Genomic DNA, 142,568 nt, shown 5'->3' with positions numbered 1-142,568 from the left:
CCCAGGATTTTAAATTTAATTAAAGTATAAACAGGGAGTAGAGATACCTGGCTGCCAGGTTGTCAGTTGTCTTATCCTGATGACATCTTTTAATGCTTATCTTCCTAAGTGTATTAGAACGAGTAAATACAACATAGAAGCATATGAGAGACTTGTGCCTCTTTTGAGGCATAGGATTGAACCAAAAAAAGATGATATAAAACTAATTGTGATCAATGGTTTATTTGCCATTTTCTCTTCTTTCATTGATCAAAGTTAGTCCCTGTTCCAACCTGCAATACCATAGATTTTGACAAATTTCTGAAAGAACATTTGATCTGTTAGGTTTTCATAAAGTTTTCTGGGGAAAAAGTTCTTTTCATAAAGTTCTGGGGAAACAATGGTTTTTAACTGTGGTACCACTGATCAAACATGGAATTAAAAGGATAGTAGTTTATACTGTTCCAGGTTAAATAAGCTGGATTAAACCAAATATTTGAGATCTAGGATAGAATAGGAACCAAACAGTACAGCTGAATCCATGGAAGTACTTAGCCCACTAAGAACCATGCTCTGTCCCCCGAATCTTTGTAAAATTTCACCTCTCATTCATAGTGCACATCACTCCCTGTGGGGCCAGAATGACCAAAGACAGGAATTTGTTCTAGCACCAGCGAGTTGTTAGCACCAACTGATTCTTTAATTCTAGATGTAATTAATGCTAGATGTAATTAATGGTCTTGCTTATGATATTCTTGGTTCACTCTCTAGGATATCAGTGTGTATCACAGCAGTCACACATTCAGTGTCACCAGAAATAAAAGTTAGGCCAAAAAGGACAGGTCTGTAAGGAGAAAAGTTTAGAAAGGGCTCCAATGTTCAACAGCTCACCTCCCAAAGCATTGCTAAAGGACTCTTTTTCACAGAGTGCACTGATAGGACAAGGAGTAATGGTTGTAAACCAAAAGACAGGAGATTTAGATTAGACATAAAGAAGAAATTCTTTACTCAGAGGGTGGTGAGGCAGTGGAACAGGCTGCCCAGAGAAGTCGTGGATGCCACATCCCTGGAGGTGTTCAAGGCCAGAGTTCTACTTTTTTTTTCTTTTTTTTTCTCTTTATTATTTCTTTTAAATAGATACAGATTAAATTTGCTAGCATATGAGATGTTCAGTTTGCATCCTTTTTCAAGGTATACATGTGCAGATTCCAAGCAAACACACTTCAAGATTATTGATGCAAAATTAATTTGACTCTTTCTAGTATGGGACACCAAGCCTTAGCCCAGCAATGCCTTAGCCCAAAAGTGCCACTGTGCAGGTACAAGTGATACTGGAAATATTCAAAGTCATAACATTTGTGAACTGACATTTACATCTCATGCATCTCTGCTGTGGATGAGCTTGCAATTTCCTTTATTATCAGTTTTCTCAGTCAGTAAAACTGCCAAGAAAATGCAGTAACATCAAAGTCCTCTTTCATCTTGTTAAAAGACAACTTATAGGCTGAGGAAAGATAACAGACCATTCAGCAACCTAACAGCAACAGAGCATATGTTCCTATTAAAATGGATTTCTTTCATATCATCCAAGTTTGCTTGGTAGCCTTATTTTGCTCTCCCCATGTACAAGCACATTTATAGAGACAGACCATTTCTACAAAAATTCTCATCCATACACAGGTATTGCAGAAATCACTAGAATTACTGCAAGACTTGCTTGCTTGCTTGTATATATGTTCCAAAAATGATAAACAACATGGGATGGATTAGGCATCCACAGAGGACTCCATAAACATTTAAATTAGGAGCCATTAAAATCAAGGCTAAAACTGATAAAACTGACAAAATCTTCACTGTGTGGATCATGAACTCACCCAGTGAGTTCAGGGTAGACAGGGTATCCTGTCAGAGAGACTGGGTATCCTGAGTAGGCACCATCACTGGGTTATATTTGTACAGAATGTGCAAAAACATGTATATTATCCATTGATATTATTTGGTCCCAATTTCACTTGTTGAAAAATTCACCAGTTATGGTATATAACAATGACTGGACTATTTACACTTCTCTGTCCTTCACAGAAGTATCACTGGGTTGCACTGCTATAAATCAAGGGCACTGCTGAAGCGGTAAGTGGGAGGAAAAAGCAGCAGGTGCAGCAGAGAGCAGAGCATGAGGTCTAGCAGTAAAGAAAGCTGTCCTTGTCCAGAGAAAGGAGGCAATTACCTTCAGTACTCTGAGGACAGACAGAGCACTGTAACTCTGGCTTTGTCAGCGTTGGCAATGCTTGTTTCCCATTCCCTAGGGATCAGGAGTCATTGCTCAGTAGAGACATGGCTATTGAAAATATTTTGTTCTTGAAAGTAACACTTTTACCACATCAAATAGTAGGAAGAGCTAGGTGGCTAAAATACAATCAGTATAGCAGAAAACAGATGTTTTATGAGTGAGTATTTTACAAGACTCAGATGTAGGACCAAGGGACATCACCTACATTAAAAGCATTGCCAAGTTTGTTTAATTTTATCCGTTATCTTTAACTTGAGCAGTCATCCAGTCATCCCTATTGTGCTTAGTTTTCTAAAAATTAGGCTTTCGGCAGCATGTACATTATTGCTTGCACCTTATAAATGGATTTCCTAACATATCAGTAGAAACCATGATTTATATGATTACTTTCATTTAATTATTCTAAACAAAAACAATGTAGGAAGGATTTTTATGTCCTTCTGAACTGTTTATAGAAATTCTTTAATGTATAGACTAGTCTAATGCTGTTAATGTTCAGACAGCATCTGAACACTATATAACAGAACCATTTTGTTCTGATGCATTGTCGACTTTGCAGTACATGCATGCATCACCTTTGCACTAAAGTGTTAGAGAGCTAGGAATGATGCAGGCACTGTGGATCCATGGACACAGGTTTGTATCAGTACAGGTAAAAACTTCCTTCTCTCAGACTGAGGGAAGAGCCAAAGTGCTGCCTTCCAGGGAAGAGAGTTTCAGCTTTGGGAAGCAAGAACAACACACAGATGGAGATAGGCTCAGGTTTCATTTGTAGAATATGAAAAAACAGACAGCTCCCAGGCAGCCTTTTTCCAAGAAAGCAAATAAGCTCTGGAAAGCGGGTGATGCTTCTGGTACTGAGCATTTTCATTTCATCTCACCATTCTGAACAACAATCTCACTCACTGTTCTGAGGCTGGGAGGTATCCTTGGGAGTGATGTAGTGCATGGCCCAAGTTTTTGTCTTGTTTTTTTTTCCCAAGCCAGTGATCCAAATGGCAAGTTGTACTTTAACAGGTTCCAGTCCTTCAATGTTTCTTTCAAAGAAACATGGGAGTTAAGAATGCAGGCCCAATTCTTCTTAGTTGCTCTGGGTTACAACACCAAGGAGCTGCAACTTGCAATCTTACTCTGTTCATTACACAAACCCTATGTACAAAAGGTATCATACTTAGAACTGCAGTATTTTACACAGTGTATAATCCATAGGTATTTTCACAAACCAGAAAGCTGGAGGAAAACCACAGACCCCATTTCCTTCAAAATGTGGTTGTTAAAGGAGGAAATTGGAAACTCTGTCATGTCTGTCCTTTGTCATACCCAGATAGTGTCTTGGATCATCTCTTGAAGAACATTCCTCCACCAAGGAGAATAAGAGTTTTCATATCCCAAAATGGTAAAATTAGCCCCCAGAAGAGGAACTGACTTTCAGGAAAGCATGTTTTAACCTGAACTTCAGAGTTCAAGCTATCATTCAGTTTATTGTGTCCAGAAATTCAATAGCTACTCAGTTATTCCTGTTAATTCAAACCTTAGTATGTATTTAGATCAAAGAGCTATCTTCAGGATGATTTTCAGACTAAGAAACTGCTGAGATACATAAGGTAAACAAAGTTAATTCTTTCTCTTTCTACCACATATTGAAATAGTCCAGCTTTGTATCAGGTACTAAATCCATAGTAGCTAACTTATGACCACATCAAAAAGTGTTTTAAAACTCTGACAAGACATCTGAGAAATGAGAGATATCCAATGATCTTTCTATCCCATGCAGAAACAGCTCAGTTTTCACCTTGTTTTGCTGCATAAAAATGTTTTTTTGTTGTTGTTGTTATGTTTGTTTTGTTTGTTTGTTTGTTTTTGTTTGTTTGTTTGTTTGTTTCTCAGCATAGGAGTTATGATAGTCTTTTGATTTTACCTTTGGATGACAGTTCAGTTAGTGCAAAACTGCCAAACCCAAGCATTAAAAATATATCTATGAGTCAGCTCCCAAAGAATGCAACTGGCAAAAAGTAATTAAAGTAGCAGATAGATTCTCACATCTAAATATCTAAACTACTTTGAACATGTTTTGGAGATTTATTCTATAAACATGAAATACAGCCTCTTTTTTTTTTTTCTTTTCTTTTTTTTTTTTTTTAAGGGAAAAATACATTAAAATTGGGACTTTTATTCTGAGCAAAATGGTAGCTGTTTAATCAAATTCAAGAGCTGACAAAAGGTTAGTAGTAAATTCCATGCGGACTTTCCTTGGCCAACATCTTCTACCATCACAGATCATTTAAGTCTTAATATACTTATCCTCACATAGTTATCCCTTTGAGGCAGGGTAGTAATTACATCTGAGTTTCCCAGTGTCTCACAACAAGACTAGGAGCAGAACTCTGGCATTGTTTGCTCTGTGACAGTAATTTTTTCATGAGAACACTTTTTCACATTATACAGTTATTTTGTTTTCAGCCCCACAACACTGATTAAGCCAGACCTTGTTTACAGTTTATCCATAAGAACTGCTGAAACCAAGGCACAGGAATAATTGTTCAGACAAAACTGAAGAAAAGCATCAGTCAGAACTAGATCCCAGGGACCTTGCCTTCCATAAATACATTTTGTTCTCAAATCAAAGAACCTGCTTGCCATGAAAAGTAATAGATACCATTCAAAGAAAGATAAGCTCTAATAAGATGAATAAAATATAATTAATATAATGTATTTTATACATATATATAATATAATGTATAATTAATATAATTGATAATATATAATAATATTATAAGATAAGCTCTAATAAGATGAATAATACTATGGAATAAAAAAGATGATCTCCATCTGAAGAGCCTGTTAGTATTACTGTGTATAGAAATAACTATGAGAAATAGAGGGTATATGAAGAGACAAGTGGATCACTAAGAGACATTGGCTGTAGTTCTATGTCCTCTACGAGCTTAGCAAGGCTTGCTATCTGCTTGATACTTCCATTTTCTCTCCCAAAACAACTGGAATGGTGCAACTTTTCTGGAATTGAGAAGTTCTTTGAAATCTGAGACTAAAATGTGCCGTACAAAGAAGACCAATGTTTTCAGCTATTAAGCTTTTTTTTTTTTTTTTTTTTTTTTTTTTTTTAATGAATATAATCATCTGGGAGATGGAAAACACATACTCTAAAACAAGCAGGGCACTTGCTTGGATCTGGATTTCTCCACATCACAGACAACTGGCTGAATCTCCAGATTAACAGCTTTATCTGTAGCATTATTTTTTAAATTGATTTCTGGAAATTAGAAAAGAAAGCTTTACTGAAATTAATATTTCAGGTAAAACACTGATTTCAAACAATAGATATTTCCAGTTCCCTGTCTTCCACTTCAGTAACTCACACACAGAGAGTCCAAAGCAGAGATAGCCCGACACTGCTGCCCAGATTTTGAAGCACACACGTTCAGAAGAGATGTGCAGGGAATGTGTCCCCAGCTTTTGCTGAACCACAGCAATCAACACACCGTCTGTGTGCTCTCATCTCAGTCACATATCTAAGTGTCATGGTTTTGGCTGGGATAGAGTTATTTTCTTTGTAGAGGCTTGTATGATGCCATGTTTTGGATTTTTGATTAAAATGGTGGTGATGCTTTTGTTGCTGCAGAACAGTGCTCACACAGAGCTGTCCATTGCTGTAAAACCACAAATTCAGCTTCTGGTGATGCCCTGCCAGCAAGGTACCTGGGGGTGCACAAGGACCTGGGAGGGCACACAGCCAGGAGCTGACCCAGACTGGCCAAAGGGATGTCCCACACAGTGTGTTGTCATGCTCAGCAATAACAGCTGGGGTAAAGAAGGAAGAAGAGGGAACATTGGTGGTGATGGCATTTGTCTTCCCAAGGAACTGTTACATGTGATGAGCCCTGTTTTCCTGCCTGAATACCTGCCTGCCGATGGGAAGCAGTGATGAATTCTTTGGTTTGCTGTGCTTGCATACACAGCTTTTGCTTTACCTGGCAACCTGTCTTTGTCACAGCCCATGAGTTCTTGCACTTTTACCTTTCCAGTTCTCTCCCCCATCCCCACTGGGGAGATGGAGCAAGCGGCTGTGTGGTGCTGTGCCTGCCAGGGTTAAACCACAACACTGGGAAAAGTGGAAACACAGGAATCTATTGATCCACATCACATCAGCCCCTGTTGATACAATATCTAGCACACGTCTGCACTCTAATGTATGTTTTCTCCCTCTCAGAGGGACAGTAGCATCACAAACCAGCTGTTAGCCCCTTGAAGAATGAAGTTAAGACTGAAGCAGCATGCATTAAGCAATAAGAATTTCAGGCTTATCTGATGCTTGCTTCAAACCTGAGTATCCATCCTCTTACTCTAAATCACCAAGCATACCTTCAAGTCAAGAAGAAAAGCAAAGCAATAAAGTAAAAGTGAATTCATGACTGTAACAACATTTTATGTACAAGAAATCCAAATCTCAGCAGAAAATCGGGGACTTCTTCAGGAAACAGGGAGTTCTGGAGAACCCTAAAATATTCTTTTCTGATTTGCAGCCTTACATATCACTACAATAATAAACTTACACAGAAAGTAGTGTTTCAGGGCAACAGAGAAGGTATTTTGACTACAGAGAAGAAATACAAAGAAATGATAAATACTTAATACATAGGAACAAGGAGTAACTAAAAATGAATCCCTTTCTTTACAAGACAGATAGCCCAGTTATCAGACAATGGGTCTGAATTATTCTTGATCGATGATCCAATACAGAAAATAAAGGAAGAATGAAACCACACTGAGATTTTAAAGAGAAAGGGATGTAAGTAAGCCAGAAAATCTAGTGAAAAATCATGAGTTCCTAGAATCATTAAATCCTCTGGAAAACCAGGAAGAAAAAGTCAATAATAACAACAATCTAATGGGCCATGAAATCTAATATTAGAAAAAGTAGGACAGCGCTGTAAGGAAAACTCAAAACCTCTTGAAAATACTTGTACTATCTAAAAGAAATCTAGGTAAAATCATTAGCAGCTTCTATTGGATAGAAATGATATTGTGCACTGATATTGTCCAAATCACAGATTGCATCAGATTTATGTGGGAAGGATTTAGTAGCAGTGGGACCGCAGGGGTGGCCTCTGTAAGAAGAATCCAGAAGCTACCCCATGCCAGACAGAATTGGTATTGAGCATTTCCAGCCAACTTGAAAAGGGATCTGCCACTGGCCAGAGCTGAGGCAATAAGCAACGCTGGTTGTGCCTCTGGAAGACCAGACTGAAGGAAGGGAAAACCTGCTGCGCTACAGCAGCTGGGAGAGAGGGCTGAGAGCTGAGAGAGGGGAGTGCAGCAGGAGGGCAGGAGGTGCTCCAGGCACGCAGCACAAGTTCCCCTGCGGCCTGTGGAGAGGCCCCTGGTGGAGCAGGCTGTCCCCCTGCAGCCCATGGGTCCCACATGGAGCAGATCTCCACGCTGCAGCCCCCCCATGGGTGGAGGAGCCCCCGGTGGAGCAGGTGGATGTGGCCTGGAGGAGGCTGCTCCAGATGCAGCCATGAGGGGATGGTGTTTGTAGTTTCCTTTTAGTTCTCACTGCTCTAGTCTAGTAGTAATGGGCAACAGATTAATCTTCTGTAAACTGTGCCTTTTCTGCCAGTGACAATACTTCGTGAGTGAACTCCCTGTCCTTACCTCAGCCCATGAACTTTTATATTGTATTTTCTCCCCTGGTCCTTTTGAGGAGGAGGAGTGAGAGTGATGGTGTGTGCTTAGCTGTCTGTTGCTGTTAAACCACAACATGGATGAGTGGTTTACACTTAGTAAAAAAAACCTGCCAAGATCAAGAAGAAAAGGTAAAAGAGAAATGCAGTGCAAATTGAACAAATATGCTCTTAGGAAGGAACTAGGAATGTAGAAATGAATCCAGAAGAAAGAGATCAAAATCTCACAGAGAATGCCCTTATACATGCGCACAAAATGCTCTCAGCAAAATTCAGAAGACAACTTTCCTGTAAATATTCTGTTATGATGGGTGAAAACGCAATGTTCAGTCAGCTATCTCAGTTTAGACAGAAAACTCAATAGATCAGATTTCTTCAAACCAATTCAAGCACAGAAGAGACAGTACTAAAAACAACTACAAAACAAAGGCTCCACAGCTGATCTCACCCAAGACAGAAAAAAAGCTACTGCTAACAGTTGAATACCCCAAAAGTACAATTCATCTGCTCCAAAAATCAGTGTCACTCATATTCATCTTCTCACATTTAACCTACACAGCCCTCTTTGCTACATGGTGAGGTGCATGAGGTGGAACGCAGCAAAAATAAAAATGCTGCCATATTTAATCAAAGCTGCATCTCTGAAGGAAGATTTAGTATTGAACAACACTAACACATCTCCATGCTTCCTGTGAAACTACTTTCTATGGAGAACAGCATACAAAGATTCTCCCCAGAACATCCCTGTTTAAGAGCTCAGTGACTGGTCTTGACTGAGTGACATGCCTGGTGCTGTCATCCTGACAGACCGCTTCCCTGTAGAATATGAAACTCAGCCTTGAAACAGAATACAGGAGTCAGTGATACTATCACTAGCAAAGGAAATCCCATCTGTGACCTAACCACAACAAAAGAAATGGGGCTAGTAGACAAATGTGCCCAAATGGGCACATGCATTATATACAATGGAGAAAAATGCTAAAGAGAGAGCTCTTGACACCAACCAAGTCCTTTGTCTGAAAACCACCAAGCAACAGCTCAGGGATTTTTCTGCCACATTGTTTCAGTGTGGCTTTGATCTATTATTTCTAAGAATTAAACCCTGTCCTTTCCTCTAGGTCAATACTGGCAAATCAGATATGTATCTCAAAACCTCAACCCTATCTAAAATTGTTAACAGCAGCCATTCAGCACTGTAAACACCCAAGTTCATCTCTCTCTTATCGCTTAAAAAGAGCTTGTGATCTAATTGAGACAAATTCTAGGAAGCAGAGGAAAAAAAAACCTTCTTTTTCATTGAAGCATTTGTGAATTCATTTACCGTAAGTGCATCATGTTACCGTGAAGATGTCAGTAAGGGCATCAAGAGCAAGACAGGGCAGTGCATTTTAAATTGATTGTTTGGGAGAAATATCTTTAATACTGCTACACTGATCTGAGAATAAATTAAAAAAAAAAAAAAAAAGCAGAAGAGCTGGATCTCATGTATGCTTCTGTAGAGGAGCCATAAATGTCAAGTACCGTTCCACAGTCTTGGTATTCACTGCAGAGCTAAAAGACTTAATTACGTAGAAGCTTCTTATATTTGGTGTTTGAACTGAAGAACAACCATCAGTCAGAGCTCTAACCACACCACACCACAATAGACTGGACTAATTGCATCAACAAAAAGTCTTTAGACACATAATGAGGAACAGCGGCAGACAGAGAATTTCTTCTGTGGTTACCAAATGATCAAGGAGATGTCTGGGTCAAAAGTGACCAGCATGCTGACCAAGTGCCGCTCATATTTACACCAGATTTATGCCAGCCAAGGAGGGCATTATGGCTCATATTTCCAAGCAGTATTCACAGCTCCCAAGATGGAACTGGTTGAGATCCACTCTCATATATGCAGCTCCCATTGCAGTTGATGGAAACTTTATCTGTGTAATTTCATCTATGTAACCAATTATAAAATTAGACAACCCAATATTTCATTTGGATTATTGTAGCAGTACTTAGCTGATAAACTGTGATACCCTTAGTAGTTGTACATATTTGAATAAATGCTTTGAAAGAAACAAAAATAGTATCACCATAAGCCCCCAAATACCAGACAACTGAAATTCTACTTCAGCAGCACGAATATATATGTCCCCTCATACAGGTACCCTGTGTTCTACTAATTTGGAAGATTCACTGACAAATCAAATTAAAGCAGAGTGAGTCCTCAGATGAGCAAGTAAGAATTGAATTTCACTGTGTTCCCATCAAATCTCTGGATCTGGATCTCTGTATCTCTGGAAAAAGTCTTTAAATCATGGTAAGTACGAGAATGCATAAAAGAGTAAAAATGACTCTGGATGAGCCACATATGTTTGATTAAAGATTTAACTTGGCCTCTTGTATGCAGAAGCAGAATTCATTTTAGATTTTTTCATGTCTCAAAGAAAAGACGGCTTAGGGTCACAAAGCTTTTGTAGATTTTCTGCAACAGGGTTGCTTTATTTGTGGCTGTTCTCAACAGAAACTGCTGATTGATAAGGCTATAATGTCTTCTATCAGACCTTCCAGCAGCCTTTCCTTCCACACAGGTAAGAATGCATATCCCGTTAAATCCAGAGAGCTCCACAGCTACAGTTCCAGAGTCCTGCAACTCCCTCTGCTTTCCCCACTGATTTGGAGGGCCAAGAAGATACCACACTGCCTAGGTCCAAGGTACCAACCACTTCAGTGGTAGCAAGGTAGCTCCATTCTTCAATGATGCAAAAGAGAGAGCATCAGCTGTAGGACCTATGGAGCTAAGTACAAATAACCTGGTTAGCAATATTGAAGTTTGAGAAGACACTGTATTAACAACATGGCTGACCTGGAAATCTTCAGTCAGTTCTCCACTCCACATCATGAAATTTGGAATAAAAATTGACTCAGATTATCAGCAATGGGAATAACCTGTACACATCCCAGTCAAGCATGAATTTAACAGCAATGCTGAGTTTTCCCGTTTGTAATACTCTAATACTGACAAGGCAACATCATTTCACTCTACCAACTACTATACTGCAGATAAATTTTGTCCCAGCTTGACATTCTACCAATTATTTAGTCTTCCAAAAACCTAACTTTGTGAATCTCTGGACTATGAAACTTCGCAATCAGGAGGAGATTAACAACTTGTGACTGTATTTCCAGAAGTAATAATATTATCAGAAGTAAGAACATACAACTAACATTAAAAAAATGTGTAGGAAAAACTTCTGTTAGACAGAAAACAGCCACTTAAATTTCTGGCTTACCTGGAAGTTGGGAATCTAAACAACAGCTTATAAACTCATTTATTTCCAGTCATTTTATTTCAACAGTTAGCAGTAGACTCATTTACTGACAAAAGCAGCTATTTTCCCCCACAGCCTGACACAAAAAACATCAGTTACCTTTATAATATAACGCATGGAGTTTAATATAATGTTACTGAAGCAGAGGGCACCTGCAAATGAACCAGATGTTGTTAGAACATGATGATGACTGAGCAGTATACTTTTGCATGGTTCTCATTTAACTGTTAGCAGTTGGACAGAACATCTGTTGCTGGGAATTCATCAGCCATTCCTCATCAACACACTTTGTAACAAACTGGTGTAGGGGTGAATGTGAATGCTGATTGGTTTTCCATAGATTCCAGGGAAATCATAACAGGTACATGGGCTAGAAAGGAGGAAGAAAAATAATGTATGCCTGTGAACAGAATAAAAAAAAATAAAAATAAAACAAAACACAAGGAGTATTGGAGGCAGAAAAGGCACATGTAAAAACATAAACCAATTTAATATATTTTAGTGTCAGAAACTCTGTTATGAGAATATGTAAACTCATTGTATTATCTCCTTTTAGCAAATTAGAGCTCCACAAGCAGCAGTATAGAAACATCACATTATAGCAGACTTGGGATATTCATTTATTTCTACCTCTGCAAAACTTCTGTTACATCAGTCTGCGCTGGCAGCCTCGTAATTACTGTGTTAGCTAATAGGCCAGCACCACTTGCACCTCTGCAAAATATGGAAAACAAGGAAGAGATGATTCTCCTGCTGAGTATGGTCGTGTCCCTGAGCAACAAATTCCTTTATTTTCTACTTCATCATTTAAAGAAGGCATGAGGATTGCCACGCTTGAGTCTACACCCACGTTTGACTGGAAGAGCAGCATTCTAAGCAATTTCAAGGATATGCTACAGGGACTTCACTCACAAAACCCTCCCCACATGACTGATGACTGAAGAGTTCATTTCTAATCATTAATCATCTCTAGGTATTCATCAGTCTGGTTCAGTGCTCCCTCTCAGGGGAATTTAGACTTTCAATGTTGCAAGTAATTTCTTTGTTTAATAATTTATATTCTTGCATCAATACCTCCCCTCAAATTAATGGCACTGGCACTGCTTAGCATAAAAAGGTTTTTAAACCACAGCTAGCCCAGAACAGGAAGACTGAGTAGAAACCTCAAACCTGAAAATACTAAGCAACATCAAGTCAGTTCCTGCAGTGATTTGTTCAGTCCATGCAGTAGCATAGGAATAACATCGAAACTGCTTAAAAGAAAAAAAGCCTTAAAAAATCCAAACATTATTTAATGGGAAACATGAAATTCTGGTAGTGTAAGCTTATGGAGGGTTGTGCTCCATGCAATGTTACATTACCTTGTTAGCAAAAGTATATGCCCACTTCCTCCTAACCCAAATTATTATTATTTTTTTAATTCCAGTTCATGTTGTTAGCTTTCAACTCCATGCACTGCCAATCTACAAATATATCAGCTAATTTTTTGTAAATGTTATCCATGCCACATGGACTAGCCCTTCCACTAGGGCTAGTACTAGTAAAGTACTGCCTTTAGTGTTCTGTGCTGAATCAATGGGCATCCTACTGATTTCCAAAGGGCTTGCAATAAAATTATGCAGACAGTAGTTGAATATGTCAAACCTACCCCTTTCTGACGTATCAGTATTAACAGACCTAGAAGAAGCCGGCAACCCACCACAGAGTACTGCTACAAAGCCTCGGATCAGACAGGCATACAGCCCCAAATTTACCTCTAAATTATCTGCTATGAAAAATACCATCCTCCGCCATCTTTGAAGTTTTCTTATATTTCCTTATGCTTATTTTTAACATTGTGTGCCAGAGGTCACAATGAGCTGCCAAATCCTCCAGGGTATCACCTATTTTACCATCCATAAGTGTTCAAAAATATTTCACCTAATTCTGTGTGGAGTCTGGTGTTCCCATCTTTCTTCTCATCAGAACTATGCACTAAAGCCTCACTGAAATCATCTGGGGGATTGGCCAAGGGGAAGGATCTCTTCCCTCAAGTGCTGGCTGTGCTTTGCCCAGGATGCCATTAGCCTTCTTTGAGACAAGGGCAAATTGTTGGCTCACATCCTTGGTGTTCTTTAGGTTGTTATAATTTAAGTTCAAGTCCAGGAAAATATTCAAAAATTGTTTTGCTAATTTATCTTTACAGTCCTTGGTATGGCTGTAGGCCTCCACAGGACATCCATCAGCTCAGAGACAGCTGACTCTTTTCCTCAATATTTAGCTTTTGGCATCACACTTTGGCTAGTTGAGTTTCCACTGCATGTCCAGGACTTGCATCATTTCTAGGACAATCTGTTTTCTGAGAGTAAATTCTTCTGTTTTATTAGACTTGGTTGTCTGAGCTTGGCCATTAAGATACGCTTTCACACCTAGCCATTTATTCGTGCTACAATGCTGAAGTAAGAAACTAAGATATCCTCATAGCTGTTCATGTAAGCTGGGACATCCTGACCTCTGGCCAAATGGCCCTCTGTTTAAGCTTTTTTATTATTACAGAGTAGAATTTTGTAACTGTGCTTTTCAGCTTGCCTAGACATTTTGCAGTCATTGTTCAAACAACAGTGTTCAAAGGGAAATCATTTTTTTTCTTCTTTCTATAGTAACAAAGATAAAATGATCTTTGTATTGTCTGAACGCATATCCACTATTTCTTCCGGATTACAATAGGTGAGTCCTAACTCGTAATATATCTTTGTGACAACACACTTTGTTTCTAGCATTGGGGTTATCTTCCTGACCAGAAAGAGAAGATAAATTGAAGATAAATAAGGCAGAATGAGAACTTGTGAAAAAGCTAGATGACAGTATGCATTCGATGCTGCTCCTGTATTATAAGCATCTGAACCCTCTTGAACACAAGAAGGATGAAAACAGATGAAGGCAGTTTCCTGGTTTACAGCAAACATTTTTCCAGAAATCTTCTAATCCATTCTTCACACTTTTAAATCTGGATTGATTCTTTCTTCCAAGTTTGTTCCTTTCTCCACCTCAGTTTATATCACCTACTGCAAATACCCTTCAAAAGGTTATTCTAACTACTGAATGTCATTACGTCTTCTTCTGTTTTGGGTGAAATATGTGCTTAACTGTCTTTTATAGCTATTTTACATGAAAGGCAATGATTTAGTAAAGTTTGCCTTAGCCTTTTAATCTTATGTACTTAATTGTTTACAGAGTAGACTCATGTAGAAAAGTTAATAAATGCAGCTCTAAATCCTCTGCGTTGTCAATATTTTTTTCCACAGAATGATATTTCTTAAGCACAATATCATATTAAAAAATCCTTTCTTTTTCAAACTTACAGACAAATGCCAGCTGTTTCTACGAAGCATCAGAGAAAGCTTTTACTTTCCAGCAAAATCCTGCACTGTTGAGCTCAGTATAGGTGTTTTATTTCATCCAAAACATCAAATGCAATTTAAGGGAACCAACGATAAAATTGGTGTATTACCAATCACACAGGATATCTGTCTGTTAGAATAGCTACCTCAGTCAACCATACTCAAGCACAATGATCCAACTGATTGATGCTAACAGCTTGTTCAAAGGAAAATGACAGCTACTTCATACTTTAGTTAATGTCTGCTAAAGCACAGAAGTCTCAGCTTCACAAGGGTGTGGTGCAGCAGAACCCGACTCCAGATATACTGAATTCATAATGTAATGGATACATCATCTGCAAGTGACTGACAACCTTATCTGGGGTGTCAGATTTTGATGAAGTTCAATGATAGTCAGTTTGACTGATTAAGCACAGCTTCACCTCTGCCTGCACTTCAGTTTTCCATAGGCATGAGTCTAGAAGCATTCCATTCTGTCAGACTAAAGACTATAGTCTACCGGCTGTGTCTCTTCCAGGATACCTCTTTACATGTCTGGTATGTAAAGTCTCTTAATTTTCCACATGGCAATCCAGAAAGGATGTGTATCAACTGGAAAGTTCAGGGAACAGGGCTAGAAAAAAGACAACAAACATTTAATAGAAGAAATGTGAAAAAGGAAAAAAAAAGAAAAAAGAAAAAAAAAAAAGTGCTATTTTCTTTAGAGAGGAAAGACTAGTGTATATTCACTTTTCCACTTTTCAATATATTGACGTATAATGGCTTTTCAAATATGTAAGAGGTAGCTAGAGAAAGATAAAGATAATCTCCATGCATACTGTGAGTAAAACCAGTATCAGTGTGCTAAAATTGTAGTAACTGAGATTTCAATCTGCATCAGAAGTTAAAAGCTTTCTATCAATACAGACAATGAAACACAGGAGCAAGTTGCCAATCAAAGTTGTTGGAACCTCCATCTCAGAAGATTTCAAAGATCTGTTGGATCTTTTAGGAAAGAAATCCACTTCAGCTTTACCTATATCATTTTCTTCTGTGATTCTTTCCAACCCTATTTTTTATGACCAAGTCTGCCCTTTAAGTTGGGTTCAAAGCCCTCTCTACTTCAGAAAGCACTTAAACATGCCTATGACTTCTGATGTACTTCCAACTGTAACATTTTCAGGAAATATAAAAATGTTTCAGGTGAAAATTCATTGTTTGATGTTTAAGTCATAGATTTTTCTATGGCTCCACAATACAATTGCAGCATCTCCAATATATTCCATTTTTCTTCTCTTTAGACTTCTTCATTGATTGGGTAAAATGACGGCTATGGAGTCCCAGCTAATGACTCTCTTTTGCTACATATATGCCAAATCTAGGAAGGGTTGTGTGGTAATTGGATTTTAGCAGTCAGGCCATAGGATTTTGATTATGTTCATGTTAATTCTCTAGTTTGCCATTTTTTAATTTTTTTTTTTCTGCACAAGATGCAAATATATCTCTACTCAAATTTTTATGAGGGACAATACTATTAGAAAGTTAAATAATTGTTTATGTGTTTTTTTGATATCAAAATTCCAAGCTGCCAAGATCCATCTGAATGAGTTCTGGGAAAACAGTAAGGCTGTAATAATATTATATTTTTCTAGTCACTTGGTGATTTCTTTCATTAACATAGCAATTTGATCTAGACCCTTAAATGATGACCATAAAGTACAATCAGCCACTAGTTCCATCAATGTATGTCAAACTGTATTTTTGCTAACGAGCAGAAGAACACTACATTACAGAAGAAAAAGTATTCTGTAGTGCCTTATACAGCTTATTCCAATGTTTCAGTCCACCTACAATTAAAAAGTTGTCCTAATGCTCATCCTGTCTCTTTGCCACTGGAAGCTACTTGCAGTTCTCTTCTCTTCATGGTACCCTGGCAGTAGAGAGGAAGATTACCTACTTAAGCACTATTTTTTCCAAACTCTGAGGCCACTGAAAATCGAAGAAGTTTAAAAGACCTGAGGTGATTGAAGATCTAAAGAAAAGAGCATTAGTATACGTATTTTTTACACAAAATCATGAACTTAGAACAAATGCTTGAGCATCCTAAATAACAAACACAAGCAGATACCCATCTAAAAGTACAGAAAGTGAAATGCAAGCCTTTTAGGATTTATTGTAGATTCTGATTCTACTAAATGCACCAGTTAGTCAAGGATTGATTTTCCAGGGCAAGCAGCTCTACAGGGGATGTTTCCTGAATGATCAATATGTTATTGCTTATTCAGTAAGTGATGATGAAGCTTACCTTCCTGACAGAGCGTTATTGGCCTAACTGGAAACACATCTTCCCTGTTCTCTCTGATATGAAGAAGGACCATGAGCAGTGGACAGATGTGACAGAAATGCAATCCACAATGGCATTGCCATTATCACATTATCCTTAGTTGCTGGATCATTCATGTATGTCACTGGCACAAGCGAATGGAAAAAAATACTTCAGATTAACCTTTATGCTCTTTTCTAGTACCACATTTCTTCCATTTTCCTGGCACATTTCCCTGACTTTTAGCATAGTATTTATCAAGAACAATAGAAAGATAGAGCCCATCTCCCTGCCTAGTCATTCTCTCTACTCTCTCTCCCCCAAAACTGCATAGATTTATGTCACCTGCCCTTAAAAGCCTTCAGAAATGATATTATGTCCTCTCTGTGAATAGTCTGTTCCTGTTCTTCATTCATGAGCTCAATAATTAGACTGCCTAAGAGCAGCCATGCCAGGTCAGCTCAAGGGTCCTTGTAGTCCAGGATTTTATCTCCAACAGCTATAAACAAAAGAGTGGAATAAAAGAACAAACACACCATAGTAATTCTTTGGACAATGTTCACTGGTTGTCATGAATTCTAGCTTAGGAAGTCACTGAGGCAGTGTTGCACAATATTCTTCCTAACAAACAACCTAAAATTCACCTGCAAAGGGTAGATTTTATGCAGAATAAGGAAAGCCTATACCAAGGAATTATACAGCCTAAGAGTAAATTCAAGATTCAGTCTTGCAATATATATTACAGTGAATATCAGCTGAAATTCTTCAAAGGTATTCAATTAAGTCTCAGATTTTATCTCCCACTTCACCTCTCCCCACCACTACCACTTTCTCCTATGGCTCTTAATAGACTTCAGTGTGCTCTGAATTGGACTCAGGAAAATATTCAAGTCCCATATTTAAGAAATTTGGCTGCCTAGATGTACTGGGTCTGGCTGGGATGTTAACTTTCCCTGCAGTAGCCCATGCACTGTTGTTCTAGCTACAAGTGCAGAGCACAGCACTGTATGAGCTGCTGCAGGGTAAGTTAACATCCCAGCCAGACTCAGTACAACCTACCACACTAGAGTAAACCAACACTAAATTAAAAATTTTTACAATAGGGGATTTCCTTTCCTTTTCCACTTGGAAAGTTTCTTTTCCTCTCTTTTGTTTTCCAAAAGGTAATCTAAAAGTAGTTTCTTTCAGGATATTTTCACTTTCAGGTAGGCAAAAATGAATGTGCAAAAAAATCTGGAAAATTATGATTTCAACAAAGAAAGTTGAACGAAAAAGTAACAATTGCAATTTTTTTCCTAATCTTTTGGAGTAAAAACATCTAGCCCCCCCTTTTTTCAGGAGTTTTCATTTTCTTGTCCAGCTTTTTCTCATACATTGCTTTCTGCTTCAAAAATATGGAAAGGAAAAAAACAGTACTTACTAATGTGAGATGATAAGCATTGTTAATCAAAGAAATACATACTAATAAGACAGGTGTTAAAGGAATGAAAAATCACGTCACATTTACTAGAAATATTGCTTGTGTGCCTTTTAAAAATCATTATTTAATTAACTTCAATCTAACGTCCTAATTTTTAAGGATGCACCGCATCATACTTGTGATTTGCTTCTTTATTTTGATTTGTCTGATTAATTTCTGCCTCTTATAAAGATTAAGCACTTTAGATGGCTATATTCTGCAGCAAACAAGAAGCTAGGCTAGATGACACAGCAGTTCAATACTTTCTCTAAATTCAGGATAAAGGCTTGTTCATGCTAAGACTAATTCCTAGATTTTGGAGTTTCTCTGCAACATATTCTGAAAGTATTAAAATGGTATCACGTGGTTTTATTTGTTAGTGAGTGAATAGATAGCCAAAGCAGTAGAATAACGTGGACTGCCATCTATTTAGCACAACAGGCCTATTGTTATGTTGGCATATTATGTTGACGTGAAAAATGTTAAATACGATGGAAACAATGTAGATATTTATTCATTTTCAAATGTAGCCTTATGAGGTCTGCATGAGGACCTTTGAGTAGTGGCATAACTGGTTGAATTGCTGATTCACAAAGGCTGCCAAAAGACAACTTAAAAACAAAAACAAACTAACTAACAAAACCATGACTTCCCCACTTTACAAAATACATAAGTGAATGAAATACCAGCCCAAATTTCAGAATGCTCTGGGCTGAGAGCTGGTATTCAAGCCAAATTATGAGGTAGTTTCAGAAAAGTTGTTTTAACCTTCTTTGGATGTTCTCTCGTTCTTCCTCTCCCAGCATGGATCCTCTTGGATGGGTGCAGCTCATTAACTGGGATTTTAGACTTTGAGGGAAAGAAAAAAGAAAAGAGAGAGAGAGAGAGAGAGAGAGAAAAGGGGAATAAATAATGAAATTTTAGTTTTGTTGCTTATGAAAGTCCTGGCAAATATTTGAGAAAAGAATACTGGTAGATAACCTAAACACCTAAGACTCCTTTGTTTAGATGCAGGTGTGTAGCTCTGAACAACCAACTTATGGAGTTTCTTTTTATCTCTCTTGCATTAATCAAAACCACAGAAAAACAGGAGGTGATTTTTTCACATAGGATACAAAAGACTAGAACATACAAACAATATGCATATATCATCATATGTCATACTGTTTCTAAAAAATAAACTGAAATTGTGAAAAGACCTTTGAATTACACAGGAACCTATGCACAATTAAAAACCTGAAACTCTCCACTGAAGTCCCTATCTGTAAAGGGTAAGTGCATAAATAGTATGCTTAACTAGAGCTATATAGAGCAGCTTTGGAATACAAACCTGCTTACCTTTCCTGTCCTGGAATACCCAAGGTCTTCATTAGCTGTAAGGTGGTACATCCAGAGGAAAAAACTTACTCTGGGGGTGGGTGCTCCAAAGTGGAAATAAAGGGCAAATGCCTTTGCAAAGCTTCAGTAATGGGAGTTTTCTTCAGAAGACACTATTAACTATAGGAATTTTAAAATGTTGTTTTAAGATACAGGAGTAAAGCAGTTGCACTTCAGTGAGCATTAGTAGAAATGATTTCTGGCTGCTTTTGAAGAAGTGCAAAGGGGTTAACTGTCCTTCTGCAAAGATCCATAATGATATGATGACAGAAGTATTGTTCTGAAGAGCAGATAAGGAAACAGGCATGCACAGTTCATGGAAGTGCTGTCAGCAAACCAGACAAGCACTGCAAGTTGTCCATGCACAAGGCGTCTAAAACCCTGTAAGGTCACCATACAAACCTTAGAGGAGGAAAAGACAGCCTGATGGCAGTGGCTTGCTCATTTCATGGCTACATTGAAGGATGAATTGGGATCCTCTTCCAAAGAAAGCTTCCAAGATCATGAAAGATTTCTGATTCTTAAGAGCTATGTAAACAGAAAAATAAATACTCAAATAACTTTTTACAGGCTTGTCAGTTTGCAGCAGATATGTGGCACTGGGATGACTAGGTGAGGACTCCTGAGCTCCAGTGGCTATTGAGCTCTTTCAGTCAGCCTGGGTGCTTTGGGGTACAAGACTCCATTGAGTCTGACAGTGCTGTTTTCAGACATGGATCATGCCAGTCCCTGACGCCGCATGTGAAAGCAGCTCTGCAAAAAATAGCCCTTACTAGCTGTGCAAGACCTACTGAGCACAGAGTAGCTGCACAGTGAATTGGTGACTTCCCAAGTTGTGCAAGATTGATGCTGCAGGCTCCAGCTGCCCTGCAAGCCTCACTGACAGTGCTGGCTGCAGCACTACTTTGTCGCTACAGACACAGATTCACCAACATATGCACTAACGATGTGATGGCCATTCCTTTTGCCACATTGAGAGGAAAAAAGAGCAACATCAATAATGAATTAGGCTTACAACAACATCAACAAAACAAAACAAAACAAAACAAAAAACAGGACAGCATCCTTGGCATTCCAGTAGCAGAAGGAGCACACAGCATGCCAAGTATCAATAGTCAAGTCAAATAAACATCTCTTTCTTGTATTCAGCTAAGTTCATCATCAGTCCTGCTTCCCATACTTCTGTGAGCTCACCACTTTCATATGGTGCTGTATTTCTGCCCTCTCTGTCTGACAACATCAGTCAAATGTGCAGTAGAAACCCTTCTCACTTTGAAGTCTTTCCTTTAAACCCTTTTTAAGCCTAACAAGAGATGTCCAGGCCTTAGGATGCCTGCTTCAAATTATCCAGTTTACACTAAATAAAGTGGCAGTAAAGTTCTGGACATGCCCTTCAGCAACAGACATTGCTGCAGAAAGGACTGTGCCAGGTTCAAACTATGAGTGAAAACAGACCTCAGATGTTCGATATCTTGTGAACAAAATCATCTTATGTTGTCTGCTGCCAAGTCCATGTGTGTAGCTGAACACTAGAGATGCAGGAAGAAAAATGGTGGAACTTTGTTATGGCCAAAGAAATGTAAGATTCAGAATGTTCTGTAAAAAAGCCAAGCATCTGTTACCATGGTGGGTTTAAGAAATTCATAAACTAAAAAATGAGACATTGAATAATGAATAAGACTACATTGAATAAGATGACTGAGGGAAAAATGGTACAGAATGAAGATGCTTCTTGAAATGGTCTAAGATTCAGTGACTCAACCCTTAATTTCTACTTAATTCTTGTAGAAATTGTGTTGAATGGTGAAGAGAAATTACTTAAAAAGGCATTAAAAGTCCATTGTTCAGTGTAGTTCCCAAGGCATAAAAAGGAAAATAGCAGAGGAAAGTAGAAATACAGAAAGCAGGTAACTCCAGAGCTTGGCACCAGGGAAACTGATTGATATTTTTCCACTCCGTTTTGTCAGAAAAAAAAAGGTACTTTACTGTCTCCAAACTCTTATCAGCCAGTGCACGCCACCTCCCAAAGAAAAACACTAAAACCCAAACTCATTCCACTGCGAACATTTTCTCGGCTCTTTCTACCCTTTCTGAAGAGAGGGAAGCACATCTTTGCAAAGTTCACAAAAGACTGACAGTGCTCCTGCTAGTCAGTTCTGATGGCTCTTGTAACAAGCAGTGTAAATGCCCTGCAAGAAAGGGATGTTGGCAGAATGATAGACTATAACTGAAAATCTTTTTGAGCTTGGCCTGGCTTTCAGTTAGTGACAGCTTTAATCGTAATGGAGACTTTGTGACAAAATCCTCAAACTTAAACTACTCATAAGACATACACATGAGTCCTGGAGAGCAAAAGTGGTTAGTCCTGCTTTTAAAAAAGCTATCAAATCTGATCCTACTCTTATCTAAACAAACCATCCGAGGCAACCTTAATTGTGGGAGGGACAGCCCCATCCAGACTATGCTCTACAAGAAAACTTGTAAATCTCCTAATGTAATGTTGTAATCCCACAAAAAAATTCCCATCTCCTTAGTTTGTCAAGAGCTAACTGACTTCACTCCAAGTATGCAATTGTATATTTGAAGCAGTATTGCTGTTACTGATGAATTGCTCATTTGTTTCTTACTAGTTTCACTTCTTGGCTCTTATCCCAACTGCAATTCTCGGGCTCCAAACACTGCACAGGGAAGTTTCATTGTACATGAAACAAATGCTTTCACCATTGTTATTTAAAAAACATTCAAGAAAATGAATACATGTGATGTATACAACAAAAATTAAAGCTGAATCTATACTGTAGCATCAGACTGCATTATATCAAGACTTCTTCATATAGTTTGCAGGCTTTGGCAGCAATCCTAAAATAAGTTTCAAACAAAGAGGTGTAGCTTTACTTTCATTACAATGTTTTGTCATTGACTTTAATAAAAGCAGGACTAAGTTTGTAAATGTTATTCAAACAGGATGCAAGAGAGGCGTCTGACCATTCAACTGAATCATCTCCTATAAATGGCACCTGATCTAGAAACTAAACATCTTCTGTCTGTTGTTCCCTGTTCACTGTTATTCACTGTTATTTCAAATTGCAATTCAAAGGGTTCTAATCTGAATATCACTGCTCTGGAAATCATCATGAAAAGTACTCTGAAAGTGTGACATCAGAATACATGCTCAACGGTCAGCAGAAATTCACTATGGAAGGTGTACCAAGAAGTAGATTTGGATTTATCAATTGGTTTATTTTGTTTTTTTATTATATTGTTTTTTGTTTGTTTATTTATTATTATATTGGTTTATCAATAGTTTATCAATTCATATGTGCCTATTTTGGGGTGTAATGTAAAGGACCAGACAAAGATGAAGGCACAAAATAAATAAATAAATAAATAAATAAATAAATAAATAAATAAATAAATAAATAAATAAGGTTGGTATTGCAGCAATGCTACAATACTACTAACATTACTACCAGAAATGACCAAGGCAGTGTAATAAGACAGAGTATATTCAGGAATATCGAAATGTCAGGTGGATAGAGTATGCAACTGCAAATTCCTGCAAGGAGAGAAAATAGGGAGCCTCACACGCATTAGGTTTTAGTCATATTTTTAACTAAAAGGAGGTCAGACACTATAGGAACAAGGATAGTGAATGAATATAAATAGAATTAAAAGTCAAATGTTATTTTTGTTTGATTTTTGTTTCCCTTAATCATTCAAAAAATAATAAAACTGTTCAAAGCTCTTTTAAATATCTAGGTCACAGATTTTGGCCATGAAAGGAGCAAGTCCTCATCCTCCTGATGTAAAGTTGTGTAAAAGTAAATTCTACCTGGACTCACTGGAAAGCAATTGCCTCAACCTAATTAGATCTGCTGTCCTCAAACAGAACAGGATCTCATTTATAAAACAGTCTGATCTGGGGGAGCTAGGTTATCTGAGTGAGGCAGTGGTGGAGACGGGGTAGCGTAGGCTGCATAAAAGAAAAGGATGCTACGTCACTGTACAGTGGACAATATTCTGGTTTGGGATGTCTTCATCTTCTGCTCATTTCTCATCTTTCATGTACTGAGGAATCCATGGCTCACACAGCTCTACAGTACGTTAGAAGCCCACCGCACACATTAGAGAACAGGTCTAAGCAACAACACAATGCTCCTTGACCTGACTGCAGCACTCATCTCTAACCCCAGCACCATTCACATCCCCTGCCCACGGGCCTGGAACACCACAAGGATTTCTTTATGGCAACATGGACACAAGACACTGCAGTCCTTTAAGAAAAGCACCCTCTAAATTATTTTGGGGTGTAATTCAAAGCAGCAAATCTGATTAGCCAACTTCTTGCTGGTTTAGGCTGCTCAACAGACCCCTTCAGCTCTGCCCATCTCATTTTCTGCTCCCTCCCTTGGTTGCAATAAATAATTATGTTATTCAGTAAGATCTTCATAGGTACAATTTCTATGCTATTGCTATCATTGCAGAAGCAGTCTTTCTTTTCTAGCTTGATAACATTCATCTTTTGCTCTACTGTCCTGTATACATAGTTGTAAACGTATGAATAAGTGAGGGGGGGGTGATGTGTGTGGGGTGTGGAAAGATCTGTTTCACTGTAACAATTTTCATTTGAAGACTGGTTTTATACACTTATGTGAATGAAATTGAAAATTGAATAAAATTGTGTTTTATTCTACAGAAGAATGAATACCAAAAATAACACAGGGAAACATTTTCTAGTTCACATAGAAAGTTGGAGCCAGACAGGATCTCCAGATACAAAACATTCACAAAACTGATTTGCCAAAAGTGGATGAACAACAGCAACAAAAAGATAAGGTATTTTGCTTCCTCTCCAGTTGAATACTGGTAATAACTAGCCCTTTCTGAAAGCCTTAGCACAGGCTTCTGTGGCAGTTGTTAGATAACATTCTCCCCAAACACAATCCCAGTGTGGCATATGAGAGGCAGGAATAAGATGTAAGAGCACACACTGTAAAGGATACAGCTGATAGGGATGTAAGGGCAGAGACGTTTTCATGCGATCCCTGCAGTAGCACCAACATTGCTCACTGGAATATAAACAGATATCGTCTGTAATAATAATAAAAGTTCAAGATGTTTCTATTCTAAAAAAACAAATATGCAAGATGGAATTTCCTCATGTATAACATCTGGTAAAAATAACTGCTGAGCTCTTCTGTTGCCATGCAGCACTGAGCACATCAAAAAGGTCCAAGGGTACAGTCCTTACACAACCAGATCCTGAGGCACTAAGATCAGGACCTGAAATGGGCCAGGAACAGTGGTCAAACTGAGCCTCACAAACATTTATTTTGGTAAAAGTACTGGCTGTCTAGGCACCACAGCACCAGCCTTAGTAACAGCTCCATTCCTGAAATGATGAAGTACCCCAACAGCCCAGGGAAGTACCAGATAAAGAAGTTTGCTAGAGTACTTCATCTCACAGAAAAAGATCTCTCCCAGCCCCAGCCAAAGCACTTAGCACCATGAAGGATATTTCATAATATAAGCCTTGCGTAGACAGCACCATTGCAAATTCAGTTTTTTAAGAATAACTTTGGTGTTGCAGCAAAGAGGACTCTGACAAGTAATTTACAGCTCTTTCAGTGCTCTATAGCCTGTGTCCCTCTTAAGTAATAGCAATATAACATGTTCACTCTTTCCCATGTATCTGTCTATAGAAAGTGAAGAAGTCTATCATACAGCAGCTAGTAGAGGTCTATAAATTACCCAATATACATTCTAGGAGGTCTGGTTTTAACACTGCTGCAGCACAATGCTAACTTGAATAAAAACATTTTTTTTTATTATGAATCATGATGTTGCACAGCAGCAACGGCCAGTTTTATAATCTCAACTGTCTGAAATTCCTTTTAGCTGCTGTTTTTATAGACAGTAGGAACTGTCAAGAGCTCTAACAGCAATTAACATTAGTTTAGCTATTCAAGACCAAACACTTCCAGATGGGAAACACAGCAGCTTTGGGTACCCATGCTGGACTCAAAACATCCTGCAGATACAGGGATGCAGCATCTTTCGCCAGAGCATAGGACTGGCAGTTAATACTCAAAGCAAAAACTCTAATAGTCATGTTCTCTCAAATTACCTAAACCAAAGGCAAATGATGCCTTTGGACGTGAGTAATATTCTGTTTTCCTAAGACAAAAATAAAATTGCTGGGTTTTTCTTGCAGCAGAGAATGAACAGTAACTCCTGAAATCCTTCCCAGTCTCCACATGTGAAATAAAGTAGGTCAGGAAGCAGTCAATGGTAAAGCCTTTCAGAAAAGCTACCAGCGAATGAAATATGTGGGAAGGAAACAAGTGGGCCTGTGATTTCTCATCCATGCAGCGTACCAAATGTGTGGGCTGCTGGTTAAGGTAGAACTGAGACAAGTTCAGTTCTTCCGAACCAGCTTCACAGCCACATCCCTTTGGAAGAGCAGTCCCCAAATTAAAGCCTAGGGTAAGAAAACCAATATAGCTGCTTGCTGATCCAAGACCGTACCCTGCTTCAGCCTCTTGCACTCTAAGTCAGTGCGTAAGAGAACGGGTGCAAGTATGAGGGACTTATGCAAGTGGCTTTCACTTTGTGCATGATACATCAAGCTACATCACCACAGCTTCCTTTTTGCTAACGAACTTAAGATGTTGGATGCTACCAGCTGACTTGAGCTGCAACCCACCACCTTTCTGCACCTTTCCATCAAGTAAACAGAGCAAGTGAAGAGCCTGTGGTGCTGCACTTCAGCTACAGACTTACAGTCCAACAGGATTCTGCTAAGGAGCATGCTGTCTTTCTACGAGGTCCAGTGATCCCAGTACTCAAATGTAATTTTCCATTAAGCTGGTCTGACTGGATTTCTATCAGCCCAGAGAAACCTTGGTGACTCTAGACCCTGCTAAGCCAGGAGCTTTCTGAGAGTGATCAGACTTACCTGTAGGGAAATAGTTCTGCATCAAGGAGGAAACCCTCCCTTTGCTCCTCCACATCACATGGTGACTGAAGAAAAGAAAAAGATGGCATCACACTCACTGTACCCTGCACAATTCTACCTTACAAACCAGTCTGGGGGAAGCTCTAGTATCCTTTCTTGTCTTCCACTCCCCCATGCAAGTTTTTCTTTTGCATTTAAACTTCCTTTGAAGGCTTTAAAAAACAAAACAAAACAAACAAACAAAAAACACTCAAAAAGGTGTTTAAAGAAACATAAAAACCCACAGTTCTTTTAGTTCAATACTCTAAAAGTGGACCAAAATTCAGTTAGGTTTAGAAAGCTATTTGCTGCCCTTCTTTGCATGTAAGAATTCCAGAGAAACTCCACAAACACAGAGAGATTTCCTCTGGAAATAAACAAATGTCATTTAGTCACTAGGACTCCTTTTGTTTCGTGCATGTCTCTGCAATGTATAACCCCTCCCAGGCTGCCTACTCAAATTATCTGTTGGAGCAGCAAGGGTATTAAAACGTTGTCTTTTTGTATGTTCCCTAAATCCTGCCAGCTGAGAAAAACCCACAGCAACCAGGCAAAACAAAAGCCAAATGCAAAGCACACATCTGGCAGCTCACAGGAAATCTCAGCTTCATGTGCTGCTATTCTTGGGTGCTCCTTAGACAATAATTCCCAAATTAAGTAGCCACCAGTGTTAAAGCCAGCTCTACAAGCTCAGAAAAACAATAGGCTTGAGTGATGTTCTTTGTTCAGTGAATGCCATAACGCTACTAACCTCGCATACCTGGGCTGTCTCACGTTCTGCGCTGATACGCCCTGTGATCCGCGGCATGTCCCTGCTTAGCCTGGAGATGCCTGCAAATCACCTCCTTAAAAAAAAAAAAGATTTTGAGCATTTGCTTTCAATGTGTGTAGGACAGATTTCAACTTTCATTCTATTGATGATGAAAGAGTGGAAGAACAGAGGCTTTTTTAAACATTAATGTACAGGGGTGAATGGCTGGGCTGTGACAAGGAGCTGGTATCCTAGAAGGTTCCGTATGGAAAGCATGCTCCAAGCATCAGCAGGAGTGATGGAGGAGGAAAGAAGGGATAGGAAAGACTAAATGAAGAATGAATAGGGTTGAAAGAAAGAGGTTCTGACATTGAATGCATGAGATTTAATGTTTCAGTATAGCTGGTCACACCAGATGCTGTAAGGTATGAGAAGAACATAACTACAGCCTCTACAAACAAATACTGCTCTGGATTTAAATGCATTACGTAGGCACATCTTTGCACACATACAGCTTCAGCAGGCCTGATTCCTCACGTTCCCAAGTTGTAAATGCTGTAGCTGCACTGATATAAAGAAAGTATCAGTGTAAAGCAGAACCAAACCTGCAATGTTCATTTTATAGATGTATGTCTTTTTGCTTGCTTTGAAAGCAAAGCAGTCCTGTCAGGCTACCATCTCAGGTCACAGAAGTTAAATAAACAGGAGGTGAACAGGTTCAGATCTGTAGGCAGTCTGTGGTCGCCATCTGGTGGCTCAGCATGAAAAGCACAGGAAAATAAATAAGTATTAATCATATCTTTCTTACCAGCGTTTTTAAAGATTGTGTTGTCACCATTTTCTCTTCCATCAGGGTTAGAAACATGAATAAGTTATTCCAAGACCCATTACTTACACATGCAACTTTTCAGGAACGCCGTTATTCTCTTTTACCTTTGGCTTCCATGGATCTCACCCTCATTTTCCCTCATGCAGCTTCTTCCCTGCAAACCAGCTCTAAAAAGACTTAAAAGTAGTTGCACACAAACAAACAAGATACTCATACAGTTCCCATCATCTGCTAGGACACCAGCCCTACAGACATTGCAACCCCCATACCACCACATCACTATATCCTGTAGAGGCTTTGTACCAACCAACGGTGGTCTTTGACTGTGAGATTCAGGGCAATAGGTGGCCAAGAGCATAAGAAGGACTGATGACCTGGCCATTGCGAGGAAGGCTAGTGTCCAAGGTTTGGTGCTAGCCAGGATGCAATCCCATGAAACCTTCTGTAGGAGGGCTTGTTCATTTTCATTTTCCTATCAAAAGCACTGCAAAATAAGGCTGTTTCATTTGTATTTTCAAAACAACAACACAAAGGCTTTCCATTCATTCTCCCCAGCTTCCCTATTTCTATGCTGTCTTTTCAAATAACTTTGGCTTGTTCCAGCAGAAGAACAAGTTGCTATTGGCAACCTTTCTTTTTATAACCCCCTGTGCAGCACAGTCTGAGGGAGTCACCCTGTGGGTTTGGAGCAGAGAACACAATTTCTCCAAGGACTAAATGAAATGCAATAGTAAGTCAGGCCATCTTTATTTAAGCTCTTCATGTGAGGAAGGAATGATTACACCTTCTGGTAAAATACTAAGGTATAAACCCTTTAATCCAGTACGTGTTCTACAGGGATGGATATCGTGCCATATTTCACAGGCACCCCTATGTAGGCATAGCACCAGTCCCAGCAGTGTGCCCTGGTGGCCAACAGGGCCAATGTGCGTTAAAAGGAGCGTGGTGTGCATTAAAAGGAGCATGGCCAGCAGGTCAAGAGAGGTGATCCTCCCCCTCTACTCTGCCCTGGTCAGGCCTCACTTGGAGTGCTGTGTCCAGTTCTGAGCACAGTACAAAAAAGACAGGGATCACCTGGAAAGAGCCCCGCGGAGGGACACAAAGGTGATACGGGACATGTAACATCTTCCCTATGAGGAAAGGCTGTCTTCAGCCTCAAGAAAAGAAGACTGAGAGAGAATCTTATCAGTTTACAAACATCTTAAGTGTGGGAGACAGGGGGATTTGGCCAACCTCTTTTCAGTGGCTTGTGGGGACAGGACAAGGGGTAATGGCCACAAGATGGAGCACAGGAACTTCCACACAAACACGCAAAAGGACTTCTTCACGGTGAGGGCGATGGAGCACTGGAACAGTCTGCCTAGGCAGGTTGTGGAGTCTCCTTCTCTGGAGATATTCAAATCCCGTCTGGATGCCTCCCTGGGCAGCCTGCTCTAGGGAACCTGCTTTGGCAGGGGGGTTGGACCTGATGATCTCTTGAGGTCCCTTCCAACCCTTACAATTCTGTGATTCTGTGATCTGAGGCTGCAGATGCTTATGTAACACAAATAACACCATATATGAAATATCAGATACTTGTACAGAAAACTATTGTAAACTTATTCAGCTGACCATATTTACAGGTTTGGATGCAGAACGCAGCCAAACTTACGATCTCCTTCTTAGCATCCAAGAAAGACCCTGTAGGTTTTCATCAATGGGTTTGTTTTAGTAGTCTTTCAGTAACAAAAACTAAAGTCTATATCAGCTTAACTATCAAATTGCTTAAAGGAAATAACCCAAGTTAAATGGCATTACACTAAATGCTCTCACAGAGCTAAATGCTGTGTTGCCAGTAGTATCCGCACAACACATTCAACTGATCCCCCCACACCAATTGCTGTGCATCCTTGTACTTCGTCCTTCCACAAAGGTGCAGGGAGCATTCTTGGCTTGCACCTCATACATAGTGAGATCTTTTCCAAGGATAACAATATTCGGCAAAGGAAATAAACACAAATAAACAATAGACATGAATGGGACCTGCCCTCTCACGCCCACCATTCACATGCAAAGACAAAATAACAGTAGACATGGCAGGTGTCCTCAGAGCCACCAATTTCATTGACCTCATATTTGATGGTTGAAAGGCAGATGGTGATTTTAAGTGAACCACAGCAGTGCCAGACCTTCATTCAGTCAATTTAAATTAGTGCTTGTTTCAAGCTCTGCTCGAGTGATGCATTCTCAGCACAAAAATGTTCAGCAGAAGGTGGCCTTCCTTTTACTGAGGGGTAGCCAGCTAACGTGACTGAATTCTTTATGAGATTTTTTTTTTCTTCAGACAATATCAAAATCACTGATTGAACACACAGAAACAGATGTTAGCGCTTCCTTTTCACATCGAGTCTCAGAGAACCAATGACTTCTATTTAGAGGTCAGGGCAGGAGAAAACATTTTTCCCCTTACACTGCAGGACTTTCACAAGAGTTATTTTAAAGAGTTGTTTATTTCTTGTTTTGCCTTTCTTCAACTTCTGTCTCCAATCTGAACTCTGGCCTTTCCTCCTATTTTTTCTGCAGCTGTATATCTTTTTATTGCCCTCTCAATTGCTTTTTTTATCAGGAGGTTGTGTGTAGTTCAATTTGTCCTTCACATAGTGATCACAGAAAGTCCAGAAGTCTGATTTTCTTGTGTATTATTCCCATTTCACACCAGCACAGTTTCTTTTTGAAGTGACCGGAGAATAAGACTGTTGAGATTCAGGCCTACGCTACCAATTTGTATGCAGCACTGAACGTCAGTGAAGTATTTAGATGTCTGTTTGGAGGAGAAGCTTATTTGAGCCACTGGGATATTTTTCAAAGAAAGACATCACTTGAAATATGCAGAGAAAGGGAAAAAAAAACAAAACAAAACAAAACAAAACAAAAAAACTCCCTACTTTTTGCTGACAGCAGAAATCATGATCGTGGAAGTGGAACTTTCCCTGATAGCATTTTTTTCTGCATGCACACAGTGTACAACTACCTCCATCAAAACAACTTGTTTTTGCAGTACCAGCACTTGCAAAGACCAAGTAGCTAGATCATCATCTGAAAGTCAAGTGTAGACTTAAGGAATACTACAGGCTTTGGGTTGAGGGGAGTTACTGTAGTCTTGTGGTCAGGATACAGGGCTGGGAAACCAGAGACCTTCCTGTCTAATACAGCGACCTCAGGCAAGTCAGAAAAACACTGTACGTCAGATTCAGTGAAGGCTAAAAGAAGCACCCTGCTTCAAACTAACCAGGAGAAATGGTGTTATCTGCAGCCACATAGTCTATTTTTATTTTTTTTTTCCTGAACAACGAGGTCCTAAAAGGAAACAAAATAAGGTAATATCTCCAATCACAGAATAATCTGGAATAGGACAAAAATTGAAACAGACATTGCAAACTTCTGGAGCAAATATTATGTCTTATGTCTGACCACAAAAGATCCCACTGGGAATTATTAGCCTCTTATTTCTGAGATGAAATTCAGAACAGGAAACTATTAAAAAAATAAGCTTCATACTTTGCATTACGATGTAATCACACAACAAACAAAAATGTCCAGAACAGTGGTGCCTATTTTTAACTTGTTTTTAAAATTTAAAGCCACTGTGTCTTGTTCATCAACAGAACTGAAATGGTTCCCTGCCTCTGACTACATACACCAAATCTCTTCCAGCTGCAACAGAAGATCAGAAAGAATAAACAGCTAGGAACAGACAAAATTGCCAAAGCACATATAACAGTGATAATCACAGCAACATGACTACTTGTAAAATTCAAAGAATATGTATTGGGTAGCTGTGACTCACCATCAGTAGAGAGGGCTATTTAAAAGGCAGTACAATACAAGTCTGTGTAGATAAGCACATTAAAATAAATAAATAAATAAATAAATAAATAAATAATCTTATCCTTCACTCCTGTAACATGCAAAAACTAGAATACCAACAGCCTTTGGAGCACTCCCGTGCAGCTATAAGGAAATCTCATCCTGAAACAGTTGTAACATAACTAGGTTGCACTTTATTGATTTCTCAGTCCAGAAAGGCACATATTTTGGTCCCAGCTATGCTCTAAAAACAGAGGATTTCCATGTGTACATCTTTAGCCCTCCTCCATTCTCTGTTTTCCACATCAGCATCCCATTCTGTGCCAGTGAGGTTAGAAGAATCACCTGAAGAACCTGTGCTTGCTGCACATGAAAGATCAATGTCCTGGGAAGTCAAAGAGCTGAAAATATCCACAGAATAAACTGCTTCTCTGTAAGAACTCATTCTCAATCCATAGCAAGATTCAAAGCACTTCAGCCTTCGTAAGTGAATTCTGAATTAATTACAATCCATTTATGTTATCATGGTGACATCAACACAAACAAGTTTGAACCGATTTAACATCTTGCTGCCACAAAAGAGGCAGATATCCCCCACATCACCTTGTGCCAGGGCTTCAGCTTGTCCAGATCCTTCATGGGTCAATCCAATGGCATGTCGAGGGAGGGGATTGTCCCCCTCCTTCTGCTCTTGTGAGACCCTGACTGGAGCCCTGCATTCAGCTCCGGGGCCCCCAGCACAAGAAGGATATGGAAGTATTAGAAAGAGTCCAGAGGAGGACCACGAGCATAATCAGAGGGCTGGAGCACCTCTCCTGTGAAGACAGGCTGAGGGAGTGGGGGTTGTTCAGCCTGGAGAAGAGAAGGCTCCGGGGAGACCTTACAGTGGCCTGCCAGTACCTACAGAGGGCTACAGGAAAGCTGGGGAAGGACTCTGTCAGGGGGTGCAGTGATAGGACAAGGGGTAATGGTTTTAAACTAAAAGAGGGGAGAGTGAGGTTAGATATTTGGAAGAAACTACTCATAGGGTAAGGCCCTGGCACAGGCTGCCCAGAGAAGCTGTGGCTGCCCCATCCCTGGAGGTGTTCAAGGCCAGGCTGGATGGGGCTTTGAGCAACCTGGTCCGATGGGAGGTGTCCCTGCCCATGGCAGGGGGTTGGAACTGGATGGGCTTTAAGGTCCCTTCCAGCCCAAACCATTCTGTGATTATAATGCAGCAGCAAACTGAATACTGATGAAACCTAATGAAATATGCAGCCCATTGAGCACCACAAGTAGCAGAGAAGTGACCTGTGAAGCCAAGAGCAGAAGTAAACAGCAAAAGCTCCTTTGCTTGGTATGCCAAGCTATTAAAAAAGTTCAGCATCTTTCATAACTTTATCCTTCTGCACCTTGCAACACTGTGGCTGGGATAAACTGTTACCATATTAAGAAAGCTCAAGTTTTGTCTCAAATAGATAGGTGTATGTGGCAGCTTGCAGAATGGGACATTTCAGAAGCCCTGTAGTGAAGATCAAAAGCAGCATGTAAAAGCAGCATGTAAAAGTTTTCATCCATACAAATCCTGTTGCATATACAACCAGAAAAGTATATAGAAGGAAAGAAAACACAAGTTTTAAACCTAGGTATTATTTCTGTGCCTTGTATCAGTAAAAAGTAAGAAGCTGGTATTTTGAATAGTTTAAAAATATGAAGCTAGAATAAATTGTAAGAAAAGTTTTCTAAGTGAAATAGAAAACAAACTTTAAGGTTTCATTTTCTTCTCTTCTATTGACTCTTTACAACAATACACCTCATTTAGTTCTCTCATGAAACATTTAATAATAAGTTCTATCAGAAACACTTCAGATTTAATTAGTGAGTGGTTCTATAGCATAATAGAGACTTGGAACTCATGAATTTCTTCACTTTTTCAAAATAAATTAAACCTACGGAGCCCTTGGGAGCTAGGCAAGTCTTTTCATTTCACTGCCTGTATGGCAAATACATAACAGTGAAACACAGATATTTAATATTTACAAAGCAGACAGCATATTAATCCACAAGCAACTCTCCCTTAAAATTACAGAAAAAAAAAAAAAAAAGTTGAAAAGAAACCCATGAGGTCAATTTGGACCAAACGCCTGCTGGACTAACTTCAAGGTTATATCAGGTCACAAGGGCTTTGTACAGACATTGTGAAAAGTTCCAAGAAATTTTGAGCTCCATCTTTTGCTAGCCTGTTCCTATGCTTATGCACTCCCATGTTGAAGGGGCTGCAACTATAAGACTTCCAGTTATTTAAAAAAAGGCTTCCTTATTTTTCTTGTCTTGAGTGAGCAGTCAGTTGCGGACAGACAGCATGAAGTCCCTCTTGCTGGCTTCCCTTCTAATCCTGACACATAAACCTTTCATCAGCTCCACAGCAGACCTGTGTACTCGAGCATCTGCTTTAAATCCTCTCTCTCACAGTTGAAACTGTAACAAAGACTAGCAACCGTTATCTCTAGATAACTCACCTTTATTTGATAAGCTACAAAAGTTGTCCTCAGACACTAGAGCAACTTGTACCTCCGCTCAAAACAGACTGTTCCTCTAGTGGGTCATAAGGGGAGTAACTGGTGTCTCCTTAGCCTTATGCTATAACTAAAACAGTTTGGAACTTCCTGTCTTAATCACCCTGGTGATTTGTGACTCAGAGGAATGAAAGGCTACTGCAAAAAATGCCACTGAGAGGCCTTCTTCCCACCCAACCCCAACTCAAAAACCTGAGTCAATTCCCAGAATGCTCACTCCATCCAGTAGGGACATCAAGAACCCTGCCCACAAGTATGCAAAAGCTTTATTTGTTGTAAATTAATGTGACTACGTTTGCACATGCAGAAGGACTAACAGAGAATAAGGTAGTAATCCTGCAGGTATATTGAAAGAAAGTATCACAGAAGTTGATCTATCTGTATCTGAACAGCACCTTAACATACAAACAGGTTTCTCATCACCCAGCAAGTACAGTTCCTACATAAAATAGTCACATAAAAATCATTTCAGTTGGACCTAAGGAAAGCTGTGTCATGCTAAATGGCATGTAAAATGACAATCTTACTCAAAACACCATCTGATATGCACCTCAAATAAGAGTTTGTTTCCTCAGTTGAATGAATCAGAAAAAAAATAAATCATACTTCCATAGATTCCTCACAGTTCAGAGAGAAGGAAAAACAACAACAAACAAACAAACAACCTCTTAGTATCACAGAATCACAGAATCACAGAATTTCTAGGTTGGAAGAGACCTCAAGATCATCGAGTCCAACCTCTAACCTAACACTAACAGTCCCCACTAAACCATATCCCTAAGCTCTACATCTAAACATCTTTTAAAGACTTCCAGGGATGGTGACTCCACCACCTCCCTGGGCAGCCTGTTCCAATGCCTCACAACCCTTTCAGTAAAGAAGCTCTTCCTACCATCTAACCTAAAACTCCCCTGGCGCAACTTTAGCCCATTCCCCCTCATCCTGTCACCAGGCACGTGGGAGAACAGGCCAACCCCCACCTCACTACAGCCTCCTTTAAGGTATCTGTAGAGAGCAATAAGGTCGCCCCTGAGCCTCCTCTTCTCCAGGCTGAACAAGCCCAGCTCCTTCAGCCGCTCCTCGTAGGACTTGTTCTCCAGGCCCCTCACCAGCTTCGTCGCCCTTCTTTGGACCCGCTCAAGCACCTCGATGTCCTTCTTGTAGCGAGGGGCCAAAAACTGAACACAGTACTTGTAGTAGTACTTTAGTAAAAATTTAGTATCTTTTAGTATCTTTTAGTATTTAGTATATTTTAGTTTAATTTTAGTATCTTTAGTAAAAAAAAAAAAATCCACTAAACCATGGAGAAAGGAGAGGGATTAACTTTTCCTACTTTTTGGTTTATTTACTATTTTTGTTTTAGTGAAATGTTTTGCCTGCAAAGTGAGCTATATAATTCTGTATAGGAACAAGCATAATATTTTATGAATTTATCACGGCTGTAAATAACAATAATAATAATAATAATAATAATAATAATAATAATAATAATAATAATAATAAAAGAGCTCTTCCACTGCTCTTTGGCTGCTGCTGTTGTGTATTTAAGAATCTTAATGTCTTGTCCAAGCTGAGACACACCGAAGGCTATGCATAAAATGGCTGAAAGCAGTAATTCAGAGCTTCTAATTGGGGTGAACTTCTCAACTACTTGAAGAATGCTGAACAGCACCAAACTTTTCACAAAATCTCAGTTTCCTCTGTGTTACTTTTTGCTTGAATAAATGCAGACAGAACCCAATGGGGTTAAATCCCTCTGGAGTATTAATCTAAAGATAAAACTTTTTAACTTTTTTTTTTTTTTTTTTTTTTTTTTTGTGCTCAGTACCTAGTCCCACGGTGCTTCATTAACTCCATTTCCAAGTCCTTCAACCAGAAATTAGCTGATCAAGGATTCTAAGTTCCTAGGCCAAAAGGTGCCCTGGCCATATTAGCTGAAAAGGCTAATTCACCAGAAGGAACACCAGAAAACGTGTCCATTCTTTAGCCCACTTCACTTAAACAGAGCATTGACTTCAGCTTACATTAATGAGTAGAGGCAGAGCAGTGAACATGGGCATATTATGCTGCTCCAGGTACAGAACGGTGAGGTATGCTGCTGCACAGGGATACAAACTTCCACTGTGGTCTTTTACAATCTCACATTCCTTATAAATTGTAGGGGAGAGCTAAGGCATTGCAGACTGGTATCTGCAACAGCCTGAATGCTGAAGGTAACTTGGCAGACATCTGGGTTTGACATGACAGTGTGGCACTCTGCTTAGACTGTTAGCTGGATCATTAAAAGCAGGGCTATCACACAGTGAGGCCAGACTGTGTAGGATGGTACACAGCAGAAGACAGGACTACTACCAAAAATGCCGTTGTTGTTGTTTTAATATCTGTCTTTGGTCAGATGTTTTGAGGTTCTTTTTTTTTTTTATTTTGTCTTAAAAAATTTCAAACCATGCTACTGCCATGTCACTGGTGTATTGCACTTTGCTAATAAGGAGGCACTAACACTTCTGCAGGGCTCATCTAGTGGTCTTGTACTATGACTTTCTAGTGTGATGAGCTCTGCAGTTGAAGTCAGTCAAAGTCCAATGCCTGGAATTCATCCTAGGTTTAGGTTTTGTCTATATCAGCAAGACGTGCGGTGCAATAGGAATAGACTTGTCAATTAACTATGTGTTTACTACATATAGACTTGGATTTTACTGTTGAGTTTTACAGCTGGAAATGTGTCTTAAGCATGCATTGCTTCCTCAGCTGGCATTGGAGCAAGGGTTCTGAGCACGAAAATCTGTAAAGAGCCCGGGAGGTCATCCCTACATAACAAATTCCTCTCTGCTCATCGACCTAAAGGTATCGCCTCCTCTCAAACATGAGATCAAACTGAAATGGAGAACCAAACCAAAATGAATGAGTTGAGATTTTAAGACGTGGAAAAAGACTCAAGCAAAATTAAGCATGTAGGAAGCCAGAGGCCAGTCTCCAAGCCAGGAGCTGGCAGTCCCAGGTGAAACACACACTCGATTAGGGGTTGAACCTCAGTAAAATGGAAATCCAGAGTGCTGAGACATCAAGCAGTCAGTCTTCCTCCTGGTAAATGAATTCACAGGTGTGTCTGTGTTTCTGAATAGAGCATTTCAGAGTCTTGGGAATTGGGGTACACTCCTTGAGAAAATAAATGTGTTAAAGTAATGGTTTTTACTTTTTCCCCCCTTGTTTGGTCTTCACTCTTCCATGTATCCTGTAGGGGATGGCACAGCGCTGTGTGTAACAGCCACAGTGAACCAGGAATGGAAATCATTGCTTCACCTCCTGAGGGCATTTGAAACGTGGGGTGCCAGGATATCTAGGACAGTGGATAGAAGGGGAAAGCAGGGGAGAACTGGCCACGTCCAAGCGGACAGCGAGACCTCGGGACAGGCTCTGGGCGGGCTGAGGTCCCGATGGCGGGGTGAAAGCCCCTCACGGGTGGCACAAGGCCCTGTATGAGGCACCGGGGCAGATATTAGCACTGGGGACCCGCCGCAGGCGGCCGGGTCCCGCCCGCCTCAAGGCGCCGTGGGGCGGGCCAGCGGCGGGACTTCGGCCGGCGGGGCGGGCGCTGCGGGGCGAGGCGGGGAGCGGCTCCGGAGCGATGTGGACGGTTCTCGGCACCCTCTCGGAGCCCCCCGGGCCCAGGGCAGCCAGCGGCCGCTTCTGGGCTGCCACCCTGGGAGCAGCGGTGGGGCTCTTCCTCCTCGGGTTCCTCATCGGTACAGTGCGGACTCACCCGCCGCGGGTCGGGAGGCTCTCCCGGCCGGCCCTGGGAGCTTCCAGCCGGGGGAGGCGGCTCGGTGCCGGACTGAGGAGCGGTCGGGTAGGGGGGAAGGTTTGGGAGGGCTTCCAGAGCCCGGGGGCTCCGTGCCAGAGGTGAATCTGTGGCCGGCTGAGCCGCCATCTGCCCAGCAGCAGCGGCTGTCTTCCGTCCAGAGTGCCTTTTTGGCTAGTTATTGTATAATTTCATTTGAAATGTGGTAGTTAGGCAAGAGAAATGGCTTTTGTAGTGTGCTTGGAGTTGGTGGAAGGGCCCTGACTGAGTGGTGCCAGCCTGTTGCCCGCTCTGCTCCCTGCCGTGTCCCCGATGTGCCACCTGTGTAATGGCTGCTGCGTCTACACTGAACACGTACAGGCCCCGGCTTACAAAGAGGTGTCAAAAACTCTCCCTAGACAGGTGTTTCTCTCATCACTTAAGTCTGATAACACCGCTACAGTAAGGGAACGATTCCAGAAAGAGAGCCAGAGAGTGAAAAAATAGTTACAGGACATCTGTTTCTCACAAAGGGGCTCTGTTTCTGTACGTTTTCGTAAAGCTGCTGCCTTTCTGAGGTGATTGGGAGCGTGATGTGCTGGTGCTCAAGGAAGATAGATTGGACTCCTCAGCATCTACAGTAAAATGACTGTGATGAATAGATAAAATACAGTATTTTATTCCCCTCAATATGTGCCCAGGTAATAAGTTGTCTCACTGTGGTGTGGGACTACCGCTGACATTACCAGGTTGTGGTCGCTTGACTGTGCTATGATAAAAAACAGCTGTAAAATATGCAGCAAAATACTTGTGGTGATACTGAAGAAAAATTATGTGTGTCATGGGGATATTCTGGTGTTTTTACTGTTGTATTTTGCTGTGTTGTGTAGGCTGGTTTGCAAAACCTGTAGAAGAGAAGACATCTTCGAGTCCTCATGGAGAGGTGAAGGCGGCATTTATGGCTGAAATGAAGGCTGAAAACATCAAGCAGTTTCTTTTGTAAGCAGTGTGTAGGCTTATCAGTCAAAAGAAAAAAAAAAAAAAGAAAAAAAAAAACAGGAAAAAAGCAGGAACCAGCCCATGAATATTACCAGACAGAGCATGGTGTATGGGTTTTTGGCCATAGGTTTTACATGTTTTCCAGTGAGATGAGTGCAGTCCATCTCAGCTCCTTCCAGTCTTACTTGTGTTGAGAACACTTGAGTTGTTGTCAGTAATCTCGGTGCTTAAAGTAATTAAAAATGGCCAAGTTCTTGCTTAGCCTTCGGTGAATGCTTGTACAATGATGTAGAGGTTGACTCCTTCTCTTATGTGTGGCCTGTTTCAGCCTACAGCAGTGTTTACCTTACATTCTTTTTTATGTAAAAATTGTTTATTTAGGATTAGGTTGTATGACTAAACTTAAGTTGGGAGAGATTCAATGGAAAATAGTGGGCCACATCAACTTAGAAGAAAATCATACTAGTATTTGAGCTTGCAGTTCTTCCTACAGATTAGAGCTTCATACCTTATTGTTATTCTCCCTTCTGACTTTCTGACCAAATTTATTAGATAATCTACATGGTCAGAATGATGACTGATAATTATTCACTTTCATGAAGAAAGATAGATTTCAATGCTTTCACCCTCTGCACGGTGAATAGCTAGAACAGTCATCATAGATAAAGGTTAGTCATCTAAGAAGTATATTAAGCTGTTGATAATAAAACAAACACCTTTTAGGCTGTAGGGTCTTTTTAAGACCATGTTTTTCCCCAATAATTTATTAATCTCATGTATCTTCTAGTAATAAAATTAGGTGATTTTAACACTACTTTGTTTCTTTTATTACATCTTAAAAGCAAAGCTGCTCATTTGTTAAAATGAATGGTTTTAGGTGTAGACAATAGAACTGGGTGTGCTGTTTATTCCCAACCTGATTAAATAGCAGGAAGTTCTGTCTTGCTGCAAAACCAAATTACTAGAAAAAAACATTTTCAGTTTATAGGTTGTGGCAATCCCACACATTTCATTTTAAGTGCACTTGCCACAAACTTTTGCAAATAAGTTAGCTGGAAAGTACATTCTCTTTACTACATAATAGACACGTACTGGACTATGTAAACATTGAAAACCAAATACTTAAGATTTTTTTTCAGTTGTCAACCTGTGTTTTGGCTCCTACAAGGCCAACTGTTGCTAAAGAACCCTGTAAAAGGAACTTTCTGCCCTCAAAGCTCCCTGTCTCTATGCTAACAGTAAACATTGTATTGCATTTGCTGACATGCGGCCAATTCTGTGGTGAAATACAGCAGATCCTTTGTCACTACTCAGAACTACTCATGCAGGCAGTCAACAACTTAGAACAGGAAATGAAGAAAAACACAATAGTCAGTTAAATGGGAATATAATACAGGAGAATGTTATTGCATAATTCAAATTGTAATAAAAACCTGACACTTAAATATTCTAAATCTTAAAGAAAACAGCCATTGGCTCTAAACATAACCATGGTGTTGGTTCAGTATGTTATCCAGAAAATGGTGCCTTCACTGTACCAGGGACTTCTCTAGTATAGTGTTGATAAAAGCTGTTGACATTATCAGAGGAATATGGCAGCATTTGGTACAAAAAGCAGAAGTGTATACTTCTTTTGAAGTAAGTGCTTTGTTTGCTGCTTTTATAACACTCACTGGAACTCAAGAAGGAAAATTTTTCCCAACCTTATACCTCTTTCTTATCCAAGAACCCGTTTCTTTGATTAACACCGTCTCGTGTGACACGTGCTTCTGTGGCATGTTGGTGGCATGGTCATATGACTAGATGAGGACATGATGACAAACCTCATTCATCTGGGAGATTCTTTGGCTCAGTTCACCACTAGGCCTGCTCAGTGGTCTGAGCAAATTTTCTCTTTTTCATGCAGTGGGTTGCTCACTACTCATGGTATCTTTCACTGTTACTGAGTCTGGATGTCTCTGAAGTCACAAGGTGCTTAGTTTTTCTGTTCCTTGTTTGTAAGCCACTGTGAACTCTTATTTGCCAACAAGACATGCTCAGAGTGAACTTTTAGATAAATCAGTATTTATGCCAAAATTAATTAAAATAGTGGCATCCAAGGAGAATATCCAGCTAATTAAATGCAGGGATCAGAATAATTATGCACATTTCTCAATCGGATGCCTGGAGGTAATTATACTTGATTCTTTTATCGCTTTGCAAGGAAGCTCAGTCTCCTTATGCACAGATGTGTTTGGCCCAGGGTTGCCCAGAAGACAAGGAATAAACCAAGGACAAGACCCCACAGCTGATGTCATTAGGCCTTTCTTGCTAAGCCACACTGCTAGCAAGATGTAAACACCTGCAACAAACTGAAATCCTTTTCCTCAAGTTAAGTGTAAGATAAGCAAATACCTAAATTCAGAAGAGTCTGGGTCCTAATTTAGTTTCAGTATGGTCTTACATGGGGGTTTCTTTCCAGGTAGGCTAAGAAGGGTTTTGATTACGAGCTGCAATTCCTGATCCTGACCGATTACTTCTTTTTCTCTAGCAATTTTACACAGCTTCCACACCTCGCAGGAACAAAGGAGAATCTGCATCTGGCACAGCAAGTCCAAGCTGAGTGGAAGGCGTTTGGTTTGGATTCTGTTCAGTTGGTTCATTACGATGTCTTGCTCTCTTACCCTGATGAAACTAAGCCAAACTACATCTCAATAATTGATGAGTATGGAAATGAGGTACAGAAAACATCTGTTTTTGCAACCAGGGAAAAAACACCTTCATATACCTGGGAAGACTGGGAGGGAAAGCCATCCTCTGCTCTGTTCATGATGTTGCACCTGATCCAAAGCTCATGGAAATCAGTGGTTACTGTTTATTTTTTTCCCTAAATTTGTATCTTCGTTTCTTCAGCTGTATGCTAAGAATACTAATAATTATCCTACTTCATGCAGCATACTGACATACATGGATGAAAGGAGAATTATTTATTAGAATTACTTTATGTAATTCAATTGTTTTAAAATTGTTCTTTTATTAAGAAAGAGGAAATCAATCATTGTCAGCATTGTTATTTGTATTGATTCATTATACAGTATTGATGATTGTGCTAAATTCTGAGCTGAGGCAGGGGAAGTTTAGGCTTGACATCAGGAGGGGGTTCTTCACAGAGAGAGTGGTTGCACACTGGAACAGGCTCCCCAGGGAAGTGGTCACTGCACCGAGCCTGACTGAATTTAAGAAGAGATTGGACTGTGCACTTAGTCACATGGTCTGAACTTGGGTAGACCTGTGCGGTGTCGAGAGTTGGACTTGATGATCCTTAAGGGTCCCTTCCAACTCAGGATATTCTGTGATTCTATGATTCTATGATTCACTTTCTTGAAGATCATAGAGTTTATGCCTTGAGACTGACAAATAAAATCAGTTCATGACAGAGCAGCTCTAGTGTTCATAGAAGCTCTGGGGATGAGCAGAATGCACGATTTTTTTTACTATTATGACCTAACCTTCTGTTACGTGCTATATTGAGACCACTTTTGAGTAGCCTGTGTTCATTTAAATGAGATTATCTGCAAAGAGTGGAGATGGGATTTGTGAGATCACATGTTGAACCTGCATATGGAAAGTGATGCCCAGTAGTTGTTAAAACTTGTTAAAGTTTTGGTCACACCTCATTTTGAGTTATGAAACTAGAGTCCTTTAAACTGTAAATGTCTGTGAAATGTGCCTATGTAGACAGTACTTCTTTTTCATGTTGCTTGTTTTACGTTTTTGTTTCTTCTTTCCCAATAGATTTTCAACACATCATTATCAGAGCCTCCTCCTCCAGGGTATGAGGCTGTTAGAGATGTGGTGCCACCCTACAGTGCGTTTTCAGCCCATGGAATGCCTGAGGTAAAATAAAATAGTAAAAGAAACAGAGATAACAGAAATAGGAAATGGAAATAGACAAAGATGGGATACTGTAACATAGTGTAGCATAGCATTGAATGGAGTAGAGTAATGTGAAATTCCCGGATCTTAGGCATTATTTGTTCAGAACCTGACATATCACCATTGGGAAAGATGAGCTAGCTCTGTTGTCTATGATTTTTTTTTCTCTAGATGGAGTTAAAATTGGACTGTTCTGCCTCAGCCTGAAAAATGTGGAAAGAAATCTTTAAAGTTGTCAGCTGCTTTAAGCTTTTGCTGATTATTCTGTGAATACACACCATTCTTTTCCATTTTGGTGAACAAATAGGACTCTTATATTTATGTAGCCAAATTAAAAAACTGATTTTCAAAATTCTGCTTTCCAAGGGCTCACACACAGGTATAACTGTGCAAGTTTATGGTGAGCTTTAAAATGGCCTTTGCCAGCACTTCTAGCTGGTGGAAATAGGTGTTACTGTGATCAAAGTTTAACACTAATCCATTCTATCTTGTACAGATGGTACCAGTTGACGATCTTTCTTTTGCATAGCTGGCCTTTGTAACAGGATTTTTCTATCCTATGAACATTAGTGGATTCAATCAGTAATTTATAAGAATAGAAATTATTTTTTGTTTGCAGTATCTTTCCTGCCTATACATAGGATAATGTAGGTTGGCAGGGCCCTTTGGAGATTATCTGGTCCAAGCTCTGCTATGAAGTGTGGATGTGACTTTGAAACCTGATAACAATGCCTTTAGTCATCATATAGCCCAGTATTAAATTCTTATACTTTCTGAAGTTTGTTAATAAGCTGTGCAAGTCCAAAAGACAAAAGATAACCTGTATTCATTTGCCTCAGATACTCAAAGGAAGCTGGAGAACCAGGCAGGTAGCCTCTCCCTTAGGATATGAGAGCTTTGAGCATTTCAAGAATTGCTGTGGGAATTTTGGAATGTAACGTAAGGTAAAATTACTGGATTCTGACTTTGTATCTTAATATAATATCCCCAAAGAAAGACAGAATAACTTCACTGCTTTATTTGGTTTCTTCAGAGCTATGGTAATGGATGTGATATAAGAAATAGTAAAAACAAGTTTAAAAAGCTGCAGCTTCCTTCTTCAGAAAATGATTTTATTTTAATTAAATGTGAAAACATTGTTTCTGAATGAAATAATACCTAAAAGACGGATTATCTTCTCAAAATACATTGCTTATGCTTCCCTTAATGCGTAGTACTTTGACAGAAGCTCCAGGTACCTAGCTAGTGCAGTTAGCAATAATGTTCTTTGGTGAGCACTTGTCTGCATCTATACTGCAAATAGCATAGGAGGGAGCGTGTATGTAGCTCAGCAGTGGGAATGCTCCATGGGCTCTTCTGAGTTTTCCCATATCCGTTTCTGTACTTCATGTTAAAAGCCATTCTATTAAACAGATCTAAGCTGTGGAGAGAGAGATTTGGAACTTGCCAAGTGCATTCATCAGTCTCTTGCTTTCTTTGTGCTCACAAATCTTGCAAACAATTCCTGCATAAAGGTCCATATTCAATGAAGGGAGAAGGCTATACAGTACCTGCATGCCAGGGTAACTGCAGTCTTACAAGTAGGACAGCCCCCTGGAAAGTGGAAGAAATGGATCAAAGTTCTTCACACTGAGAGAGACCAGGAGCTCAGCTCTCATGTTTTCTGAGTGAGTGCTCTAATCAGGGAGTTGTGGAAATACCATTGGGCACCATTACAGTTTCCTGCAGTTGCTCTTTAAAAATAAGTGGTAGTGACTGTGTTTTGAAAGTTAAATACTGCCACAGTAGGATAGTAGCTACTTGCCAGTTAGAGTGAGACCCTGCAGAGATGTAGAAATAGCTGCTACTTTCTGGTTCTCGGTAAATGGTAGATGGAATATATCCTGGTCTCCGATACGAATTGTCATAATGCATTTTTGTTCTGTGTGGTGTATTTCAATTAGATCCCAATAAACAGAGGAAAAAAAAATAAGCTTTGAGCAGAAGTTTCTTTTAATAGATTTTTTTAGCAAAAAATACACAAAGTGGTGAAGTCACATTCTTAAACAGCAGTACTAATCTCTGTTCCTTCCTTCCTTGTTAAGTGATTGCAAAAGTACCCCCATCTCGGTAATAATGGTCACAGATAAGATGTGTGCTTGAGACCTCTAACTAAGCTGAAAGAGACCAGACAAGGCATTTTATGAGTCCACACTACATACTTATAGCTTGTGTTTTTTAATACTTTTTAAGGGGAGTCTCTACAAACATGAGGGATTTTATGATACTTCTAGGAAATTAAATTGTTGCAGTGCTCTGTTGAGACATTGATACCATTGGTGTAGTTCTTAGTCCTTTTAATGAAAGTTAAAGATGAAGAATTTTCAGAATGTTAAATGAATTTCATTAAGGATGCCTGATGTGCTGTGTAATCACAGAATTGAAGGGGTTGGAAGGGACCTTGAAAGATCATTGGGTCCAAACCCCTGCCAAAATGTATCCAGGAATGACAGAATCTCCAAATAAGTACCTTTGAATGTTGTTTCAGAAATCTAGAAATAATACAGTAGAAGTTCCAGATGATTGACAATCAAAATAAATATACATTACACATAAATAAAGTATTCATGACTGTGTTTCAAACATGTTATACAATAGTTGGTGTGTGATTCTAGTGCATAGGATGCAATTACTATTTACTGTGATTGTCTGGATCTAAAATACCTCTGTCTGTCCAAGGCTGCTTACAGCTTAAATAGACTATGAAGAGAAGTAAGGGCCATACTCTAAGCATTTACACTCAGTTTCTGTTTCAGAAGTCACATCTTGTATTCTTCACAGAGTCTGAGGTCACACAATTTTTGATGTTATGAATCTATTAGGAGTCACTTACCTACCTAATTGTCTTAGGATCAAAGAAAAATTCATACAAGAACCTGTCCTGGAGCCCATTGTTCTCAGCTTATTCTCTTCCTAGGTCAAACCTTCATGGTATGTTTATTGACATTCTTGTTTCAAATTCTGCCTCTTTCTATCAGGGTGAGTTAGTGTATGTGAATTATGGCCGCACAGAGGACTTCTTTAAGCTAGAACGTGAAATGGGAATTAACTGTGCAGGAAAGATTGTTATTGCCAGATATGGGAAGATCTTCAGAGGAAATAAGGTAATGACTCCATGTAAGAATATTACTTGCGCTATCCTTTGGTTGATTTCAAGAGACTGAAACTCTTAACTAAGGTCTTTTGAAGCTTTTAGTGCAACTGAGTTTACATAGAGGTGCATTCAAAGTGGATTCTTTAGTAGGAAATATAAAATACTTATTTGATGTTTATATAATGCATCTAAAAGATAAATGTAATTAAGTTGGAAAATGTTAAATATTTTAGTATTCAGCTGCATACTATATTATTTTTCCAAAATGTAACTGATAAGCTTGGATGATACACTCTGAACTAAGGTGTTCTTTCCTGTAGATTCAGATGTGCTTTAAGATCCCCATGTTGTAGTTATTGATAATGGTTTCTGTACACTAGACAAAGGCAGATCTACATGGAGGTTATTTTAAATTCTGTATTTATTAATTCCATATCCCTATCACGTAAACATTTTAAAATGATATTTTTCTGCAAATTTCCATGGCCTGACAGGAAAGTACATAACCATGTGCATACTTCAGGTGCACACTCAAGTTATTTCCTCAAAAGGGTTGTAAAGAGACAGTCTATTGTAAGCGTGTTTGCCTCTTGAATGAAAATTAGTTTGACCATAACTTGGACAAGGCTATATTTTTAATTTCTTGATTACTTCAGAGTGTCAAACACCAAATCTCATGGAATCTCATTGGAATGCCAAATCTTAATGAACACTCTTGACTGATCTTCGGCAAGCTTTAAGTAGATAACTCACTGTTTTACATATATGCCATTTTCAGCAGTGAGAAGTGACATTTGACTTTTATTCTGGATCAGGTAATAATTTCACTAAATTTTTAAAGGTTACCACTCTTAAAGATACTATCTGAATGGAAGAGACTAAAGAAGGTATCACTGTCTGTGAATCATTTATTAAAATGAAATACAAACACATCAGAGTTACTAGTATCTAGAGGGAGGGGCAGTTGTCCTTTGATTTAGAAGTGAAATGTCCTCATTGACACAAAAGTTGATATCTGATATCTGTATATGTACAATAATAATACATATCTATATATGTATTTTCCAGAAATTTTATGATATGAGACTATTATGGGACCTTTACTTAGTCCAAGCTGTGTAAAAGGCCTTGAGCTCTAATCACTGTAATTTTTAATACTTTCTTTTGCCCCTTGAACATTTGTGTCAAACTGTCTGGATAGGAACCAGAGATGTGCTTTGCAGGTGAGAAATGCTGAATTGGCAGGTGCCAAGGGAGTTATTCTGTACTCAGACCCTGCTGACTACTGTGCCCCAGGAGTAGATCCCTATCCAGATGGCTGGAACCTTCCAGGCGGTGGAGCCCAGCGTGGAAATGTGTTAAACCTGAATGGAGCTGGGGATCCTCTGACACCTGGCTATCCTGCAAAAGGTGAGATATCTGTACCCTGGGCCATCAAGTACTTTCTAAAGCGGTGCTGGAAGTTATTGTGGTACTTGAAATTCATTTATCGTCTGTACAGTTGCAAAGAAAAAAGCTAGAGTTGGTGATCTTACAGATGGATCCCTGTCCGCCCCCTCAATAAGGGTTCATGTGAATGCTGTAGGGAATAGGGAGAGCAGTGCAGTGCCGTAGGGAGTATGAGGAAAATCCATTCTTTTCCATACCTGCTAGAGAAATGGCTTCTAAATGTTGATGGTTGTACATACTGTGAAAAGTAATATCCTGGTTTGTAGAAAAAAAAATCATTTGTATTTTAGCTATGTCCAAACAAAACCTGGACCTCATTTTCTTCGCAAAAACAGCAAAACAGAATATTAGGTAGCCTAGTATATAACATTGTTTTTGCATCTCTCTGGTAAATGCTTTAGTTCCCAGCTCAGTGTTCCAAGCATCAGGATATGGGGTCCCTTTTTGTTCTTGTAGTTTCTCTCTGGCTTTTTCTGAAGTTCCTTCAATGAAGAGAAAAACGTCTATCAAAAACCTTTTCAGTGCAAAAAAAAACCAAACACAAACCAAGAAATAATTTTAAATTTTCCAGGCAGTTCTGAATGCATAATTGTAGATGTTGTGGGAGAATGGGAGATTTTTTTATTATTATTATTTTGTCTCTGAAAATATGTTGATGAAGCATAAAGAAGGCAGTCACTGAGGAAATGTCAGCCCAACTTCTAGTGAATTGAAATGATTATCCCTGACTCTTATGTTAAGACTGTGCTGTAAATTGTACAGACACCTTCTGGAAGTTGTAAACATGGAAATACCTGTCTTCTGCTTTCAGAATACGCTTACCGATTAGACAAAGCCAGTGGTGTAGGTCTCCCAAAAATTCCAGTTCATCCCATTGGCTATCATGATGCTGAGTCATTACTGCGGTAAGTATTTGGGAGACATGAAGAATTTTAAACAGACTGTTCAGTGAAAGCGTTAAAAGTATTTGAAAAGAAAGGGAAAAGACTTGTTCACTTTGCTTCTTCCACTGTAGTTGTTGAAATAGTATGTTTGTACTTAGGTTCTGTGTAGGAAGTGGACATTCTGTTACCTATTACTGCATATCAGATACGTGCAAAGGGTTTTAGAAAAGGTCCTTTGTAACACATCAAGTATGAACTGCAGTTATAACAATTAGCAATCAAGCATACTGAAGTTATAATATAACTCAGTTTGAGTAAAGGCAAGGATTTGTGGAACTGCCATGGTACCTGCCTTGTGAAAAAGACCAAAAATAAAATCATTCATTTATCCAGGTAAATTCGTACCATGTATCTTTGAGGGGGCATTATCTGCACTCTGGTTTTAGTTCTATGAAGCTTTCTTTCATCTTTTGTATTATGTTGCATAAATATGAAATGATGCTAGCAAACCAATATAACGATACTGGAAAAAAGGCAGTGTCACAGGAGATTTAGCAGACATGTATGTTTCACTACTTTATATACTAAGTATGCAAGTGTGTTGGGTCTGTCTGAGCTGGAGTCACCTTTTCCCTGACATGAAGACAGGCTCCCATCTTTCCAGAGGATGGTATTAAAATTCATAATTATCTAAACAAACTAAATAAGTTGAAAAGAAAAACAAGATGCAGTTGAGTTAGCAGGTGCAGCATTGTCCTTGTATATTCACCTTAGAACAAGAAAAGATGACTTTAACTCATATTTCTTCAGTTTTAGACATCTTAAAATCACATCAACTCTGTCTATGGTAACATACTAAAAAATGTCCAGAGGCAGGCACTGAAAGACAACTGCTTGTCCTGTTAAACCGTTAGAATGGCCCAAATAACTCACTCCTGAATAAACTGTAAATGCAGTTCAAGACAGTAGAAAGATCCATGGGCCATTTTCAAGAGGCAGTTTGCTTGCAAAACCCTTGCAAACGAAGACTGCTTTCCAGGATAGCTGTAGACCATTCCAAGCTGACCTCAATGTGCAGGGGAATTCCTCTATGTTAATTTACTAATATTAATGTAGCTAAAAATACAGATTAATCCCTGTGAAAGCTTATAGTACAAAATACTTAAGACAGTGACCCATTACTGTGGTCTACATTTGTATGGGACTTAACAAGAATAATAAGATGGGTTCCTGGTTCCTCATTTGTCTTTGGTGTTATTGTAAGATGACTATAACTAATAATGATAATATTTTTTTTTTTTTTTTCATAACAGTAATATGGGAGGATCTGCACCACCACATAGTAGCTGGAAAGGAAATTTGAATGTGTCTTACAACGTTGGTCCTGGTTTCACATCAAATTATTCTACAAGGTCAGTTTTGTTTCATAAGGAACTTGTTTGAGATCAGAGAAATACAGGTAGAGAATCTGATGAAAAGTAGAATAGTTGGGGCTATTTGCATCATTCCTTTGATTCTGACCATTTTCTGGGACAAAATGCTCTCACTGCAAAGCTGCAGTAGATTTTCATCTCATTGGGTGGATATGACCGAATTGCTTTAGTTTCAAGCTAATCTTGAGCCAGGTTCACTTGGAAAACATCTAGCTTTTCAAACAAAAAATTTAATCAGAATGGTTAATTTTTAGAGAACTGAATTTGTCTTCTAAATTCATGTGGGTCCAGCTTTTGATTTTACCAATTGCTGTATATAAAACATTATAAACTACACGTTAAGTTTTCCAGAAAGAAATGCTTTAAGTGCAACCTCATTTTTATTGGTTTAGTTTTGTATTTAAACTGATTTAGTAATTACAGTTTAGCATTAAGTCCAGGTATTTCACTATTGGCTGCACTTCTTGTTGATTTCAATGTGAAACATTTGACCTTTTCTCTCTGTCTTAGTCAAACCATGTGAAAAATTCTTCCTGAAAAAATAAAATTAAAAAAGGCAACCCTTGAGGATGAGTTGTTGCACCTTCAACTGTGTTGCAGATAAACAAAGTTTCTGACACAGCTCAGGCTGTCTGATTCTTGTGGTGTCTGAGGTGGCACATCAGTATGATCACACTGACTGTGTTGGAGTTGGTTCTGATTTATACCAACCTCTAGATTAGATTGAACTATTTACCTTTTTAATATTAGACAGTTTTCGTTTTTCTTTCACTCTAATTTAAGAACTAGCTCCTAGCCAAAAAAAAAAAAAAAATTTGGACCTCTTGAGATCGTTATCCATATAAATCCTACTGACATCACACCAAATGCTGTTTGTTCTCAATAGCACAAGTATAAATCTGGGAAAAAAAATTACACTGAAATATTTTCAAATTTACTTTGGTTTAACAGTGGGTAAATTTAGCTGAAATCCTTTCATTACACTTTATATTTTACAATTTTTAAAGGTGGTGATGTTTTAATATCTAATCTGATGGATATTCTGTTTGGATTTTCTTCCCAATGCACTAGAAAGGTGAAAATGCACGTTCATAGCAACAACAAAGTAACAAGGATTTACAATGTGATTGGTACCATCAGAGGCACAGTGGAACCAGGTAAAATAGTTTGTCTTCAGTGTAATGTGAGTGTGCAATGACTCCTACACACACTTCAGAGTTAGGGGAAATGAAGAAGATAATTTTCTCTGAAATACTGGACCGTGTGATCTTTGTGTTGAAATATTTACTGCAGCAGATTTCATATGTCTCAGAGTATGTCAGCACTTTCACTATACATGCTGATTTTTCAAGGTGGAGTCATACTCTAGACAGAAATATTTTGCTTCAGGCAGGTAATTTTGCAACTGAAAGAATACCCTTAAGTGGATATTTTTCCCTACTAATGGAGGAACATTATTATCAATCACAAGAGTTCAAAACCAAATGGAAATGGGGTATAACAGTACAAGTCCTGAAAGAATTTGCATTCCATCTGAACACATAATTTCCACCACTATTAATTTATTGCCTGTCTTACAGTCTCCTGTAGCCAGTGTGATCTTTACACTATAAAAAAACATATATAGACATCCCTAGAATGATAACAGCATTTCATCTGTAACTGCAGCACTTCTCTGTTGCTTGAAACAAAACTGTTAACCGTATTGTAGTATCACATAGATCTAGTCTGATTTGGATCATATTAATCACATTTCCATCATGATTGTAGGCATTCCTTTTTATGATTGGTAATACATATACCCATTGAAATACACGTTTTAATGCTGTGAGTTGTCATGCTGTACAAAAATAATTAGCTGGTCAGCTTCACCATGAAACACAGTATTGTAAAATGTGAAAAAATGGGGTTCTGTCTTCAGAGGAAAGCCACAGTATTTCTAATAGTAGAAGTAGCATTATGGAATTTAGGAGATTTTATGTATATGAGGTTGAATTACTGTGCTTGACAAGTTTTTTAACACTTGCTGAAAATGCAGAAAAATGTCTTTGGAGATTTAAAATGTCTTTTGCGTTTCCATTAAATGTATGATAAACTAGTAAGCTTTGTTACCTGATGCTTACACATTTATATGGAAAACTAAAAATTACTTCCAACTAACAACACTATGAGGAAAAAAAAAGTTTTTTCTAAGTAAACTTCCCTATTTCTCTAGACAGATATGTTATCCTGGGAGGCCACCGTGACTCGTGGGTATTTGGTGGTATTGATCCTCAGAGTGGAGCAGCTGTGGTTCATGAGATTGTGAGGAGCTTTGGAAAACTGAAAAAGGAAGGTAATTGTAATGAAAGACTAACGCACACTAAAACCACCACTGTCAACAGCGCCCATTGATATGGCTGGGATTGAAGCATGTGCTTAAAAGTAAACGTGTATCTCTGTGATCTCTCAGATAAGCACACTGCTCTGCAGCTGTTAACTAGTTCCAGTTACAACCCATCAGTATTTCTGAATTATTTCTACTCAAGAGAAAATAGATCTGAAAGAAAACAAAACACAAAGTAGAAGATGTGAGGATAAAATAAATGAGACAGTCGGATACAATTGATTGCTGTGTATTTGATGCTGATCATACCAGATGTTTCAGTGGTCCTACTAAACTGATACCATGGTGGTCTTATCAACAACACTTCAGCAGGGCAGCATTGGGAGTCTTCTCATCACTTGACTCGAGTTTGGAGACAGACTCAAGAATGAATAAAGTCTGTGCAATGCAAAGAATGAGGTGTGCAAGCATAGTATAGGAGGTAATGGTTAAAAATACCTCATGCCTAGTTCATTAAAATAGGAAAAAAATGTCAACTACCAAATTTCTGTTGTTGTCAGAGCAAACGCTGTTACCGTCCCTGACATCCCATGGAAATAAGCTTTGACATAGCTCAAATACTGTGCTATAGGAGCTTTCTTTGCCTACCCACTGCACTTAAAACCTATTAGCATTCAGTTTCCTTCCCATTCCATGGAAGTTATTGGATATAAGGGGATACTCTCCTTAGAATGCAAGTGGAAAATAAATTAAAAAAAATAATAAAGTTGAAAGGGAGCAAAGATTGAAAGGTTCCAGTAACCTCAAACTTTGGGCGAAGACAAAGGCAAGGCAATATAGAGCCTGTACCATTTGGTATGAGTTTAAATGCAGAACTTCAAGAGAAAGATCTTTGCTTTGAAGGTTACAAGGAATTTTGTAGGTATTGAAATCTGGTATTTGGGAAACAGGTCAAAGAAATTCAGTAATGGATATGAAAATATGCCAAACATACTTTTCTGACAAAGTAGACATTATTTAAAAATATGCACTAAGTTGAATTGAGCAAAAAGAAAAGGTTTCTTTCAAGGATTTACGCACATGCACATTCTTTTTTTCTTGTTCAGAGTTAAATTTTAGAAGTTTCTGTTGAGAGAAGAGCACGTAAACATTTTTATCATCATATTGAACCAATAGATTGCTAAAAAAATTAGCAAGGCATTATTAGATTAGTAAGGAAGTTATTTTTAAAGGTCCTTAAACATACCTCTTTTTCCACAAATCACTATTAAAGATCACACACACCCTCCAAGTGACACAAACTATCTTTATTTCTGTAACACACTTTTCATGGTCTTTTATTGCAGGATGGAGGCCAAGGAGAACAGTGATATTTGCAAGCTGGGATGCAGAGGAATTTGGCTTGTTAGGATCGACAGAATGGGCTGAGGTAAACTGACAGTGTTAAAAGAGAAATTTTCACAGTGGCAGATCTTTGAGAAATATGTGCCAGAAAGCAGCACTCCTTCTTTCCCTTGCTCTCTCTCTCTTTGTTGCACTTAGGAACTACCAAGGCTCATTGCAGTAGGTTATATGATATTTTTCCCAGAAACAGCTGTTTGTTCTGGGGGTGGGAAAATCATTCTGGGAGAAAAAGTTCATCAACATTTTCTTTCTCTATTCCTCCTCATAGGAAAATGCCAAACTATTGCAAGCACGAGGAGTAGCTTACATCAATGCAGATTCCTCTATTGAAGGTATATGGTTTCAATTTGCATTTAGTAGTGGTGGTATATACAGGTGACCAGGAAGCAGTTTAACTTGAAGATCTATGAAAGCTCCAAAATGATAATGTTGTTGGCTTAGTCCAGGAGTAGATATGGAAGAAAACTGTCCCAGAATCATAAAGTATCCTTCAGGTATTCCTGTTGCTTCAGGAAAGATGTTCTTTGCAGCAGCTGAACTATTTGGGAAATCATGGGGAAGGACAAGTGTTGTGCCTCTGTCAGCAGTTTTATAGTAACTCTTGAATCTGCATCCACTCTCATAATGTATGTAATCAACATAGGGACATAGGAAGAGCTCTGAGAGTTGCTTCAAAAGGTGGGCTATAATTCATCCTAATTAATACAAATGCATTAATTAGATTACAGGAGGAGACCCCTTCTGCGGGGAGAATCAGCTTGTTCCTTGTAGTGTGTGTAACTCTCTAGTCCCTTTCTTATTAACAAATAATGGCACAAAGCTTTGGCTGAGGAGACATTACTTGTTCGTATAAATAATTTTTCCTGTTTTTCAGGAAACTACACACTAAGAGTGGATTGCACGCCACTGATGTACAGACTAGTGTACAGTGTGACCAAAGAGGTAATATTGCTTGAAATTTTTAGCCAGAATGTTTAGTACTCACTCACTGGCTGGGGCTCTGTGCATAAAATATGACGTCAGGTATTGCTTTCTTTTCTAACTGCAGTCACCCTTTTTAAGTCAACAGCTTTTTTCCCAGGAGTGGCAAAGGGATTTCAAATGTATACCTTTAAATTATTGGCTATTCATGATTTTTTCTCTCTTCCTGTGAAAGTTCTCCTTCTGAGAACAAACTATTAAAGAAATTCCATGAGCCAGAGAACAAGAACAAGCACAAATGTAGCTGCCCAGTCCAACAGCTCAGGTGCCCGTGGTAGTGGAAGAATCTGTCTGTCTCCCTTTAGGCAGGGGAAGACGTTAGGGTTGCTGAAGTGTTGTTTTTAACATGGTGTGGCAGGTTGGGTCACTGTGCTCATTTTCCATGGATCCTGTTAGATACTCAATGGCTCTGCCCATGATGCTCTCATACGTATTTATGTGGCATATAAAATTAAAAGGTAGGGACATTTCTCAGGAAATAGCATCTATATCTTAAATGTAAGATGTTCCTTGCTCTGAGAGTGGGTCTTAGAGGCTGATAATAAGGGCTTTTTGTTTCTTTTCTGTTCATCTGCATCAAAGCGTGATCATTTATTTCATCTTCTGTGTGTTTTATATATATGCATGTAATATACATTTAACTGCTCCATGTATTCTGTGAATTTACTGTATGTGTCTTCATCTGCTATGTCTGCTTCACCCATCTGTCTTTTCCAAGGTCAATACTTTGTTATCTCTTGGAAGCTGACTTTAGTCTGCAATGAAAGTAAGGGAAGGGTAGTAACTCAGTATAATAATTTTCTGGCAATTGCAAGGCAACAAATAAAATTTAACTCTGTTAAAATTAGATGCCCATTTACAGATATTTCTGTCTGGAACTGCAGAAGAGCTGATCACCTGCAGTTCCCATGGTAACTTGTGCTAAATGCGGGTGTTCAGAACTGTCAGAAAATCAGGTCATTAGAGTCTCAGTTTGGACACCAAAAGCTATCATTAAAATGTTGACCTAAATACCAGTAAACATGGTTGCATAACCTTCCCCGAGCTGGGAAACAGCAACAAAGGCTGATGAATGCCTGTTACTACACTCGCTTGGTAGCTGATGTTTGAAGGGAATGCTAATCAGGAAGGAGATGCTGTGTAACCCCATCCAAAACGAATCTGTAGCAAAAAGCATTGACGCTGTTCTATAAACAGTCAGCTCTGTGACCAGAGAGCCAAACATGCTTTATTTTGACTGTTATTTTGAGAAATTCATAACTTCATAAATAAATATAGTTATTCATTCATAAATAAATATAGTTATTGATAATTCTTAATAAAGACAATTAAAAGTGTAAATATTGATTTGAAATGTTTTGCTTTCCTTCTGTTTTTTTTCCATCTAAAAAGTTGCCTATTTTTAGCAAATAAATATTCCTTTGAAAAATGCTACTCATATAAAAGGTTAAAGTGAAAATGCAGAAGGGCTGAGGGGCTTAAGAGTATTATTTATTCATTTCCCTAGGCCATAGCCAAGTGATGGCAGGTTGTAGTTTTGTTGATTGGTAACATTTGAAATTGTACCCTTTGTCTTCTTTTACAATACATATTTTCTAGATACCAAGTCCTGATGAGGGGTTTGAAGGAAAATCTCTCTATGAGAGCTGGTATAAAAAAAATCCGTCAAGAGAATATAAAGAGGTTCCCAGGTCAGTGACAAAAGAAAATCAAAACTTTGCTAGAATTTATTGTAGAGTGTGGGTTTTAAAAGAATACATACACTTGAAAAACTGAGCACTTGAAAGAAAGAGTGTTAATTTCAGCTGGTATAGATTTCAGAATTTTGTTGATTGCGGCTCATACAGTGTTGTACAACATTTTTGAGAACTTGCAGTTGTAGAATGAACAAGAGTCTTTGTGTATGAAAAGTACAATTTTGTTGTATTTTATAGAGATTTAGACAATAAGGCTAATATATACAGGCCAGTGGCAGAAGCACAAGATGGTAACATGGACCTACCCTTGCACTTGCTTCTGGTCTCCTGGAAGGCCTCTGAGGTTGAGTGGCTGAGGAACATACCAGGCAGGTTCTTACAACACTCTCCTTCAAAATTAGCAGGGTTCCTTTAATGAATCTTGTATATGGAGTTGTGCTAGTACTGTTCTGTTTTCTCTGAGCTTAGAGCCTGGGATATTGGAAGTTTAACAGGAGTTCACTGGGTCTTTCTTCTCAATGACTAAAGACAGTGAGTTAAATTCTTCCCCTGAGTGTTTGATTTCTCTACAGTGACTCTGCCCCTCTGGGAATTACAGTTGTTGGTAGGAGGTACATGCAGTGCAGGAGTCTGGGCAATTCATAGTGTATTGAAAGAAAGAGCGTGCTAGAGAAAGACTGTGTAGTGACTGTACTGGAGAATAAATAGCTATCAGTACTTGGAAACAAACTAAAAAATATATTTTGGGTATTGTCACTCAAGGCGTTTTCCTTTTTCTTGTTAAAAGAATAAATAAATTGGGTTCTGGCAATGACTTTGAAGTCTTTTTTCAACGTCTTGGCATCGCTTCAGGCAGAGCACGTTACAGTAAAAACTGGGTAAGTCTGTGTCTTTGTAATTACATCTCCAATGTAACTGCCTGAGTAATATCAACTGTGTAATTGAGCCATTCAGTCTTTCAGCTTTTTGGAGTCAGCTTAGTGTGTCAGAGTGTTCATTACTAGAACTCTGTGCTACTACAACACAAATATTTAATAAATAGGAATGGTCAGCTTGGTGTCAATCAGACAAGAGAAGAAGGAGACCTTTGTTCAGAATAACTGGATGTGCTCAAAATTACTTATGGCTGATGAAGGCTTGAGTGGCTTCTGATGACTTTTGAATGAATTGGGATGGCATGTGAAGCTTTAAATTCAAAAATGGCTCTTGTTTCACAAAGAAGATAAGTTTGACTCTGGAGCATGCTGTAAAATGAGACCAATTGAGAAATGTTCAAGGAACTATCTATTAAATATGATCTTTTCTCTGAAAAGACATAACCAAAGACATAAACAAAAATGGCAGTTGAGATTCAAGCAATGAGAGGAAGGGCAACCTTATCTTAATTTAGCCTGCTAGCAGTTATATGTCCATTCTTAGCTACCTTCTTTAGGATCTATACCCGGTCAGTGGAGAGCAGTGTCTGAGTGACCATCTCATCATAGGTTAATGTCTAGGAGAGCCACCACTAAACAGTTCTTCTCATTTGATTGTATGTAGTGGCTACAGAGGGTTCATGTGACCTGAACATTTAACTTTACAGTGCTTTGAATCCCACAGCAAAGGTTTTCAAGCATACCTGCAGTATCCACCACTGACAGAAATTAATGGTTTTGTTTGGTTTTGTTTGTTTCAGAATGTAGAAAAGTATAGCAGCTATCCAGTTTACCACAGTGTCTATGAGACCTATGAAATTGTGGAGAGATTTTATGATCCCACTTTCAAGAATCATCTGACAGTAGCTCAGGTACGGGGAGGGCTGGTGTTTGAGTTGGCCAACTCTGTTGTGCTTCCTTTTGACTGCAGAGATTATGCATCAGCTGTGAGCAACTATGCTCATATCATCTATAATATGTCAAGAAATCATGAAGAGCAACTGGCAACATACAACGTATCCTTTGGTACGTACAGTCATTATCACATTCCTCTGTTAGTGTTTTATCTCATTGTATAAGCCTTGTTCAGGCCTTGGTATTTGCTTTGTGCTGTACAAGCAATAAATAATACAAGAGCCACCCCTTCAAACAATTTGAAATGTGACTGTTTCCTTCACTAGTGTGCCATTGCAGAAGCTATCCCGCTGCCATGGAGAGCTAACAGTTCCCATCACGTGTTGGTCAACTCTGAGATCAGACTAGGTTGCTCAGAGGTTTGTCCTGTCTGGTCTTGAAGACCTCCAAAGACAGCGACTGCTGCTAATGACTTATGTGCCTATGCACACTCGCTTTCTTTCTCTCCCTGCCTCCTTCCCTCACTCTCACTAAAAACTCCTTTTATGTGGCAGGATAATGGAAATGCACAGGCTGTTGGGCTCTATAAAACTGTGCGCCTACCTGAACAGTCTGGTTCTGGCAATCCATGCTCTTGACATTTTTCAATTATGAAATAATAATGTTCACAAAAATACTGATTTCTATTGTTTCCAAGGAAAGTTTTCACACAGAATTACATAGTTTTTAATATAGGAGTGTGGAGTTACTTGATTGTTGTTCATCAAGAATGATCAGATTATGGTCACAGTGAAAGATAAGCAGTTTTATTTTGAAGAATTTGATTTGTTAAATGGTTTATTCAGAATTTAAAGTTAAACGCTTCCTTTTTTCTCCCACCAGATGCTCTGTTTTCAGCTGTGAAAAATTTTACAGAAGTGGCTGCTAACTTTCATGACAGACTGCAGCACACAGACACCAATAAGTAAGTTTTTTCTTCCAGTCAAATGTATGGGCTCAGAGGGCATTGTCTTCTCTTGCATTTAGTCCCCTGAATTACCTTGAAGTCCTTATGGATTCTTCTTTTTAAGGATCTCGTTACTCTAGGAAACAAACTATAGAACTGTTGAACTAGTGAACATCAGAGATGCTGCAGAGCCTGGGAATCTAGCCATTTAGCTTTGAAAAGTGTCCAAGCTAATGAGTGTCAATTCTGCTCAGGAGCAGCACCAGGATGACACATGGACGTGACAAGACTGTTGGTTAGCATGAGCAGAGCCAGCCCATGTGTGTCACTTCCTCCAGATACAGACACATCCTAGGATTGTATCACTGGATTATCATTAAAGAACTAATGATGACTTGTAGTCTTCATTTGCCACTCTAGTTTTCAAGTTACTGATACTACTTAATGAAAAAAACAAACAAAACAACACATCTGTACCATGCTTGTAGTCATGGCAAGCTTTTTGACAGGCTTTCCAAAAATTCTGTATAGCACCTATGCCATAATTTGCACTTGAATTAATTCGTTCTTTGTAGGCCATGCCCAGAATTAGAAACTATGCTTCCTTTTATATATACATACATGTATGTTGCATTTATTGGGAAGAATCTAATTTAGCTGTACGCTGGCCCTTATGGAAGACTAAGTGAGAATAAAAGATATCCTTTAATGGCAGCAACTTTCAAGATAAATAATTATCTCATAAGTAAAATATTACATTTATGGCATATGATGCATATGATATTTGTATGAACTTTATATTTCTAGAGCATTTACACTGCATCATGTTACTAGAAAAACGCTAATCTGTATGAGCAGAAAAATTACCTTTTAAGTAGTTAGAACACTAATTGTGTTTTCTGTTTTATTTTTCATTTACAAATCATAACTTCTATCCCCACATCAGATCTATTCTGCTTTTATTGTGATTTTGTAACTTCTGTCAGTTATCACAGCTTACATACTTGATTTACCATGTAAATTTCAATTCATTTGTTTTTCTAAATCACAAAAGTGTATCAATAAATATAGCAGAAGTTTCAAAATATGTATAAGAAAATAATTTCCTGTTAACCTTTGTGATCCAGTGTGGAAAATAACATGTCCTGCAGAATTCTGCAGCACGTTAGCGGTTGATAAAGTTCAGTTCAAAATAATTTCATTGATGGAAGTCCTAAAGCTAAGCATTAATTCAGCCAACCTGAATCAGTTTCCATTTACACCCATGTAAACTTGAAACAATTTCATTGACAGTAGTAAAATTACTCCTGACTTACAGTGATATAAATTTTACCACTTTTTCTTGGTAAGTGCTTTTGAAGTTCTACAGTAAGTTACTTTAGATGTAAACTATCAAACCCACATATAGTCAGTATATTCTTCTTCACAGTTCTTGTATTTGTTAAGCATCAGTAGTATGCCCAGAGCTATTCAAAGCACACAGAAACAGATGGTCTCTGCTGAAGGGAATTTACAATCTGCTATCAGACAAATACAGTTCTTGGATGACTCAAAAGATGATTCTAACATTACAAGTTTCCTGTTTCTCAGATGTTGTAGTTTTACATATAGAAATAAATGTGATTTAATTGAAGTAATTTGCTGCTCACTGGCTTTGTAGAAAATGGAGTTTTGTAGAAAAGAAGAGAATGGTTTGTCCTAGCATCCGAATGAAAAGGAGGTATAAGAATAAAATGCAGCATGAGAGAAAATACCTGAAAGGCTTTCTTCTTTTACAGTATTTCTTGGCCTTTAAGAAAAGCTTTAAGGTTTATAACTTTCAGGTTATAAGCCAGGCTGTCTCACAGTATAGAGCAGCATAATTCTCTTGTGCAGGTTGGCTGTCATGCTCTGTCTTCTGTCTTCTACGTTTGAAATTCAGCCCTGTGGATGTACTGTCCTTCATGAATGCACAGCTGTATCCATTGTGGCACTGAAGGACAGTGGGCCAAACACTCTGTAGCTAACATGTTCTTCTCTTGTTTTGCTTTTAGCCTACTTGCTGTCAGATCATTAAATGATCAGCTCATGTTTCTAGAAAGGGCTTTCATTGATCCACTTGGATTACCTGGAAGGCCATTTTATAGGTAAGAAAGGCTTTACATTCTGACTGGAGTACTGTATGAGAATTCCTTTATGATTTATAGGTCTCTAGATGGAATTGTAATGGTTTTATTCAATGTAGTAAAATTAGATTAAATAGGACAAATGAGATTGAAAAGCATAAACAACATCAGGGAAAACTTCAGTGAGATACTCTGTACGGTGTAGGAGTCCCATTTTAAGCCTATTCAGATCAGAAAACCCATTTCCATTGATTTCAGCGGGCTTCTAAACAGATCAAAAAGTTTGTCTGTTGTCTCAGTTCAAGTCATTTCACTGATAAAGGAGGTTTGGTTTCAAAGTGAAATAGGGTATACTTAAAACATCTCGAATTTGACCTGCCATAGCAGAACAGCCATGCTAGAAAATACACTGTAGAGGGCAGTACTCCAACAGCAGTGAATTCATTAGTTCTCTCTTCCAGTTCAAGAGATAAATCTTGTTTGAGAAGCAGAATAGTTGAGTCTAGCCTAGCTTTTTGGTCATTCCTACCACTCTGTATTCAGATCGGTCATCTTTCCAATAAAAAGTTCCACTAAAAATTAAGTGTAGAAAGAGAATGTAATATCTACAGTCCTTATATCTCACACGACTTCTGGTTAAAAATCTATTGAGAACAGTCCAGAGCTGTAAAGCATGCTTGTATCTGTCAAACACTGTGTACATCTATGAGAAAAGGTGCTGGCTTGCTTTTTTTTTTTTTTTTTAATCTTTTCCTTTCATCTAAAAAAAGGGAAAGAGTGCTTTATTCAACTCTATCTCAAGTCTTAGCTACAAAGTTCTTGTATTCAGATGGAATAATGTAGCTCATTTTATTTTCTTGCTTAACAGACTATAGGCAGTATTGCTATTAGATATATATATATATATATATAACTATTTATTTACCCCTTCATTATCAATAATTTTAGATTTGTATAGAAAATAATATTTCATTTTCCTAATGCACAATATTATTGTGTTCTGTTGTTTTTTTCCCCCTCAACTTCCCTACAGACATGTTATCTTCGCTCCAAGCAGCCATAACAAGTATGCAGGAGAATCATTCCCAGGGATCTATGATGCCATGTTTGACATTAAAAATAAACCCGATCAACATGAAGCCTGGGAAGAAGTTAAGAGGCAAATTTCCATTGCTGCCTTCACTGTACAGGCAGCAGCAGGAACACTGAAGGAAGTAGCTTAAATATCAACAACATAATCATCAATGAAGACTACAGATAACAGCTTGCAGAAGCCTCAAAACAAGAACTTGTAAAACACTAAGAGGATTATTAGAAAGAACACAAAACTCAGACAGTCTTGTTCTTTGCAAATAATATAACCAAGTGCAATGCATTTAGCAGTGTTAAGGTAAAGTAATCCATTCCGAGAGCTCAGGCTTTAGATAATTAATGAAGTGAGAGTCTATATTTAAAAAAAAATCAAGATTTTTCTATTTCCTATTTCAAAAAGTGCTAACCACCGGATTTATTTTCAGAGCTGTGAATTTTGCTTGCTTTATTAATTTCTATAGTAATCCTCATAGTGCATTAGGAAAACAGAAGACATTTAATGTTTTTATCAGTTTCTATCTTTGTTGTTGACGTTCTATTTTTTACCTTAGAATTGCATAATATATACAAGATAACATTTTCAGCTCTCCTTTTAGATGAAGATTCACATATGAAGATGGGAAAACTGTCACATGCTGCCTGAGGAATGTATCATGATCTTAACAAGTTTTGGGGCTGCCAGCCCAAAATACTCATTCATGATGTTCTTCTCTTTACATGCAGTCTTTCAGCTGTTTGCAAATAGAGTTGAGCAAGAAGCCTTTAGTCACCAGCGTAAAAACAAGGCAAAGCATCTTGTCAGACTATTATGATCTCACAAAACATGTCTTTCAAGATGAAGACCTATTTTTATTCCCTTATCCCAAACGTACTTGTGCTAATTCTTGCCATAACAAGGCATTTTTCATATGAAAACAATTAGCAAGGAAAATTCATCATGTCTTTAATTTGAGAGGATACCAAATTATTAATATCTTCATGGAATCTGTATTTCTGGTTTTGGCATGCAGCTTACTCGTACAACAAGCTACTCAAAAGAGTACAATGGGACAATAAAGATCAGACCAAAGTCTCAGAAAATCAGGTCAATTATTCTGACAGTCTGCTACTGGAGGATTTAATAAGCTCTTGCATGGCAAATATTTTTATGTAATTTGATTTGCCATTTCAGCTCAGACTTCCACCATTTCTTAGAAGACTGAGCCATGATCAGGTGGATTTCAGTGTTGTGATAGATTTGGGATTTTCCATAAAATCCTAATTTATTCATAAATATTTCTGACCTAACCACAGCATGGTTTCATTTTAGTTTAGTTAGGGGCCTTTTTGGCAATAGCTGGTACGTAATAAAAAATGGCAGAGACTAGGACCTCACAAAATATTAAGCTAGTTATACTCTTTAAGTGCTGCTAGATATGGCAGCATCTATATATATGTATAAAAATATATATTATGTGGGCTGTTTCCTAACCACTAGAAATAATAAGACATGGGAACAGAAGCTCTCTCCTCTTGACTCTGTGCGTCAGAACAGAGCAAAGGTACAGGTTGGCTGATGCAGGGTGTCATGGATAATATTTAAACTGTCTAAAGAATCACCACTAGAGTTAGTAGCAAAAATGGTATATTGAAATAAAATACTGTAAAGATGAAGCTTAACTAAGTCCGATGGCAAGGTTCAACTTACTGCACGGAAGATATAATAAAGATTCAAATTTACCAGTACAATAACTTAATGCCCTCTGATACAAGTTATGCACAGTATCAGTCACTTACCAAAGATCTGCAGCTGCTAGGGTGTTCCCCAACCTGGAGGAGTAAGCATCTTTGAGAGGCATCCCAACTCGAGGGGAGATCACTGCCGTGCAGCCAGCTGCTTAGCAAGGAGAGCCCAAAGCAGCTCCCTCAGACTATCATGTTATGGAATAATGTTGTTGGCTTGTACTCAGATTATAAAAAATGGAAAAGGTAAGCATGACTCCTTGTACCCACAATTTCTTTTGTTCCATGATAATTAGTCTTGGAAGAACCTGCTGCTATTCATGTGTTAATTGCATGATTGATATCCTGGTTTCCAGTCTCATCGTAGTGTGCTCATCAAAGCACACCATATCACCTGTTCCTGTTGTGGGTTTTCCAAGAAGAGGGTGGAATTAGAGAAGTTTATGGCCCAGCCAGGGTCTAGGCCTTTTACTTCCTTCAGATCCTAAACCAAACTACCACTAGTTTGGTCAAGGAGTTGAGGGCATTCTTCACACAGAGAGGGGAGGTACCCAGAAGAGTGTTTTTAACACAGCGATTTACATGATGTTTTGGTAAGATGGGATTCAAACTGTCCAGTGCTTTCTCCTAGAGTTGTGTCTGCTTTGTGACCTGCATTTGTTCAGTGCCAGCTACAACCTATAGCGGTTGAATTTTGAAAGAAAGCAGTTGAATTTTGAAAGAAAACCTTTACATATTTTTTTTTGAGAGAAGATTCTCAGTTGCACTCAGTCCAGTTCTTTCCCTAAGCATTCATGCAGTCACTTAAATAAATCTGAGGCCAAAGCCCAGTTCTCCATGCTTCCTGTGGGCGTGTTGCCCCACTCCTTTGTCAGCATGAAGATTTTCTGATCTCCAACGTGAGAAGTCTGACTAATACTCGGGGCTGACTTTTCTCGAGATAGCCACTGTTATTCTCAGCCTTAGCTTATCCAGCACCATGTTGGGTGTTCCTGACCCCACTACAGGAAATCACCACGATCTGCAGAATCGTTATGACAAACTAACACTCCATTTTTTTTTTTCTCAAATACTGGGCTGCAACTTTTGGCTGTTTAGTGGCTTCTTTGAGAGCTGCTACAACATTTTCACATCTTTATCTGTGACATGCTGAGATAGGGGAAGACAGACAGCAGGTGATAAACATGATAAGTGTTCCTTGGTAACCCATCTGAACTTGTAAATGTCATTGCCTCACAATCCTTCCTTTCTGTAAGGAAGGAAGTGCAGATGTCTAGTTCTGCAAGCTCTAAGTTGTAGCATTTGGCTCATCCTGAAGTTCTTGATCCATTTTTAAAATTAAAAATAGAAGGCTAGGTACTCTTCAGTATTTGAGAATTGTAAGGGAAATTCTGATAGGATCATTATTCTCCCTGGATCATTTCTTTTTGTCAGTCTTCCATGGAGTTTAGATAAAGGCATTGCAGCCTCCAGGTTCTCAGACTATCCCAAGCATAAGTGTGCAAGTTGTTCATGTAACTACAGATGTTTTCATCTAGAGGTGGTCAGTAGGGAAATTGCCTATTCTAACCAACTTTCACATTTTATTTTATTTTTTTTAATATGCTCTAATTACTATTTGGAAGAACTAACATCCTACTTCCAGGCAGCTCCTTGCTAACACTCATATAGCTTTCACAGTCACTGCAGACAAAGCCAGTACATCATTGATTTATATACAGCAGCAGATGACTTAATTACAAGACAAGAGCTTTAGAAGTATTTAGTAAGCAGAAAGAGGAACCTAGCTGTATTGTTAAGAGAAATGAAAAAGCAATGCTATTTTTTTTAAAGAAAGTACTTCTTTATCATCAAAGAGAATGCTGCCAAAATTTTCCAAAGAGCTCCATACAGTAACCATTATGTGCACTTTGTAAATCAAATGAAATGAAGGCGTGCATACCCATGTGTTGAAGAAGTCAAAGCTATACTTGTATTAAAATACATCCTCTCTGTCATGAAACAAGCAGTGTCAGTGCTTTTTCGCTGGTAAATGTGTTGACCTGGCAGCATCATTTCTGAATCAGGATGCTGTCACCACAGATCTTTCTTCAAGTGGTAGCTCAGCTAAGACAGAGCCGTCAAGATCTTTGAGATGGGTGCTCATCTCCACATAGGTAAGCTGTTTGAAGTTTGCTGCTGGACCACAGAAAACAGTGTGATGGAGCAGAACAGCCAACACTTAACAGCTGGAGTCAAAGCATGCATAAACTGTATTCTTTCACCTGACTGACAGCAGCTCCTGAGGGCAGGGGATTGCGATGAATAGAAGAATGTCATTCAATCATATGATCAGAGGGTAATTCAGGCTGGGAGAGATATTATGAGGTCTCTAGCCCAAACTCCTGTTCAAAGCCATGTCAGCTCTGAAGGCAGACCCAGTTGCACAGGGCTTTATTTAGCTGGTCTGGTCTTTAAGAACTCCAAGGATGGAGACTGCATAACCTGTCTGTGCAACATGCACCAGTGCTTCACTGCCCTCGTGATGGAAAAGCTCTTCCTTAAATCCAGACAGATCTTGTTTCAGTTTATGCCTGCTGGAACATATCCTTTGGTTTATGTTCTGTGTGCAGTCCTTTACTCTCTCTGCCTCACTGGGTACATTCCTCTTGTAGAAGAAAGGGTCAAAGTTTGCAAGCTGAACTTAGCTGCCAGCAATGTAAACTTCATTTTAGCTGGAATCTGATAAGGGGCTTCTGAAGTTCAGGACAGCAGAGATCCCCACTCAAGGCATCAAACTCCACTGCCCTTTTAATCTGGGAGTCAGATAGACTGCAGAAGCCACGAGAGACTTCTGGGGAGACTGTGAAACTGGTAGAGCCAGAAGGAAACCACTGATTTGAAATTGCAGTTGAGCATTCCCCTGTTGTCTTTCTGCCTGCAAGATCTGCCTTCCCCACAAAGCAGGGCCCTTTGATCTTTCAAGCCACAAGTTCAACCTTTATTCAAACAACAGGTCAAGCAGCTGCACATATTAACCTTTGGGTCCCAGTTGCCAAGCACAACTGCCCACTATTTACAAGCCGTGGCATTTGTTCTGTGTATTATGTGTTCTTACGTACTGTGCTGCATAGCATTGTTATGCATTCAATACAAAAATGTACACTAATTTTGAATCTGCTTTGTATATCCTTGCCATTTTTGGAGCTTAGCTAGTTTACCAAAGGGTTTTCTTTGCTTTGCTTTGGGTTTTTGTTTGGTTAGTTTGGTTTTTGTTTGTTTTGTTCTTGTTGTTTTTAACTAACAATGTATGTACCTATCCACAAGTTCTGCCCAGCTTCATCTGGGCCCCACTTGTGTTTTCACTCTCAACACAAGCCATTCTCACCATTCCCAAGCTCAATACAAAGTCCATACAGTAACCAAGAGTTTTCTTGCTAGTTGTAGAAGTGCTAGTAGCTTAAAGAAGTACCGTGTGTTCAGGAGTTTCTCTGCTTTGGGTCTTTTTCACAGTAATGCTGCCTGGCCTGAGAAAAGGGATCTCTTTTCCTAGTAATCTTTCCATTACTTGACATGCATAAACTTTATGACTACCTAGGATCAGTTGTGTCTCCCATCAGCCCCAGGTTTGAACTTCAATTAACCTTAGGCTAAAGTTACTATTATCTTACTATATAGTTACAACTATTATCAGATAAGCACTCATAGCAGCATCTCACACTAATAATATCTTAATTCTAGCAGGAAAAAAAAAAAAAAAAAAAAAAAAAAAGAATAAGATAGTCAATAGGTGTCACTCCTTGGCTACTGAGATGCTCAGTAGCCGCGAGATGTGCTTTGGTTTGGAGCAGCTTCTCCCACCTCCTCACAGATGTGCTTTTCCATTCTGCGCACGCCGTACCTCAGCTTTCACAGTGTCAGGCTCATTTTTCCCTGGCCTCAGTTATTCTGAGGAGCTTCAGCATATGTAAGACATGGCACTATGACTTTGGCTTTGTGGTTTGGTAATGTGTGTTGTGGGTTTCTCGGGGCATGCCTCAGGAAGCAGTGAACATGCTGGATAGATGCTGCATTTGTTATGCCATGTGTCTTAGAACTGGTAGGACCAGCAAAGGGGAGAATGTAAGAGAGGCAAAGAAGTAGAAAATGAGGGGGATAAGGGGATAAGAAATGAGCAGCAAAAAATGCTAAAGAGAACCCCCTCCTTCAGCTTCAGCACTGAAGAAAAAGTGGGTATAGGAGGGAGTAGATTTATCCTCTCTCCCTTTTGAAAAACTTAGTTTTAGCTGCTGTTTCTGCATACTCTAAGAACAATCTAGGTTGCTGCACCCTGTTCCCCCTTCCAAGACAGAAACCAGAAGCAGTTATAAACTCTGTTATCAAGCCAAGACTTCTGTTTCTCCTGGATGACTGAGATTTATTTAGCTTTTATATGTTTGTTTTTTTTTTCTCATCTTCCCAATAAGTGCGTAGATGAGACAGGTCAGGTATGTTCTTGCAATGTATCAGCAAACAATTTCAAATAAATATATGTAAAATAGATATGATCCAGGTGAGACAACATATTAATATAAGAATATTTTATATAGTAATGCCACTCCTTACACTGGCCTCCACAACATACCAAGCTAATTCAAGGCATAGCTTTATTCTTGCATTTAAAAGGAACATAAAATATTCCACCAGTGGCCAATCCATGGAGTGTAAGAATATGCCACAACTAACAAGTAATAGTGTTAGGGCTCTGTCTAAAAAGGTAGAAGCCACTTGGTTGCTGCAGTGTTAAACATGAGATGCCTGGTTCAACTTCAGTATTGCTGATGCCATTATCACTTTAAAAAGATGTAGGCATAGAAATAAATACACTTCATACTGCCTCAGTGTTGCTATTCTTACCCTCTTCCCCCACTGATGTTATCATCATGTGAGGTCTAATTTAGGCATTAATCTCCAATAGCTCTTGTCACTTTACTGTCTATTATGTGCCAGTCCTACACCTGTGGTGCTATATAAATGCTAATAATACATCAATATGCTCATTCTTTATAATTTCTGTAGGTGGAATCCCATCTGGTTTGTACATGTCAAGTGAGATGTTGGTGTGAAAAGGCCTTGCTGTTCAGAATTTGTGATGGTTTTTGAGCAGTTGGGAAATGACAGAAAAAAGAAAAAAAAAAAAAGAAAAAGATCATGAAACTAGACGTGCTTATCATTTGAACAAAGGCATCCAGCCGTATTCTTAAAGCTGTGGCTTTGGATGGAGCAGAATACCCAATTGGTGAAATTCTTCTCTAATCTCTGGCCTTCCTGAAAAGCCCTGGTGAAGTGATTGGTACATTAAGTGGTGTTTCTAGCTGTTTCTGAATATTTTCATGTCAACATAGTCTATCTGAGAAAATTTTGATAGATGGAGCACTGCCATTTCTTTCACAGGATCAGCCTCCTCTGGTCTCTCAGGAGTAAGCGGTAAGGCTCTGGGCTTCCAGAAAAGCTTTCCTGCTCTCATCCCCATCAGAGGTCTCACATGGGCAGCTCCTCAGTTCAAAAAGAGCAGTCTTGGCTTCAGTGATGTGCAGGAACCCATCAGCAGGGAGAGATGTGCAGGGTCATGGTGAGTTTGTATAAACCATCTTGTCTTTTCTTTGGGCTGAGGTTATGTCCTTTGCCATGAGATACTGATGGATTTGGTGGAATTAGATTGGCAAAACTAGATCTGCAGAACCTTGTAATCCAAAATTAAAAAGTAATTAAAAACAAAAACAGGAGATTATTTTGGAACTTTTCCGAGCTGAAAATTGGATGACGTCTGGAAGTGTCCCTATTGGCTAATCTAAATTGTATTCTGAGCTGCTGTATTTATCACTTGCCAAGGATTAATGTAACCACAGATTACTCGGGGGAACAATTCAGTGCTTCTTCAGTAAAGAGAAAACAAATTTTCCCTTTCCTCCATTTCTTCTCTTGGCCACTTCCACTGATTGTGATTAAGCTAAAAACAGGAACCTTCAAAAGCAGAAAGTCTTGGTAATTAGAAATGAGTAGAAATTAGTAGTGAAGCGTTGCTTGCAGTACAGGCTAGCTGTTTCTTTGTTACAGAGATACACAGGCTGTCTTGTGGGGAGAGACTAAACCAGAAGTGTTGCACTGCACTCCGAAAATCACATCTTCATCCCAGGCTTAGGGCTGGTTAGTCATGGACCAGAGCCAAGGATCACAGGAGCAAGGGGCAGCCCCGGGGCTGAGGGCGGGAGGAGGAGGAGGAAGAGGAGGAGGAGAAGGAAGGCAGCTGCATGCCTGCCCTCTTTGCTGCCTGCAGAGCTGCCTGCCACTGCAGTGCCCGCATGGCCAGGAACTGGGCCACCGTCCGCACGTGGCTGGGCTGCCCCGGTCTGCTGGGCTGCTTCTTGCTGGGCTTTCTTATGGGTAAGTACGGAGCCCCTGGGGCTCAGCCCGCAGCCTTTGCCCGCTATGGATACTTATACGTGACCCGTGTTGTGATTAATTCCCCGTCAGGGAGCTTTTACTCTTTTTTAGGGACCTTATAAAACACTCACTTGCAGCACTGTTTTTCTGAAAGGTTGTTCTCTCTAGCATTTTGGGGCTGTGGGGATTCACAGGAATAGAGCGGTCGCATGCTTCAGTAGAAGATGAGCCCCAGTAATCTGACAGCTTCCCATAATGGGCAGTCAGATGTTCAAAGAGGAGAGGTTAATGGAAGAGTTTGAGACTTCTATGACCCCAAAACCTCAAAACCTCAAAGCTTTTTTTTTTTTTCTTTTTCTTTTTCATTTTTCTTTCCTGAATTTTACAGAAGGTCCATGTAAATGCTCCTATTCAGTTGTTATCTTAGAAATTAAGGACGGAATGCAGAGGAGGAGGAGTTTTGACTGACAGCCAAGAGTGGAGTTGCTGAATTTTCCATCATGTACAATGTACTTCACCAGAACATCAGATTCTTCTCTGCAGTCACTTGCAGTATTTGATTTTAAACCTGAAATTACATGTCTGAGTCTGCCCTTTTTATCTTGTGCTGCAGCACTCACTTAAGGCTGAAGCATGAAAGAAAAATCCATGAGGGCTACAAAATATACAAAGCATTAATTTTATTCAAGAGAACCCCGAGCTGCAAATTTCTGTTTCTTGTGCTATTCTTACACATTTCCCTGAGTATCATCTTTTGGCTATGCTCCAAAATAGGCAACTGGGCAAGGTGGACCTTTGCTCTGATCCAGTATCACCCTTCAGAGGGCTGCTACAATTGCATTTAAGTCTAACAAGTTCTATATTTTGTGCACGTGGCAGTACATACACTTTGCTTTATGGTGACAGTTTTCCTAGTTTGGGATTTCCTAGCTGTAATAGTAAAATGATTTCTTCAAATTCATACATTTGTTATAATCTCTCCTTTCAGATTTATGGCAACTGAAATATCTTCAACTGATTAAAACTAACCAGGGTCCCCCTTAATGTTATTTCTTTAACTTTTAAACAGACCAACCCCACCCTTCCCATATTTTATAATTACTGTAATGCTGACAGGGTGACTTTTGAATCTTAGGCCTTCATTTGGAATATGCTCATGCACAGATTTTATTTTTTAATATCCATGTAAATTAATTAAAGGAAATTAATTATGGGTATCAGAAGTTTAATTCTCCCACTGCAAACAGATAGCTCACAATTTACACTGAAGTTTAAAACTAATGAGACATGAATCTTCCTAAATACATATATATATATATATATATATATACACACACACCAGAAATTTAGGGTCTGCTCTTTTAATAATGCCACTTTTTTGCACTTCATTCAATTGCATATATTTTACTTTTCTATTTCATTTCTATGTTTGAGTCAGCAGCTACTGACAGAGGGTGCTCTAAGCCCTGTTCATCCTCTTGGTTTTTATGAGGCTGTTCAGTATTTAAGCTGCACATTGTCTCAAATATGGGAGGACTGGGATTCTTGCTAAGTGGGAAGCTTTCCAAATGTATTTCAGGATGGTTTACAAAACCAAATGAACCCCCCCCCAGCACTTCAGACATCTATGAAAATGTGAGACAGAAACTTGTGGATGAAATGAAAGCCGAAAACATCAAGCAATTCCTTCGGTAAGCCCTGCACATCTTGGTTCCTGAATAATTTTATCAGTCACAAAAGTCAGAAAGTGATAAAATGAGCTCCAAAAACAGCCTCTAGAAGTAGAGCTGTTAAGGCGCTTTGGAATTATTTGGTTTGTACAGGCTGTCTGAGGAGAAGGAAAAGGAGATACAACACCACTTTTTCTTTTCCCCCCATTTTTGAAGCTGCTTTTTTAGCATGGTTGTACTTCCCTCAAGCTGCATTGCTGCTAGTGCTTGTCATGCCTTTTCCTTATGAAGATATCCCATAGTTTTGATTTTAAGTAGTATGACTGTTATTTTCCCTGTGAGTCTCTGAAGCTCTAGCATTAGAAAAGAACTTTGCTTTAGTCTCAGACAGATTATGTTACTGCATTTGGGAAAATCTGATTGATATTAATTACATTTAATTAATAATCTGCATGTTGTCTCCTCAAACATTGTCTGAGCATCTAATAGTCTACTTAGACTAAGTAGGAAATGCACATATTCAAAATGCTACAAAGTTTGCATGGCACTCTGTTGCATCTATAGTTGCAACTGATAATGTCTTTAGCGTGACAAGATTGGATAATGTGCTGTTAATTGGGTGCTTGAAACCCCGTTACACCCTCTTGTCTTTCTCAGAAGGTAAAGGTCTCTGTCTCAAACACAGTGCGTATGAATATTTGGTAAAGTCTTGCATGTGGCAATGGTTATTAAATATACTTTTTTGCATTGTACTGAATCCATGCAGTTCTTTCAAAACATCTAAAATGCTGAAGATATAGAAATATCTTCTTGTTTTGCTCCATAATCACTCATGCATGTTTATATCTTTTACAAAGGAACACATATATTCACTAAAAAAGTTCACATATATAACCTCTGGTTAGTGACATTTTGGTATTCAGAATGTAAGCCTGCGGCTGCATCATAAACATCAAAGGTTTATTGACAAATTTGATTTCTGTACATTTATTCTAAAACTAAAAGGTTTCATTTCCAACATCAATTAGCTTTTTTAATCTGCAGACCTTATCTTACTTCCTTATCTTACTTCGTATTTGTTGCTAGTAGATTGGTGGGTATCTGAAGATGATGTTTGAGAGTCCAGGCAACGTACAGACCGATGACAGCAGTTACGTTGAAGTTTCTTGGCCATAGGATGTTGTCGTGGTTTAACCCGGCCGGCAGCTAAACACCACGCAGCCGTTCGCTCACCCTCCCCCCTCCCTCTCTGGGACGGGGGAGAGAAATGGAGAGTGAAGCCCGTGAGTTGAGATAAAGACAGTTTAATAAGACAGGAAAATAATAATAACAAAAATAATAATAACAATAATAATAATAATGATACAATGGTGATAATACGAAAGTAATAGTATGTACAAACAAGTGATGCACAATGCAATTGCTCACCACTCGCTGACCGATGCCCAGCCTAACCCTGAGCAGTCCGGCCCCCTTCCCCCGGCTAGCCACCCCTATATATTGTTTAGCATGACGTCAGATGGTATGGAATACCCCTTTGGCTAGTTTGGGTCACCTGTCCTGGGTCTGTCCCCTCCCAGCTCTTACTGCACCCCCAGCCTGCCCGTTGGCAGGACAGAGCAAAAGGCTGAGATGTCCTTGGCTTAGTATAAGCACTGCTCTGCAACAATTAAAGCATCGGGGTGTTATCAGCACTCTTCTCATCCTAAGCCAAAACACAGCATTCCACCAGCTACTAGGAAGAAAATTAATTCTGTGCTAACTGAAACCAGGACAGATGTTAATCATATCCGGTTTGTCTGCTTGTCTTGATGGTGGGCCAAATGCTTCATAGTGGTTTGTTGTTGTTGTTTTTTAATTCAAATAAAAAGCAGGAACTGCAGAAAAATTATATATTTGGCAAAGGTTGCTTCTCTGTTTCCAGAAACATGAAGACATAGAGAGAGTTAGGAACAGTCAGCATTTATTTTCTGTTTATTTATGTGATCAGCCTGACCAGCATGCCTGCGCTCAGTGAGGAAATGACTGGTTGAGTGGAGATGTTAGAGTGGGCGTAACATCCTTGACTCTGTTGAGGCTTTGGGCATCATCTCCTACTGCATTCTAATACGGAAGCCGTGGAGGAGCATACCGAAAAACAAGCTGTTGGATGGGTTGAAAACTGTCTGCGCTGACAGTTTCAAGTGGTACTAATCAATGGTATTCGTTATTATTTATTAACGGCAACTGATTAGCCATTAACAAGTGGCCCGTTGGGAATCCAAAGGTAGTGCTTAGTACCCCACTGGCTGATCTGCATTCACCATAATTCATTTGTTCAGTGGACCAAGCAAATTGTAGACAAGCTTTTGTAGACAGGTAGTCCAGAAGGGCTGGATATCATTTCTGACTATTTATCACCATTATGTTTTGCATTTGATCTGGATGTAAATGTTGTTAAGAAGACTTTTGTTCTTTAGGCTTTTGATTAAGGAAAAAACAAAACAAAACAAAACAAAAAAAACACAAATATGTTCAGATAACTTGACATAATGATTTTCAAGTTAAACTTATTAGTACATATTATGCCAACAATGTACTTGGAGAAGTCCTTTCTGGATATGTAGCTTTCCTACTGCTCGCATACTGTTCATATTCTTCGGCTGAATGTCTTTGATGCTGATTTGCATTGCTAGTGTGTAGATGTGGCTATTTCTGTTATGCAAACAGAAAAGCTGAGCAAACTTATCTTAAGGCCTCAGGAAAGATCCTCTGTTCTGACTACATTTTGTGCTTATCCTGATACAGACTCTGATAAATAATCATGGCATATAGCCCCCAATTTAACCATAAGAACTACTTTTTATGCTTATGGCTTGAATTTGAGCTTTAGACACACTGATCCAAGCTGGTTGTTGTGTTCCTCTGCACTTACTGCTTACTAGTGACTTTCTGCTTTGTTCTAGCTCCTTTACCAAGTTGCCTCACCTCGCAGGAACCAAACAGAATCTTCTTCTTGCCAAACAAATTCAAGGCCAGTGGAAGGAATTTGGATTGGATTCAGCAGAACTTGTTCATTATGATGTGCTTCTTTCTTACCCAAATGAAACACAGCCAAACTACATCTCAGTAGTTGATGATCAAGGCAATGAGGTGATCTTTTTAATGATTAAACTATGATTATGTAAGGCTTCTTTAAAGAAACAACATCTTCCACTGTCTTCCCACCCCTTCATCCCAGCATTGAACTTTATGATGTGATAAAAATACCAGTGGAAAGGGAACTCAAATTTAGAAGTGGTTTTCCAGACTGCAGCAGAGCAGAGCCAAGTGGCTGGAATCTCAGTGCCTCATACAGCAGAGGGAGGATGTGTGGAGAAGCAGGGACTCGACACCCGTAGGCCATAACATGTAAGAATGTCCACAGTGGTTCAGATTAAGAATACGTCTAGACCAATATCCTGTTTCCATAAACAGCTCTAAGTGGATGCACAGGGAAGTTTAGGAACAAAGAACAGTGTCTGATGTGCATAATTCTTCCAGTGTCTGGGTGTTTTCAGCTCAGATGTCCACTGGACATGATGCAATTAGTCTCTTTAAGAAACCTTATTAGACTTCTCTTCCAAGTATTTAACCAGTTAGTAACTGCATTATCTCTCTTTTCCATGTACCTATCTAGTGTCTGCTTGAATATCTGTGCAATTTTTGTTTCCATAATGTGCTGAGGTAAAGAATGTCACACAGGTGCTGCCCTTAGCCACCTTCTTCATTTTGTAGATCCAGGAGAACAAAGAAGTAGAAGTACAATCTGCCAGGGAGCCTAAGTGAAGAGGGGAGCCGGAACTGCTAGGGAAGTATCACATCATATAGGAAGGGAGGCCCTGGTAGGAACTGAGGAATATGTGCTCAGGCAAGATATGAGCTTAGAGGTAAAAGAATGGAGAAATTCTTCCAGAAACTTCCTAACGTAGTTTCTGAACTAGAATCTTACGAGGTGACAAAGAGTAGAGGTAAACCTTGAGACAACATGAGTGTTACAGATAGGCAGTGATGAAGGGCTGCACATTCAAGTGGAGCGTAACTACCAAAGGGGTAAAGACATGAGTAATAATACAAGTGGGAGTAATCACAAAAAAATGCCTGTGATGACATGGACAAACTGTCTTTTTATTGCCACCACCTCTTGGCAATTTTCAGCTATTTCTTTGCTTAGGTTTAGGCAGTGACTGATGAGCATCTTCTGACAAGTATGCACAGCTGCATTCTGTTATAAAAAATCAGCTAGGTATCCTTAGCTGTTTTTTGTTTGAAGTTATGCATGAGAGTTAGCATTCTATTTTTCACTGACAGTCTATGGAAACTAGCATATCATTTGCAATAACCCAACTTATTGTACAAACTTGTGCCTAGAGGTGCAGCAACTGACCAAAGACTTCTGTTATTTATTTATAGATTTTCAATACATCTTCCTTTGAACCACCTCCTTGGGGATATGAAAATGTTACCGATATACTGCCACCATATAATGCTTTTTCACCACAAGGAATGCCAGAGGTAATAAAAAAAAAAAGGAAAAAAAAGGAAAAGAAAAGGAAAAGGAAAAGGAAAAAAAAAAAAGAAAAAAAGAGTATTATTAGCTGAATCCATATTTTGTTAAAAACTTGATGGAATAGATTTCTCCCACTTCTCAAAATATTTCATGTAGAAGTTTTAATTAATCACTGTTATAAGTGAAGGAAAGCATAGTTAGGCCAGGTGTTGTGGGAAGGTTAGAGTTCTATTTAAAAAAAAAAATGTTCTCAAAGTGCTGGAGATCTGAACTGCAAAACAAATGAAAAGCTTTTAACTTTAGGGAAATGTTTCATACATCTTAAATTACTCCATGTTACTCAATCACATGGAAAGGATTTTCATAAGTCTAAAATGGAAATAGCAATATATAAATCAATTTGGAAGACATTTTGGGTTAAGCACATATCTTCAAAGGCTACAAAAGTCCTTCACTTAATCTGATAATTCATCGTGAAGGGATCAGTCAGAGACAATATTGCATTATATATATATATACACATATATATATATGAATAAAGTTATATAATGGTGAGTGTATATCCAAGGAATAGCACAGTCTTTTCATATCCACAGAAATTTGTCAGTTTAGCAAAGTAAGTTGTTGTAACTTGAAATCAGTAATAGGGCTGCTGTTAAGCGCTAGATAATATAGAAAGGCCAGCAGTTTGAGCCAAGGTTTCCTATATAATACTATGGAAATATTTTGCTATTATTTTTAGGGGTACTGGAACTTACTTGTAGAAGTGCAAAATATATCATACGTAGTGAATAAAACTGCATATTTTGGAAAAGAGATATTTTGTTGAATGACCAGTTCCTCAAACAAATTTTCTATTCTATGCAGTCAGATCTGGTATATGTGAATTATGGCCGCACTGAAGATTTTTTTAAGCTGGAGCGTGAAATGGGAATTAACTGTACAGGAAAGATCGTCATTGCCAGATATGGGAAGATCTTCAGAGGAAACAAAGTAAGGGTTGTGTTTAATTTTTCCCTCTATGGGTCATTGTTTCTGATGCTGATCGCAGCAGACCCAACGGGAGTTAATGAGGGCTGTAAGTTGGAACATATGAGAAGAAGGAAGCCTCAAATGTATCCAGCATGACTACCTTGTAAGAATAATTTTCAAAACCATAAGAACAGATAAATGTATTAATCTCCTGACACTCACATTTTAGGCAGTTCTTGCAAGAAGAACGAAGTTTGGGGAACTCTAGTTTGTAGAGCCAAGGTTTTTACTACTTTTCATCCACAAAGCTACAGAATTTTGAAGAAGCATTCAAGAAGGAATCTGATGCACAGACATTGAATAGCTACTCATTTGGCTTTAGAAATCAATTCCAACAAAACTGGTGATCATGGGAAATGAGGATAATAGTTGGTTCTTGTGCCTCAGTGTTAGGCCTTGTGCTTTATCTCATAGCCTTGAGCTATGACTAAAGTTGTGACTGACACAAATAATGACTGGATCATGCTTTGCTGTGCTTTGTTCTTCTACTTAGTCTATGATCATTTTCACCCTTCCACGTATACAGCTTCTAAAACTGTGTCCCCGTGGAAGTAAAGTGCATCATCTCGAGTTATTACTGCATTTAAAAAAAATGTTAAAGGCAAATAATTTTACAGGTTAAAAATGCCATGTTAGCAGGAGCCCAAGGGATCATACTTTATTCAGACCCTGCTGACTACTGTGCCCCAGGAGTAGATCCCTATCCAGATGGCTGGAACCTTCCAGGTGGAGGAGCCCAGCGTGGGAATGTGTTAAACCTGAATGGAGCTGGGGACCCTCTGACACCTGGCTATCCTGCAAAAGGTGAGATATCTGCACCCTGGGCCATCAAGTACTTTCTAAACTGGTGCTGGAAGTTATTATGTATTTTTGATACAGATGCAAAGGGAAAAGCTATTTAAAGTGACTTTTAGCAGTTGTTCATTTTCCTATTGCAGCTTGGGTTCTATCTGTATGTTCTTTGAAGTGGTTGCGTTTGAGCTAGGCAGAGAAAGTAAGTTTTTAGGAAAATCTCTTTGTATAATCTCAGCTTTATAGCTCTCAGACAAACAGGACGTGTATAGGTTTACAGACTGCAAAGCAGTAGATAATGGCTGAGAATTTATAGCTGTTTTAAAATCTCTGTGTTTCTTAGGAGGACCAGTTTAAACTAGATTATAGTCTGTCATCAAAGAGGAGTAATAGGATTGCTTGGAGGTATGTTTCCTTACTGATCCTAAATTCCTAGTAGAAAAACAGTTTAAGATTCTCTGTACAGGGAGTAAAATTTCTGTAATAAAAATAAGAGAAGCCTGGAGTCTTTTGAAACTTGGCGCCATATGCATGTCTTGTCCTTGTAGGCATCCTCAAGTAAGGCACCTACCAGTTCTGTCTGCCAGTGCTGGGAATTGGGAATGCTGGGGTGGTTCTGGAAATCTTGCTGGCTTGTGTGACTACTACTGGAGGCGTAAGAAATCACTATACAGAAAATAAATAAATAAATAAATAAATAAATAAATAAATAAATAAATAAATAAATAAATAAGGATGTCTGCAATATAGGTAAATCACAGGGTAACAGAATGGTTTGCGTTGGAAGGGACCTTGAAGATCATCCAGTTCCAACCCCTTTGCCATGGGCAGGGGCACCTCCCACCAGACCAGGTTGGGAGGGTACTGTATGGTCTCCCTGGAGACTTCTCTTCTCCGGGCTGAGCAACCCCAACTCTCTCAGCCTGTCCTCAAAGGAGATGTGCTCCAGCCCCTTGATCATCCTTGTGGCCCTCCTCTGGACCTTCTCCAACAGGTCCATATCCATCTTGTGCAGGGGGCCCCATGGCTGAACACAGGGCTCCAGGTGGGGTCTTACAAGAACAGAGCAGAGCAGAGGGGGACAATCCACTCCCTCACCCTGCCAGCCACACTGTTTTTGATGCAACCCAGTATACAGTTGGCTTTCTGGGCTGCAAGTGCATATTGACAGCGCATGTTGAGCTTCTCATCCTCAAGGTCCTTCTCCTCAGGGCTGCTCTCAATCCTTCCTCCACCCAGCCTGTATTTGGGCATGGGAATGCCCTGAGACAGGTGCAGGGCCTTGGACTTGGCTTTGCTGAACTCCATGAGGTTCGCACAGGCCTACCTCTCAGGCCTGTCCAGGTTCCCCTGGATGGCACTCCTTCCCTCCAGTGTGTCAACTGTGCCACACAGCTTGGTGTCATCAGCAAACTTGCTGAGGGTGCACTCCATTTCACTGTCCATGTCACTGACAAAGATGTTATATACTGACAATCCTAATACTGACCCCTGAGGAACACCACTCATTACTTGGACATGGAGCTGTTGACTGCAACTTTTTGAGTGCAACCATCCAGCCAATTCCTTAACCACCTAGTGGTCCATCCATTAAATGCATGTCTTTCCAATTTAAGGACAAGGATATCATGGGGGACAGCGTCAAATGCTTTATACAAGTCTCAATAGGTTATGTCAGTTGCTCCTTTCCTGTCCACCCCATTATAGAAGGCCACAATATTTGTCAGGCATGATCTTCCCTTTGTCAAGCCGTGTCGGCTGTCACCAATCACCTCTGTTTTTCTGTGTGCCTTAGCATAGTTTCCATGAGGATCTGCTCCATGATTTTGCCAAGCATAGAGGTGAGACTGACTGGTCTGTAGTTCACTGGGTCTTCTTTTTTATTCCCTTTTTAAAAATGGGAGTCATGTTTTGCCTCTTCCAGAGAGTAGGAACTTCATCAGACTGCTAAGACTTCTCAAATATGATGGACAGTGGCTTAGCAACTACATCCACCAGTTCCCTCAGGATCTGTGGATGTATCTCATTGGGCCCCATGGACTTGTGCACCTATTTTTGATAGAAGCTGATAAAAATGCTATAAACTTGACATTTTGTTCTGGTTTCTCAGAGTACACTTTCAGATACAAGCTTAAAGAGGGTGTAGGGATTCCAAAGATCCCAGTTCATCCCATTGGATATCATGATGCAGAAGTGTTACTACGGTGAGTATACATCAGTCCCCTTCTTCTCTTCAGAATTTAATATCTGCAAATGTGCAATTAACATTTTTATGCTAACTGTATTGTTACTTGTATTTATTGTTCTTTTGTAGTAGTGTGTACTTCAGGAAACATGGAAAATGCAAAACAATCTGTTGCTGGCATGATGTTTTTAAGAATTTTGTAAATCCACCATGATTTAGGCACAGTAACTCTTCAGGGAACTTCTGTTTTCAGTCCACTGGTCAAGTGTGTTTGTCTTGGTTTTCACTTAACAGTTCAATGGGAGGACCTGCAGCTCCAGACAGCAGCTGGAAGGGAAGTCTCAATGTGTCTTATAACATAGGGCCAGGATTTGCAGACAGCTCTTCAACAAGGTCTGTTTTAACACTCACCTATTTATAAAATATGTCAGCAAGACAAAGACTGTGAAACAATACATCTAGAGATACTATCATAGAATCATAGAATGGTTTGGGTTGGAAGGGGTGTTAATGTTCATCTAGTTCCAACTCCCATGCCATGGAAAAATTAACTTTTTTTTTTTTGTTTTTGGTGAGCACCACTCAATGATAATTATTAGAATTTGAAAATAAATGGTCAAAGCTATAGTTATGGATACACATGTGGGTAGACAGATGTAGAGGGTACATATCCAGCCTATATTATTCTTTCATTTGTAATGACCAAGGAAAAAATAGGACAGCCAATATGTAGAGGTTCAACAGGGAAGTACTGCCAATTCAGTAGTTCTCTCCTAGATTTTTCCCTTGTCCACTGGATGCCTCACAGTATTTCTTTGAACTTAAAGCTGTGAAATATCAAAATGATGTGGGAGTCCATCAGCTGTTTCCCAAAGCAGGTAGGCCCCCTGGTAGAAAGCCCTTAACAACAAGAAGACATAAGAGCACAAAACACATATATCTTACTAACTTGTTTGGGAGAAACTGGACTTTGACACTTGGATTAGCAATAGTGTGTATGCTCTTTTTCTTTTTTCAACTCTAATGGAGAAATAAAACTGGTAAGGTATTCAGCACTAAGAGTTGCTCTCAGACAGACTGAGCCATGTAACGATTGTAGTTGGATGTCAAGGATTTGACTGGCTGTCAGGGGCTGTCATAGCATTCGTTTTAGTTTATAACTGATAAGCTATGTTAAATAAAGATCAAGATCACTTTCCTATAGGAATACCTCCCACAGTTTCAGTTTGCACAAAATTTTATTTCATGAGGACTGGTGAATAACAATGAGCAAATGGTGTGTAAAAATTATGCATCATTATTACTGCTCTACCTCCTGTAGAACAAGAGAGTGTCTTAATATATGATTTCGAAAAGACTTAATTGATTGTTACTCTTTTCTTCTGTGTTTTAACACCAGCTTAAAATGAATAAAGTAGGAAAAACAAACAAACAAAGAAACAAGAAGGCATATTTGACATAATTAAAGTGCTGTTTTGAATGTCTTCAAGAGCAATAAAACCCAACAGTGAGAAAAGAAACAATATGATTCATCAACAAAACATATACATGGGACATATTTTTGAAAAGCACTTTTAACATCTTCATACTTGATAGAGACACAGTTTTTATAAATAAAGGCTATTCCTGCATATACTTCTCTATCAGAGTAACTCTAGATCAAAGCGAGCCTTTTGAATCTAGGTAGACAGTCGCTTGCACATGAAAAGTGTGCAAGTATATACATGCTCAAGGCACTAGTGTCAATTATTTTCTGGGCAACAATCCAGTAGCTGTCCTGAAGTAGATTTTGATTTTGACAGCTATGCAGATTTGCTGCTGAAAAGATAGCTTCAAATGTGAAGCATTTGGAGTTTTGCCAGACCCAGAATAAGCATTGTTTGATTCTTTGTTTTTAATACAGATTAAGAGAAGCTGAATATTGCATTATTTTTAGCTCTTCTAATACCTGAATTTCCTTCCTTTTTATAACATTTCATGAGAACTTTTTTTGTTTGTTTGTTTGACAAGTCCTGATCACTTTGATCTGCTGTCCTAAACAGCAATTTCAATTTATTCATGCAAACTATTTATAGTGACTCTCTCCCCAACTTTTACACCAATTCACATAACTGTGCTACAAAATCACAGTGTATTCTTTATAAAAATATTGATTTTTGCAGTTATTAGTTTGGTCAAAATATTAAAACATTTTTAGTTACTGCATATGCTTTTCAGTTTCCTTCTGTACAATTGACGAATTGACTCCTATAAAAAACAATTCAATAAATTCTGTAAATGTTTGAAACTTTGGAGGTTAGCCTGCTTAATAGTTTTTTTTTTTTTTTTTTTTTTTTTTTAAAAGCCACTTTCTATCAACAGTTTAATATGAAATAAAAAAAAATAGGACACTGATACAACATGACAGATATGCTGAACACACAAAGCAATACAGAAGTACAAACTTTATGGCTTACAAGCTGTGACTTTTTATTGTCTTCTCAGTCAGAGGTGGTTACTCCACACTGTTTTTCATTTCAGAAAAGTCAGAATGCATGTTCATACAGACAGTAAAATAACACGAATTTACAATGTCATTGGTGTCCTCAGAGGAGCAGTGGAACCAGGTGAGCATCAAGTGCTTGAGAATTTTAATTCCTTTTTTATTTTGTGCTTGGTGAAATTGTTCTAATGCTGCAAGAAACAAAGTTTTTAAGATATACAGATAACATTGGAATATTGGAATCTGACAAATCCTTAATAGCTTGTCTTGTCCCTCCCATAACATGTTTTTTCAGGAGCATTCCCAATAATATATTTCAATAGGAATGCTAGAACAATAGGTGTCAAAGAATATTTTATAACTCTTTATTTCACCATGGGATTACAGCATGCATGCATTTTCTCTTAGACATCTTTACACAATGTGAAGTATAGAAAACTAATCATGATTTGAAACCTTGACATCCTATTGTTAGTACTGCATTGCAGGGCATACACGTGAAATAATTTTAAGTGGAAAAACATATATAAAATATTTATTTTCTTCGTATATACCCTTCAGTAGACTAAGTGAATGATTGAAGATTACTGTAAAAATACATTTCTAATGCTGATATTAAAATTATTTTTTTTTGACACAAGTAGGGATGCAATCATAGAGTCACAGAACTGATTGGAGGTGTGAAGGGGCTTTGAAGATCATCAGCTTCCAACCCTCTGCCATGGGCAGGGGGACCTCCCATGAGACCAGGTTGCCCGAAGCCCCATCCAGCTTGGCCTTGAACACCTCCAGGGATGGAGCATCCACAGCTCCTCTGGGCAGCCTGTGCCAGGGCCTCACCACCCTCTGGGTGAAGAATTTCTTCCAAATATCTAATCTAAACCTAGTGCGCCACCTGACAAAGTGTCCATCCACAGCTTTCCTGTAGCCCCCTTTAGGCACTGGCAGGCTGCTGTAAGGTCTCCCCAGAGCCATCTCTTCTCCAGGTTGAACAACCCCAACTCTCTCAGCGTACCTTCACAGGAGAGGTGCTCCAGCCCCTTGATCATCCTTGTGGCCCTCCTCTGGACCTGCTCTAATACTTCCATATCCTTCTTGTGCTGGGAGCCCCAGAGCTGAACACAGGGATCCAGGTGGGGTCTCATGAGAGCAACTCCCTCTCACACCCAGCTGGTCACACTTCTTTCGATGCAGCCCAGGACATGGTTGGCTTTCTGGGCTGCAAGCTCACATTGCTGGCTCATGTCGAACTTCTCATCCACCAACACCCCCAGGTCCTTCTCCTCACGACTGCTCTCAGTCCAGTCATCCCCCAGCCTGTATTTGTGCTTGGGATTGCCGCAGCCCAGCCTCAAGACCTTGCACTTGGCTTTGCTGAACTCCATGAGGTTCACACAGGCCCACCTCTTAGGCCTGTTCAGGTCCCTCTGGATAGCATCCCTTCCCTCCAGTGTGTCAACCGCACCACAGAGCTTGGTATCATCAGCAGACTTGCTGAGGATGTGTTTGAGCCAATTGTCTGTGTCACTGACAAAAATGTTAAATAATACTAGCAGAATCAATGGAAATACAGATAATCTAAATGCATTTTTAAGTAATTATTGATATTGTGTGCTTGTTTCCAGATAGATATATTATTTTTGGAGGTCACAGAGACTCCTGGGTGTTTGGTGGTATTGATCCAACTACAGGCGCAGCTGTTCTTCAAGAGGTTGTTCGGAGTTTTGGTAAAATGAAGATGGAAGGTAACTTATTTATTGCAGAATTAAAGTGATGGATATGGGAAACAGCAACAATGAGAGACTATGCTGAATGTTCCCAGAAGCAGTTGTGTTGATTTAACTTTTCACCTCTGCAGAGAGTTGTAGTTCTCATTATGAAACATGCAAATTTATTGAAGAATTGCATGTGTATCATTGCATCTTAGTTGGCTGAATTTATTCCCTCATGTCCCTCATCAGTAGAAGATTAACCTTTTAGTTGTATAGAATGAAAATTGTGCGTTAGGAAGAAATTCTTCTGTAGTAATACGTTCCTCTAAGGGCTTAGAGAGGATTTTTTTTCTACTGCTATATCAATTAAGTGCTAATTTTTAAAAGTGATTCAATTAACTGTGTTGGTCTTTTACTAGACTTTCTAACTTGAGCTGAATTTTGAAATTTAACTATGTGATTGCAGGTTGGAGACCCAGACGAACTATTATTTTTGCTAGTTGGGATGCAGAAGAATTTGGATTGTTGGGTTCCACAGAATGGGCTGAGGTAAATAAAGAATAGCGTGAGGCATAACTTGGACATCTGTTGCAGGAAGATGCAGAGCCTAATGGTGTCTATCACTAGACTGCAATCGGTAACTTCAAATTAAAACTGGAGCACAACAGATTCCTCTTCAGGTGCTGCAAGGCCCTCATATATTTATGCAAATTACCTATCTAACTTCTCACAGAAACACAGTTCTGGTGAACTACATCAGTTTATTGGTACTGAACTACATCAGTTTATTGGTACTGAATGGTTTAACATTTTTTTGTTCTTAGAATTTTATTTACAACGCTGTATTTAGAAAACTTAGAGTTTTAAAATTCAGTACAAGAAAATAATTAAATCTTTTTATTTTAATTTATTGGCATGTATTTCAGTAAACTACAAAATTACATATCAAAATGACACATTGGAGGAGAAAACCAGAATTGTGCTCCCAATACCAAAGGGATTCCATCATTCTTCTGTTAACAAAGCTGTGATTTCTCTTCCCTTGGATTTGCACTCCCATAAACCATTTAGCTTCCAGGTGCAATAGACTCTCTGCATCTTATTGTCAGTTTGTGTGACATTAGATGAAGAAAGCATAATTTATAATATTTTAAAAGTCATTTACTGAGGGATTTTAAAGGATTTGCTTTAAAACTTCATGTCATCTGAGCTCCACTGGTGACAAAAGCAAATCTTATATTACTCTTTTATTTTTGATTCTGTTCTCTATCTAACTGTTCATTTTTAGATAATGTCAAAAACAAAACAAAACAAAACACAATTGTTCACAATTGTTTTAACTATGAAGAATATGAAAGCATGATACTTAAAAGGTCTGTTTCTCTTATGTCATGAATAAATTAGTTATTTTATACTTGTTCTCGTATTGCTACTGCTGTTCTGCAGTGTTTCTTGTTTAATAATTTAATAGCTGGTAATCTATCATCTATTGCATTTCATACAATGGCAGCTCTACTAGATTAGAAAGCCATAAACACCATTCATATCTGAACCTCAATGTTTTTATATTATTGTTTTCTTGCTTTATCTTGGTGGTGTGCATTCCTCCTCTTGACACCAAAATTAGATTTTAGTTTCTCTAGAGATTTTCCTCACAGCTTACATTTGTGTTTTCTGCAGCTGCTAGATCTGTCATCTACTAAATCTTGAGGAAAATTAACCCACTATATTTCCTGTTTTCTGTGATGGTAAAGTAACAAAAAGACTCTGCAACTGTGGCAACATCCTTTTGTTGCATAAACAATCTCCATTGCTCATAAATGAAAGAATTTCGTTATGTTGCAAATAAGCTTTTGCACATATATAAGGCCATGTGTATGCATATCCAAGTTTGCTTCCTCCCTTCATTTGTTTCTTTTTTTGTTTGTTTGTTTGTTTGTTTGTTTCCAGAATCTTCTCTACTTCTTGTTTTAAAGATACCAATTGCATTTTGGAGTTATCACTTACCAATCTAATTTGCAGTTCACATGACTTACAAATGATGTGTGGTGTTATAAATCGAATGAATCAAGTATCAGTTACTAACCTAATTAGAATATCTATTACAAAGCCAAGATTTAGTAAAATACCACTTAGTGATTAGAATATCAATTTCAAACATAATTGCCAGTTTTCAAAAAATTAAGCCTGCGTGTGTATATATTTAGCATGAAAGCAATGGTTGGTTGACTCAAAACAGTCAAATTCAGTGCTTTGATTCATCCCTTTTTGAAATGGAAGAGTGTAGAAATGACAGCGATACCCAGTTTATCTGTGTTAAAAATGAGTTCAGTACTGGGATCTGACATGAATAACTGGGAATTAATGGCATTAAGGAATTCTAGATCAGCTCACAGTCGTCATATTTTGCACATTCAAAAAGTGGTTGATCTTGGACTCTCTTCAGTATGCCCAGGTCTTTCTTGTACTGGGGGGCCCAGAACTGGATTCAGCACTCCAGGTATGGCCTCACCAGTGCTGAGCAGAGGGGCAGGATCACTTCCCTCGGCCTACTGGTGGTATTTTGCTTCATGCATGCCATGACACCATTGGCCTTCTTAGCAGCAAGGGCCCATTGCTGGCTCACGTTCAGCCTGGTGCCCATCAGGACCCCCAGGTCCTTTTCTGAGAGCTGCTGCCTAGGTGGGTGGCCCCTAGCGTGTCCTGGGGCCTGAGGCTATTCCTCCCCAGGGGCAGGACCCTGCACGTCACCTTGATCAACTCCATGATGTTCTTGCCAGCCTGCTGAGGTCCCTTTGGATGGCAGCACGGCCCTCTGGTGGGTCACTCCCTCCAATTTCATGTCTTCTGCATTAGTTTTCCTGTCCTGTCTTGCTCCTGTGTGATGCAGCAGACAGACCTCTATTTTGTGGGTGGTTCCTAGAAAAAAATTGAGTCCCAGATGTAAGAGTGAATTTCGTATGCCCAGATCATTAACCACCCTCAAATACTAGTATAATGAGTAAGGTACATTGTGCTACTTATCCTGACATGGTTCTTAAAGGTAAGGTGGTAAAAAACAGTATACTTAATATCTTGACTAAATGTCACTAAATGAAAAGTAATAATTGCACTTTTACAACCCTAGGAAAATGCCAGAGTCCTCCAGGAACGGGCAGTTGCTTACATCAACACAGATTCTTCTATAGAAGGTATGTCTTATTTTTAAACTCATTTTGCTTTACAGATGTCAACTTTAGTAGTTATTGTGTGTTATTCATTGCATCCAGAGCTAGTAAATGCAAAATAGATAATGTGACATTCAACATAACTGTACCAAATGCAGAATTAAGTAGAGAGAACAATTTACATTTTCATGTTGCTTCCTTCTTGCAAATAGTTCCAACCATGAGCTGCAGTTGGCTGCCGGAATGCCTCCTCTAGAATTTAGTGTTCTTTACTAATGAATTGAGCAGTCTGAATTGTAAAACTGCTTAAGTGCTTAACTGCTTTAGCTTTGTTTTACAATTACAGATTTGATATATAACAGACTGTTCCTTGTTCTGTTTGCAGCTCCAGCTCAATTTACTGTGGAAGTACAGTATCTTGAGACACTACAATTTATTACAGTCTCAAGACATATAGCGTCAAGACCTTGGGCTTACATTTTGTGGGGGTGGGAAAACATTTTTTTGCTTTGGGACAGCGTAGTCACCTTTGTTCATTGCTATGAGCAAGAAGGCTCTGCAAGGAGTTACATATTATGGCAACACTGTCCTAGAAAAATGAGCTCTCAAGAGTGGTTCACAAGAAAGTGATCCCCCATTATTGAATTTACTATGCCCTTCAGATTCTGAGAGGAATGCATACAGGAATGATGCTTAGAAACTAGACTTTGAAAACTGAAGGCAGCACAGTGACCTAAATCAAAATAAACAGGACATTTTCCTTCTTAAATTATTCTGAACTTTATTACAGAGGGGCCTCATTTCCTATTGTTTATGCTGAAATAATAGTCAGTAGAGTCCTGTGAAGCTGTTCTGAACCATATCTTATGTTATTTAGGGCGTTGCTCTTCCCATGTTAAACCCAACTTATTTGGGCTTACTGTGTGTGAATAAAATGGATATCGATAGGCACATTTAAGAACTTGTTTTATTCATGTCAGCTGAAAATTCTATCTGTCACAAAAGGATTGGAGGGAAAGAAAAGCCAAACCCAGTTTCTAAATGCTCAGTTGGAGTTGGGGTATAAGGAGAGTAGAGCTGTTCCTTCAATTATGTAGCTTACATGCTGTGTAAAAAGTGGAGCAGAATTTCATGCCTAGATCTCACAGATGAAATAATAGCTTTACAACTGCTTCATATTCTCAGCATGGATCATAACACTTTTTTTTTTTTTTTTTTTAGTTGATTTGCAGCCAACATGCTGCTGCATTAACAATTTTCTTCCAAATCTTAATTATTCAAACATGTCTCTTGTTTTATGCATTAAAGAAAATGTAAAAGTAAAACTGCTGGAAAAGAAAAAGAACACCATCTTCAGAGGACTGTTTTAAGTATCTTGGACGTCTTTCACTTCACTCTGAGCATCCCCTGTAGAGCCAGAACATCCATATACTCTGGAATTATTTTGTTTATCATCATGCTTTTTCTACAGTGCTTCTTGTGCCATGTTTTGAACAGCAAATTATTTCTATTGATTGTCCTTTAGCACCCATGACAGAATAGTGGGTCATCCTTTTAGGCATTTATGTAATTCTAATTTCCAGTTCTCAAATACAGACCCTCTTTGGAAACATTATTAATGTTACCTAGTAATTTTTTCATCACCATGGGATTTTCTGAATTTGTCAGTCAAGTACTCTTGTGAGTGCACACCATGCAAGGAATGGCCAAAAGGTCTTAAGCAGTGTCAAAACCCAGCAGCAGTGTTATCTGACAGCTTGTCTTTCATTACATCAAAGCCTTCTCATCCCCCCTTTGCTATTGTCCATCCTAGCTGCTGTTGGATGGTTGTAGCCTACAGAGAAGGTTGCTTGACAGCCTAACTGTAGTGGCAATAGTTTCTTTTCAATGGGGCTCTTGCTGCTGTGACTGACAGCTTTGGGAGTAGTTAGTGAGCTCAACGTAGCCCCAGGCAATGTTGAAACCTCATGGGTGTAAACTGAAGAAGCTATAGCATGGTGGTAGAAGGGGACGTTTAGAAGAGAGTAGATGAAAACACTACTCTGTAGCTTTGTTGCCTTCTGTTTGGGTGAAGTTTAATACTGAAACACAAAATGCCAAAAGTCTTGCAAGTCTCTTACTCAGATGACCTGTTGTTTTTTTTTCAGATAAAATCTGAAAAAAAATATTACAAATGTCCTCTTCATGGTAAAAGAAGAAACAGCTGCACTGAGAAGCTTCTTAAAAACTTTTGCAAGGGAAATGTCAGTTCCTGAATGCACTGACTTATTTTTTATTTCTTTTTCTAGGATGTTACCACTGCTTCTGTTTAATACATGCTTTGGGGAGCATGTGAGTGACAAGGATTTGTAGCAGATGAGGGAGAGTTGGGCATATTCTAGAATTATGGGAAGGCTTCATTACATTACTGTGTACATACCATAACCAATGCATTGCTGTTGTGTAGGAGCAGTAGCTTTTACAAGGTGACCAACTAAATAGTCTGTTTCTGTATAAATTCTGAGGCAAGATCTAAATTCTTTGCCTTAGAGTCAAGGAGAAGTTTGTGTAAGAAGGGACTGCAAGACTAGCCCATTAGGAAGATGATGCTGATGATATGTGGGGGAAGATTTCCATGTCTGTGTTTCATTTTCAGGCAACTACACATTAAGAGTTGACTGCACCCCTCTTCTCTACAGACTGGTGTATAATCTAACTAAAGAGGTACTGAATCAGAGTGTTTATTATTTGTGGTGTTCTGAGAATGTAAAACTGGAGGTTTATTGGATAAAATTGAATTATTGTATAATATTCTTATTGTCTTATAGCCATGCTGGAAGAATCTTAATCCTACCAAAATTAGTGTCAAAACTTCCCTTCAGTGGTACACAGTCCAAGCTCATGGTTCCTCAGTATTTGTAAGAAGGCTGAAATGTATCACTAACATAAGTGGAATATTATTTGCAATTTATAATATACTATGTAGAGATAATTCTGAACTTCTCTATAATTCTATATAGATAAGTCCATAAATAAATAAATAAATTCCAGATAATTAAACACTTGAGCAAAATCAATTCTCTAAAATAAGCGTTCAAGGAAATAAATGGTGTTTCACATTTTGATTTCAAATGCAATCTCTTAAAATCTAAAATCTATTACTTTTCACATTAGCAAGCTACCATTTTTTATTGGTTCTACCTGAATGTCCTCCATTTCTTACTGAGCCCTTGAAACACAATGATAGATATGAAAGGATTGGGTGGGTTTGTGGGTTTTGTAATAGGCCAGATGTGTGGATTTGATTGACAAGTGGCCTTGTAGTACACTTGTCCTTTGCTTTCACCTCTCAGCATGAATTATGATAAGGCTGAAGGACTGTGGTCCACTAAGGCATGAAATTTCATTGGCTGTATAAGTTGTTAACCAGCTGAGGCACATAGCATGAGGCATTGTCACTATCCTCATCTCAATTAAGTGAAGGCATCTCTATCTGACTTAAGGAAAATAGGAAAATAGGCTCCCTTTAAAGGCAATGGGTAGAAATAATTTATGTGCCCAAATGTGGTTGTCTACTCTCGTGCATACAGAACCCTCTAAAAATCTTCTTCCTCTGTTATTAAGGGAACCTAGGTGACTTGGTCTGTTCTAGAAATCTGCACTGAAACTTCACTTGGTAGGATGGCTCCAGCTATGAGTATCCCTTCCCATAAGATGCATTCATTATGAGCTATTTTCACATGTAGTACATTTTCTTTTGACACTGGAAATGCCATCATGTGAATATGAGGTAGTTTATCTATGCTGTTCCCTTGCTTTTCTTCCATTTTCTACATTTTATTTTCTTATCAACTCTTTTTGTCATATTCTTTCTTCCTTGCAGGGGGAGAAGCTGTGCTTGTTCAGTCAGCTGCTGTCACACTTCGCACACTGCAGGGCAGTCTGTTTCACCTATACAAATTCCTATGTCCCTAGTGCTGCAGGGTCCTGGTTAGAATAATTTTCTTTCTGTGTGCAGCAACTCGTTTACCCAGGGATTCATTTTATTTTTTTTTCTGCAAAAGATAAACAAAGTAAAATATGCTCTGGATTAGAAATAGCATCTTATTCTTTGATCTAAAGTCAACTATTCAACTATTGCTGGCTTTGGGTAGGAAACTTCCTTTAACATACCATATGAAGTTCTTAGGACTGGCATTTTTGAAAATCTTCCTATTCAGTGTTATTTAAGATTTAACAGTAGAAGTGTAATACAAACAACAGAAAACCTGACAACTACTCCATAATTCCATGCTGTTTCCTTGCTAAAAAGCTCCTAGAAGTACACTTTATTTATTCATATTCTTCATAGCTTCATTTGTTAAGGGGTTGAGTTTAAGGCAGAGAGGTGTCAGTGAGAAGTCTGACTATTGCTTGAGTTCCTTAACGCTACTGCTGAAACATCTTAGACTTTTTTCTTTTTCTTATTAGTTTCTTATAGACAAAAAAAAAAAGACAACTATTTTTTTTTCTTTTATGTTTCTTTCACAGAGTAGAATTCTGCAACAGCATTCCAATCCAGTGCTGTCCTCTACTTTCTGTACACATTCAAACAGTTTTTGCAGTTTTCTTCTATAGTATTGTCTCTATCCAAAAAATATCATTTATAATCCCTTTTTTCTTTAGACTATTTTTTCCATTGTTTTGGCAAATACATTTAAGACACTCCTTACCATAATATATATATGTATATATAAATATATATATTTTTTTTTGAGGAAAATTTTAATTTTAAGTTTAAATTTCCAAACCATCTTTAATTTACTGATGTTGATGTGTCACAGGTGACCTCCAGCGAACCATGCCTCACAGACTGTGAAACCTTTCTCTCACACCCTTTTGAACTTTCCTGTAAGATCATTAATAGCAGTTGTTGATTTTTTCCCAAGGAAAAAGATGTTTTGATGAACTCTGTGAGAGAAAGAATACCAAGGGGCATTTATTGAAAGACCAGTTCTACCTTGACCATGATTTCTGGTGACATAAAAACATGTATACAGATGAGTGAGAGACACTCTAGAAATATGTCATAAATTTTCCTTGGCTCACTGATTCTGGCATCACAGAATAAAATTAATTTAAGGGATCAAACATCTTCATTCTCTGGAGCTTTACAAATTCCAGTGAATTGAATTAGCAAAAGAGGGAGAGAAACTAATGTAACAAGTAAAACATGGAATTTTTATTTTGCAGAGGGATCAGCTTGTATTTATGTAGCTTGCTATAAAGACAACTAAGATCTATACCTCTACTAAGCTGTGTCTTTTCCAATAATCTTAAAATAAGAAGTAGAACAAACAAACAAAAACATCAACTAAATTCTGTAATGACTAGAAGGATTCAGCTGAAATTATTATATTCTTAGTTTTAATATTCTGACTGCAGTGCTGTTTTTGGAAGACACTGGGAGGCTAGATGTACATACCAGAGCCAATGATTTGCATTAGGCTTTTGCATGGGATTGGATTTCATTCAGAAAGCCCAGTAAGTGAAAGAACATTAGTGCAGATGTGGGTGATTATGCATGTCTGAAAGAAAGTTATTTCTGTTCACATGAAAGAGTCCAACATCCAAACTTGGAATATGTGTTCTTAGACCAAAATCATTGACATAAACCCCACGAGCTTTTTGCTCATCCTGTTTTTTTTTTTTTTTTTTTTTTTTTTTTTTTTTTGTGAACCACTTCTCATCAAAAAATGTAGTGTACAGATGAAGTGTCATCTTTCAAGGAGTTCTGCATTTAAGTGCAGTCCTTAGCATACAGATGGGATGTTTAGAAGTTGGCAATCTCTTTTGGCCCAGCAGTACTGCTAGATTTCTCAAAATTATTTCTCACCAGCCAACATCTGCAATAGTCCAACTCCAATTCCCCTTTTCTCATCATCACTTTTTACATTGCATTTATATTTAAAGAACTCCATGTCTTCTTTGAAGTAACAGTGAGCTTGTGCTGATTCTAGATTTGGATCTAAGTCAGGATGAATGGTTTTGACATGACCAGAGCTGTCAGAATAACATCTCCGCCAGAGCATGGAGTATTGTTACTCACATATGTCAGAGCTCAGCTTGCTCATATTAATATGCCATTTTCAATTTAAGCCATAGAACTTGACCAAAGTGCCCTGAAAATGACAGCAGTCAAACGGTTGCTTCACAAAGTTGTTATTTTTTTTTCCTTGTAGTTATTGCCATAACCCCAGAGGTCAGAATTCCTAGGATTTTCAATTTGGAGTCCGTATATTTTTCAGTGCAGAATTTAAGACTCAACAATACTGTGAAACTATGTATCTAACCATGCATGTTTATGCTTTGTATTTTGAAAATAAATAAATAAATCCCAATCCTCTGCACATGATAGCCAATGTGATATTTAAAGGACCATACTGGCTTTAGCCATAACTAACAAAGATTGATAGGTGTAGCTAGAGACTAGGGCCAGAGTTTTTATTTATGTGTAACTCTGCCACAGATTTTCTAACAGCTTTGGTCAATTAATTTCCTACTGCTTCATAGTTTTCCCAGCTGTATTTTGGCTGTACTAGTATTTACCCTTCATGATTACATAGCTTTCAATTTTTTTAAGGTAGGGGTGGGACCTGCATTTGTACACACGGTGTCTTGCACAACAGGGCTCCAGTCTTGGTTCAGTTCCCCTGACACTTCTGTAATATAGTTAGTGACAGGTTATGCCCCTTCTTTCTAACGTAATTCCTATAACAAAGAGCAGGCAAATTTCAGGCTTAACCTGTTGAGAGAATGTAGTTGCTGTTTGAAGCAAATTTGTGATGGCTCAGGGCTCTCTTCTCCCCTTGCTTGCTGAAAGGATTGCTGCTGGAGCAGCTCCATAGTGCTATTACATGTACTTGTGCATGCGCATACAAAGGGCTATAATAAAGTGGTAAGAAATCCTAAAAATCCCAAGTATTCTTCCAATTTCTTCCAAAACCTGAGGGGTTCAAGCCAGTATTCTTCAGCTGTACCTTGCTGTACTGTCCGTGATTGGGTCCAAGTGCCTGTCAGATGCTCTTTACGGTTGGGATCCATAACTGTATAGAAGAAATGTAAATGAACTATGTGTACTTCATTGCATACAGCAATGCTATTAAGAATGATGCAGATAGCTGTAAATGTCTCCTTTAACACTGATTTCAGTTAGAGATACTTCCAGTGAGATTATAATCTTTTTGTTTCCAGATCTCAAGCCCTGATGAGGGTTATGAAAAGAAGTCTCTCTATGAGAGTTGGCTTGTGAAAGACCCTGCACCTGAAAATAATAGTTATCCCAGGTAAGTTGTTAATTTGCTTTTATTTTCCCAATATTTTAATCATATCATAGCACAATTCCTCTACAGAATTCTTCAAGATGTATTGCTATTGATGACAGCAACTTTTTAGTACGTGGTGTCTCCAACAATATTTGATTTTAAAATCAAATAAAATGGTATGACCTTTTTAAAAAAGATGATCTATACCCACTGCAAGAGGAAACCTCACACTCTTTAAAGGCTTCTTATGGATAGAAGAGCAATCATGGAAATGAAGGGCAGGGAAAGAATTCAAAGTGTAGTTTAGTCACCCTTCTAGATGAGATAATATACTATTGTTAGGCTAAGCAAATGCTCTGTTGAAAGAAACTGCCTAGAACAGTAATGAAAAAGCTCTTATGATAATTATTTTTTTATTTACGTAATGGATGTACATTACAAATCTTTATTTGAAAGTATTAAAACTTCAAAACATTGTTTAAGCCTGTGACTGTAAGGCTAAACCTTATACCCCCATAAGGTGAGTAGAACTGCCCCCTTGTGTGATTTGACCCAAATGTTCTGGATGTATGACCCTATCATCTTGCAAGCCTTGGCAATATGATCTCCTAGATTCATTAGACTCACTAAGATCTCTTCCTTTTGAAAAAGCCACTAAATCTAATCCTCAGCTGAAACAAATAGTTTCTTGCAGAAATGTATACTAATGGGAAAGCTTTAGCTGGGTTATTTATTTATTTATTTTATCTGAGAAATGCCAATTATTCTTCTGGCTAGATATTTAACCCTAAAACTTAATATAAAACTCAAATAAATATTTGAAAATACTGAGAATATTTCAGGTTTTTATTACTGTTTTTCTTTTCCTCTGTCTTGCCACACCTACCCAGCAGATGGCAATATTTACTTGTAAGTAATAAATGCTAATCTTCTACTGTGGAAATTATTTACCAGTCTTTGTACTGTTGAATATGCTGAGTATATAAACACATCTGTCTTTACATATATTGCCTCGCAATTCTTATTAGTTTGGAAATAGATGTTTAATATTTTAAGATTGCAGAGGCTTATCTGATGTAAATCTACAGCTCTTGTGTATACTATGTACATTTTTTTCCTAATGTGGCCAGTGTCATAATCAGGGTCGCTACCTTTAAATGACTCTCCCAGTAATATTGGATACCGGATTAGTGTGTTAGAATAAAACCAGTTACGGTAATTAAGCTTGCTGCTCGTCTACTCTCTGATCTTATGAGTGTCCCTGGTGTGCCCTTCAGAAGCCTTGACCTCCATTTCTTTGAAAATCTACATTTTGCATAAATTACCATCATATTATAAAATAAGTACTTCCTCTATGACATGTTGTCTTTTCTACATGTAGAATAAACAAACTGGGATCAGGCAGTGATTTTGAAGTTTACTTCCAGCGACTGGGAATTGCATCGGGCAGAGTGCGTTACACCAAGAATAGGGTAAGCCATGTAGATTGCTTGAAGGAGTTTGATAGGGCTGAGCAGTCATCTTTTAAGAGCATTTATTCATAATTAGTAAAGAAGCTTCAACATTTTTTTTTGTCTCATTTGTACATCAGTGCCATTTTTTAATTAAATAAGAAACCTATTAGCTTGGAGAATAAAACATTACAGTGATATGTTTATTTTATAGGCTGTCAAGTACTGAAAAGGATATTTACAAAATCTGTTTGGGGGTGTGTATTTCATTCCACGGTACCATTAGTAGTCCCCTTAACATACACATCCTCCTTGATATTATTTGGAGAACCATGCGACATAAAAAGGGATCCATGACAGGATTTCTGCAATTGAGAACTGCAGGCTGATTTCACTTTCCATGGAGGCACTCTCTTTACAAGGGAACTGAAGTCAGGTCTGTTTAGATGGAGAGAAGGAAGCCTGCTCACTTAATCGTGTGTGACAGTCCATGGATTCAGGTTGTTTCATTATCCTAAGATGAACACACAAAAATGGGAAGGATAGCAAATTGTGTTTTGTAGGAAATAGCTTTTTTGATTTGGATGCTGTGCAAAATATCATACCATCAATAAAACCCTTAACTGCAGTTAGAATACATGGCACTGACAAATTTGCTTGCTCTTTTTTCAGAAAGCAGACAAATTCAGCAATTATCCTGTTTATCACACTGTGTATGAGACCTTTGAGTTAGTGGAAAAATTTTATGACCCCACCTTCAAGAAACAGCTAGCAATTGCCAAGTTACGAGGCAAACTGGTTTATGAACTTGCAGATTCCCAGATCATTCCATTCGACTGTAGAGATTACGGAGAAGCCTTAAAAGGATATAGCGATAGAATTTATAAACTGGCCAAGAAACATGAAGAACGGCTGAAAACTTACAAAGTGTCATTTGGTGAGTAATAGCCAAAGCAGAATTTATTGAGTGCATTAATTAGAATTATGCAGAGACATGATATATCTGTCCTCTCTCTGAAACTGAATTCCTTTTCTGTTTCAGTTCTTCCATCATAATAAAGAAAAGTCTTCTAAAAATATATTTCTAAACCTAACACAGTATTAGCACGTTATTGGTCAGATGAGAGAGTTAAAATAATTTTCATGCATGTTATTATGTTCATTATTACACTGCTCACGAGCAGTCATGAACCACAATCAAATGCAGAACAAAGAAATAGTATTGACCTGCTTCTCACCCCGGACTAGATTATTTTCTCTTGCTTAAAAGAAGAAGACAGGTTAAATGTTTGGGGCAACTGTCTGAAACCTGGGAGATGCAGGTGTCATTTCCTCCTCAGGCAGAGGTTTAGTCTGTCTGACCTTGGGAAACCTGCTTACCATCTGTGTCAGTGGCTGGTACCACATTTAGGTAACAGAACCCTTCTCCAACTTCTGCATAAATACATTCACTGAGCACTTGAAAACATTTTGATGAGGCACATAAAATAGAATGGAAGAGACAGAGTACTCTGGATCACAAACTAGGATGGTTTCCACAATCATTTTTTTTTCCTCTCTGTCTCTTTCTTCTTTCTCCTTGCCTTGTTCACCCCTTGGTTTCTGTACCATGGAGAATTTTTAGTCAGTCCTAATCCACATGGTATCTGATGGACCCATGGGTTAGAGACATAAACTGGCTTTTCAATGCTGCAGTACTCATTTGGGTTGTCTGAAACGTGAAGTAATTCAAATCAAATCCTCGCTTAGGAAAAACTAAAATGACATTTAAGTCTCGTTAGGCAGAAAGCTCTTGAGTATTTTGAAAAGACTTCATTTTTTTAAATTTTTTTATTTTTGGTAAAAAGGCTTCTTGGAACAGAGGAAGCATATTGGGATGGATTATCTGGTCTGAGATTTATAAGAGATTTATTTCAACACATTCTTGTGTTAACTGTAGCATATCATCTGGGGAAACATCAAGATTGGACTTTCTTTTTGCACTGTTAGAACAGCTACCAAATTTTCTGTTAAATAATTTATTTTCATTGTGTTTCCTTCTCATTTCAAATTAGAACTTGCCCAAATGAATTTCCAACTGATGTATATACTTCTGTTCTTATGTCAATTATGTTTTAGAAGCAATCTTTATTATTATTTTTTTTGGCTTTTGTTCCCTAACTATCACTTAACTCTCTCCTTAATAACTTTATAGACGTGGCACTTTGGCCGTTTTTACAAGTTTTTTTTTCCAGTCTTTTCATTATTTTCTTGTCTCTTCTTTGATGCCTGATCAGTTCAAATTTATTTCTTTAAAAAGAAACTATGATTTTTATTTTTTGTATATTCTATTGCACCAGAGTGCATTACAATGAATAGATAGCTTTTATGATACTTTGCAAATTGAAATTCATTTCACTCAGCATTTTCATAGAACTACCTATTGACAGCACTGAATGTCAGAAAGCTGTTAATTAAGCCTGAATAAATCACGTAGTTGTCCTTCACAACAATTGATGAAGCTTTTTTTATTGCCTTTATAGTCACATTTCAGCTGCTCCTCTGCAACAATGAACACTGGAAACCTTTTTTTTTTAATTTATTTTTTTACATGAAATAGTACTTGTAATAATATACTATCAGAGCTAAGGTCTGTAGGGGAAATGAATAAATAAAATTGATAATATTTTTTAAAATAACCAAAAGTGGCAGCACTGAATAGCTCATGAACATGAGCACAAATTGTCTTATATATTTTCAGATGACCTTTCTTTTTTCTCTTAAATCCCCTCCTACTGCTTCTGAAATATAATCTGTAGCCTTGATACAGCCATGATGTCAGCCCTGTCCTCTGCCAAATTGATAACTACTGCCCTGGGCAAATGCAGTTGTGGACAAGCACTGTCCATAAACAGGTTGCAGAGGCAAAATCTGTGCCTCTGATTATGTAAGCTAAAGAAAAATATTAATGCAAGAACAAGCAAGTGTGGGCTGGTGATGGATAAACACGTGTGCTGGAAATGGAAAGCAGATGAGACTGCAGAGCAGCTTTCAATAGAAGTCGTGGGAACAGACAGCCTATGTGATTTCTAAAATAGTGTGATGAGTTTACCAGCACAGCAGGGCCTCGTTCCCCGTAGGGGATAGGGTTTAGGAGATGACCTAATCCACGTTCCTGTGCAAAGAGAGGATACTCTGCGTTATCTAAAGTTTCCTGAAACTTTTGGGCAAAATGTGCAAGTTGTGAAACTATGTAATGAGCTGTGGTAAGGCCAGAAGTTCTTCTCCTCAAACCATCCACCTTCCTTTTGTTCCATGAAAATTAGCTGTAGAAATCGATACTTCTTCCCAGGTCTGTATCAAATCGACCCTTCTACAGGAAAATCATCACAGTTGATGTCATTAGCAGGAGACAGTATCTGTAGCTGCTTCTGAGGCAAAGCTATCCCATGTGGCTCGGACATGCTGCCAGGGGCAGAGCACAAGAAAGCAATGGGACTTACATGTACTGCCCAGAGTGAGGTGTAACAGGCAAAATCCTGGAGGCCAAGCAGCAGCACAGGGGATGGCACAAGGTCATGGCACAGACACCTCGTGGGCTGCACCTTAGCAAGCGTGGGGCTTGGTTACTTTACCCTACCTATCTCTGGCTGTGCACCACCATGACTTTTTTTTTTTTTTCAATGTCTTTCTCAATACTATTCAATAGGACACTCTTCTGTTATGATATGAATAGGAAATTATGTTCCAAGAGCTTTTGCACAGCCAGCTGGAAGAGCTGGTATTTTTGATGTCAGGCTTTTTATTTTTATTTATTTATTTATTTTTTTAATCTAACCTAAACTCTGCAGTATGTCCCGATGTTAAAAGGGGAACAGCAGAGTTTTCCATTTGCAATGCCAGCGTCTTCTCCTTGGCAGGCAGAGGCAAGACGTGGGCTTGGGAAGGCCGTATCCAGCACCCTGCTCTGCTGTTGGCGTAGTTCCACTCTGTCCTTGTCTGTTACTGCTGGGAGTGCAGCTCTTAAAGTCTGCTCTGGGGAAACTAATGGAGGCTAAAAATCTGAACTTCTAGGAGAGACGAGAAAACTAATGCAGGTGTAACAGCAAAATAATGCAAGTGGAACAGCAAAACAGACGTAGTTTTGCTCCCCTTGGGCAACTGAAAGGTATATTGGGCTCTGTGGATCCTCTGAAGTTGTTCAAAAAAGTCTTTCCTTGTCTAGATGCTCTTTTTTCTGCTGTGGTGAACTTCTCAGAGGCTGCTGCTGAATTTCACAGGAGACTTGAAAAAGTTGACAAGAAGGAGTAAGTCTGGAAAAATCTATCTCCATCTTAGTAAAATCTCCCCTGTGGTCTTTCCTTTCTTTGTCCAGGGGTGTTCCTGAAGCCCTCCATCAGCCTTTGGGTAGAGAAAGTTAAAAATAAAAAACATCTAAAGCCTGTGTCAGTTTGGGCCTTGCTCCTAGGGCAGTCTGCATGTCTGGTCACTCCTTGCGGTGGCATTCATCTTGCTCAGTTTTTAGCTACCTTGAAGATATAATTACTTGTCCTGATTCCCTTTATATTTCATGGAGTGAAATTTGTATTTTGAAGGGGCAATTAATCACATCTCCTCAGGTACCCAGGGCAGCTCTTTCTTTCCAGTGACTACACAAGGAACCTGTCTGATTAGCATGGACCAGAGCCCTTGAACTCTGAGACACCCAATATCTGCCAAGATTAATTCTGCTTTCAGTGATGAATAGTATCAGCTGTAGAGCTTATAAGTATCAGCTAGTCATTACAATTATTGTAATAAAGGGAAAAGCAGGTAGCAGTGGAAGTTCAAGTCTGATTGCGCTCTGTATTTAGACACCTTGGCTTGAGAGCTGTAGGTGACACAAATGTTTGTACTTTCAGCACACCTCAGGAAGACAGGGTGATGCTCCAGAGTATTTAAGACTCCTGCGTGGTGCTTGTGAACCTATGGGCCCTATGGGACTCCCATGCCCTTTGGGTGCAGTGGCTGGAGGACAGGTGCTCCTTGGTACCTTGTATGGTACATAGCGGTTGTGTTTAGGCAACTGAATCCCATCCTTAGAACATTGTTCTATTTATCTGTGTATGTATGAATGTTGTAGAGAGTTTGGACCCTTGATTTGGAGGTGGACAGTAAAAATATAGATATCTTGACCTAAATCTCTGCCTTCCTGTCCCTGCTGTTAAATGGGATCCTCCTAGTGCCATTTAATACTAAACAAGTGTCTATTGAGTTGTCTAACACAGAAATCTGAATGCATTAATAAAACATGTATTACTTCCATTTGCAAAACCTCATATTTTTGCAAATGTAGACATTCTTCATCACTTTTTTTTTTGTTTTCTGTCCAAAGATGAGGAAAAGTGTTTGAATGAAAACGAGCAGTCCTGTTTCCCTACTGTGTAAAATGTCTCTTGTCTACATTTTCTGCAGTCCCATTGCAGTGCGAATCGTGAACGATCAGCTGATGTTTATAGAAAGAGCTTTCATTGATCCTCTTGGCTTACCAGGAAGGAAGTTTTACAGGTAAGGCAACAACTTTCTGAACTTGTCTAATTTTCTAACTGTGTAAAGCACTGTGGTTTTGCAGATGAATCCCATCCTCACAGGCTGATCAGTTGGACTGCTGTATAGGCCCTATAAAGCCCAACAGATTCTGGTTCAGGTATAATGCAGTGAGTAGCAGACTTTGTTGATAATCTCCAAGGAGAACTTTTTGCCTGCACCACCCTCACAGTGCCTAATTCCTCTTCTCAGCTCTGGCACTCTATTTTTATTAGCCTTGATAACTCTGTGAACTTGATTTGAGAGTATGTGATAGATACTACTTCTGTTACACCTTGTTCTTGTAAATCTCTACCAAGTGATGACTCAGTGCATAAACAACTCTATGGAAAGAAAGGAAAGAAGGGAGTACAGTAAAGGGAAGAGGACAAGTATGTAGTGAAGAGAGATGTCCAGAAGAGAGAGACTGGACAGTGTCCTCTCTCCTCAGGATAGATAGCACAGAGATCACAGGATGAAGAAAGGCCCACGAGCTGTGCTGCAGAGTCCCATCTCTCCCAGCTTTGGCCGCTTCCCATGAGCTTAAACCCTTAACTGGTTATTACTGAAGTTTTCTCTGTACAAGTCTGCAGGGCTGGAGAAGGACAATACTTCATGCACCACCACATCCTTTATAAAAGTGCTGTGCAGTTATTAGGAGCACCTGCTGGAAGCAAGCTTTCAGCGTCAGGTGTGCCTAACCTTTGCTCTCAGCATCCCCCTTTTCCTGATGCCTGGGTGCATCTGACTCACTGCCTGGTGGCTTTCACACCACGCCAGAAGCCCCTCAGGCAGGTGGAATTGAGAATCACACTTCCAGCCTCCTAGGACAAACTGTTGTTCACACTTCTGGAAGAATGAAATGGTTGTTTTCTACAGTTCTTATTTTTGGGTGTTAGGTAACATTTAGAGATATATATTTTTTAAAATGCATTTTATTTGTGCTTGCATCTATTATTACAGTTTTAGTATTTATTTTGAGTTGGGGGGCATCTTTTGCATCTATAAATGTGTTTCATTACTTCATGTGAACAAAATAAATTTGAAAATAAATCTACAACTATTAATTATTAAAAAAATAAAAATTAAAAAAAATAAGCCATGGTTTTGCCAACTTCAGCTCCAATACAATCACTTCTACTCTGAAGAATCTGTTCTTCTCAATAATTCTCAATAATTTTTTGAGGTTTCTGTTATTTTTTTTTTTTTTTACTTAGTATACCTACATTTTTCCCTTTCCCCACAGACATGTCATCTTTGCTCCAAGCAGTCACAACAAGTACGCTGGCGAGTCCTTCCCAGGGATCTATGATGCCATGTTTGATATTGAAAGCAAAGCAGACCAGCAGGAAGCCTGGGAAGAAGTGAAGAGGCAGATTTCCATTGCAGCCTTCACTGTGCAGGCAGCAGCAGGGACATTGAAGGAAGTAGCATAGGACAATGGCTTCAAAAAGCTGAAATAGCAGAGTCTGAATGCCCTGCAGTCAGGCTGCAGTGATCCAGTCTCTGCAAACTGCCTGCTGTACCTGAGCTCCCATCGCACAGATGTACTGGTAGGGGGAGCAGGAGCTCTGTGCTCCAGAAACTTTGCAGCTAGGAATTACTGCTTCTCTGATACTGGCAAAACTGTAACTTTAAGAACAACCCTGGATGGAAGACAATCTGTGGGGCAGGCAGGTGGGGAGAAGGAATATTCAATTCTCAATCAGATTTTTTTCTGAAGGATCTGCCAATTTGAGATCCCACATCTTTTAGATGTACAATCTGGTTATTTGCAAAGCTGTCTGCTAATCTTGACCGTAGCACTGATCAACAGCATATATTTCAGCAAAAAAATCAAGCAGTCCTCAGCATATACATTTCTCTTGTTCTACTAATGATGTTTATTATACAATACACCAAAAGCATTTCTGCATTTTAGTATCCATTCTGCAGGACTAGTCAGCACTCATTTTGCAGACTTGCTTTCTTTCCCTGAAAAAAATAAAATAGTGGTCCTCTGACTAATTGCCAAAAGGGCTAGTGACCTTCCCTTGGAACCAGAGAAAACAGCTGCTTTTACGAAGAAATCCAAAAACATTTTATTAGGCATTTATGCAGAGACCTATGAACAGCGTGTGACCACCCCTCTGAAAATCACTGTCCACCTCTCTCCTTTATTTGCACTTTCAAAAATACAGAGTGTGGGGGATAACAGAACTGATCTCCCTGCTGTTGGTGCTTTCACCACTAGACTCCGGCCAATGGCAGCTTTTGATCTTTCTCTCTCTCTCTCTTTGAACCCCTCATCTTCGCAAATAGGGGCTGATAGAGGACTTGCTGGCGTCCTCTCTGCTGCTGCTGGTGCTGGTGCTGGTGCTGGTGCTGTGAGAGGCGTGCCGTGCCTCTCTTCCCCAGGACCTTCTGCCAGGGAAGCAGCTGACAGTGTAGTGTCCGTGGACTCTGATGAGTCAAGAGAGGCGCTTGTTGGGTTTACTGCTTCTTCTTCTGCGGCCTCCCTGTCCACGGTGCTGGATGAGCTGCCTTCTTCCGGGGGAAAAGCCTGTGGTTCCTGGAAGAGTCTGGCAAACCTGGGGTTGATCGCGGACTTGATGACGACAATCTCTTCCTCTTGGTCCCATCCCACAGGACCGCTTTCTTGCCTGCCTCGGCCCTGGCTTGTCCCCTCCTTGCTGCTCCCCTGCCTGGGTTTGATGTTTTGGGCTCTCTCGCGCTCTTGCTTTTCAACCCTGCCTGGGCTGGCTGGTGCATGGTCTCTGCTGGCAGTTGGTTTTCTTGCACCTCCCCGACAATCGAACGCTGGCAGAGCAGCGGTCCACCTGCTCTCCATGTCAGTCTGGACGCCGGCTGATCTTGTTGCTGTCACTGGGCACCCCATGTGTGCCGGGTCCCCCATTGCTGCTGGTCGTTGGCCTTGTTGCCGCATTTTAGCCATCGCCTTTGACATGGCTTCAGACACAACAGACAGTGCTGTGTCCTGCAGCACCGTAAAAGAGTCGGTGGGGCTGTGTGGGGCAGGGTGCCGGCTCTTCTTCAAATGCCAGGGCACTGCTGTGGGGAGAGGTGGTGTTCTGTGGCCTGTGGTCCTAGGACCTCTGCCTGATGGAGAAAGCCTTGCCTTGCTCTTGGCTACAGCATTTCTTATGACTGTGGAGACGAAGGACCGTACTGAGTACTCCACATCCTCAGCAGGGGCCACAGGGCTGTGTGGGACACGTTCCCACCTCTCTGCCCTCTCTGCCCTGTCCCTCTCAGCAGAGACGCATGGAAGAGGTGGCAGAAGCTCTCGGTGGCTGAGGGCCTCTGTACCCAATGCCTTTGCTCTTCCTCTGGCAGAAGTTGCAGAGGCTGCTGCTTGCAGAGGGGGCAGCTTGCAAGTGGCCTTTTCAGATAATGATGTCTCTGCTTTAGGCACTTGCTTGAGAGTCGCTGCCTGCCTTGGCAAAGGCGGCAGGGCTGGCAGCTGGATTCTCTCGGCCTGCCTCACCCCACAGTGAGGCAGTGTCTTGATGTCTTGCGGCTTCTTCTCCATCTGCAAGAGAAGCGAGAAGAAAGGCCAAGTTACTTGGGCCATTTCTGCCATTCTGCTCCGTGTCCCCGCTAGAAGTGCTGCTGTGAGCTGCCCTGCAGCGGCCCCCGGCACGCCCTGGCAGCTTTCATCCTGCTTCTCGGGACTTTGAACTGGATTACCCCCTGCAGCTCTTCCAGATGGAATGTAGAGCCCAATCCTGGAAGCAAGAAGAGGACAGCAGTGTGATTCCAGGCCACCACACTCAGTAGTTGCAGTGCCCTGGCCTTGACGCCAGCCATGGGCTGCAGACACAGCACACTCACCTGGGAAAGACGATGACTCCTCCAGACTCTGGCTGTGCGAGGACACCTCTTCGGTCCCATGTGGCCAAATCCGTTGTGCCTAACCTCTGCAGGAGAGACAGTCCTGGCTGAGACCATGGCCAGGAAGGGATGCCCTTGCCAGCAAAGGCATCAGGGCTCCTCAGGCAGAAAGCCAACGCAGCCATCGGGGTGCCAAGAGCTCGGAGAGGGAAGTTTCCAGGAGCTGCTAGCGGCCAGAAGGTGCAAGGAGTTGCTGGGATGCACTGGGACAATGCACCCCTTACCCTCCCAGTCCCTTGAAAGCAGGGGCAAGGGAGGTTAAGCTGCAAGCTAGCCCGCTCCTGCAGCACAGCAAAGTGTCAAAAGACCGTCCTGGTCTGCGTTCTGCCAGCCTGTTCCTCTTCACTTCTTTTTCCTGCTTCTTTATTGATGTAACTTCATCGTGCTGCCTTTTTTATCTTGAGGGCGGTTTCCCCTCTTATCCCCTTCTCCCCACAGCAGTTCTTTTCAAAACAACTTTTCATTGGTCAAACAACTTTGAATGTAACAACAGCAAACACACAGAAACATCCATGCCTTACCAGCTGGAGAAAAAGAGAACCAGCTGGAGAACAAGAAACCGGAGACTGCACAGAGTCTCCTGAATCACCCTGTGTTCCCTCTAAACTCTTTGATATTCCTGATGGCCTCATCGTTAAGAGTCTAATGTTGTCTCACTCATGGGGTTTTCCAACCCCCATGGCCACATTCCTAAATCTCCCCCTTCTTTATTAATATCAACCATTTTCTCGACACGAATTACCACTCCATATATAACATTAGGGAGAGATTTAATAGTCAAATTAGGATTATGATTGAAGACCTGGTAAAAAGGAAGAACAGTCGCAATGAAATTATTAACAGAAAATGATGAAAAAGAAATAAATCCCACGGTATGGGTAAGGGCAGGAAATCGAGGAGGGCTTAACATAACTCCCTTAAAGATAACTGTTCAAGAAGGGAGCGGAAGAGTTAGACAACGACAGTATCCTATCTCTTGTGAAGGAAAAATGGGCCTGAAACCTATAGTGCAAACTTTAGTTAAAGATGGTCTTTTGGAGCCTTGTATGTCACCATATAACATTCCAATTTGACCAGTACGAAAGCCAGATGGTTCGTACCGATTAGTACAAGACCTGAGAAAAGTTAACAAGATAACATGAAAGCACCACCCTGTGGTTCCTAACCCTTATACCCTGATGAGTAAAATCCCTTATGAGCACAAATGGTTCAATGTTATAGATTTAAAGGATGCCTTTTGGGCATGCCCACTAGATCCTGAAAGTCGATACATTTTTGCACTTGAATGGGAAGACCCAGAGACAGGTCGTAAACAGCAATATAGATGGACTGCTTTGCCTCAGGGATTCACTGAATCTCCCAATTTGTTTGGGCAAGAATTGGAAAAGATTTTAGAAACATTTCAGATTCCAGAAGGGGTGATGTTGTTACAGTATGTGTATAATTTATTGATATCTGGGGAAGAAAGATCGGAGGTAAAAGAAGCCACCAATAAACTCCTGAATTTTTTAGGAGAACACGGGCTAAGGGTATCTGAAGATAAATTACAGTGTGTAGAAAAAGAGGTTAAGTATTTGGGACATGTAGTCTCTGAGGGCAGACGGAGAGTAAACCCTGAGGAGATTCAGGGAATTGTGCGACTTCCTCTCCCTAAAACAAAGAAAGAGTTGAGAAAATTTGGGGGTTGAACTGGATATTGCAGACTGTGGATAGAAGCATATGCACAGAAATCAGAGAAATTATATCTCAAATTATTGGAGGAAGAACCTAATATACTGAACTGGATTAAAGAGGAAGAAGAAGTAATGGAAATTTTTTTTTAAAAAAAGACCTTATTACAGCACCAGTCTTAGCTCTTCCTGCCCTAAAGAAATCATTTTATCTTTTTATAACTGTAAGTGAGGGTGCTGCTTTGGGGGTGTTAACCCAAGAATGGGAGATAAAAAGAAACCTGTAGCATCTTTGTCTAAATTATTAGACCCTGTATCCCAGGGATGGCCAGAACGCATTCAGGCAGTAGCAGCAACTGCCTTATTAGTAGAAGAGAGCAGGAAATTCACCTTTGGAGGACAACTGATTGTTGCTACCCCTCACCAAGTGAAGGCTATTCTCACTCAGAAAGCAGGAAGGTGGCTGACAGACTCCAGAATACTAAAATATGAAGCTATACTAATTGAAAAGGATGATTTAACTATAACTACAGAGTCTGTTTTGAATCCTGCCTCCTTCTTGTCAAAGGGAATTGAGGATCCAATAAATACGGAACATAACTGCTTACATTTAATAAATTACCAGGCAAAGGTAAGATTAGATTTGCAAGAGGTGCCCTTAGAGGAAGGGGAAATATTGTTTACAGATGGGTCTTCTAAGGTGGTACAAGGAAAGAGATGTAATGGTTATTGCATCATTGAAGGACCGGATGGGAATGTCGAAGAAATGGGAAGACTGCCTAGCAATTGGTCAGCTCAAACCTGTGAATTATATGCATTAAATCAAGCATTAAAATAATTAAAAGGGAAACAGGGAACTATATATACTGACTCACAATATGCATATGGGGTGGTACATGCATTTGGAAAAATATGGGAAGAAAAGGGCTTAGTAAACAGGAAGGGAAAGGAATTGGTTCATGAAGAATTAATTAGACAGATTTTGGAAAGTCTGTTACTACCAGAGGAGGTTGCTGTGGTGCACGTGAAAGGACATCGAAAAGGAAACTCCCTAGTTAAATGGGGAAACAGGATTGCAGATGAAAAGGCTAAAGAAGCAGCTTTGCAATGAGAGGTAGAAGCAAAGCTGCTTCTTGTACCTGAAATAAAACCTCCACCTGAAAAGCAAATATTCAGTAAAAAGGAAATAGAAGCCTTTAGGGAATTAGGAGCAAAGGAGTCCGAAGGACGGTGGACTCTCCCTGATGGGAGAGAAATGGTAAACAAACAGATAATGAGAGAAATGTTAGCCGTTCTACACCAAGGAAGCCACTGGGGAGTCCAGGCAATGTGTGACACCGTATTAAGAAAATATATACGTATAGGCATGTACGCTGTAGCTAAACAAGCGTGTAATAGTTGCATAACATGCCAACGAGTGAATAAGAAGGCTCTACGGAAACAACCCCTGGGCGGACGGGAGCCAGGGCTTCAACCTTTTCAGAGCATCCAGATCGATTTTACTGAATCACCTAAAGTAGGCAGATTTAAGTACTTGCTGGTGTTGATTGACCATTTGTCAGGATGGGTAGAAGCTTTTCCTTCAGCATCAGCAACAGCTAGTGTGGTGATAAAGGTAATCCTGGAACAAATAATCCCTAGATATGGGATTGTTGAAAATACAGATTCAGATCAAGGAAGTCATTTCCCTTCATCTGTTTTACAAGGATTCATGGGAGCCTTGGGAATAAAATGGGAATTTCATACTCCATGGCATCCTTCCTCATCAGGGAAAGTGGAGCGAATGAATCAGACATTAAAGAAACATCCGTCAAAGCTGGTTTTAGAGACTAAGTTTCCCTGGACAAAGTGTTTACCTTTAGCACTTCTCAGAATTCGAACTGCTTCTAGAAAAGATGTAGGAGTTTCACCATATGAGATGTTGTTTGGACTACCGTACCTGGGTAGAAACGGTGAGATACCTATTTTTGAAACTAAAGATATTTTCCTCAAAAATTATATGCCTGGATTATCTTCTTCCTTAGAATCTCTCAGGGTTCGTGGACTGTTGGCTCAAACTCCGCCTTTGGAATTCCCAGTACATTCATTCCATGCAGGAGATAGGGTCCTGATACGCACCTGGAAAGAATCAAAACTTCGGCCTGAATGGGAAGGACCATTCCAAGTACTGCTAAGCACTGAAACAGCTGTAAGAGCTGCGGAAAAAGGTTGGACTCACTATACTCGAGTGAAAGCAGCTACCGACCCTAGCGCCTGGGAAGTTGTTCCTACAGACGACTTGTTGAAAGTTAAAATCAAAAAGAAAAATCTCGTAACAGACTCTGAGCAGGATAAAAGCTTACAGTTGTAAACTAACCCTTTATTTTGGAATATGTGAATTATATATGGAATATGTCAAGTGGAAACTTGGAAAAGCCTTGGGAATAAAATGGGAATTTCATACTCCATGGCATCCTGCCTCACTTCAAAGCACTTCAAAGGCTTACCACCCTTGCCAGTGAATTGGCAGAAAAAGTAGGCATATTTACATCCTTGATTGCAGTTGTAGTAGGAGTTTTGACAGCCATTGGTTGCTGCATTATCCCCTGTGTAAGAGGACTAGTACAGTGGTTAACTGAAACCGCACTACTGAAACAAATGACCATGGAGCCACCACCTTACTCAGATAAGGTGATAATGAGGAGATGGAAAGCAAAGAAAGCAAAGAAGAAGAAATCTACCAAATTACACCTTAGAGAAAGGTTTTGCAAAAATCAACAGTTTATGAAGAAGAAAAGGGGGGAATTGTGGGAATAGAAATGTTGTTTTTGCAGAGTTACATTGTTTAGAGGGAAGGAATGTGGTACTGAGATATGCTTACAGTGATGAGAAAGCTTAGCAGGCGACCTTGTAAAATGCAGACAACCAGATTCCTTAGGACAGTATTAGGTGAAAATTGCAGTGTTAAGTCAAGTCAGATAAGGGAAGAAACATTACCCCTTCAAGCAGTAAAAACGTCAAAAGAAATTTGAAATTTAACAGGCCGGCAACCGAAGGCCATGCGTTGTTTGTGAAGCATCAGATAGATTGTGAACCTGGATTACTCACTCAGTGGGGAAACAGGGGAGGGTCCTGTCATCAAAAGGTATATAAACTGTGTTTTGGAACTAGTAGGCACGCTCTCCTGCTTGTGGGGCGCCCGCCATTGCAATCGCAAATAAATTACTACTTCACTGAGATCCTCGCCTGAGCCTAAGTTATTGGCTACGGAGTGTTTCTCACATAGGGCAGCTCATCCAGCAGCGTGGGCAGGGAGGCCTGAGTGGCACCATCAACAGCATCTTGCTGCTTCTTCTCTGACATGTCCGCATTCTTGATGCCTGCCTTTCAGACAGTCGCGGTTGCCTCAGGGGCTCTGCTCACGCCGCCACTGCTCCGCTTTTAGGGGATTTGCTTCCAGGGCCTAGGAAAGTTGGGGATGCAGTACCCTTGGGGTTGGTTTTGGGCTCTGGGTTTGCCTTATCCCCTGCAGGGGCAGGCGTCTGCCCCTGAGCCCAGAGCCCAGGAGCGGCTCCTGCACTCGCGGCTGCCCCTGCGCGGGCTGCTGCCGCTGCTTCTGGAGCCTTCCTGCAGCCTCTGGCAGCTGGCGCCTGCTTGGCGGCCGCACGTTGGGCTTGGTAGCCTGGCATCTGCGGGCCGTGCCTGCCCATGGAAATCAAAATTGTTAAAAAGGAAATGAAATTTGTTAAACAGGTCCTAACCCTCGTGAACCCATGTTGGCTGGGAGAAATGACTGCACTGTCCCCCAGGCGCTCTTCAATAACTTCAAGGATAATCTTCTCCCTAATTTTAGCAGGCACTGACCTGAGACTGACAAGCCTGTAATTACCGGGGTCTTCTTTTTGCCCTTCTTGAAAATTGGTACAACTTTTGCCAGCTGCCACTCTACTGGGGCCTCTCCAGATTGCCAAGACCATAGAAAAATAATTGAGAGAGGTCCCGCAATGATGTCAGCCAGCTCTCCAAGCACTCTGGGATGAATCCCATCCAGATGCATGGACTTGTATGGATCCAAATCTTTTAATTTCAACATTTTAAATTGGGGCTTGGCCCAATTTATACAATATTACAATTATTACAATAAATACAAACAAAACAAAAAAAACAATGAATACATTTTGTTGGTATTTTTCCTTTTTATTTCCACAATGTAACACCTTCTGCTATAGCATAATCCCTGCCATTGCCCTTGAAGATCAAGGTTTGTTTCCTCAGGAAGGCTGAAGTAACCAGCCATGGGAGCCAGCAAAGTCCTGTAACCAGATGCAAGTGTCACTAGGAGTCCGTGGTTCTAATCAGACTCAAAAAGAATAGCAACTTGGCTGAGCTAGAAGTAGGTGAAGTGCGTGCTCTCAGGAGTCACGTAGCTGCCGCAGTTCCTTCCTGTGATGCAGTGCCAAGTGGGATTCTATTTCTTGTCAAATTCCTTCCCGATGTGCGCAGCAATGCCCTTCTCGATGTGCTTCGCCAAGGCCTGAGTGGCGCAATCAACAGCATCTTGCTGCTCCTCCTCTGACATGTCCGCATTCTTGATGCTTGCCTTTCAGACAGCCGCGGTTGCCTCCGGGGCTCCGCTCGTGATGCCACTGCTCCGCTTTTGGGGGATTTGCTTCCAGGGCCTGAGAAAGCTGGGGATGCAATCTCCCACCACGTGCACAGGCACTTTGCAGCGAACAGGGAACACAGCCAATACCAGCAGCCCTGTTGGCCTGTTGTGGTTTGACTCAGGTGGGCAGCTGAGCTCCACCACAACCGCTCTCTCACTCCCCCTCTTCTCAAAGAGGAAGGGGGAGAAAATACAACACAGAGAACTCGAGGTTTGAGATGAGAAAGGTTTAATTAAAGGGAAAGGGAATGGGGAGGAAAAAAAGAAACAAGAGAAACAATAAGTCAGTGCGGAAGCACAGATAGAGGGAAAAAAAATATTCTCTGCTTCCCATCAACGAGCGATGTTCGGCCACGTCCTGGGAAGCAGGGCCTCAAAGCGCGTAGTGGTTGTTCAGGAGGAACAGCCCCCTCCCCCAGGAGAGCCCCCCTTTTTATTGCTGAGTGTGACATCAGGTGTTATGGAATATCCCTTTGGTTGGTTTAGGTCAGCTGCCCTGGCAATGCCCCCTCCCCATCACTTGCCCACCCCCAGCCTGCTGGCTCTTGGGGGCTTGGAAGGAGTCCTGATGCCGTGCCAGCACTGCGCAGCAACAGACACAACACTTGAGCGATATCAGTGCTGCTCCAGCTACGAGTGCAGAGCACAGCACTGTGTGGGCTGCTGCAGGGAAAAGGTGACTCCAGCTCAGACAGACCCAACACAAGTACTGTTTCTGAGAAGCTTCTTAGCTCCTCTCGTAGTGCCTGGACTGCGTGCAGAGTGTTATTTTCTAGTTCTCCAGTGAGTGAAATTCCCTGGTTCGGTTTCCTAGAGGATTATGTGGAGTCCTCGTAATTCTGCGTGCGGTCTCAAGGGGGCTTTGGCGTTGTGGGTCTTCAGTAATAGGTACATGTGGAATTATTGCCCCCAGGGTGCAAGCTGCCTTCCAGCCAAGGGGCAACACCTTCCTGCATTTATTGCCGCAGAGCCAGTACTACCCCTTGCCATTCGGGACAGGCCATCCCCTTACAGGATTCTCATGTTGTATCTGCTGTACAACAACTTCTACTGTTACTGTTACAAGTGTTACTCTAGAGTGAGGAGTCACTCCCTTCACAGCAATACTTTGTCTCAAGCAGATCCAATACTTTGTCTCAAGCACGTACACTTACACATATACTTCCTTGCTGGTGCAGCTCCTGCTGCCTCGGCTGCAATGTTAGGGTTAGAGGGAGCATAACTTGATTCCTCCTGCGGAAAAGGAGTCTTATTGTTTACCTGTAAACTTGAAGCGGGAATTTTCATCGGACCTGCGTTGTGGCCAAAGGAGCAAAGTTCCTTTTAATGGCTTTTCAGGCCAGACAATTGGACAATATCTAACCTGTGCTTTTTTATCCTTTTCCCTAGTTTTGGGGTTGTTTTTCCAATTCCTTCTCTTTCTCCCCAAAGGACGAGCTTTACGCACAATTCCGAGGATTGTGCTTCTGAAGATCTCCAAGGATGGAGACGCCACAGCCTCTCTGGGCAACCTGTTCCAGCAAAGACACCGTTGTGTTACCAACACTGTTTCAGGCACAACTCTGAAGCATAGGACCTGCTTCAGCAGCCAGAGAAGCTGCAGGCTAAACAGCAGCGTGGCACAGCTGTGGCTCTGCTGCTGAAAGCTCCTCCACAGCTTGCTCTTAAAGCAAGGAGCAGGAACTCGTCCTGCGGCTGCCCAGGGCTTTCCTCTCACAGCCCTGCCAGAGCCCACCTCAAGCCAACTCTCTGCCAGCTCCACCGGCTCCCTGGCGCCCGCCTTCTCTGGGAGCACTTCACAGTGCCTAGAGCCACAGGCCTCTGGCTGCCCGGACACGGGAGGAATCCCTGCTCCTGCTCCTGCTCCTGCTCCTGCTCCTGCTCCTGCTCCTGCTCCTGCTCCTGCTCCAGCTGCACTGCCAGGGTGGCCTGATGGGTGTCCAAGCTCGAGTGCAGTCTCTGCTGATGTGTGGGCAGTCAGGCAAAAGAGCCAGGAAGCTTACGCGGACGACCGAGCAGAGCATCTCCTGGCAGAGCAGGTAACGCGCAGTTACCTGGGAGCAGTTAGGGAGCTAAGCTGACTGCCCTGAGAAAGATTGAGCTGGGGCTGAGCCGGGGGCACTGGCTGGAAGGAGCCAGAGGCACCTGCCAATGCAGATCCTGCTGTGGGTGTGTGAGACGGTGTCCCTGGGGTGTCTGCCAGAATATGGGCTTGAGGGCCCCATGGCAACCACCGGGGCATTGTGATGCGTACCCAAAGGCCATTGTGACACGGAGGGGTACCCACGGCAACGGTGTCCCTTATAAAGCCCGAGCCCCGGGCTGCCCACTCACTCTCAGGAGAGCAGCTCTGTCAGGAGGCAGCAGCTCCCCTGGGTGCCTGTTGGAGTTCTTGGTCAGAGGACCTGGAGCATAGCATGGAGCAGCAGAATAAGGATGACTCCCAGCCCGCTGAAGGGCAGCGGAGCGTGCAGGAGCGGCGCCAGGTGAGGCTCAGGGAGCGAGACAGGGACAGCAGTGTGACGGGATGGCACCGAGAGCACCAGGATGAGGAGAACGGTGCTGGAGCGAGCCGGCCAGCTGGCCCTGAGCCCCTCCGGCCTGGACACAGTTGTTCCCAAACCTGGGGTTTCTCCATGAAGAGCCCACCCCCAGGACAGCCAAAGCCCACGTGGCCCTGGCAGTTCTGTGCCCACAGGCACAAAGAGCAGCGTGGCCTAATTCAACCTGGCTGTGCGCAGCCAGGAGCTGCCTCCACCGTCCCTCCATGCGGACAGGCTGCCGGTGCGGTCGTGCCCAGAGAGCGTGCGTCACACTGGCAGCTGCCACACGGAGTCGGGAGCCCCAGGAGGGTTCGGTCGAACATCTTTGGCAGCCCTGGCAGCCTGCGATGAGCAGGCAGCACTCGCAGGAGGAGACAGGCAGGGCATTACCCTGGCAGGCTGAGCCCCGCTCTGCGTGGGCAGCTGCCAGGGCGTGCCGGGGGCCGCTGCAGGGCAGCTCACAGCAGCACTTCTAGTGGGGACACGGAGCAGAATGGCAGAAATGGCCCAAGTAACTTGGCCTTTCTTCTCGCTTCTCTTGCAGATGGAGAAGAAGCCGCAAGACATCAAGACACTGCCTCACCGTGGGGTGAGGCAGGCCGAGAGAATCCAGCTGCCAGCCCTGCCGCCTTTGCCAAGGCAGGCAGCGACTCAGGCAGCAGCACCCAAGCAAGTGCCTAAAGCAGAGACATCATCATCTGAAAAGGCCACTTGCAAGCTGCCCCCTCTGCAAGCAGCAGCCTCTGCTTCTTCAGGGGGAGGAAGGGCAAAGTCATTGGGAACAGAGGCCCGCAGCCAGCAAGAGCTTTTGCCACCTCTTCCCTGCATCTCTGGCAACAGGGACAGAGCAGTGAGGGCAGAGAGGCGGGAACGTGGCCCACACAGCCCTGTGGCCCCTGACGAGGACATGGGCAATGCAATACGGTCCTTTGTGTCCACCGTCATAACAAACGCTGTAGCCTGCAACGAGGGAGCCAGCAGCAAGGCAAGGCTTTCTCCCTCAAGCAGAGTTCCCAGGACCAAAGGCCCCAGAACACCACCTCTCACCACAGCAGCGGCCCAAAACTGGAAGAGTCGGCACTCGTCCAAAAGCAGCCTTGCATCCCCTGACGAAGAAATGGAAGACCGAATAAAGGCCTTTGTCTCCACTGCAATAAGAAATGGCCTTGCCTGGAACCAGGGAGCCATGAGGGAGGCAAGGCTTCCTCCCGTGGGCAGACCTCCCACGAGCAAAGGACACAGAACACCACCTCAGCCCGCAACTGGGCCCCAGAATTTAAAGAAGAGCTGGCACCCTGCCCCACACAGCCCTGCAGACTCTTGCACGGCACTGCAGGACACAGCACACTCCCGCGTGTCTGAAGTGCTGCAGAAGACGCAAAAAAGCTGGGAACACGGCCAACGATCAGCAGCACTTGGGGACCTGGCACAAACGGGGTGCAAATTGAGAGCAACAAGTTCAGCCGGGGTCCAGACAGACCTGGAGAGGACGTGGACGACTTCTCTGCCAGGGCCTGATTCCCGGGTATGCGCAGGAGCAAGGGCTTCCAGCAGAGACCCTGCAACAGCTAGCCCAGGCCAGGGTAAGAAGAAAAAACAACAGAGAGAGAAACACATCAAACCCAGGCAGGGGACAGGCAACGAGGGGACAAGCCAAGGCCGGGGCAAGAAAGAGAGCAGTCCTGGGGGATGCGATGAAGAGGAGGTCGTCATCATCAACTCCTGGATCAACCCCAGGTTCGCCAGCCTCTTCACAGACGCACAGGACGTTCCCCAGGAAGAGGGCAGCGCAGCCAGCAGTGTGGAAAGGGAGGCAGCACAAGAAGCAGAACACCCAGCAAGCGCCTCTCCTGGCTCGCTGCAAACCACGGACACTGTCCCATCAGCTGCTCCCCAGGAAGAAATTCCTGGGGAAGAGAGGCACAGCACGCCTCTCACCACAACAACACCGGCACAGAGCAGGCCAGCAAGTCCTCCAGCAGCCCCTGCTCTGGAAGATGAGGGACACAGGACGCCTCCCCTGACACGTGGGGCTCCACAGTCAAAACCATCGGCCTCTCCAAGCCCCAGTGAGCACAGCACTGCGGTGATGGTTGAGAGCCAGGGACGTGCCCGACATGCCTCCAGTGCCTGTGATGACGAGCTGGATGAACGAGTCAAGACCATCGTTTCCACAGTCATACGCCGTGCTGAAGCCATGAGCCAGGGAGCCGTGAGCAAGGCACCAAGTGCTCCCTCGGCCACAGGACCCAGCGTGCCTCCTCCCACAGCAGAGCCTGCAGACTCTACATCCTCAGCATCTGCCTTGGCTGGAGCACTGGGGGACTTGGCACACACGGGGAGCACAGGGAGAGCAACGAGATCAGCCGGGGTCCAGACAGACATGGAGAGGAGGCGGACCACTGCTCTGCCAGGGCCTGATTCCCGGGTATGCGCAGGAGCAAGGGCTTCCAGCAGAGACCCTGCAGCAGCTAGCCCAGGCCAGGGTAAGAAGAAAAAACAACAGAGAGAGAAACACGTCAAACCCAGGCAGGGGACAGGCAACGAGGGGACAAGCCAAGGCCGGGGCAAGAAAGAAAGCAGTCCTGGGGGATGGGATGAAGAGGAGGAGATCGTCATCATCAACTCCTGGATCAACCCCAGGTTCGCCAGCCTCTTCACAGACGCACAGGACGTTCCCCAGGAAGAGGGCAGCGCAGCCAGCAGTGTGGAAAGGGAGGCAGCACAAGAAGCAGAACACCCAGCAAGTGCCTCTCCTGGCTCGCTGCAAACCACGGACACTGTCCCATCAGCTGCTCCCCAGGAAGAAATTCCTGGGGAAGAGAGGCACAGCACGCCTCTCACCACAACAACACCGGCACAGAGCAGGCCAGCAAGTCCTCCAGCAGCCCCTGCTCTGGAAGATGAGGGACACAGGACGCCTCCCCTGACACGTGGGGCTCCACAGTCAAAACCATCGGCCTCTCCAAGCCCCAGCGAGCACAGCGCTGCCGTGATGGTGGAGAGCCAGGGACGTGCCCGACATGCCTGCAGTGTCTCTGATGAAGAGCTGGATGAAAGAGTTGACACCATCGTGGCTGCAGTCCTACTCCACTCTGTAGCCATCATCCAGGGAGCGGGAGCCCCAAGCAAGGCAGCAAGTGCTCCCTGGGTCACAGTGCCCAGGGTGCCTCCTCCCACACCAGAGCCTGCAGAATGTACATCCTCGGCCTCTGCCTTGGCCAGAGGCCCTGTGGGGGAGGCCAATGAAGCCCCTCTCGCTGCAGCAGCAATGCCACAAGAAGAAGGTGGAGAAGAGGCTTCTCCTTTGGCTGCAGAGCCTCTCCGGGAGGCCATCACAGATCTCCGCCCAGCAGCAGCTGACGAAGCAGGAGCAGCAGCCACTCCCTTGGTTCCTGGGCACCAGGTAAGCACAGCACACGTGGTGGGCACCAGGCATCCAGGGCGGCCCCAGGCAGAAGCAGTGCATTGGGTGTGCGTGCCGGGAGCTGCTTGCTGCTCTGCATTTCCACATGCCCCAGGCACAAGGGCTGACATCCCTTTCCTCAGCTGCCCGTGCTGTTCCTCTCCCCATGCAGGTGGCCATCGAGCAGGGAGGCCAAGCGCAGTCCTCCTCCTGCACCAAAGATACGCCAGCGGATGAGCCAGCAACGTCCCAGACACAAGCGCCGTCCCAGGATCTGTTGGCCGGGCCTGTTCAGCGCAGCGAGCAGCACCAAGCACAAGGTTGGCAGCACCACGCGCAGGGGGGCTGGCTGGTCCTGGGCCACCCCTCCCCGGGGAAAGGCCTTGGAGGGGGGGACAGGCTCACCCAGCACCCACTCAGGCCCTAACCTACACCTCTGTGTCCCCCACAGGCACCCTTGACCTCGCACAAGCCCCGGCGCGCCAGCCACGGCCCTCCCGCATCAGGAGGGCACTTCGCGCGCTGCGCAGGGCTTTCCGCTGCAGCTGCATCGCAGGACAGCGAGAGTAGCCGCGCCCGGCTGTGCCAGTCCCAGGAGGATGCTCGGAGCTGGCAGCTGGCCCTCAGGAAGCTTTGCAGCACCCACGGAAGCATCACTGCGAGGCACAGGACAGCGCCCCAGGAATTCAGATGCCCCACCACATCCTGCCCCCAGCCTCAGCTCAGCTGCGGCTGCTTTCTGCTCTGAATAAAAGCTCAGGCAGACTTTTGCCCCCAGTGCTCCTCTCTGTGCCATTGATCTCAGGAGAAAGAGCGGTGCAGGCCATGCCAACCCGGGGCCTCTCACAGTCAGAGAAGTACAGAATCATAGAATCTACCACTGAACCGTGTCCCTCGGCACCAGATCTACACGGCTTTCGAATGCCTCCAGGGATGGTGACTCAACTACTTCCCTGGGCAGCCTGTTCCAATGCTTCACAACCCTTTTGTTGAAGACTTTTTGCCTAAACCTAAACCTAAATCCACCTAAACCTCCCGCGGCCCCACTTTTTCCTCTTCTCCTACCGCCTGTTGCTTGGGAGATGGGACTGACCCCCACCGCACTACAACCTTCTCTGAGGTCCTTGTACACAGTGATAAGGTCTCCCCCAAGCCTCCTTTCCTCTAGGCTACATAACCCCAGCTCCCTCAGCACTCCTCACACGACTTGCTCCCTGGGCCCTTCGTCTGCTCCTTTCCCCTTCCTTGGACATGCTCCAGGACCTCCACGTCCTTCCTGCAGTGAGGGCCCCAAAACTGAACAGGGTATTCATGGCGCGACCTCACCAGAGCTGAGTACAGGGGGAGAATCAGGTTCACAAACCACGCGATGCTTACTACTACACCATATATGTACAATTTTATTTGACCAACCTTTATTTTCCCCTTTTCCTTTTTTTTTTTTTTAATTATTTTTTTCTTCATCTCTCGTGACCAGAATGCCCGTGATTTATTTATTTATTTATTTGTTTGTTACTGATTTTTGCCCTGATTCTCCTGCTTTTCTTAGCTATCCTCCTCATTTTGCGACTGTGGGACATTCCCCTTATCTGCTTAAAATACTTCACCTGGTATGCTACTGCCATGCCCGCACAATCCCTTTTGAAAATGCAAGGTTAGTGGAATTTTCCACTGCAAGAACCTGACGTGCTGTCAGCAGCCTGCAAGCTCTCCTGACGTGCTGTCAGCAGCCTGCAAGCACACAAGGGGAGGAAGTGCTGCAACAGCCGGTGCTCACCAAGCAGCTGCCCGGCAAGGAAAAGACAGTCAGTAGGACATGTGTCAGGACACTTTTCCTGCCGATGCGGCCAAATTCACCTGAGAAAGAAACGGGAAAAGTCTCTTTCTTTCTTATGTGGGACTCCGGGAAGACAGGCAAAGTTCTCCGAGAGCTGAAAAGTGGGCTTCTTTACCTGGAGGAGCTCAAAGCAAAAAACAAGAGCAGCCCCACTTTAATAAGGAAGGAGGCACCCAGCCCAGGTACTAAGACACGCTGAAAAGCAAGAAAGGAGGAACAGTATTTAAGCATTTCTGGCACTGGAAATGCAGCGCGGGGCTTCCCCAACAAAGAAGATGGGCCCTTGTGCTTTGGCCACTGCTCATGGGAAGGTGCCAGATGGCGTCACTGCGGAGAGCCCTGGAGATGGCCTCAGTGTCTGGGAGCTTCCCAGCTCCCTCCTTTTTGCCCCCTACAGAAGAGCTGGGCTAGGAAGAGCACAGCCAACACCCTCAGCTCAGGAAAAACCCTCCACGGGGTTCCCAACTAATAGGGAAAGCCTTGAGAACCGGCTCTGGCTACATGCTGGCTTGCCCACTCGGGCCACAGGCAACGCACAAGCGCCAGGCAGTACGCATCCCGTCCTTCTGCTGGAGCTGGGCTCTTCTGTTGTGCATATTGCCAGAGCAGCAAGGGGCCCCTGGCACACCTGCACTTTGCAGGCTACCGCTGGGGCATTTCTTCTGCTTGAGGAGGCGGGCTGTGGGGTGGCAGCTGCAGGAGGGAGCAGGCTACGAGGGCAGGACGAGGCTGCAAAGCCCACCTTGTTCAGTGCGAACTGCCTGTGCACGTGGTGGGGTATTGCATCCCCAACGTGCCCAGCCCCTGGAAAGCAAATGCCCCAAATCCCCTTTCAGCCGTGCCCTGGGGACGGCAACAAGGCCGCCAATGCCATGCTGCAGGCTGGCACGGCCTGCAGATGCCAGGCTGCCAAGCCCAACGTGCGGCCGCCACGCAGGCGCCAGCTGCCAGAGGCTGCAGGAAGGTTCCAGAGGCAGCGGCAGCAGCCCGCGCAGGGGCAGCCGCGAGTGCAGGAGCCGCTCCTGGGCTCTGGGCTCAGCGGCAGACGCCTGCCCCTGCAGGGAACGAGGCCCACCCAGAGCCTGCCCAGCGGCATGGGCCTGCCCAGACATCCTGGGGGGAAGCCCTGGCCGCAACAAGTGAGCGGGGCGCATGCAGAAGCCCCTCACAAATGCTGACGAAAAACAGGGCCCTCAAAGTGAGAGGCAACCCTGCAAGACTTGGAGCAAAGAGGCACTGCCTGTCCAGACAGCACGAAGTTTCCTTCAGCACAAAGAAAAGGAAAGGCCTCTTGGCTCTAGATGCCGCCCGACACCACTGACAGCCGTGCTGCGGACAGGCCAAGGCCTCAGCCAGCTTGTGGCGCGGGGGGGAAGGCAGAACTGCCAAATGGCCGCCAGGGCTGTCAGAGGAAGGGTCAGGAGCTGCCCTGTCGGGGAGCAGCTTTTCTCTCTCTCTCTGTGCACTCAGGGAGCATCTTTCCTGTAGGGCCACCAGCGAGCTGAGCAACCCGGTACCGAGAATGAAGCTCTCTCATTTCTGGCCCGTACAAACCTCGAGCAGGCCCCGCGGAGCGTGCACAGTGATCCATTCGGGTGTGGAAAGAAAACTGTAGAACAGCCGTTTGTTTGTTTATTAAATCTTAATGAAATAAAGATAAATATTATTGAAATAAAGATAAATATTACATCTTAATGAAATGAAATAAGAAATGTGTGTAGAGCGCAATCGCGGAAGCAAGACAGAGGCAGTGCGCCGCAGCCCAGTGATTTTCCAGGCCTCCTTTCTCTTCTCCATCACTTTCCCCGCCCGCACACTCCGTACTAATTGGTAGCTGCATCAACAGAGAAAAAAACTCTCAGGTAGGATCTGAAGGTCCCCAGCTCTGCCTGCCCCCAGCCCCAGGAGCAGGGAGCACAGCCCCCTTCCACTGTGGGTACGTGACTGTCGGCTGCAGGGGAGCTTCAGGACTTTGGGTCTGCAGGGGAACGTCTGGAGGCAAGGTCCTCTCCACAGTCATTGCCTCCCCGAAGCAGCCAGGGGATGGAGAGCCAAAGCCCAGAGCTGAGCAACCCGCATGCTGGATCCCTCGGGCAGCCTGATGCAGCTCAGCTTTTCCTGGCCTTTGTGGGAGCTGGCCCACACTTACCTGGCACTTGATTTGCTGAGGGGAGCTGCCTCAGCCTTCTTCGCTGGAGGGAGAGGGATGAGGACATGCTGATGCTTCATCTCCACTGGTACCAGCTGCAGAGCGTTCTTCAGGTCCATGAGTGCCATGGAGGAAGCACACCCCCTCTGCAGCCTCTGCATTTCCGCCTGCATCTTCTGCTACAGGGGAAGCAGAAACAGGGAGCATTTTTAGAGGGGAGTGCTAATGTGGGAGCTGTCCCCCCACTGCAGTGGGGCAGTCATCCCCTCAGGGTTTCCCCAGGCTCAGGGCAGTTTCCCTGCAGCCTGCTTTCTCTCAGAAAGGCAGCATGAAAGGCCCCAGCCCTCGGCCTCTGAAGCTAAGGGCAAGAACACTTCCAGGGCAGCGGGCTTTGCAGGAGCCCTCATCCTTCACGAAGGAAAACAAGGCTCAGAAAGGGCAGGTTTTTCTCTTGGAGAGAAGCTTCGTGGCAGAGCTAAGCCGCCCTCCCGCGCCAGCCAGCTCCAATGGCAATTCCTCCGTCGTACGCAGACCTTGGCAAATCTGCCAGAGATACCTTCAATAAAGGATATGGGTTTGGGTTGGTGAAGTTGGATGTGAAAACAAAATCTGCAAGTGGAGTGGAGTTCACAACATCTGGTTCTTCGAACACCGACACTGGAAAAGTTAATGGGAGCTTGGAGACCAAATACAAGTGGGCTGAGTATGGGCTGACTTTCACAGAAAAACGGAACACAGATAACACTCTGGGAACAGAAATTGCAATTGAAGATCAGATTGCCAAAGGCTTGAAGTTGACGTTTGATACAACTTTCTCACCAAATACAGGAAAGAAGAGTGGTAAAATCAAGTCAGCATATAAATGTGAATGCCTAAACCTCGGTTGTGATGTTGACTTTGACTTTGCTGGGCCTGCAATCCATGGTTCAGCTGTCTTCGGTTATGAAGGCTGGCTGGTTGGTTAGCAGATGACTTTTGATAGTGCCAAATCAAAATTGACAAGGAACAACTTCTCTGAAGTTCTTCTCAGAGTTCTTTTGTCTTGCTGGCGGCACAGGCAGCCTATTTCCTGCAGGGGAGAAGGGCATGAAGTGGTTAGAGAAACGTCAAATCTTCAGAAGCACTACCCTTGTAACAACCCTATCCCTGTTCTGCCATCCTTGTGGAGCTCACCTGATGCATTGCCAGCATCTTGCAAGCACACAAGACGAGGATTTGCTGCTATAGCTTTTGCTCAACAACCTGGTCTTGCTTTTCCAGCAGGCGGCAGCTCTCTGCGAGGACCAGTGTCTCTTTTCTGAGGTCTGGCCCAAGGAGAAGCCGTGGTGCAAGCTGTGGCAGCCACCTGCCAAATCAGAGAAGTAGAGGCCCTCATCCAGAGCCTCCCAGCAAAGAGGGGAGAGAGAGAACCAGAGATAGGGGAACCCTGTCCCTTGCTGTACCCAGAGGCCTGGAGTTCCCCGAAAAAATGGAGGCTCCTTTGCAGCTGCATTGGGTGAGTGAACAACCGTGGCCTTCTGCTCTGAGCTGCTGCAGCAGCTGCTTCCCTGGCTGTACACTGGCAGTGTGCGCAGGAGAGCAATGCCTGCAAAAACATGCTTTGTGCTGAGCATGCAACGATTAGAGAGAAACATCAAATCTCCACAAAGGCAACCCGTGAAACAGCCCGGCAATGGGCACACAGATGCAGTGGCTACTTGTCCTGCTCTCTGGTGAGCCTCGCAGGCAGGGGCTTGAGTTTGGGGCCAGGCTGCAGCACAGCGCTTGCCCTTCCCCTTGTGAGATATGTTCATCTGATTTGTGTCAGTATGGAACAATGCTAGGGCCGCATGGTATGATGAATGTGACCTTCTGTCTTACATACCCTTGTATAACCACAAGTCTAAGAAGAACAGAGTGGTTAACGTATATAATTCTCGTATCTTGCAAAGGAATGGTTTAGCAATTCGTGTCAATAGAGAGCTTGAAGGGCAATGCATTTGTAGGCTCTTCCTTGAAGTCTCTGATATCTGGGGGGTTTCAGAATAACTGCTAACTATTATGACTATTGCATGGGACACTATGCAAGTCTCTGATATCTGGCCAGGAGACTAAGGAGATGGCGAGAGCTGAAGAACAACTAAAAGACAAAGCTTGCAGGGGATGTTGCACAAGTCTCTGACATACAGCCAAGTTGGACAAAGGAGAAGGACAAGAGGGAGGAAGACTATGAGCCTTCAGCACGAGAGACCCCCCAGAGACCCCCAGAGGGACCACCGGAGACTGATACACATGCTCCAGTTGGGATTCCAGAAACTAATTATAATAACCCTGTTTTATTTAGAAGTAGTAATGAATATGTATCAGCCTAGGAGCATACAAATCAGCTGCTTGATGTAACTGGTGGGTGTCTTGGTGGAGCAGAGACTCCCAGCGCACCCATCGCTGTTTGCTTACCTCTATTCCTTTAATAAATTGTAAACTTTGATTATAGTCCTATTTTGAAGACTGAGCCATTTATTACACCCTCTTCTCCCATCCTCGAGGAGCTCTCCTGAATGAATGCTGTCAGCATTCTGCAAGCACACAAGAGGAGGATTTGTTGCTACAGCTTTTGCTCAGCAAACGGCTGCCCAGCAAGGAAAGGGCAGTGGGTGGGACATGTGTCGGGACCCCTGTGGAGCTGGCCAAGTCCCCCTGTCCAAGGAAAGCCGCTCGCTGACTCAAGGGGAAGAGCCCAGGGGCTGCCTCCTCCAGCTGCCCCCCAGCCTCACCTGGGAGAAGGCTCTTTTCCCCCAGCAGCCTGGCCCAGCTGTGCCTCCTCTGTCCCTCCGGGGAATCTGGCTGGAGAGAGACTCTGCCGTGAGAGCAGTTAGCTCTTGTCAGCTGTAGGCATCCCTGTAAGGAGGCAACAGGAGGGCTGGTAAGAGAAACCCTTGGCGGAGTCTTGGGCATGACGGCTCTCATGTTACCTTTTGTGTTGGAGTCTTCCCCCATCCTTGACTCTCCCTTCTTTTCAGCCTGCTTCTCGGGACTTTGAACTGGATTACCCCCTGCAGCTCTTCCAGATGGAATGTAGAGCCCAATCCTGGAAGCAAGAAGAGGACAGCAGTGTGATTCCAGGCCACCACACTCAGTAGTTGCAGTGCCCTGGCCTTGACGCCAGCCATGGGCTGCAGACGCAGCACACTCACCTGGGAAAGACGATGACTCCTCCAGACTCTGGCTGTGCGAGGACACCTCTTCGGTCCCATGTGGCCAAATCCGTTGTGCCTAACCTCTGCAGGAGAGACAGTCCTGGCTGAGACCATGGCCAGGAAGGGATGCCCTTGCCAGCAAAGGCATCAGGGCTCCTCAGGCAGAAAGCCAACGCAGCCATCGGGGTGCCAAGAGCTCGGAGAGGGAAGTTTCCAGGAGCTGCTAGCGGCCAGAAGGTGCAAGGAGTTGCTGGGATGCACTGGGACAATGCACCCCTTACCCTCCCAGTCCCTTGAAAGCAGGGGCAAGGGAGGTTAAGCTGCAAGCTAGCCCGCTCCTGCAGCACAGCAAAGTGTCAAAAGACCGTCCTGGTCTGCGTTCTGCCAGCCTGTTCCTCTTCACTTCTTTTTCCTGCTTCTTTATTGATGTAACTTCATCGTGCTGCCTTTTTTATCTTGAGGGCGGTTTCCCCTCTTATCCCCTTCTCCCCACAGCAGTTCTTTTCAAAACAACTTTTCATTGGTCAAACAACTTTGAATGTAACAACAGCAAACACACAGAAACATCCATGCCTTACCAGCTGGAGAAAAAGAGAACCAGCTGGAGAACAAGAAACCGGAGACTGCACAGAGTCTCCTGAATCACCCTGTGTTCCCTCTAAACTCTTTGATATTCCTGATGGCCTCATCGTTAAGAGTCTAATGTTGTCTCACTCATGGGGTTTTCCAACCCCCATGGCCACATTCCTAAATCTCCCCCTTCTTTATTAATATCAACCATTTTCTCGACACGAATTACCACTCCATATATAACATTAGGGAGAGATTTAATAGTCAAATTAGGATTATGATTGAAGACCTGGTAAAAAGGAAGAACAGTCGCAATGAAATTATTAACAGAAAATGATGAAAAAGAAATAAATCCCACGGTATGGGTAAGGGCAGGAAATCGAGGAGGGCTTAACATAACTCCCTTAAAGATAACTGTTCAAGAAGGGAGCGGAAGAGTTAGACAACGACAGTATCCTATCTCTTGTGAAGGAAAAATGGGCCTGAAACCTATAGTGCAAACTTTAGTTAAAGATGGTCTTTTGGAGCCTTGTATGTCACCATATAACATTCCAATTTGACCAGTACGAAAGCCAGATGGTTCGTACCGATTAGTACAAGACCTGAGAAAAGTTAACAAGATAACATGAAAGCACCACCCTGTGGTTCTTAACCCTTACACCCTGATGAGTAAAATCCCTTATGAGCACAAATGGTTCAATGTTATAGATTTAAAGGATGCCTTTTGGGCATGCCCACTAGATCCTGAAAGTCGATACATTTTTGCACTTGAATGGGAAGACCCAGAGACAGGTCGTAAACAGCAATATAGATGGACTGCTTTGCCTCAGGGATTCACTGAATCTCCCAATTTGTTTGGGCAAGAATTGGAAAAGATTTTAGAAACATTTCAGATTCCAGAAGGGGTGATGTTGTTACAGTATGTGTATAATTTATTGATATCTGGGGAAGAAAGATCGGAGGTAAAAGAAGCCACCAATAAACTCCTGAATTTTTTAGGAGAACACGGGCTAAGGGTATCTGAAGATAAATTACAGTGTGTAGAAAAAGAGGTTAAGTATTTGGGACATGTAGTCTCTGAGGGCAGACGGAGAGTAAACCCTGAGGAGATTCAGGGAATTGTGCGACTTCCTCTCCCTAAAACAAAGAAAGAGTTGAGAAAATTTGGGGGTTGAACTGGATATTGCAGACTGTGGATAGAAGCATATGCACAGAAATCAGAGAAATTATATCTCAAATTATTGGAGGAAGAACCTAATATACTGAACTGGATTAAAGAGGAAGAAGAAGTAATGGAAATTTTTTTTTAAAAAAAGACCTTATTACAGCACCAGTCTTAGCTCTTCCTGCCCTAAAGAAATCATTTTATCTTTTTATAACTGTAAGTGAGGGTGCTGCTTTGGGGGTGTTAACCCAAGAATGGGAGATAAAAAGAAACCTGTAGCATCTTTGTCTAAATTATTAGACCCTGTATCCCAGGGATGGCCAGAACGCATTCAGGCAGTAGCAGCAACTGCCTTATTAGTAGAAGAGAGCAGGAAATTCACCTTTGGAGGACAACTGATTGTTGCTACCCCTCACCAAGTGAAGGCTATTCTCACTCAGAAAGCAGGAAGGTGGCTGACAGACTCCAGAATACTAAAATATGAAGCTATACTAATTGAAAAGGATGATTTAACTATAACTACAGAGTCTGTTTTGAATCCTGCCTCCTTCTTGTCAAAGGGAATTGAGGATCCAATAAATACGGAACATAACTGCTTACATTTAATAAATTACCAGGCAAAGGTAAGATTAGATTTGCAAGAGGTGCCCTTAGAGGAAGGGGAAATATTGTTTACAGATGGGTCTTCTAAGGTGGTACAAGGAAAGAGATGTAATGGTTATTGCATCATTGAAGGACCGGATGGGAATGTCGAAGAAATGGGAAGACGGCCTAGCAATTGGTCAGCTCAAACCTGTGAATTATATGCATTAAATCAAGCATTAAAATAATTAAAAGGGAAACAGGGAACTATATATACTGACTCACAATATGCATATGGGGTGGTACATGCATTTGGAAAAATATGGGAAGAAAAGGGCTTAGTAAACAGGAAGGGAAAGGAATTGGTTCATGAAGAATTAATTAGACAGATTTTGGAAAGTCTGTTACTACCAGAGGAGGTTGCTGTGGTGCACGTGAAAGGACATCGAAAAGGAAACTCCCTAGTTAAATGGGGAAACAGGATTGCAGATGAAAAGGCTAAAGAAGCAGCTTTGCAATGAGAGGTAGAAGCAAAGCTGCTTCTTGTACCTGAAATAAAACCTCCACCTGAAAAGCAAATATTCAGTAAAAAGGAAATAGAAGCCTTTAGGGAATTAGGAGCAAAGGAGTCCGAAGGACGGTGGACTCTCCCTGATGGGAGAGAAATGGTAAACAAACAGATAATGAGAGAAATGTTAGCCGTTCTACACCAAGGAAGCCACTGGGGAGTCCAGGCAATGTGTGACACCGTATTAAGAAAATATATACGTATAGGCATGTACGCTGTAGCTAAACAAGCGTGTAATAGTTGCATAACATGCCAACGAGTGAATAAGAAGGCTCTACGGAAACAACCCCTGGGCGGACGGGAGCCAGGGCTTTAACCTTTTCAGAGCATCCAAATCGATTTTACTGAATCACCTAAAGTAGGCAGATTTAAGTACTTGCTGGTGTTGATTGACCATTTGTCAGGATGGGTAGAAGCTTTTCCTTCAGCATCAGCAACAGCTAGTGTGGTGATAAAGGTAATCCTGGAACAAATAATCCCTAGATATGGGATTGTTGAAAATACAGATTCAGATCAAGGAAGTCATTTCCCTTCATCTGTTTTACAAGGATTCATGGGAGCCTTGGGAATAAAATGGGAATTTCATACTCCATGGCATCCTTCCTCATCAGGGAAAGTGGAGCGAATGAATCAGACATTAAAGAAACATCCGTCAAAGCTGGTTTTAGAGACTAAGTTTCCCTGGACAAAGTGTTTACCTTTAGCACTTCTCAGAATTCGAACTGCTTCTAGAAAAGATGTAGGAGTTTCACCATATGAGATGTTGTTTGGACTACCGTACCTGGGTAGAAACGGTGAGATACCTGTTTTTGAAACTAAAGATATTTTCCTCAAAAATTATATGCCTGGATTATCTTCTTCCTTAGAATCTCTCAGGGTTCGTGGACTGTTGGCTCAAACTCCACCTTTGGAATTCCCAGTACATTCATTCCATGCAGGAGATAGGGTCCTGATACGCACCTGGAAAGAATCAAAACTTCGGCCTGAATGGGAAGGACCATTCCAAGTACTGCTAAGCACTGAAACAGCTGTAAGAGCTGCGGAAAAAGGTTGGACTCACTATACTCGAGTGAAAGCAGCTACCGACCCTAGCGCCTGGGAAGTTGTTCCTACAGACGACTTGTTGAAAGTTAAAATCAAAAAGAAAAATCTCGTAACAGACTCTGAGCAGGATAAAAGCTTACAGTTGTAAACTAACCCTTTATTTTCACAGGTAACTAAAAAGGACAGACCTATAACAAATTGAAGTGCTCCCAGGAGGAGTTTATTATAGTAGTAGTGTACATCTTATTCTTTGTATTAATAATTATTTGGAAGCCTAAGGTTAAAAAACGATGATAGGGAAGAATCAACTATTAATTGTGTACCTCTCAGAGGAGGCCTTGGTCAAGTGGAAACTTGGAAAAGCCTTGGGAATAAAATGGGAATTTCATACTCCATGGCATCCTGCCTCACTTCAAAGCACTTCAAAGGCTTACCACCCTTGCCAGTGAATTGGCAGAAAAAGTAGGCATATTTACATCCTTGATTGCAGTTGTAGTAGGAGTTTTGACAGCCATTGGTTGCTGCATTATCCCCTGTGTAAGAGGACTAGTACAGTGGTTAACTGAAACCGCACTACTGAAACAAATGACCATGGAGCCACCACCTTACTCAGATAAGGTGATAATGAGGAGATGGAAAGCAAAGAAAGCAAAGAAGAAGAAATCTACCAAATTACACCTTAGAGAAAGGTTTTGCAAAAATCAACAGTTTATGAAGAAGAAAAGGGGGGAATTGTGGGAATAGAAATGTTGTTTTTGCAGAGTTACATTGTTTAGAGGGAAGGAATGTGGTACTGAGATATGCTTACAGTGATGAGAAAGCTTAGCAGGCGACCTTGTAAAATGCAGACAACCAGATTCCTTAGGACAGTATTAGGTGAAAATTGCAGTGTTAAGTCAAGTCAGATAAGTGAAGAAACATTACCCCTTCAAGCAGTAAAAACGTCAAAAGAAATTTGAAATTTAACAGGCCGGCAACCGAAGGCCATGCGTTGTTTGTGAAGCATCAGATAGATTGTGAACCTGGATTACTCACTCAGTGGGGAAACAGGGGAGGGTCCTGTCATCAAAAGGTATATAAACTGTGTTTTGGAACTAGTAGGCACGCTCTCCTGCTTGTGGGGCGCCCGCCATTGCAATCGCAAATAAATTACTACTTCACTGAGATCCTCGCCTGAGCCTAAGTTATTGGCTACGGAGTGTTTCTCACATAGGGCAGCTCATCCAGCAGCGTGGGCAGGGAGGCCTGAGTGGCACCATCAACAGCATCTTGCTGCTTCTTCTCTGACATGTCCGCATTCTTGATGCCTGCCTTTCAGACAGTCGCGGTTGCCTCAGGGGCTCTGCTCACGCCGCCACTGCTCCGCTTTTAGGGGATTTGCTTCCAGGGCCTAGGAAAGTTGGGGATGCAGTACCCTTGGGGTTGGTTTTGGGCTCTGGGTTTGCCTTATCCCCTGCAGGGGCAGGCGTCTGCCCCTGAGCCCACAGCCCAGGAGCGGCTCCTGCAGTCGTGGCTGCCCCTGCGCGGGCTGCTGCCGCTGCTTCTGGAGCCTTCCTGCAGCCTCTGGCAGCTGGCGCCTGCTTGGCGGCCGCACGTTGGGCTTGGCAGCCTGGCATCTGCGGGCCGTGCCTGCCCATGGAAATCAAAATTGTTAAAAAGGAAATGAAATTTGTTAAACAGGTCCTAACCCTCGTGAACCCATGTTGGCTGGGAGAAATGACTGCACTGTCCCCCAGGCGCTCTTCAATAACTTCAAGGATAATCTTCTCCCTAATTTTAGCAGGCACTGACCTGAGACTGACAAGCCTGTAATTACCGGGGTCTTCTTTTTGCCCTTCTTGAAAATTGGTACAACTTTTGCCAGCTGCCACTCTACTGGGGCCTCTCCAGATTGCCAAGACCATAGAAAAATAATTGAGAGAGGTCCCGCAATGATGTCAGCCAGCTCTCCAAGCACTCTGGGATGAATCCCATCCAGATGCATGGACTTGTATGGATCCAAATCTTTTAATTTCAACATTTTAAATTGGGGCTTGGCCCAATTTATACAATATTACAATTATTACAATAAATACAAACAAAACAAAAAAAAAAAACAATGAATACATTTTGTTGGTATTTTTCCTTTTTATTTCCACAATGTAACACCTTCTGCTATAGCATAATCCCTGCCATTGCCCTTGAAGATCAAGGTTTGTTTCCTCAGGAAGGCTGAAGTAACCAGCCATGGGAGCCAGCAAAGTCCTGTAACCAGATGCAAGTGTCAGTGGGAGTCCGTGGTTCTAACCAGACTCGAAAAGAATAGCAACTTGGCTGAGCTAGAAGTAGGTGAAGTGCGTGCTCTCAGGAGTCACGTAGCTGCCGCAGTTCCCTCCTGTGTTGCAGTGCCAAGTGGGATTCTATTTCTTGTCAAATTCCTTCCCGATGTGCGCAGCAATGCCCTTCTCGATGTGCTTCGCCAAGGCCTGAGTGGCGCAATCAACAGCATCTTGCTGCTCCTCCTCTGACATGTCCGCATTCTTGATGCTTGCCTTTCAGACAGCCGCGGTTGCCTCCGGGGCTCCGCTCGTGATGCCACTGCTCCACTTTTGGGGGATTTGCTTCCAGGGCCTGAGAAAGCTGGGGATGCAATCTCCCACCACGTGCACAGGCACTTTGCAGCGAACAGGGAACACAGCCAATACCAGCAGCCCTGTTGGCCTGTTGTGGTTTGACTCAGGTGGGCAGCTGAGCTCCACCACAACCGCTCTCTCACTCCCCCTCTTCTCAAAGAGGAAGGGGGAGAAAATACAACACAGAGAACTCGAGGTTTGAGATGAGAAAGGTTTAATTAAAGGGAAAGGGAATGGGGAGGAAAAAAAGAAACAAGAGAAACAATAAGTCAGTGCGGAAGCACAGATAGAGGGAAAAAAAATATTCTCTGCTTCCCATCAACGAGCGATGTTCGGCCACGTCCTGGGAAGCAGGGCCTCAAAACGCATAGTGGTTGTTCAGGAGGAACAGCCCCCTCCCCCAGGAGAGTCCCCCTTTTTATTGCTGAGTGTGACATCAGGTGTTATGGAATATCCCTTTGGTTGGTTTAGGTCAGCTGCCCTGGCAATGTCCCCTCCCCATCACTTGCCCACCCCCAGCCTGCTGGCTCTTGGGGGCTTGGAAGGAGTCCTGATGCCGTGCCAGCACTGCGCAGCAACAGACACAACACTTGAGCGATATCAGTGCTGCTCCAGCTACGAGTGCAGAGCACAGCACTGTGTGGGCTGCTGCAGGGAAAAGGTGACTCCAGCTCAGACAGACCCAACACAAGTACTGTTTCTGAGAAGCTTCTTAGCTCCTCTCGTAGTGCCTGGACTGCGTGCAGAGTGTTATTTTCTAGTTCTCCAGTGAGTGAAATTCCCTGGTTCGGTTTCCTAGAGGATTATGTGGAGTCCTCGTAATTCTGCGTGCGGTCTCAAGGGGGCTTTGGCGTTGTGGGTCTTCAGTAATAGGTACATGTGGAATTATTGCCCCCAGGGTGCAAGCTGCCTTCCAGCCAAGGGGCAACACCTTCCTGCATTTATTGCCGCAGAGCCAGTACTACCCCTTGCCATTCGGGACAGGCCATCCCCTTACAGGATTCTCATGTTGTATCTGCTGTACAACAACTTCTACTGTTACTGTTACAAGTGTTACTCTAGAGTGAGGAGTCACTCCCTTCACAGCAATACTTTGTCTCAAGCAGATCCAATACTTTGTCTCAAGCACGTACACTTACACATATACTTCCTTGCTGGTGCAGCTCCTGCTGCCTCGGCTGCAATGTTAGGGTTAGAGGGAGCATAACTTGATTCCTCCTGCGGAAAAGGAGTCTTATTGTTTACCTGTAAACTTGAAGCGGGAATTTTCATCGGACCTGCGTTGTGGCCAAAGGAGCAAAGTTCCTTTTAATGGCTTTTCAGGCCAGACAATTGGACAATATCTAACCTGTGCTTTTTTATCCTTTTCCCTAGTTTTGGGGTTGTTTTTCCAATTCCTTCTCTTTCTCCCCAAAGGACGAGCTTTACGCACAATTCCGAGGATTGTGCTTCTGAAGATCTCCAAGGATGGAGACGCCACAGCCTCTCTGGGCAACCTGTTCCAGCAAAGACACCGTTGTGTTACCAACACTGTTTCAGGCACAACTCTGAAGCATAGGACCTGCTTCAGCAGCCAGAGAAGCTGCAGGCTAAACAGCAGCGTGGCACAGCTGTGGCTCTGCTGCTGAAAGCTCCTCCACAGCTTGCTCTTAAAGCAAGGAGCAGGAACTCGTCCTGCGGCTGCCCAGGGCTTTCCTCTCACAGCCCTGCCAGAGCCTGCCTCAAGCCACCTCTCTGCCAGCTCCACCGGCTCCCTGGAGCCCACCTTCTCTGGGAGCACTTCACAGTGCCTAGAGCCACAGGCCTCTGGCTGCCCGGACACGGGAGGAATCCCTGCTCCTGCTCCTGCTCCTGCTCCTGCTCCTGCTCCTGCTCCAGCTGCACTGCCAGGGTGGCCTGATGGGCGTCCAAGCTCGAGTGCAGTCTCTGCTGATGTGTGGGCAGTCAGGCAAAAGAGCCAGGAAGCTTACGCGGACGACCGAGCAGAGCATCTCCTGGCAGAGCAGGTAACGCGCAGTTACCTGGGAGCAGTTAGGGAGCTAAGCTAACTGCCCTGAGAAAGACTGAGCTGGGGCTGAGCCGGGGGCACTGGCTGGAAGGAGCCAGAGGTACCTGCCAATGCAGATCCTGCTGTGGGTGTGTGAGACGGTGTCCCTGGGGTGTCTGCCAGAATATGGGCTTGAGGGCCCCATGGCAACCACCGGGGCATTGTGATGCGTACCCAAAGGCCATTGTGACACGGAGGGGTACCCACGGCAACGGTGTCCCTTATAAAGCCCGAGCCCCGGGCTGCCCACTCACTCTCAGGAGAGCAGCTCTGTCAGGAGGCAGCAGCTCCCCTGGGTGCCTGTTGGAGTTCTTGGTCAGAGGACCTGGAGCATAGCATGGAGCAGCAGAATAAGGATGACTCCCAGCCCGCTGAAGGGCAGCGGAGCGTGCAGGAGCGGCGCCAGGTGAGGCTCAGGGAGCGAGACAGGGACAGCAGTGTGACGGGATGGCACCGAGAGCACCAGGATGAGGAGAACGGTGCTGGAGCGAGCCGGCCAGCTGGCCCTGAGCCCCTCCGGCCTGGACACAGTTGTTCCCAAACCTGGGGTTTCTCCATGAAGAGCCCACCCCCAGGACAGCCAAAGCCCATGTGGCCGTGGCAGTTCTGTGCCCACAGGCACAAAGAGCAGCGTGGCCTAATTCAACCTGGCTGTGCGCAGCCAGGAGCTGCCTCCACCGTCCCTCCATGCGGACAGGCTGCCGGTGCGGTCGTGCCCAGAGAGCGTGCGTCACACTGGCAGCTGCCACACGGAGTCGGGAGCCCCAGGACGGTTCGGTCGAACATCTTTGGCAGCCCTGGCAGCCTGCGATGAGCAGGCAGCACTCGCAGGAGGAGACAGGCAGGGCATTACCCTGGCAGGCTGAGCCCCGCTCTGCGTGGGCAGCTGCCAGGGCGTGCCGGGGGCCGCTGCAGGGCAGCTCACAGCAGCACTTCTAGTGGGGACACGGAGCAGAATGGCAGAAATGGCCCAAGTAACTTGGCCTTTCTTCTCGCTTCTCTTGCAGATGGAGAAGAAGCCGCAAGACATCAAGACACTGCCTCACCGTGGGGTGAGGCAGGCCGAGAGAATCCAGCTGCCAGCCCTGCCGCCTTTGCCAAGGCAGGCAGCGACTCAGGCAGCAGCACCCAAGCAAGTGCCTAAAGCAGAGACATCATCATCTGAAAAGGCCACTTGCAAGCTGCCCCCTCTGCAAGCAGCAGCCTCTGCTTCTTCAGGGGGAGGAAGGGCAAAGTCATTGGGAACAGAGGCCCGCAGCCAGCAAGAGCTTTTGCCACCTCTTCCCTGCATCTCTGGCAACAGGGACAGAGCAGTGAGGGCAGAGAGGCGGGAACGTGGCCCACACAGCCCTGTGGCCCCTGACGAGGACATGGGCAATGCAATACGGTCCTTTGTGTCCACCGTCATAACAAACGCTGTAGCCTGCAACGAGGGAGCCAGCAGCAAGGCAAGGCTTTCTCCCTCAAGCAGAGTTCCCAGGACCAAAGGCCCCAGAACACCACCTCTCACCACAGCAGCGGCCCAAAACTGGAAGAGTCGGCACTCGTCCAAAAGCAGCCTTGCATCCCCTGACGAAGAAATGGAAGACCGAATAAAGGCCTTTGTCTCCACTGCAATAAGAAATGGCCTTGCCTGGAACCAGGGAGCCATGAGGGAGGCAAGGCTTCCTCCCGTGGGCAGACCTCCCACGAGCAAAGGACACAGAACACCACCTCAGCCCGCAACTGGGCCCCAGAATTTAAAGAAGAGCTGGCACCCTGCCCCACACAGCCCTGCAGACTCTTGCACGGCACTGCAGGACACAGCACACTCCCGCGTGTCTGAAGTGCTGCAGAAGACGCAAAAAAGCTGGGAACACGGCCAACGATCAGCAGCACTTGGGGACCTGGCACAAACGGGGTGCAAATTGAGAGCAACAAGTTCAGCCGGGGTCCAGACAGACCTGGAGAGGACGTGGACGACTTCTCTGCCAGGGCCTGATTCCCGGGTATGCGCAGGAGCAAGGGCTTCCAGCAGAGACCCTGCAGCAGCTAGCCCAGGCCAGGGTAAGAAGAAAAAACAACAGAGAGAGAAACACATCAAACCCAGGCAGGGGACAGGCAACGAGGGGACAAGCCAAGGCCGGGGCAAGAAAGAGAGCAGTCCTGGGGGATGCGATGAAGAGGAGGTCGTCATCATCAACTCCTGGATCAACCCCAGGTTCGCCAGCCTCTTCACAGACGCACAGGACGTTCCCCAGGAAGAGGGCAGCGCAGCCAGCAGTGTGGACAGGGAGGCAGCACAAGAAGCAGAACACCCAGCAAGCGCCTCTCCTGGCTCGCTGCAAACCACGGACACTGTCCCATCAGCTGCTCCCCAGGAAGAAATTCCTGGGGAAGAGAGGCACAGCACGCCTCTCACTTCAACAACAGCAGCACAGAGCAGGACAGCAAGTCCTCCAGCAGCCCCTGCTCTGGAAGATGAGGGACACAGGATGCCTCCCCTGACACGTGGGGCTCCACAGTCAAAACCATCGGCCTCTCCAAGCCCCAGTGAGCACAGCACTGCGGTGATGGTTGAGAGCCAGGGACGTGCCCGACATGCCTCCAGTGCCTGTGATGACGAGCTGGATGAAGGAGTCAAGACCATCGTTTCCACAGTCATACGCCGTGCTGAAGCCATGAGCCAGGGAGCCGTGAGCAAGGCAGCAAGTGCTCCCTCGGCCACAGGACCCAGCGTGCCTCCTCCCACAGCAGAGCCTGCAGACTCTACATCCTCAGCATCTGCCTTGGCTGGAGCACTGGGGGACTTGGCACGCACGGGGAGCACAGGGAGAGCAACGAGATCAGCCGGGGTCCAGACAGACCTGGAGAGGAGGCGGACCACTGCTCTGCCAGGGCCTGATTCCCGGGTATGCGCAGGAGCAAGGGCTTCCAGCAGAGACCCTGCAGCAGCTAGCCCAGGCCAGGGTAAGAAGAAAAAACAACAGAGAGAGAAACACGTCAAACCCAGGCAGGGGACAGGAAACGAGGGGACAAGCCAAGGCCGGGGCAAGAAAGAAAGCAGTCCTGGGGGATGGGATGAAGAGGAGGAGATCGTCATCATCAACTCCTGGATCAACCCCAGGTTCGCCAGCCTCTTCACAGACGCACAGGACGTTCCCCAGGAAGAGGGCAGCGCAGCCAGCAGTGTGGAAAGGGAGGCAGCACAAGAAGCAGAACACCCAGCAAGTGCCTCTCCTGGCTCGCTGCAAACCACGGACACTGTCCCATCAGCTGCTCCCCAGGAAGAAATTCCTGGGGAAGAGAGGCACAGCACGCCTCTCACCACAACAACACCGGCACAGAGCAGGCCAGCAAGTCCTCCAGCAGCCCCTGCTCTGGAAGATGAGGGACACAGGACGCCTCCCCTGACACGTGGGGCTCCACAGTCAAAACCATCGGCCTCTCCAAGCCCCAGCGAGCACAGCGCTGCCGTGATGGTGGAGAGCCAGGGACGTGCCCGACATGCCTGCAGTGTCTCTGATGAAGAGCTGGATGAAAGAGTTGACACCATCGTGGCTGCAGTCCTACTCCACTCTGTAGCCATCATCCAGGGAGCGGGAGCCCCAAGCAAGGCAGCAAGTGCTCCCTGGGTCACAGTGCCCAGGGTGCCTCCTCCCACACCAGAGCCTGCAGAATGTACATCCTCGGCCTCTGCCTTGGCCAGAGGCCCTGTGGGGGAGGCCAATGAAGCCCCTCTCGCTGCAGCAGCAATGCCACAAGAAGAAGGTGGAGAAGGGGCTTCTCCTTTGGCTGCAGAGCCTCTCCGGGAGGCCATCACAGATCTCCGCCCAGCAGCAGCTGACGAAGCAGGAGCAGCAGCCACTCCCTTGGTTCCTGGGCACCAGGTAAGCACAGCACACGTGGTGGGCACCAGGCATCCAGGGCGGCCCCAGGCAGAAGCAGTGCATTGGGTGTGCGTGCCGGGAGCTGCTTGCTGCTCTGCATTTCCACATGCCCCAGGCACAAGGGCTGACATCCCTTTCCTCAGCTGCCCGTGCTGTTCCTCTCCCCATGCAGGTGGCCATCGAGCAGGGAGGCCAAGCGCAGTCCTCCTCCTGCACCAAAGATACGCCAGCGGATGAGCCAGCAACGTCCCAGACACAAGCGCCGTCCCAGGATCTGTTGGCCGGGCCTGTTCAGCGCAGCGAGCAGCACCAAGCACAAGGTTGGCAGCACAACGCGCAGGGGGGCTGGCTGGTCCTGGGCCACCCCTCCCCGGGGAAAGGCCTTGGAGGGGGGGACAGGCTCGCCCAGCACCCGCTCAGGCCCTAACCTACACCTCTGTGTCCCCCACAGGCACCCTTGACCTCGCACAAGCCCCGGCGCGCCAGCCACGGCCCTCCCGCATCAGGAGGGCACTTCGCGCGCTGCGCAGGGCTTTCCGCTGCAGCTGCATCGCAGGACAGCGAGAGTAGCCGCGCCCGGCTGTGCCAGTCCCAGGAGGATGCTCGGAGCTGGCAGCTGGCCCTCAGGAAGCTTTGCAGCACCCACGGAAGCATCACTGCGAGGCACAGGACAGCGCCCCAGGAATTCAGATGCCCCACCACATCCTGCCCCCAGCCTCAGCTCAGCTGCGGCTGCTTTCTGCTCTGAATAAAAGCTCAGGCAGACTTTTGCCCCCAGTGCTCCTCTCTGTGCCATTGATCTCAGGAGAAAGAGCGGTGCAGGCCATGCCAACCCGGGGCCTCTCACAGTCAGAGAAGTACAGAATCATAGAATCTACCACTGAACCGTGTCCCTCGGCACCAGATCTACACGGCTTTCGAATGCCTCCAGGGATGGTGACTCAACTACTTCCCTGGGCAGCCTGTTCCAATGCTTCACAACCCTTTTGTTGAAGACTTTTTGCCTAAACCTAAACCTAAATCCACCTAAACCTCCCGCGGCCCCACTTTTTCCTCTTCTCCTACCGCCTGTTGCTTGGGAGATGGGACTGACCCCCACCGCACTACAACCTTCTCTGAGGTCCTTGTACACAGTGATAAGGTCTCCCCCAAGCCTCCTTTCCTCTAGGCTACATAACCCCAGCTCCCTCAGCACTCCTCACACGACTTGCTCCCTGGGCCCTTCGGCTGCTCCTTTCCCCTTCCTCGGACATGCTCCAGGACCTCCACGTCCTTCCTACAGTGAGGGCCCCAAAACTGAACAGGGTATTCATGGCGCGACCTCACCAGAGCTGAGTACAGGGGGAGAATCAGGTTCACAAACCACGCGATGCTTACTACTACACCATATATGTACAATTTTATTTGACCAACCTTTATTTTCCCCTTTTCCTTTTTTTTTTTTTTAATTATTTTTTTCTTCATCTCTCGTGACCAGAATGCCCGTGATTTATTTATTTATTTATTTGTTTGTTACTGATTTTTGCCCTGATTCTCCTGCTTTTCTTAGCTATCCTCCTCATTTTGCGACTGTGGGACATTCCCCTTATCTGCTTAAAATACTTCACCTGGTATGCTACTGCCATGCCCGCACAATCCCTTTTGAAAATGCAAGGTTAGTGGAATTTTCCACTGCAAGAACCTGACGTGCTGTCAGCAGCCTGCAAGCTCTCCTGACGTGCTGTCAGCAGCCTGCAAGCACACAAGGGGAGGAAGTGCTGCAACAGCCGGTGCTCACCAAGCAGCTGCCCGGCAAGGAAAAGACAGTCAGTAGGACATGTGTCAGGACACTTTTTCTGCCGATGCGGCCAAATTCACCTGAGAAAGAAACAGGAAAAGTCTCTTTCTTTCTTATGTGGGACTCCGGGAAGACAGGCAAAGTTCTCCGAGAGCTGAAAAGTGGGCTTCTTTACCTGGAGGAGCTCAAAGCAAAAAACAAGAGCAGCCCCACTTTAATAAGGAAGGAGGCACCCAGCCCAGGTACTAAGACACGCTGAAAAGCAAGAAAGGAGGAACAGTATTTAAGCATTTCTGGCACTGGAAATGCAGCGCGGGGCTTCCCCAACAAAGAAGATGGGCCCTTGTGCTTTGGCCACTGCTCATGGGAAGGTGCCAGATGGCGTCACTGCGGAGAGCCCTGGAGATGGCCTCAGTGTCTGGGAGCTTCCCAGCTCCCTCCTTTTTGCCCCCTACAGAAGAGCTGGGCTAGGAAGAGCACAGCCAACACCCTCAGCTCAGGAAAAACCCTCCACGGGGTTCCCAACTAATAGGGAAAGCCTTGAGAACCGGCTCTGGCTACATGCTGGCTTGCCCACTCGGGCCACAGGCAACGCACAAGCGCCAGGCAGTACGCATCCCGTCCTTCTGCTGGAGCTGGGCTCTTCTGTTGTGCATATTGCCAGAGCAGCAAGGGGCCCCTGGCACACCTGCACTTTGCAGGCTACCGCTGGGGCATTTCTTCTGCTTGAGGAGGCGGGCTGTGGGGTGGCAGCTGCAGGAGGGAGCAGGCTACGAGGGCAGGACGAGGCTGCAAAGCCCACCTTGTTCAGTGCGAACTGCCTGTGCACGTGGTGGGGTATTGCATCCCCAACGTGCCCAGCCCCTGGAAAGCAAATGCCCCAAATCCCCTTTCAGCCGTGCCCTGGGGACGGCAACAAGGCCGCCAATGCCATGCTGCAGGCTGGCACGGCCTGCAGATGCCAGGCTGCCAAGCCCAACGTGCGGCCGCCACGCAGGCGCCAGCTGCCAGAGGCTGCAGGAAGGTTCCAGAAGCAGCGGCAGCAGCCCGCGCAGGGGCAGCCGCGAGTGCAGGAGCCGCTCCTGGGCTCTGGGCTCAGGGGCAGACGCCTGCCCCTGCAGGGAACGAGGCCCACCCAGAGCCTGCCCAGCGGCATGGGCCTGCCCAGACATCCTGGGGGGAAGCCCTGGCCGCAACAAGTGAGCGGGGCGCATGCAGAAGCCCCTCACAAATGCTGACGAAAAACAGGGCCCTCAAAGTGAGAGGCAACCCTGCAAGACTTGGAGCAAAGAGGCACTGCCTCTCCAGACAGCACAAAGTTTCCTTCAGCACAAAGAAAAGGAAAGGCCTCTTGGCTCTAGATGCCGCCCGACACCACTGACAGCCGTGCTGCGGACAGGCCAAGGCCTCAGCCAGCTTGTGGCGCGGGGGGGCAGGCAGAACTGCCAAATGGCCGCCAGGGCTGTCAGAGGAAGGGTCAGGAGCTGCCCTGTCGGGGAGCAGCTTTTCTCTCTCTCTCTGTGCACTCAGGGAGCATCTTTCCTGTAGGGCCACCAGCGAGCTGAGCAACCCGGTACCGAGAATGAAGCTCTCTCATTTCTGGCCCGTACAAACCTCGAGCAGGCCCCGCGGAGCGTGCACAGTGATCCATTCGGGTGTGGAAAGAAAACTGTAGAACAGCCGTTTGTTTGTTTATTAAATCTTAATGAAATAAAGATAAATATTATTGAAATAAAGATAAATATTACATCTTAATGAAATGAAATAAGAAATGTGTGTAGAGCGCAATCGCGGAAGCAAGACAGAGGCAGTGCGCCGCAGCCCAGTGATTTTCCAGGCCTCCTTTCTCTTCTCCATCACTTTCCCCGCCCGCACACTCCGTACTAATTGGTAGCTGCATCAACAGAGAAAAAAACTCTCAGGTAGGATCTGAAGGTCCCCAGCTCTGCCTGCCCCCAGCCCCAGGAGCAGGGAGCACAGCCCCCTTCCACTGTGGGTACGTGACTGTCGGCTGCAGGGGAGCTTCAGGACTTGGGGTCTGCAGGGGAACGTCTGGAGGCAAGGTCCTCTCCACAGTCATTGCCTCCCCGAAGCAGCCAGGGGATGGAGAGCCAAAGCCCAGAGCTGAGCAACCCGCATGCTGGATCCCTCGGGCAGCCTGATGCAGCTCAGCTTTTCCTGGCCTTTGTGGGAGCTGGCCCACACTTACCTGGCACTTGATTTGCTGAGGGGAGCTGCCTCAGCCTTCTTCGCTGGAGGGAGAGGGATGAGGACATGCTGATGCTTCATCTCCACTGGTACCAGCTGCAGAGCGTTCTTCAGGTCCATGAGTGCCATGGAGGAAGCACA

General features: G+C 42.5%; 5 protein-coding genes, 1 long non-coding RNA gene and 1 pseudogene across 13 annotated transcripts in view; 5 read left to right on the top strand and 2 right to left on the bottom strand.

Annotated features, from left to right (window-relative positions):
* The first annotated feature begins 37,696 nt into the window (after nt 1–37,696).
* On the top strand, nt 37,697–63,390 carry LOC101790444 (glutamate carboxypeptidase 2). Of its 6 annotated transcripts, none has more exons than XM_021278698.4 (19): nt 37,697–38,527; nt 39,453–39,561; nt 42,092–42,278; nt 43,336–43,437; nt 46,494–46,619; nt 47,833–48,019; nt 48,870–48,963; nt 50,256–50,354; nt 51,447–51,532; nt 52,591–52,710; nt 54,048–54,130; nt 54,374–54,437; nt 54,980–55,047; nt 56,686–56,777; nt 57,571–57,661; nt 58,459–58,723; nt 59,435–59,516; nt 61,532–61,624; nt 62,637–63,390. In XM_021278698.4, the coding sequence occupies exons 1-19, from the start codon at nt 38,410–38,412 to the stop codon at nt 62,824–62,826; spliced, it is 2,256 nt and encodes a 751-aa protein (XP_021134373.4). In that variant the 5' UTR covers nt 37,697–38,409; the 3' UTR covers nt 62,827–63,390. The 6 variants fall into 6 exon arrangements, with proteins under 6 accessions (XP_021134373.4, XP_027323011.2, XP_071888908.1 ...); XM_027467210.3 differs by having other exon boundaries at nt 38,354–38,496; XM_072032807.1 differs by having other exon boundaries at nt 38,507–38,631.
* A 528-nt stretch (nt 63,391–63,918) lies between these two features.
* On the top strand, nt 63,919–104,680 carry LOC101789505 (N-acetylated-alpha-linked acidic dipeptidase 2). Of its 3 annotated transcripts, none has more exons than XM_072032806.1 (19): nt 63,919–70,007; nt 70,493–70,819; nt 75,435–75,621; nt 76,921–77,022; nt 77,885–78,010; nt 78,667–78,853; nt 80,952–81,045; nt 81,321–81,419; nt 83,547–83,632; nt 85,134–85,253; nt 85,687–85,769; nt 88,348–88,411; nt 91,023–91,090; nt 95,600–95,691; nt 97,052–97,142; nt 97,794–98,058; nt 101,326–101,407; nt 102,555–102,647; nt 103,912–104,680. In XM_072032806.1, exons 2-19 carry the CDS (start codon nt 70,590–70,592, stop codon nt 104,099–104,101), a joined length of 2,259 nt encoding a protein of 752 aa, XP_071888907.1. In that variant the 5' UTR covers nt 63,919–70,007; nt 70,493–70,589; the 3' UTR covers nt 104,102–104,680. The 3 variants fall into 3 exon arrangements, 2 of the variants coding, with proteins under 2 accessions (XP_071888907.1, XP_038032745.1); XM_038176817.2 differs by lacking the exon at nt 63,919–70,007 and adding an exon at nt 72,399–72,510 and having other exon boundaries at nt 70,685–70,819; XR_001195375.5 differs by lacking the exons at nt 63,919–70,007; nt 101,326–101,407 and adding an exon at nt 72,399–72,510 and having other exon boundaries at nt 70,685–70,819.
* A 147-nt stretch (nt 104,681–104,827) lies between these two features.
* LOC113840723 (uncharacterized) lies at nt 104,828–122,491 on the top strand. Its single transcript, XM_027447467.3, has 4 exons — nt 104,828–115,360; nt 115,962–118,823; nt 118,996–119,143; nt 119,275–122,491. Exons 1-4 carry the CDS (start codon nt 115,292–115,294, stop codon nt 119,391–119,393), a joined length of 3,198 nt encoding a protein of 1,065 aa, XP_027303268.3. The 5' UTR covers nt 104,828–115,291; the 3' UTR covers nt 119,394–122,491.
* Nucleotides 122,492–123,093: 602 nt separating this feature from the next.
* On the top strand, nt 123,094–125,281 carry LOC140001374 (non-selective voltage-gated ion channel VDAC2-like). The gene has a single exon (XM_072032808.1). It carries the CDS (start codon nt 123,316–123,318, stop codon nt 123,772–123,774), a length of 459 nt encoding a protein of 152 aa, XP_071888909.1. The 5' UTR covers nt 123,094–123,315; the 3' UTR covers nt 123,775–125,281.
* A 6,773-nt stretch (nt 125,282–132,054) lies between these two features.
* LOC140001373 (dynein light chain 1, cytoplasmic-like) lies at nt 132,055–132,442 on the bottom strand (annotated as a pseudogene).
* On the top strand, nt 132,208–139,569 carry LOC113841424 (uncharacterized). The gene is made up of 4 exons (XM_027448084.3): nt 132,208–134,979; nt 135,581–138,442; nt 138,615–138,762; nt 138,894–139,569. Exons 1-4 carry the CDS (start codon nt 134,911–134,913, stop codon nt 139,010–139,012), a joined length of 3,198 nt encoding a protein of 1,065 aa, XP_027303885.3. The 5' UTR covers nt 132,208–134,910; the 3' UTR covers nt 139,013–139,569.
* Nucleotides 139,570–141,898: 2,329 nt separating this feature from the next.
* LOC140001515 (uncharacterized) overlaps nt 141,899–142,568 on the bottom strand; it is a 753-nt gene continuing 83 nt past the window's right edge. Inside the window, exons 1-2 of the long non-coding RNA XR_011806762.1 lie at nt 142,429–142,568; nt 141,899–142,113 (exon numbers count right to left, since the gene is read on the bottom strand). The exon at nt 142,429–142,568 is cut by the window's right edge and continues 83 nt beyond it. This is a non-coding gene — a long non-coding RNA (uncharacterized lncRNA). The remainder of the gene's footprint in view (nt 142,114–142,428) is intronic.

Source organism: Anas platyrhynchos, chromosome 1, assembly GCF_047663525.1.
Source record: "Anas platyrhynchos isolate ZD024472 breed Pekin duck chromosome 1, IASCAAS_PekinDuck_T2T, whole genome shotgun sequence".
NCBI lineage: Eukaryota > Metazoa > Chordata > Aves > Anseriformes > Anatidae > Anas > Anas platyrhynchos.
This window is presented reverse-complemented; position numbering and strand designations above follow the sequence as displayed.

Excerpts from the sequence above, each read along its gene's own strand:
- LOC101790444 (XM_021278698.4), top strand. The coding sequence starts at position 38,410 with ATGTGGACGGTTCTCGGCACCCTCTCGGAGCCCCCCGGGCCCAGGGCA. Across the intron at positions 38,528-39,452 it reads CCTCCTCGGGTTCCTCATCG|GCTGGTTTGCAAAACCTGTA; the intron begins GTACAGTGCGGA and ends TGTGTTGTGTAG. Across the intron at positions 59,517-61,531 it reads CAGCACACAGACACCAATAA|CCTACTTGCTGTCAGATCAT; the intron begins GTAAGTTTTTTC and ends TTTTGCTTTTAG.
- LOC101789505 (XM_038176817.2), top strand. The coding sequence starts at position 70,687 with ATGCCTGCCCTCTTTGCTGCCTGCAGAGCTGCCTGCCACTGCAGTGCC. Across the intron at positions 83,633-85,133 it reads CAGAGGAGCAGTGGAACCAG|ATAGATATATTATTTTTGGA; the intron begins GTGAGCATCAAG and ends GCTTGTTTCCAG. Across the intron at positions 85,254-85,686 it reads TGGTAAAATGAAGATGGAAG|GTTGGAGACCCAGACGAACT; the intron begins GTAACTTATTTA and ends ATGTGATTGCAG.
- LOC113840723 (XM_027447467.3), top strand. The coding sequence starts at position 115,292 with ATGGAGCAGCAGAATAAGGATGACTCCCAGCCCGCTGAAGGGCAGCGG. Across the intron at positions 115,361-115,961 it reads GCGTGCAGGAGCGGCGCCAG|ATGGAGAAGAAGCCGCAAGA; the intron begins GTGAGGCTCAGG and ends CTTCTCTTGCAG. Across the intron at positions 119,144-119,274 it reads CGAGCAGCACCAAGCACAAG|GCACCCTTGACCTCGCACAA; the intron begins GTTGGCAGCACC and ends TGTCCCCCACAG.
- LOC140001374 (XM_072032808.1), top strand. The coding sequence starts at position 123,316 with ATGGCAATTCCTCCGTCGTACGCAGACCTTGGCAAATCTGCCAGAGAT.
- LOC113841424 (XM_027448084.3), top strand. The coding sequence starts at position 134,911 with ATGGAGCAGCAGAATAAGGATGACTCCCAGCCCGCTGAAGGGCAGCGG. Across the intron at positions 134,980-135,580 it reads GCGTGCAGGAGCGGCGCCAG|ATGGAGAAGAAGCCGCAAGA; the intron begins GTGAGGCTCAGG and ends CTTCTCTTGCAG. Across the intron at positions 138,763-138,893 it reads CGAGCAGCACCAAGCACAAG|GCACCCTTGACCTCGCACAA; the intron begins GTTGGCAGCACA and ends TGTCCCCCACAG.